Source organism: Equus asinus, chromosome 8 (genome assembly GCF_041296235.1).
Source record: "Equus asinus isolate D_3611 breed Donkey chromosome 8, EquAss-T2T_v2, whole genome shotgun sequence".
In the NCBI taxonomy this organism is placed as follows: Eukaryota; Metazoa; Chordata; class Mammalia; order Perissodactyla; family Equidae; genus Equus; species Equus asinus.
The window spans coordinates 86081977-86224736 of NC_091797.1; the positions used below are offsets into that span (position 1 = coordinate 86081977).

At 49.2% G+C, this 142760-nt stretch overlaps 3 protein-coding genes, 1 long non-coding RNA gene and 1 pseudogene across 4 annotated transcripts; 4 read left to right on the top strand and 1 right to left on the bottom strand.

Moving 5' to 3' along the window:
• The first annotated feature begins 11187 nt into the window (after nucleotides 1-11187).
• LOC139045931 (cationic amino acid transporter 4-like) lies at nucleotides 11188-14426 on the top strand. Its single transcript, XM_070516203.1, is given in 5 exon segments — nucleotides 11188-11667; nucleotides 11669-12236; nucleotides 12705-13345; nucleotides 13583-13691; nucleotides 13792-14426. Coding segments are annotated over 5 exon segments (1905 nt in total). The 5' UTR covers nucleotides 11188-11253; the 3' UTR covers nucleotides 13965-14426.
• Nucleotides 14427-53161: 38735 nt separating this feature from the next.
• Nucleotides 53162-59435, top strand: LOC106828615 (cationic amino acid transporter 4-like). The gene is made up of 4 exons (XM_014837270.3): nucleotides 53162-54143; nucleotides 54612-55204; nucleotides 55463-55571; nucleotides 55672-59435. Exons 1-4 carry the CDS (start codon nucleotides 53162-53164, stop codon nucleotides 55842-55844), a joined length of 1857 nt encoding a protein of 618 aa, XP_014692756.3. The 3' UTR covers nucleotides 55845-59435.
• A 13879-nt stretch (nucleotides 59436-73314) lies between these two features.
• On the top strand, nucleotides 73315-94320 carry LOC106829469 (cationic amino acid transporter 4-like). The gene is made up of 5 exons (XM_044775697.2): nucleotides 73315-73462; nucleotides 91129-92150; nucleotides 92615-93207; nucleotides 93465-93573; nucleotides 93675-94320. The coding sequence occupies exons 2-5, from the start codon at nucleotides 91169-91171 to the stop codon at nucleotides 93845-93847; spliced, it is 1857 nt and encodes a 618-aa protein (XP_044631632.2). The 5' UTR covers nucleotides 73315-73462; nucleotides 91129-91168; the 3' UTR covers nucleotides 93848-94320.
• A 2221-nt stretch (nucleotides 94321-96541) lies between these two features.
• LOC123288239 (P2X purinoceptor 6-like) lies at nucleotides 96542-111471 on the bottom strand (annotated as a pseudogene).
• A 15394-nt stretch (nucleotides 111472-126865) lies between these two features.
• LOC106844816 (uncharacterized) lies at nucleotides 126866-136995 on the top strand. The gene is made up of 5 exons (XR_006530980.2): nucleotides 126866-127045; nucleotides 130117-130174; nucleotides 130888-131037; nucleotides 134992-135180; nucleotides 135678-136995. It is a non-coding gene; the product is annotated as an uncharacterized lncRNA (long non-coding RNA).
• The last annotated feature ends 5765 nt before the right edge of the window (nucleotides 136996-142760 follow it).

The window sequence follows — 142760 nt, forward strand, 5'->3', positions numbered from 1 at the left end:
CTTGGAGCAGCTCAGTGCAGTCAGGGCCTATGACCGCCTTACCTGGGCTGAGCTTTCGGGCAAGGCGCTCCACCAGCCTGCGGCCCTCAGCCAGTCGTTCTTGAAAGCCCTGACCCTGGAAGTTGGTAGGGTCATCGTGGGTGAGAAGGTTCCTGAGGTGCTGCTTGAGGAGCACAGAGACTTCTCTGCCTTTCTCTATCGTTTGCTGTAACTGGGCCAGCTCTTGAGCCTGATCTTGGATTAGGACATCATATTTCCTAAGGTGGCACAGAAGAGACCGTTTAAACATGCAAAGAGTCGAACCATAGATCATAAGATTTTTCATGGAGATTTCTGTGAGAAAATCCCCAAGGAGCTATTGTAGCAGAATTCTGGCACATGTACGGTGACCTGCTGCTGCCAGCCTGCTATCAGTTCCCCTCCATTAAACCCAGCGTATGTGGGGCTAAAACCAAAGCACTCTTTCCCCGCTTACTCCCTGGCTCCAGAATACTCTATCCACCATGGAGACAAACCACCTGGGTTCCCTATCATCTCCTCCTCCCCGCTGCAAACAGTGTCCCAAGGCCGAATGCAGGCTGGTGGGAAAGTTCCGACCAGCAAGGCCACTGAGTCCCCCCACCATCTACAAGCAGCCACAATCCTCACAAACCTTTAAAAACACTCACGTCCCCTCTTTCGGTGAGATGAGATGAAATGAGACAAATGTGAGGGCTCCCTCTCCTCTCCTGGCTCATGTCACCCGAAATAACAACCCTCTCCTTGCCTTAAGCCTGGTGTTCCAGTTTTTATTGGGCCTCTCGTGTGGCAGGTAAAGAACCGATGTCTGTAGGTGGTAAAATCTGATGAGCCAACCAGAAGGCTCTTGCCCATGGGTCCATGGCCCCAGGCCAACTGGGATTTCCTGGGAAGCAGTCCTGCAGCCACCTCGGTCATTTGCCCTAGGGACTGCCCTCAGTACTTTCCATCTGCCTCGGAGCCACTGACCCTAGGCCCATTTTCTCATGGCGAGGAAACAGATTCTAGATTGGTTTGTTTGCTGCTTCTTCCTTCTGGGAAGTCGATGGACTCTGAAATAGAGTAAGTTGCCTCAGAGATGCCCATGAACTTCCTTCCCCTCTTTTGGGGTCCCCTCCATTCACGGAAGGGCCAACTTGGGTCCTTTCCATTCACGGAGGGGCCGTCTGGGCACGCATTTGGAGTGGGAATAGTTGTAGGACTTTCTACCCTCCATCTGGGAACTGGTTCACTGGTGTCTGGTATTTCTGTGTCTGGATCTGAGTGTCTGTCTCTCTGTCGCTGTGTATCGGAATGGGAAACATGCTATCTGTCACCAAGCAGAGCCCATTGGGGTTAATTCTGAGTAGATGGTCTAATTATAGTTAGAAGCCAATGTCTGAAACGGATGGTTTTCTTTTGTGACACTGTTTGACCACAATACTCTTGAAACTCTGGAGAGAAGATGGCCAAACAACGGATCCTTAAGTTAGAAAACTTTTAGAGAGCTCTCTTCATAAAGAGCTGTTTTACTGGTACCTATGAGAAGACCAAATTAAAAGGAAAATACAACGACTAATCTCAAAAACGTCATCAAATTTGGGGTCTCAGCTTCTTCTTGTGGTCTCACAGATGCAAATGGAAACATCAAGTTAACAAAGAGAAGTGAAGAAGGGAAGAGTGACAGAACTCACTCCAACAGGATGGCAATCTTTAGTCATTAAAAAGAAAGAGCAGGGTGAATAGAACAGACACAAATACTGTCAAAACGAAGCTTTGACTAAAACACTGCCTAAGGTTGGATGGGCTAAAGGGACCCCATATTGGCCCCCAACATTAAAGAATATCAGACAAACTTGTTCTATTTCTTCCAGTTTGAAAAAAATTTTAAAAGTCAGTAGGCAGAAATCACAGCGAGAAACCTATCAACACTTGTTTGGGGCAACAATTAGGCTGCTCAGGTTGGTACAAGTACAAAGATTAAAGTGTTTACCCTAATATTTCATGAGGAGATTATGTCAACTTTGCTTGGATGCTTTTTTGGGAATAAATATTATGCCTAGCTGGGAATGCATTCCCTACATAACACTGTAATACCAAAACTTGTGAGTGAAATTCTAATATAAGTTATAATTAGGGGTACAAGAGTTGAAAAAATTAAGATAAAGGTTTGTCAAAGTTGGTGTATGTAAATAGACCTTCTGTAAAACAATTACATCTGTTTTGCTGCATTGCATTATAGATTCTGTAGTGGGAATAAACATTATGTGTCGCTGGAGAACGTGTCCCTTGCCTGATATTGCAAGAGCTCATAAACCCACCCTTCAGGCTCTGCGAATCGAACAGGTAGAGGAGATTTCACTTTACAATGGCCAAAATGAGGCAGTTTCAGTTTACTCAAACCGATACATGCAATCGGAACAAGCCAGCTACAACAGGAAGCCTATTCTAATCTTTTGATGCTTCTAAAGAAAATAAGAAATATTTTACTGCCTCTTTAAGAGAAAAATCATTAAATAATTAAACATGCCAGGGCAGAAGCCAAGCCTGCTGCTTCTTTCTCTTCTCTCACTGAGATTTGCCACTTCAACTCCCCCAAAATGCCTGATCTGAAACTAAACAGCTGAAAATAGGGAAACTTTTGAGATAATTTGGAATTATAATGGCCACTCTGGGGAACCTCTGCTTCAGACGAGTCCACCTGAGGGGTCTCCCTTCAAAGAGAGGATTCAAAATCTCTTAGAACGGAACACAGTCTTTAATTGACAGACAGAACCTTCTAAAAGACAAAGCTATTTAACAGGATCTAAAATGAACTTTGGGAAATAAAAGCCTGTTTAAGTGTGCTGGTTTGATTTAAAATAGACATGTTCTCAGAGTTATCAGCAGTGGATATAATGCAGACATACAGCCTGGGTTTACTCGTCAAATGAGCTCATGTTCTCTCTGTTACAAAATTTGTCAACAAGAGTAATAACTTAGAATAAAAGCTGATTTTGTTTAATGTCTCATGAGGTTTTGGTGGACCATGTAAATATAACTCTTGAGAACGGGTAAACGAAATAGATGTAAGACTGTCACCATGCAAAGTTGTTACAATATTGTGGACTACCGTCCCTATGCTCTACATTCCAACCCCATGACTTACTTATTTTGTAACTGGAAGGTTGTACCTCTTAATCCCCTTCACCCATTTCACCCACCCCCAACCCCTCCTCCCTCTGGTAATCACCAGTTTATTTCCTGTGTCTATGAGTCTGTTTGTTTGGTTTGGTTTGTTTTCTAGATTCCGTATAGAGGTGGAGAAAAAGAAACCCTCCTAGACTGTTGTTGGGAATATAAATTGGTGCAGCCACTGTGGAAAACAGTGTGGAGGTTTCTCAAAACCTTTAGAAAGACAGGTTTTTTTCAGAGAAAGCCTGACAAACTGTAGTCAGTCAGGAGGTGATTGTGATTAAAGGTAAATGCGGTAGTGATTGCACCACATCCTGAATATCCTAAATGCCACTGAATGGTTCACTCGAATTTAGCCAACTTTAGGTTCTGTGAATTTCACCTCAATAAGTTTTATTTTAAAAAAAGACTCAAGGAACCTTTGAGTAATTGGAGTCCATAGTTTACCAATTATTGTTCTCTAATGGTGTTATGCAAATTCGTATGCATGTGGCTGCCATGAAAATTTGAGCCATTCTCCTGGCCCAGAGTTGCTCCTTGCCCCCTTCAGAGATGCCTACAACTTCCCAGCAGACGCCCAGCACAGAGCCCCCCTTACTTGAGCTTCTCCGCTAACGTTGACTTCTCTGTGGGCTTCCCCTCCTGGAACTGCAGCTTCTCCCCCAGCACCGATTCAATGATGTGTTTGCACGCTCCAGACTCTGAGGAAAGACAGAGAGGCCGGCCTCAGTGGAAAGCTGGCCATGCTGCTGGGGTCACTGTCTGCAAGGGAGGAGGCAGGCTCCATCTTCTTCTCTCAGAGGGAGATAGAACCCCAGCACCAGGCTCTCCACTGAGATTTCCACCTTCTATTGCTCAGCCTCCCAAATACACAGCATTTGGTCACTCCTCATTTGAGAGCTGAGCAAAGAGAAGCTTCAAGGCAGAGAAAGTGACCAGACAAGATTAGCTGACGTTTGGCAAGCTCAGAATTCACATGCCCTGAGACTGACCCCAAGTCCTGGGCCACTTTACCAAGACTTGCAGCCTCTTGAGTAAAACACTAAGCGGCATGAAGTAGTGATCCCTGTGTGCTCGGGAAGGCCCCTGGGCCTACTGATTGTTGGGTCCTCTGAGCTCAGAATTTCAAGGACAAGTACCTTCACGATGAAATATAAATGTATATGAATGCAATTCTGAAAAATACAAGGCATAACCATCAGTCCCTGAAGGAAATAGGCACAGGCTGTTGAAGAAGTTGTTTTCAATTCCAAGTAGTACAAGAAAGAACTAATCAATAGTGTTTCCTGTGTGTCAAGAACTGTTTTAGTAACTTTACAGAAATAACTCATGTGATTCATTGCAACCGCTCAAAGAAGTAGGCACTATGACAGCGCCATACTAACGGAGGAGGAAACCGTGAGGCTCAGAAAAAGCCACAGCTTGGATCTGAGCCCAGGAAGAGTAGCTCAGTCTTCACCAATGCACTGTGTTACCTCGCCACAAGATCTTGGGTGACATCTTTCTTCTTCATCATCTTCAAAATTTGTTTCCTACAGTTATGTTACGCCTATAAAAAAAAGCTGTAAGGAAAACTGAGTCCTTTCTCAAAACCTCATCTCGTCACTTTCTTAAATTGCAGGTTTCAATGTTTACTTTTCTCTGCGTCAGTCATTTGAAGTTCACCACTCCCACGATGGTTTACTGGAAAATAACACCCATCCAGACTCAGAGTCGTCGAGATCCCTTCTAATCACTCTGTTTGGCACGAGGCCCTGTTCTCACGATCCCTTTCGTCACCACAGCCCCTCTTACTGAACAGGTGATGGAGCTTCCAATTGCGAGGCTGACTGTGGGAGGGAAGGGCCTGCCCCAGACACTGGTTTGAGTTTTTACTGGGGCTGGTGGCCACCCCCACTTACCGTCATTCTCACTTGGGCCATGTCTCACAGCCCAGACCCTCAAGGTCACCCGGACCTGCTGGCAGTCCTGCATCACCAAAGGTTCACCAGCTCAAAGAGACACAGAAGAGGGGGTACGGATTCTCTCATTTCTCCAGAGACACCCTCTACCTCACCCCAAGAGGCAAAGTGGCTTCCTTGGCCTCAGAAAGAAAAGCCTGTGCTCAGGAAGCATGGCTTCCCGCTCAGCAGGGTCGTCTCTGTCTGGATGGCGTCACTCATGGATACCACAGTGTCAGCGAGGAGCACACTCATCTTCAGGCTCCTGTAAAGCAGGGAACATCACCTGCTTCCCCCGGTGTGTACCATCACCCCATCTCCCCAGTGTAAGGAGCACAGAGCTTTGCCAGTGGGACCTCAGAGAAGCCTGAACTGATGGAGCTCATTAGTCCCAGACACTTAGGCCAAGAGTGATGCAGGATCTGATTCCGTACACAGAGGATGCTGAGAGAAACAGGTTAGCCTGCTCCAGAGTGAAACACGCAGTTCTGTGCCTGCACCAGGAATCAGTCACTGGGATTTTACCTAATCCCACCCTACACCTCACTGCCAATCTGGAAAAGTCCCTCAACTCTTTGGGCCTCGGTTTGTCCATGCTCAGCAAACTGAGGGTAAAATACCTACTTGTACCTTCCCTGGACTGTGGTCAGAATGAAGTTTATTTTGCCTCAGGGAACAGAAGAAAAGGTCTGGAGAGTTTTTAGTTTCTTAGGGGGAACACGGTGGTCACTCATCCCTCTGGTGACCATGACCCTGTAGGACTTACTGTATTTCTGCAGCTGGTTGGCCAGGATGTAGGCAGTGGACTCAGAGACAAGGAACTTCTGTTTGAGGTCTCGAAAGTCCTGTTTGCTTTGTTCCAGCTGGGACTGAAGCTCCTGGTTGATTTCCAGGAGGGTCATTTCGGCCTCCGGATCAGACACAGGGCCAAGAGTAACTGCCATGGTGACGTGGGGCAGAAGAGGTAGGGCAGGGACTGGGGAGAAGAGACCCAAACACAGAATGGGTTAAAAACAAGTGAAAGCAAATAGGTTTAATGAGGACTGAGGGGTGAGGATTCAGGAATTCTTAACTTACTGTTGGCAACAACGTGATCAACACCCCACAGCACTTGAGAGTCTGTAACCCCCAAAACAAGGTTCAAGACGCCAGAGCTCAGAGCCAAAGGCACTGCCTCTAACTCACACTCCAACACGAGTGATGGAGGGAGGAGCCAGTGCGCCAGGTAACGGTCTGGAGTTGCAATAACAGAACTGGAAGCTGGGGGGTGGGGTGTCATGGAATCTTAGGAGCCCCTGCCTTCCAGTTGCCTAGGCCGCGAGGATACACAAGGCCCCCTGGTCTCTTCTGAAAGTCACCACCGATGGGGCCACCCTAAGCAGCCACTCTCAAGAGGTGTCTACCCTTGTGCTGATAGTACCAACCTATTTCTTTCCAAGACATATCTAAGCCTAGCAGTTTCTCAGTGTTCGTTCTTGTATGTTTACAAAAGCATCAAGGCAGAAATAGTTTCCCAACAAGTTTTATTTTCTTAAGGGCTGTCATGAAGTCACCCAACCTTCTCCTTAAATTCAAACAGAGCTTAAGGTTTTTCCACAAGTGAAAGATGTTAAATTTTTCGACTCTCATGATGATGTTCTTCTACCGTTTTTTCTATATCCATTAAAAATTGTAGGACAACAGCAGAGTATCATATAAAGGAATGAACAACTCATTTAAAAACATGTGTTCTGTCCTGAAACTCTAAATATTCTGTTTGCTGTATCCTTGTGTCACGTTGGCTTCTTCTCCATCACTGGGGCAGCAAGTTAAGTCAAGTTGAACACGCCTACCTCCCAAAGTCCTCCTGTATTTCTTGGTTGCTTTTTGGATGTTGTTCATCAAAATGTTGTTCACCATGTTTGATGAGGATGCTTTCAATGTCACTAGACAACATATGTCATATTTCTCACTCGTGGATCTCATTCTAGTACCACAAGAGCTCTTTCTGAGTTGTCAGAATGATTAAAATAGTTCAGGTATACTTCCCGGACTACATGTCGTGCTCATTCTTTTGGAAAGATTTCTAAACGTGACGCTACTTTTTACGTTCCCTCAGTTCCCCTACATATTGAACAGACAGGGATCCAGGGCAGTTTTCATGGAACGTTGCTCGATAGATCTCTTTGACTTGTCCTCATGCCCTGAAAAACGATGCCCTGAACCCTCTCCTGACCTTCTCAGCATCCGATGCCAACTGGGTCTTGTGAGCCTGAGACTTGGCAGACCCGCTGTGGCATCGGCCTCTTCAGGTTAGCTGCTGGACTTGCCTGAGTTAAGGCTGCAACTGGTGTGAGCACGTGCGGCCCAGCGTTCCCATCACAGTGCAGGATGGAGGTCCAGATCAGCCACTTTTGGAAGCTCATCTGCTCCCCGTGCCATGCCGTCCTCCAACTATGCTGTGGAATGATAGCGGCGTAAGAGCCACCAAAGGCTTTAAAGAAATCTACTTTCTGGTGTTTGTGGGACCTGACATTCGGTAGGAAAAAGAAAACATTGTCAAATTCCTTCACTTTAAAACTGACGAGACGGAAGGCTCGCAAAAGTTACATGACACACTTGAAGTCACAGGGAGGAGCGTTTTGCAGTGCTAATTATAGTAATCATAATAACAGTAATAGTTCGTTGAGTATTGTGCCAGGCATTTTGCTAAGAAGCGCTGTCTACATAGAATAGCATCTTATTTTCATCATAATCGTTTCAGGTAATGTTACTGTCCATAAGCAAAAAGTAAAAAAGTTGAAGAAGGGGATGTTCAGTAATTTACTTGGCCAAATTAAAAATAGAAAAAAATACGACAAACGCTTCTTCTTTATAAGAGCAAGTGAGTGATTGCTTTGCGTTCTGGAACAGTAGGAGAAACCTATTTGTCTTTATCCTGCATTTGTCCCATTTACTGTGCTCTTTTTCTCTCTCTGTGACCTGGCTTTGCTTCTAGAGCGTTCCCTTGTCCTACTAACCCAGCTCCATGCACGTCCAATAGCAGAAGTGCTGGCTGGGCTCTTCCAGAGTCTCCCTGAAATGCTTATGGTGTCAGGACATCAGGCACAGTCTGGAGGGAAGAGCGACCCAGATCTGAGAATGGGTAGCTGCTTTCCCACCTCATTAGTCGGCATGATGTCAAAGGACAGGAAAGCTGACCTCCCTGTAACTCAGGTCAGGAGTCATGTCTCAGTGCCTGTGATCTATTGGGCTGAACTGTCCTGAACTTGCTAATGTTCTGGTTTCTTGTTGAGTGGCTAGAATATTTATAAGGCTTTCTCATTTAAACTTCTCTGTTGAAATGTGCATTAATCCCGATATGATTAAATTTGGTAAGGTAAAAGGCTTGTGGAAGACTGGTCCCTTCCATGAGCAAAAGAGGGTAAATTTAACTTCTGTTCAAAGCAAGCCGGAACTTGAAATGAGGGCTTTCACTATTTCAAGGTGGACCATCGGGTACCTCAGGCGTATGTCCCCAAGGGCTTGTGTCTGTGCCATAAACTGGATGAGGTGAAAATGGGGTCAGCAGCGCCAGGTCCCTTTCCATTCTAGGGTCCTCCAACAGTTCCTCCTCTGCTTGAGAGAACAGATGGGAAATGTCCTTGTGGCTCTGCTCTGTCCTACTTTTGTCTTTTGGGTAAAAGTTACACAGCTCAGTGTTTCCCGCCCTGGAGGCGGAGGGGGGGGGGGTGAATCCTTAGAAGAGTCATCTGGGAGGGTTGGTACCAATCAAGTTCACAGTCCTCACTCGTAGCGATTCTGATTCAATGGGCGGAGGTGGGGCATGGAATGGATTTGCTGAAGTTGCTCAGATGTGAAACAGGTTGAGGGCCCACTGCTGTCATCGACCTTCCTCACAGTTTGGGGATGATTATTTCAGATACATTATTAATTCTAACCTTCACCATCGACTTGTGAGGAAAGCATTACATTTCCCTGGTTTGCAGATGAAGAAACCAAGGCACAGAGAGGGTGTGTATCTGGCCCAAGGTCTCCTGGCTGTAAGGGCTGAAGCCAGGGGTCAGGTAGTCCCCCTCTGCCCCAAAATCTTCTTCCCACATTTTCCAGTTCATTCTCGTGTCATGTCTTCCCTAGGAGGTACTTTCTTCGCCTATACCTCATTGCTACCAAAATTTTCCTGAGTTTTTTTCATCCAATATATTGTTCACAAAAGGCTAACAGTATCATATTCTGGCCACTGGTTATTAATTTGAGACACATTGTTTCACGAAAATACAGGGCATGGGACTGTGCAAAGTCACATTGCTGCCTTATTATCATCATCAGGGCATAATTCATAAACAGTAAAATTCAGCATTTTGTGTACAAGTCAGTGACTTTCAGTCTATTTGGAAGGTGGTGAAACTATCACCACTACCTAATTTCTGAATGTTTGCGTTACCTCCAGAATGAAACGCCATACCTATTGGCAGTTACTGCCTATTCTCCCATTCTCCCAGCCCTTGGCAACCACTTCTCTACCTGCTCTCCCTATGGACTTGCCGAATGTGGACATTTCTTCTAAAACGAACTATTCAACATGTGGTCTTTCGTGTCTGGCTTCTTAGCATACTGTTCTCAAGGTTGACCCATGGTTTGGCATGTATCAGTACTCTTACTATTTTCATGCCTTAATACAATTTCATTTATGGCTATGCTACATATTGTTCACTCATCAGTTGATGGCTATTTGGGTTGTTTCTACTTTGGGCTGCTATGCATAATGCTGCTATGAATGTTCATGTGCGAGTTTGTTTGTGACCACATGTGCTCAGTTCTCTTGGATGTATACCTAGGAGTGGAATTGCTGTGTCTACATCAGCTCTATATTTAACTTTGAGGAAGTGACAAACTGTTTGCCAAAGCAATTGTGCCATTTTACGTTCCCACGAGCAACGCACGAGGATTCCAGTTTCTCCACATCCTCCTCAACACTTGCTATTCCTGTCTTTTAATACATCATAGTAGCGGTTGTGAAGTGGTATCTCATTGTGGGTTTGATTTCCATTTTCTTAATGACTAATGACGTTGAGCATCCTTTCATGTTCTTATTGACCATTTGTACATCTTCTATGGAGAACTGCCTATTCAAATGCTTTTTCCATTCATAGATTATTTGTCTTTTTACTGTTGCATTGTAAGAGTCCGTTAAATATTCTGGGCACTACACACTTACCGGATACATGTTTTGCAGCTGTCTTCTCTGATTCTGTGGGTTGTCTTTTCACTTCCTTGTTAGCATCCCTTGAAGCACAGAAAATTTTAATTTTGGTGAAGTCCAGTCGATCTACTTATTCATTGATTGTTTTTGCTTTAGCTGTCAGATCTCAGCAATCATTACCTAATCAAAGGTCACAAAGATCTAAACCTCTGTTTTTGTCAACACACTGCTCTGAATTAGAACTTTCCTGGGTTAGTATAGGGGGACATTTTTGAATTTTGATTCCTGTAAATTGATATATATTTATATCCTTCTTGATTGATATTCACAGGCCTGCCCACCACTCTGATGGAGCATCCATGTACTAGAACAGAGATCTGGGGGGCCGGCCTGGTGGCGTAGCGGTTAAGTTCGCATGTTCCGCTTCTCGGTGGCCCGGGCTTCGCCGCTTTGGATCTCAGGTGCAGACGTGGCACTCCTTGGCAAAAGCCATGCTGTGGTAGGCGTCCCACGTATAAAGTAGAGGAAGATGGGCATGGATGTCAGCTCAGGGCCAGTGTTCTTCAGGCAAAAGAGGAGGATAGGCAGCAGTTAGCTCAGGGCTAATCTTCCTCAACCAAAAAAAGAACAGAGATCTGGGAAATGGTATTTATTGACATCCTGGCATTGATTCAGGAGAGAGTTCTGGTTCTGTGCTTCAGCTTCTCCTTGACCTCTCCTAGTTTCAAAATTGTTCAATATCTTTAGAGTGGAGAAACTGATTGTTTTTGTGAGAAACCCTTGGGAGCCCTGATTGTTCTGGGGCTAGAGTGGACGCCCAGTGGTTCCAGGCTTCTGTCTCCAGGGCAGGGTCCGAGCAAGAACTGAGGGCTGGCCAGGATCCATCTGGGCAGTGTGTCACTTCCCTCTCACCCTCATAGGTGCCAGCAGCTGGTTTGGTGCTCTTCTCAGGTGCTCTCCATGGCCTGGGGACTGCCCAGCACCACCAGCCTGGCGCGCTTCTGCCAGAAGCTGAACCGGCTGAAGCCACTGGAGGAGTCCACCACGGAGACGTCGCAGCAGCGCCACCTGACCATGCTGGATCTGATCCTCCTGGGCATGGGTGCTACGATGGGCTTGGGCCTCTACATGCTCACGGGCACTGTGGCCAAGGAGATGGCCGACCCTGCGGTGCTCGTGTCTTTCAGTGTAGCTGGCATGGCCTCCCTGCTGGCAGCCCTATGCTACGCGGAGTTGGCAGCACGTGTGCCCCGCAAGGGCGCTTCCTGTTTGTTCACCTATGTGTTCATGGGTGAACTGTGGGCCTTCCTCGTTGGCTGGATATTGCTCATCCAGTGTCTCATTGGTGGGATTGCCATGGCCCGCACCTGGAGCAGCTCACCTGGACGCCATCTTCGGCCACCGCATCCGCAGCTTCACCATGGCCCATGTGGGCAGCTGGCAGGTGCCGTTCCTGGCCCAGTACCTGGACTTCTTGGCTGCTGGAGTCATACTTTTGGCCTCCGCATTTGTCTACTGTGGAGTCCACATCTCTTCCTGGCTCAACCGCACCTTCTCTGCCATCAGCTTGGTTGTCATCCTCTTCATCGTCACCCTGGGGTTTGTCCTGGCCCGTCCGGAGAACTGGAGCACTGAGGAGGGCGGCTTTGCGCCGTTTGGCTTCTCTGGCATCATGGCTGGTGCTGCCACCTGCTTCTATGCCTTCGTGGGCTTTGGCGCTATTGCTGCCTCCAGCGAGGAGGGCCAGAACCCCAAGCGAGCTGTGCCTATGGCCATCGCCATCTCAGTTGGCCTGGTGGCTGGTACTAACATCCTCGCCTCCACTGTGCTCACCCTCATGGTGCCCAGGCACAGCCTAGACCCTGACTGGGCACTCGCTGATGCCTTCTACCAGCGGGGCTACAGCTGGGCGGGCTTCATCGTGGCGGCTGGCGCTGTCTGCGGTAAGAGGCCCTTCTGGGTAAGGTGGGAGAGGACAGGGTGGTGGGGCCCTGCCCATAGCCTCCCAAGACGACATCTCCATCTGGGCCTGTGTTCCCAGTTGTGTCCTGGGCCCAGGAAGGTGCTAATGATTAGACTCGCCACCCAGGCTTTTTGGGAGGGACCTGCTCACCACCCCTCCCAATCGTACACAGAATGTCAGTTCTGGGCATGTGCTGCCAGGTACTTTCCTGGTGGAAGGACTCAGCCTTCATCAGATTCTCCAGTGGGTCTGTCACCTGAACTGGGCTGTCCCATTCCTGGGTGGTGGGGGGGAACAGTTCAGTACCCTACCTACACTCAGGCTCACTCTGAGAGCCCAGATAAACTCATGCCCCTGTTAGCAAGGGGCCACCCATGCTCTGGCCCCGATCAGCGACCACAGGTGGGCTTGTCCACCATGCTGACTGGTCTCCCACCCTCTGCCATAGGCATGACCACTGTCCTGTTCAACATTCTCTTTGCTGTGCCACGCATCGTATATGCCATGGCCACTGACGGTCTCTTCTTCCAGATATTTACCCATGTGCACCCTCGCACACAGGTGCCCATAGTGGGCATCCTGGTGTTCGGGTTCCTCATGCCCCTCTTGGCGGTGCTGCTGGACCTTGAGGCACTGATCCAGTTCCTGTCCATTGGCACCCTGGTCACCCGCACTGTTGTGAACACCAGCATTATTGTGCTACGCTTCCAAAAGTCTCCTCCATCTAGTCCCTTGGGCTCAGTCAGTCCTGGCCCTGTCGCTGAGGGGTATGAGCACTCCTCAGGACACAGACGGCTGGAGGACACTGAGCAGCCCTCAGCCCCTGAGCCTGGGCAGCTGCGACCAGCCCTGAGGCCCTTCCTTGGCTTCATGAGTGGATGCAGACCTGGAGTCGCTGTGGCCTGGGCACCCCGTGTCCTGGTGGTGTCAGCCATCATTCTGGACTGCGTGCTGGTCTTTGGGAACTCGGCCCTGCACCTCCCACCCTGGGGCCACACCCTGCTGCTCCTGCTCAGCTCCGTAGTGTTTCTGCTCAGTCTCCTCGTCCTGAGGGCCCACCAGCAACAGCGCCGGGAGGACGCCTTTCAGGTACTTCCTCCAGCCAGCACCCCTCACTCTCAGCCCAGCCAGCTCCCTTCGCCCCTTCCTCCTCTGCCGTGGCAGGATGCACCAGGGTTCACGGAGTGGGGGCGGCCAGTACCCCATCCCCCTCTTTCTGCATGGCGAGTGGGCCCTTGTCTCTGGAACCTCCACAGGTGGAGAAAGTCTCTGTGGACTCCCAAGAAATCAGGCCGTGGCCCAGCAGCCCTGCCCTTGCCCCCTCAGGTTCCCATGGTGCCCCTGATTCCAGCCGCGAGCATCCTCCTCAACATCTTCCTCATGCTGCAGCTGAGCTCCCTGACCTGGCTGCGCTTCTCCGTCTGGCTGCTGATTGGTGAGTAGGGACCAGGCTGGGACCCTGGGTTGGCTGCAGGAGGAAGCAAGCAGGGAAGCTGGGCTGGGACCTGCCCCTCAGGCCTGTGCCATTCTTACAGGACTTGTGGTGTATTTTGTCTATGGCATCTGGCACAGCAAGGAGAACCAGCAGGAGCTGCCGGGGTTGACTGCCACACATGGCAGCCTAGAGGAGACAGTGCAGGCCTTGCAGCCCCTCAGCCAGGCCCCTACCCATGAGCCTGGTCACATGGAGCAGCCTGCTAGTCTATGAGGACCCCTGGGGGCCTGCCTGCCCTCCCCTACCTCCTCAGGAGGCTGGGGGTGGGGGTGGCAGCCCCTTCTATCCGGGGCAGCTCAGGTTTGCAGGCCTGTCCGTGCCAAATGGTCCTCAGGACCTCAGACCTTAGTCCAGGTGCTGAACTTCTAGTCTTTGGGAGTGGGCCACGGCCACTTCTGGTGGTGGACTCTGTCCAGCACCTTCCAGTTTATGACCAACTCCAGCTACCTGGGCAGGTGGAGTAAGGTGGGCAGGGAAGAGGCCCGCAGCCCTAGGCACCCAAAGTAATAACTGCTCAGCCACCCACATGGCCTGCTGCTGTGTCCACTGTGGCATCTTTTGTGGCACTGAGTCCTCACCTGACCCCGGGAACCAGGTGATTGTTCCCAATCCACTGCAAATGTACCGAGGTTCTATAAGGGGGAAGCACCAGTACAGGGAGAGCTCAGAGTCAGGGACATGGCCAGTCCTGGGACCCAGGGTCCTGCCCTCAGGGCAGTGCCACTGGCCAAGCTCAGAGGGGACCTAACACACACCAGACACAGACGGGTCCATGACAGGGCAGGGGCAGGCTCCCCACATGTCCCCTTGGGAGTGGATCCAGAGAGCAGAGCCTAGACCCCAAGAAGGCCGCCTAGAAAGGGCAGCGGAGTTCTGGGGTTCCATGAGTTTCCCAGGGCTCCTAGACTGCAGGGCATGTGCCTGAGGCCCCGGGATGTAGAGGCCCACCTGCCCAGGTACATGCATACTCAGGCACAGGCCCACATGGCCCACACGACTTCCCTGGGGGTGCACACCCATCTGCAGACTGAGGCAACAGCTATTTCCAAGCTCAGGGCCCACAGCTCCAGCTGCCTCTCTCTCTGCCACCCCGTCAGAGCTTTGTGATAACAGCGTGGGGTGGGTGCATGAGCGCCTGGGCCCCACCTAGTGGCTGTGGAGCCTGACCCTGGGGGGGTCCCCAGGCCCACCCTGCACCCTCTCACCCTTCACCCTCACTGGTCTCTCCAAGGCCATGCTACGTCTACCATAGACGCCTCCAACTCCCTGTTCCTGCCTGTGAGGACTACACAGGAAGCTGCTGGCTCTGGAAGCTTTACTCCTCGACTCTCTGCAGTCTTGACATCAGCTTTCTCTGGGCCCCGAAGACAACCAGGCACACGTCATCTCGCTCCAATAACCAGGCCTCAGCGCTGTGATATCTCACCCCAGCCCTTCTGACCCCACCTCCCATGGACACTGCTCTGGGGATTGAGAAGCACTAGGGACCCCAAGGTTTTGCTAGGCTCCAGGTTCCAGATGATTCCAGGTGCTTCCCAGCCTGGGCTCCAGCCTTAGGCCTCCCCAACCTGGCCCATGTCACCCCACCAGCAAGCTGCCAGCATGACCTGGTCACCAGGGACCCATGAGAAGGCAGCCCCTTGTCTCCCTGGGGTGGGTACCCCCCAAATCCCCACCCCTCCCTGGGACCAAGAGAGGGCTGGACTCCTGCAGCCCCCGTCCCTCCCCTCCTGACCGTGGGCCCGGGGACATGGGGAAATTCTCCAGCATGCAGGACTCAGGCCCCCAGGAGGATGCCAGAGCCAGAACCAGGCCAGCCTGCTGGGGGCTTCCATGGGCTCTGTTACAGGCATTGTCTCTGGCCCCTGGTCTGCACATGGGGTCTTGGTCAGAGCATGGTCCCTGTGCAGTTGCCTCAGGCTGGGGTGGCCAACTGCCCAGACACGCTTTTGTGTGTGACCTTGGCCAGCAGTGACGTGTGCAGATATACAGCCTCCCCATCCTATGGCTCCCAATAGCTTGGTGAGCAGCTTCCTGGGCATTGGGTTGGGAGTCACAAGGAGACAGATAGAAGGTCCCAAAGAACCCCATGCCCACCAACTCAGCCCCTCTACTCTCCTCCCCATTCAGCCCCCCACAGCCCAAGGGCTGCCACCAGGAAGGCCCAAGGGCTGCTACCAGGAAGGGGCTGGTGCTCATAAGCTGAGCAGGTAAGGGCCCAAGAAGTGCCTGGTATCCTAGGGGGGTTTAAATCATCTGCTCCCTGCACTCGTCATTCCATGGATGAGGCCCAGAGCTGGGAGGGGCCCTCCCCTATGACTCCAGGACCAGAACAGCTGAGACAACTCTTGTCAGGCTTCTTTTTCCCCCACCTTGGACTCTGGCTGCACAGACCCCCGTGCAGGGTAGCTGAGAGGGCAGGGGTTCTACCTGTGGTGGCAGTGCTGGGGGGGGGGTGGGGAGGGCTGGGAGCTGGGCAGGGCCGGAGTTAACCACAGCCAGGGTGGTGGACAGCTGGAGAGCAGGGAGCTGTGGGGAACACTGGAGACAGAGCCCGGGAGAGCGTTTTCCAGCCCCAACAGGAGCCCCACTGTTTCCCTGCAGGTCTCCATACAAAACTGGCTTCTGTGATCCCCAGGGAGCACCCCGCCAAGGCTAGAGCTGGGGGAGTGACAGTCTGTGTGGGAGCTGAAGGGTAGGATTTTTCCCCCACCCCCTGCCCTGGGCCTGCTAGGACTTCATCCATGAGTCCGCTAGGTAGGGCCCCCACCCTTGCCAGCCCCTATCTCTCCCCCCAACTCTCAACCCCCAACCAGCAGAGAAAGGCTACAGGCCTCAGGAAAGGGCGAATGAGTGGGTGCCAGGGCCACCCTGGTGACAGTGTCCAGCTCCCCGCAGGTGGGGGTAGGTAAGGGGCAGGCTCTGCTGGTCCTGGGACCCTGCCCTGGGTGTCAGGGACACTTACACTGGCACAGTGTCACACTCCACACGGCACCAGCCTCGGATCTCACAGGTCCTGCGGGTCCCATTGAGCACCACACACTGACCCGTGTTTATGCCTTGAAAACACAAGGCAAACTCCGGGCCCTTCAGTCTCCACAGGGTCTGGGAAGGGAGTGGCAGGGGGCTGTTGGAGAAAGAAGAGATGCAGAGGCACCACCAGGCCTGCACGCTGCAGCCACCTGGGGTCCCAGCATGCCCCTCTGAACCCCCATCCCAGTGAAGGTGCCAGAAGACAGGGCCCCAGCTATGTGGCTGTGCATTCCCGTCTCCCGTTCAGAACAGTCCTCGTCAGCCCGGCAGGTCCCCAATGGATGGAGGGTGCTGAGGTGGTGAGAGAGCAGAGCTGTCCAGGCCCAGGAGGTGTCTCCCCTTCGTGACCCAGCCCTGCAGGCTACAGGGACATGCCCCTCCCCTACTTAGCCCCTAGGGTTCCCTGAGTTTGGGGCACATGGGAAATCTGGAGGGTGCAAATAACGGGAGATGGTTAGATGGGGAGGGCGAGCAGCCCCTGGCCAGATAGGGGTGCAGTGCTGTAGCCCTAGTCAGAACGAGACTCCTCCTCCTGATAGTTGTCACTCCGGTGGGGGCAAAAGTGATTCCTGGAGGCCCAGCTCTTCTAGTCCAATTCGGACAACAGAAGAGGGAAGGTGGAGGGACTCGAGGGTGGGGGGGTGCCTTTGTGCCAGGGTAGAGGTGCTGGGTGTGGCAGGCAAAGCATGGGACCATTGTTACAGGGGTTGTAGGGAAGTGGGACCCCACACACTGGCCAAGGACCACAGGCTAGGCCCCTCCTGGCTTGTTCTGCTATCAAATAGGACACTGGTACCTGCCCATGGTCACAGAGTTCTGGGTATCAGCCAGCAGGGGACAGTGGCGAGCTTTCTGGGAGTCCCAGACCCTGGAGAGGGAGCACCCTCAAGCATCAGGCACTTCCACAGACGTGGTTCTGCAGGTGGAGGCTGGACGCCGCTGTCCAGGGCTCCAGGGAACACAGCACTAGGGTGACAGGAGGGGCTGGGAACTCTGACAAGCCAAATGAGATCGTGGCACTTTGTGCGGGATGGGACTGTGAGAAGTGAACTGAGTTAAGCGTGGGGTACTGGCTCTGCCTCACTGTCCTTACCTATGTTCTGAGTCTGCCCCTCCTTTTCACCTGGCTGTGCCGCTGTCATCTCCAACTGGGTCCCATGTTGACCACTATGGGACCCCACCTCTGCCCTCATCCACACCTTCCCGCAGCCCGCGTGGTCCATCCCAATGCACAGACGATTGAGCGCCCTCCCCGGAGCCCATCTGTGGCTCCGCTGCTGCTGGATCCACTTCAGCTCCTCAGAGGGGCTCACGGGGCCTCTGTGACCTTGGGCTACCCCTTCCCTGGCCCAGTCCCAATCTAGGGACAACCCCACTCAGTGCCGGGAGCCCTGGAGGGGCCTCATCTCGCACTGCTCGCAGCCTTTGCCCACGCAGCCCCCTCTGCCTGCACATCCTCAACATCCGGCTCCAGCCTCACACCCTGCGGGAAAGCCTTCCTGAGGCCCCGGGTTGGCTGACGAGCCTCCCTGGGTCTCCCAGCTGCAGCTTCTGTCCCCATCGCAGGCCCCCCACCTGGCTGGGCTGTCTGTGCAGGAACTCCCTGAGGTGGGGAGGGTGGAGTTTTGCAAGCCTGGTCTGGGGGAGGCTCGACAGGTGTTTGCTGGAGGCTGTGGCACCACGAGGACACACTGCATGTGCTTGGAGGGGCCAGATGACCAGGACCCCTGAGGAGCTGGCAGGAACTCTGCTATTCAGGAACTCAGGAAGCCTGCTTGTCAGAGCTGATGAGTTACTTCACAGCCCCAGCAGTTTCGAGGGAAGGGCGAGAAGGCAGGGCATGGGCAAAGAGGAATCAGATTCCAGAAAACACAGAACCATGGTCCCAGCACAATTTCAGGACAGTCCACAAACCAAAGATTAAATAGACGTCTTACAAGCTTTTAGAAAAGGAGGGACATCGTGTGTGTTTGCTGAATGCCAGCACATGCTTTGTGCACGTGCCTCACCTCGTTTGTGCACAGGGCCAACCAGAACATGTGGCACCCCCAGCAACTGAGGTGAGACCAACGACCAGGACCCAGGGGACAGGGACCCACACAGTTACCTTCCAGCCCAGCAAGCGATTCAGTGTTGAACTCAGTTAAAGAAAGATGTCACCATGGAGGTAGGCTTCCCGGGCTACGTCCTGGGACCGAACTGTTCAGAGAAAATCCACAACTCAGGGGAGGACAGCCCAGTAATGTAGTGGTTAAGTTCAGTTTGCTCCATTTCAGCAGCCTGGGTTCAAGGGTTCAGATACCAGATGTGGTCCTATACCACTCATCCAGCCATGCTGTGGTGATGTCCCACATACAAAGTAGGAGGAGATGGGGGCAGACATTAGCTCAGGGTCAGTGTTCCTTGCAAAAAAAGAAAAGTGGGGAACTCTACACATAAAAATGGTTAAGATGGTAAATTTTACGTTACGTGTATTTTATAGCAATAAAAGAAATTGGAAAAAAGTCCATCGCTGAGGAGGAGAACAAGTGTGCTCTGTGACAGACACTGGATTCCTGGGACATCCCCAGGAAGAGGAAAAGGTGAGATTTCAGAGAATAGTCTGCATTTCTGCATGAACAGGCAAGAAGAGGGTGGGGCACTCTGGCTTGACCACACTTGTGAAAAAATACCCAGAGATCATAAGTGACCCTGTGCTTCACAAAGGAAGGAGTGTGCTGTGTTTGGAAAATGGAAGCTGCCCTGTGAGACGTTAACAGATGCTGGGCATAGAGAAGGGGAGGTGATCTTTCAGCTTGGCCTTGCTATTAGAGCCCAGCTAAGCACTGTGCCCAGTTCTAGGTGTTAAACTGACAACCTGGAGAGTGCTGAGGAGGGACCAGGATGGGGAGGGGCCTGGACACCTCATGGAGAACAACAGTAGAAGGCTCTGGAAGCAGACTGCTCAGGGGGGCAGAGTCCCGTCACCCACAGGCTGGAGGCCTCGGGGAAGTGACTCAGCGTGGCTGAGCCCCAGTCTTCTCCTCTTCAATGAGGCCTGCAGTACCTCCTGCCAGGCAGGGTGTTTGTGAGACTAATGAAATTATTCATGAGAAGGCTTCAGCTCAGTGCCTGGGCTACAGCAACACATGCTGAGCCCTCAGTCAGCTGGGAAGGAGGAGGGGGGACATGGCTGGTGACCCAGGGCTGGTGGAGGAACCAGGGACCCACTGGGAGGCTCCCAGCAGCCTTGCCTCTGGGCATCTGCCCTGAACTTGATCTGGCGTCACAAGGAGATTGGTCGCCGAGAACACGTTCTCCACCTGGAAGGCAGGTGTCAGGGTTGGCCACTGCTCAGCTCCATCGAGGGGAGAGGACAGGCTGGCAGCTGGGTTTGTGAGGGGAGGAGGGGTCGTGCCCCATCGAGCCATCAACCCTGTGCCCCAGGAAAATGCCCCCAGTGAGGTAAGTTGAGGCAGAGACAGGAGGCGGGCTGGCTTTCGGGCCATTTCTGAGCCCTGTCTGCCCATCCAGTCACTGCACGTACACCCAGGGGCAGGGGAGCAGGTGGCAAGCTCTGCCTGGGACAGAGGGAGGGTGGCTGTGCGGAAGAGGAGCTAGCACCGTGTGCTGCCCGTGACAGCTCTGCACGTTTCGGGGGATGCACACCCAGGAAGCAGAGGGCAGGGCTGGGCAGAGGGCACAGGGGGTGGCAGCGGTCAGGATCTGTGGGGACTTGGTGGCCACCATCAGGGAAAGGGAGCTTTCCAAGGTGGCAAGCAAGGGCTTGCAGGCTCTGATGGTGTCACCTGTGAAAGCTCGGCCTGGCTGCTGCATAGAGCACAGCTGGAGACCCACAAGAAGACCACAGGGACAGCATGGGCAGCATGGAAAACCTTCAGGAGGTGGAACGGACAGGAGGGAGGGACAGGGAGGTGTCGAACCGGGTCCAGCTTTGGCACTGGGAGATGTCATGGCCTCATTGGGTGAAAAGAGGCCACAGTGGGAGAAGGAGGTTTCTCTTTGGACGTGGTGGGAGTGCTTCAGGAGGCAGCCATGCCGTGGGCAGGTGGTCAGTGGGCTACAATTTGGGCATCAGCAGAACAGAGGTGTACCCTGGGGCTGTAGAGGATGTGGGTGGAGGGAGAAGGGGCCGGAAGTGCAGCATTGGAGGCACAGAGGAGGAGCCAGACCGCAGGATGCAGGTGATGGAGGGGAGCATTCAGGAGCCCCAGGCCCTGGCCCCCAGGCCCCTCCAGCCCTCCCTCAAGCTCAAACCTTGAGTGCCGAGACCCTCCACTCTCCCGGATGCACCTGCGTAATGCGGTGCCTCTGGCCTGTCTTCCCGCCCCGCCTCTTTGTCCTCCTGGAAAGCTCTTACACACCCCCTGAGAGCCCTGTCCAGGGCCACTCCTCTGTCAGGCCATTCCTGAGCCCGACCCTGTAACAGTGCCCATACTCCCTCTGTCATCACATGTGCCCCTGCACACACTCGCTGCATGGGGGCGATTAGAGGTGGCAGCGCCTGGCAGCAGCACCAAGGCACCACCTGTGGCGGCTTCATGAAGTCGGCCACCTCCCACAGCCGGTTCCCCAGCTCCTTCCTCTGGGTCTAGGAAACCCCATTGAGTTTGGAGATGATGGAAACCTGGGGGTCCAGGTCCTGCTCCCGGTAGCCGTTTTTGGTGAGGAAGGCCCACCTGGGGAGGAGGTGATGGGCAGTGTGGTGTGTCCCCAGCACATGGTGAGCAGTGGCTGAGTTGGGCCCTACCCACTAGGTCCCTACACACCCTATAGGCTCTCAGCACAGCGTCCAGGGCCCCCACCTCTTCTGCAGCCTCATTTGCCACCCCAGACACCCTGCACAGGCCAGAAGTCCCGGCCATGCATCGGAGAGCCCATGCTCTCAGACTGAGGTGCCTGCCACCACCTCCTTCACCGGCCTTCACCCGCCCCCTGCTACGACCATAGCCAGCTCCTCCTTAAAGGGCCCTCTGACCCAGCCACAAGTGGTGGTCTTTCTCGGGGGCCTTAGGGCTCCAGCTCTCACAGGTGTCAGGGACTACCTCCTGCTCCTCCTGGGGCCTCCTGGACTGGGCTGAGACTCATCCTGCTCCATGCCCAGAGCCCAACACGGGGCTGGGGACAAGGCCCAGGAAAGGAGGCAGGTGGGCGCACAGGAGGAAAAAAGCACATGGCTTGCTCTTGTCCCTGTTGGCCTCTAGACAGACGGAGATCCTTCCTTCTGTCCCTACCCTGTCCCAAACTGCCCCCTCCACCACCACCAGCCCCTGGAGAGTCAGACCCCAGCCCTCAGCCCAGCAGGACCAGTCAGGATACCTGCAGCCAACCTGCCCAGGTGCCATTCTCTCACCCACCACATAGGCCATGACCCCCAGCTGCAGCAGCCTCTGCAGGGCGCCCAGCCACCAGTCCTGGTCATCACACGCTTCTCAGTTCTGTAATCCAGAAGCCCCCAGCCTGTCCCGGCCCCTGGGGAGCCCATGCTCTCAGCTCCTGCTGACTGCCCGGGTGCAGGAGACAGCACAGCAGCTGCAGCCCCAGCTCAACAGGAGGCACAGCAGGCGCCCAGGCCAGGCCAGGCCAGCAGCTGCTAAAGGGACACTTCCACTCAGGGTAGGAGCCAGCCCACCCCAGCCCTGGGCTCAGGCCCAACCCCCAGCTGCCCTGGGCCTCCCTTCCCCTCCAGACTCCCTCTACTGGGTCTTAGGGAACAGAGAGGAGCAGCTCCTCTCCCCTGCCCTTTGGCCTCACTTCCTTGGGGACACAGGGGATGACAGTGTTGTAGGTACTTTGAGAGGGCTGTGGGAGCCCAGAGGAGGGCCTAAGGAAAGCTTCAGGAAGTAGGGACCTCTGAGCTGACACTTGTAGATTCTGAAGTTCCACAAGCAACGCTGAGGAGGAAGGTTCCTGGTGGAGGAAGCCGCACTTGCGACACTAGAGCATGAGAGAGACCTGGCACCCACAGAGTGACAGCCTGACTCTGGCTCCAGAGAGGAGGGTGGCTGGCCCTGCAAGGTCCCCCAGGCTCTCCTGTGTGATGCCCGGTAGAGCTGGCCCACCCCACAAACGCAGGGACTAAAGCACAGCTGTGGAGTCAGGCACATTCCCCAGTCCGCGGAGGGGGCCGATGCGGGATCCACACGGACGGCAGCGGGAACAGGCCCCCTCAAGGAGCCCAGCCTTGCGCCTGGCCCGTGGCGCGCGCCCTTCTGCGCTCTCCCAGGAGCAGGCTGAAAGTCAGCACTGGCCAGCGCGGTTTCCACAGCAACCAGCAACACGGGGTTGCCAGGCGACAGCCGCCAGGAGGGAGTGACTCCTGGCTGCGGAGGGGCCTGTTCACTGTCCGCAAAATTCGGTTGGTCCACCCAGCCGGCGGGTCCGCCCACATCCCCGGCTGTGCTCTAGGTGCCCCTGGCTCAGTCCCAGCCTCAGTGCTTGTGACTGCGAAATGGGTGTAACCATGAGGGGTCCTTGCGAGAGGTCTGGGGAGAATGACCAGCAGGAGGGGAAGGAGGCAGCGGCCGCTGGGTGTCCTGCAGGAGTCGCGGAGCCCCAGGAGGGTTCGGATGCAGATTGAGACTCTGACCTGAAGACAGAAGATACCGTGGGCAGGGGGTTCAGGTCTGTCCCATCACCTTGGGGGCTTCTAGGCAGAGGTGGAGGGGGCAGGCTGAGGCCGAGGAGGCAGGGTACCCCAGTGCAGCAGAGAGCACATCCCTCTGTGGGACACCTTCCGGGCAGCCCCTCCAGCCCTGTGCCCTCCTGGAAGTGCTCTTGGCAGCATCACTTGTTCCACCATTAGCACAAGCTTCCAGAAAGATGTTACAATGCAAAAACCTAGCCAAAGATTCTAAGAAGGGGTTTCCCACCCCATCCTGAAATAGGATCAGGGCTAGGTTTTCCCAACCCTCAGGAAAAACTAAGCTAATGGATGTATAGAACTCAGAATTGTTTCAGGATTTTCCTCTATAAAATGCTCATAAAACACATGTGGTCTTCGATGCAATAGAAAAGACACAGCATGCGCTTCAGTGTCAGACAGGCAGGGCCCTCAGTCTGGCTCTGTCGGGATCAGCTACTACTAGCTGTGTGACTTTGGGGAAAGGATTTGCTTTCTCTGAGCCTCGATGTCCCCATCTGGATATGGGGGCAGGAGTTGCTACCAGCACAGAAAGAAATGCCTCTAGAGGGGAAACAGGCTGGGTGGTGACAGACGGCAGAGGAGGAGGCAGGCGGCTGTCCCTGGGGAGGGAGCAACATTTACTCCCTGTCGCCTATCCATGGGCTTGGAGAACTGGTCAAGGACACCCTCCCCCTGAGGTCTTGCCGGGCCCATAGCATTGTGCTTGCCTCCTGCTTTCTGCACCAGGGAAGCGCCCCAGAGCTGAACCTGAGGCATTGTGGCCTGGGGACCCAGGTACCCCTGGAGGGACCCTGGGCCAGGCTTGGAGGGGGAGGACTTGGGAGTCAGCAGCCATGGGAGTGGCCCTCCGTGAGCCCATCCCACACATTCCCTGGCCTTGCTCTGTGCCAGGTATGTCCCGTCTCCCACATCTGGGCGACAGATGGGATCCAGGCTATGATGGAAATCAGTATAAGGGCTGGGGAGCCTGCAGGAGGCCCCTAATGCACTGGGGGGGGGGAGGGTCAGGGAAGTCTCCAGGAGGTCTGGTGGAGCCCAGAAGAAGAAGCAAGTATCCCCTGGGCATGTGGGAAGAGGAAGACCTTCCAGTTGGAGGGCAGCAAGTAGACTGAGCCTTGGGAACGTGAGCCAGGGGAGTGAGCAGCTGTGTGTGGGGCCTTTAGCCCTGGGAAGGACCAGGCCTCTCAGTCCCCTCTCTCTCCCAGGGGTCCCGGGCTCTGGCTTCCCCATTTACCTCTAATCCCTATGTCAAGCAGCTGGACCTTCAGGACAATGGGCTCTGTGGGGCTGGTGCAGAGGCCCTGGCAGGTGCCCTGAGCAAAAGCAGCAGCATCTGTGGTAGTTGCCAAGCCTGGGACAGGTGGGCAGACTTGAGTTCTCCCTTTCCTGAGGGGTGTGGGTCCCCCCACAGCCAGGCCTTCTCCTGCTGGTGTTGCTGGGGGAGGGGCCTCATCACAGGGTGGGGTGGTTGGGGGTGGATGTAGACCCTCTGTGGTGCACCCAAGGCTGGATGCCACTCCCTTCCAGTCCCATCCCACCCCTCTGCCCGTTCCTCTGCTGGCCAGCACCACTCCGTATATGGTGGCCGCCCAATGCCTGAATGCAGGATGGGAGAGTCCTTCAACACAGAGAGGCGGGGACTGGCATTGTGAGAGGAGGGAGGGCTGCGTGGAACTTTGATAGGGCTGGATCCAAATGACATCTCTGCCACAGAAGAGCATAGTGATTCTGGAAAGCCATCCAACCTCACTGAGCCTCAGTTTCCAATCTGCGAAATGGACCCAACAATAGCACTTAGCCCTTGGGGTTGTGATGAGCATTATATGCTCAGCAGAGGCCTGTATATGTGCTCTGAGCATGGCCCCTTAGACTGTCCTTGCCAGTCCCCAGAGGTGCAGCAGTGAGGGCTTCAGTGGGGGGTTATATTGCTTCCAGGCACGAGTCATCAACGAGGTGGCTGCAGCTCCATCATAGCATCCTCCACAGCACCACAAAGGAGGTGGCTTTAAACCCTTGACAAAGAAGCTCCTTTTCACCTGAGGTGGGGGTCGGGGTATCCAGCTGATGGGTTGCAGAGTGGCCTTGCAGCCCCAGGACAGTCCATCTGCAAAGCCCCTTCCACTGCCTCAGGCCTGGAAGTTTGGGGGATGGTGGAGGAGGGTGGTACCTGACTTTGGATCCCACCGATTGAGAACTGGTGCCAGCTCCCAGATGTGGACCTGTCGGAGAATGAGCTGGGAGTGATGGGTGCCCAGACTGTGTGTGCCGCCCTTGCAGTGTGCCTGGCCATGCAGAAGTACAGCTGGCAGAGAATGGCCTGGAGGAGCAGGTGGCCCAGTACCTTGCTGAACTCCCAACGGCCCACACTGGCCTGAAATCCCTGGACTTGAGCTATAAGCAACTGAGTGACCAAGAAGGTCCCATCTGACCTGGGCCACTGTGGGGCCTATCTTCCTGGGGCAGGAGTGGGTGGAGGTTGGCAGGACCACTCTAGCAGCCATGCTCTGGTGCCTGCTCCCTACTTCCCACTTTAGCCTGCCCCTTTCCCACTCCTTCCACATGGAACTCTTACTCCATCCCCTGCGTATCTCATTGCCCACTGCTGCCTCTGTGGGATGCTGATTTAGGTACTAGCGACGCAGCATGAACAAAACAGAGGCCCTGGCCTCAGGGAACACATGTTAACAAGGTTATTCTCCATAATTACTGATGCTACAATAGAAACAAACAGGGCATGATTCTAGAGAAGAAAGGGGCTCCCTGCTTTAGACAGATGGCCAGGGTGGCCTCTGTGAGGAGGTGACATTGAAGCTGAAATGTGCAGCGTCAGGAGGAATCAGCCATGGTAAGGCCAGAGGGAGCACATTTCAAGCAGAGGAACAGTGAACACATAGGCCTGTTTCTCAGACTGACAGACACCGGTGTGACTGGGCTATTGGGCCGGGGAGAGTAGCCAGGCTGTGGGGTGGAGAGGCAACAGGGGGCTGCAGGGCTACAAATCATGGCAAAAGGCAAGAAGATTTTATTCTGAGTCTATGGAAGACATCAGTGAGATTCCTTGATCTCACCACTTTCTCTCATGTCCCAGGGCCTTTGCATGAGCTATCTGCTTTGCGAGGTACATGCAGTTCTACCTGCCTATCATCGACCACTCTAATCAATTGTAAGAATCATCTGGGACCGTGGGTTAGGAATACAGATTCCTGGGCCTTGGACCTGCTGAACCAGACTCCTGGGGGGTGGGGGGATGCCTGTGCATCTGCATTTTAGTAGGTGCCCAGGAGATTTGTCTGATTGAAAGTTTGGGAGTCACTGCTCTGTCTCAAACTGTGTAGAGCACGTGGGGTGGCACCAGCCTTGGCCTGTGGGAAACAGCACTAGAATCTAACTGCCAGAGAGCCGGTTCACCTTCTAAGAAAATTATTGTGAAAAGTCACTGAAATTAAAAGAGAAGCTCGTTTCAGACTTTCAACAAACCAAGTATAGGCATCCCTCTGGACGTGCGTGGTCAGAGGCAAGAACCAGAGAGGCGACCAGGAGGGAGGGGCTGGAGGCTAAGGCCCTGTGCAGGCTGCACAAATACAGAAGGGGGCGGTCTTCAGCCTGGAAAAGCACAGACTCAGCAGGGCCATTTTGTTTCCCCAACTGGGGCTCTATGGATGGGCCTGACACCCTGAAGGAGTGAAGGAGCTTGAGTCCAGTCTCCCCAGCTGACCCATGGTGATTGTAGCACCTGCCACATGGTTGGCTGCAGGGGTCAGGAAGAACAAGCATTAGAACTACAAGTGGCTGATTCCTGGGTGTACAAGAACCTTGTCATCCTCGGGCTGTTCAGCAAAGAAGGGGCTTCCCTACAAAGTGGGAGACCACGGCCCTCTCCTCCCAGCCCTGGAAAGGTCTGAGAGCCTGCGGGGTCAGACCCAGCGCTGTGCAAGGAGTCTGAGCCCTGTTCCCAGGGAGGCGGCGCGGGGGCCGCCCCTCCTGCCGGGAGCTCTCCACGGTGCTGAAAGCGTCTGTCCAGGCTTGTCAGGCCCAGGGGGCCCGCTCAGCACTCTGCTCAGTCAGGGCATCTGTTTTCCTCTGTGCATGTCTTCAGACCAGCCTTACTAGACCTGTGCTCGGTGCTGGAACCATGGAGAAGGGTCAAATTCAGATCCATGAGTGACTGCCCAGGCAGAGAGAGGTCTAATGGCCAGATTCTAGAAGGATGGAAGCACAGTAGACATGGGGCCCAAGGCAGCCCAGCCCAGCCCAGCCAAGCAGGCAACCCTTCCTGACACCATGACCCCAGGTTAGCAGGATGAGGACCTGTTAGCCAGGTGAAGAAAGGGGTCAAGTGTTCCCCACAGGGGGACAGCCCAGAGGCATGTTGGTCCCAGCACTTTTGAGACCTGGACACAGGTCAGACTGGCTGAGTGCTGAGGGAGTGGAGAGCAAGGTGGATGGGTGGGTGGGGCTTCTGCCCATTTTACATGCTGAATATCTCTCAGGGTTTCTTAACCCCACACGGCCCGCACTTTCCTGTCCCTACCACCACTGTCTCCTCTCCACCATAGCTGCGCTAGCCTTGTCACTTCTTGCCTATAGACTATGGCACAAGCCTTCCAACAGTCCCCTAGCCTCTCGTCTCTGCCCCTGCCCACCCTACTCCATCCCCTACAACCACTGCTAAGGAATCCAGCCTTGTCACTTCTTAAAGCCCTCCCTGCCTCCTCACCACTGATATGGTCATGCCAAGTTCCTGGTTCTGGCATTCAAGTCTCTCAGCATCTCTCAGGTGCCCATAGTTCCTCCCTCATTTCACTGGCTCCCCCCACCTGCCCCCAGAGCCAGGCCTGTGTGCATTTCCACCAGTGCCGTGTGCTCTCTTGGCCTCCACACATTTGCTCTTTCCTGTGTCTGCTCTCCACTGTGCGTGCACATGTGTGGGCAGTCCCTCAGTCTTCAAGGTTCTCTCCTCTGTCCTCACATTCCTGACCCCACCAGGCAGTGTCAGCCCCCACTCTGTTCCCATGCCTCCCTTTTTGTAGTCTAGAATATCTTACATCTCGTTAATTTGTATTTATGTCTCCCCTATTAAATGTGAAATCCTTGAGGGCAGAACAGGCCTATGTTGGGTTCAACTCTGTGACCCTTGTGCCCAGCAGAGACCCTGGCACACAGCAGGCATCAGTATCATTTTTTGAAGGAATAAACAGTGAATAAGAAGGTCTCTCTTGTCGTTTCTTAATGGAAGACACTTGGACCAGCCCTGGCAGAAAACACAGGACTCACCAAGCTTAACATAACACCTGTGAGGCCCATGAGTCATGGCCTTTGCCAGGGGAATGGACATATGAGGCTCCCGCCTGTCAGCCCCTCCAGCCTGTCTTTTGGGGCAGGGCTCCCAGATGCCTGCTCCCTATCTTTGCAGCTCTTCACAAATGAACCTTGGATCTTTTCAGCAGAGCTTCAAGAATATTTCTTTAAGTGACTTTAATTTTCCCAGCTTCACTTAGTGACGACAATGTTGCGTCTCTCTGTGTCCACTCTCACATCACTTACTGAGGCGTCAGAAGCTGACTGTCACACACATTCCCCAGATGTCACAGACACTCGGCTGGTGGGGACATGGTGCAGTCTGGTGACACATGCTCACTGTTGGGCATATGCAGATGCTTCCTGAGATGACGCCCTGGCACCCTGGGGTCCCAGAAACTCTCAAACAGCCCACCTACTCCCTCGGATGTAGTGGCTTGTAGGCATCAGGAACAGGTGGCTCCAGCCCCTGCCAGGATGGCAGAAGGCGCCAGCAGGTGCCAGCTCCCTCTGTGGGTCCTCCTAAGGAACAGCAGCCACTGCTTTGCCCTCTGACAGGGGCTGACCTGGGCTCCGGCCCCAGAAGGTGGCAGGTCAGGCTCTGTCTTCCCAGCACATCCATAAGGTGCCCCCTTCTCCCCATTGCAACCCCCAACAGCCCTCCCCTGGAGCCCTCCTGGGCCCCTGAGCCACTCCGTGCCTCAGGGCCCCTGCCCTTGAGAGGCCCCCAAGTGGGCATGGGATCTGATCGCTGTGTCTCTGTGGCCTGCTGCCACATGGCAGCCCTCCAGGCTCTGAGGGTCATTCACATCCACACCCCTCTCTCCACTGTACTTCCAGGGGTTCGGCCCCGCTGCTCACCACCATCCAAGACACAAGACTCTAACCTGGACTCTGCCTTTCCACTCTCGGTCCCTGCTCTTTTCACCTCGGGCCTCCTGGGCGCTGAGGCTGTGGCCCCTGACTTTCTCCACCATCACATGTGGTGCCACGGCTTCCCTCTTTTGCATTCCAGGTAAACATCTTCCTGAGATTCCTGGACTTCTCATACAAGGAGTTGGAGATCCTGGAGCCTCCATGGTGGGTGAGGCACTTAAGACCAACAACACGTTGGAGGAACTCAAAATGAGGTGGGGAGCACAGGGTGCCCCCTCTGTCACAGTCTCCGGGCCCATAGCCACTCCAAGGACCAGGGGCTCTGTGATCTTGCTGCTGTTCAGCACTTTAATTCCCAAACCTACCACAGTCTACCCATGATGGGGCCTGAGCCGCAATCTGAGAGCGCCCAGCTCCATCCTTCTCACTGGAGTTCATCATTCAAACACTGGGGCTCGTAATTCCCACTGCACGGGCAGGGGGCTGGGAGCTGCACACGTATGTGTAAAACCTCTTCAGAGGGCCTGGTGCAAGGTGGGTGCTCACATGCTCTCCTCAGCACATGACTGCTGGGGGCCTGCTGTTTGGGGGCTGCTTCTTCAGGCCCAGGCAGGGTCCCAGGCCTCAGCAGGTAACCAGAGCAGGAGCTGCATGCCAGAGGGAAGGAAAGAGGCAGAGGCCCAAGAGGTCGTGGCTGCCAGAGTGAGCAGGGCCTACTCGCTGCAATCTTGCCCAGCTCCGCTCCTCATGGAAGGAGCCAAGGCCAGAGGAGGCCACGGGAGATGCTGAAATTCAAGGCCAGAGCTGGGGTCTGAGAAGTCAGAGAGAAGTGAGACTGATTCCCAATGTGACCAAGAGCTGTGCTGAGGTCTGGTGTTCAGGTCCAGCAGAAGCAGGAGGAGGAGGAGAGGATGTGGAGAGGCAGCTGGTTCCAGAACAGAAGCTGTCATGGTGATAAGGACAGGGTGCCAGCTGGGGCAGAACACGGGGGAGCACCTGCTGAGCTCTGAGGGCCAGGCAGCAGCTGCAGGTCTCCACCAGGGGGGAGGGACGCTCTGGGCGTGTTGCTGGGTGATCTCCCTGAACACTGGGAGCCTCCAGTGAAGCAGGGTCATTATCCAGCTTTTACTCACTGATCTGCCCAGGGTGGTCCCCAGCATGTGTGTGGAGGTAGGAGTATGAAGTCTGACCCTGTGGATGCACCAGCAGCTCCAGCTGGGACCCTGGGGAAATTTCTTTGCATGATAGCACAATGCAAGTGTCTTTCTGTTGCAGCAACAACTGCATCTGTATGGTGGGAGCCCTGAGCCTGGGCCTGGGGCACTGGGTCAACCAGACACTGAGGATTCTTGTTGTGAGTGCTAGCCTGATGGGGGAGGCCCCAGCACAGACCTGCCTGTGCCTGTCCGCACAGATCCCTCCTCTGTCACCTCTCGCACTCCAATGGCAGCAGGGTACACAGGTTCCAGAGCCCCAATGGGAAGTGCACCTCCTGGCTTCGTCTAATGACCCCTTCTTCCTTTTGCCATCACTCACGCATTTCTGGCCTGGACGGTGCACTTCTGCAGACTCCTCCCCTCTTCGTCCTTCCCTCCCAGCTGTCCTTCCTCCTCCTCAGCCCACTGGAGAGCTGCTCTGCTGAAGACTGCAAGGACACCCTTGCTTCCCCTTCCCCTTCTCCCCTGCTCTTCCTCTGGCCTTGCAGGACCCAGGCTCAGACCTACCTGAGGCCTTCTGTGTACAGCATGGTTCCTTCCCCCAGGGATGCCAGTGGGGAGGGAGTGGCTGAGCAGGGCTGAGAGCAGAAGACAGAGAAGAGAGGTGCAGTCGAGGGTGGAGCAGGTCCACAAGGACCACTGTGCCAACAGCATGTGCTCAGAGGACAGTACCACCAGCTCCAGGGGATCCAGCCCTGCATGGCCCTCAGCTCCCTCAACTGGCAGAGGAGCCCCTGCAGCACTCCCGTCCCCAGCCTGAGGCTCACCCCCTCCTGCCCTTGGCTGGAACCCAGACTCTCTCTTAAGCTCTGGATCCCCATTTGCAGCCATCTGCTGGACGGTCTTCAGATGGCCCTTAGGCGCATTGGATTCTGAGAGTCTGACCTGAACGCATCACCTCCCTCTCCCGGCTGCCTCTTGGTCGGGGAAACATCTTCCATCAGAAGCTGGGCCCAGTGCTTGTCCCGAATGTATACACTCAAAAAAAAAAAAAAGAAGACCAAAAGAGCCCCTGGCGTTATTAATAATGCTTATCTCTAGGTTGTGGGTTCATGTATTTTTATCTTGTTTATATTTTTCAGCATTTTCCACACTTGCTATTCTAAGTATGCATTACTTTTAGAGCCAGAAAAATAAATAGTACTTAAGAACACAACATGGTGCATGCTACAATTCAGCTGTGTGCATGGCATGCTTGGAGCCCTGAGGAAGGAGGGTGCTACAGACTGTTTTCCCCAATATCTCATATGTTGAAGCCCTACTGTCAATGTGAATGTATTTGGAGACAGGAATTAATTAAGGTTAAATGAGGCTGGGGCCCTGACTCACAGTAGAATTAGTATCCTTACCAGAAGAAGCACCAGAAAGCTTGCTCTCTCCCCTCCCCCCTTGTGAGGACACAGCAAGAGGGCAGTCCTCTGCAAGCCAGGAAGAGTGGCCTCACCAGAAATCAACCCTCCCAGACCTTGATCTGGGACTCCTGGCCTCCAGAACTATGAGATGTCGATGAGGAAAAGTCCTCTACAACTCAAGTAGCAGATGTTTATTTGGGCAACTAGAATTGCAACTCGGGAGACATAGACTCGGGCAGAAACCTGAAAGAAGACAAAGGAGGCAAGGGTTTATAAAGGCACAAAGAGAGAAATTACACAGGATGTTTTGCAAAATTTGTGACTGATGCTTGCAACAACTGTTGCTTCTTGGCTATACGTGATTGGTTGCTAAGGCCATCTCCAAGGCAGAAAGTTCTTATCCATGGGAGTAAGCACACTTCTTGAGAGAAGGGCAAGATGACAACAATGAGGCACAGTTCAAATTGGCATTCCCTCTGAGTAGAGACATGCATAAGTAGAGGCCTGCATAAGCCGCATTTCCTTAGTGGCCTCTCAGTTCTATTTTAGAAGCCTTGACATATGTTACTCCATTTTGTTGTCACTGTGCACATTTTGAACACAAAGCATTGTAGATCAACTGTTTGACATACTGATATTTCCCTCATTGCCAGGAAGGCTCATTCCCGGGAAGTCATGTCCCTCATGGCGGGAAGCGAGGTGCTCAATCTTCAATAGGAGTAATGCAGTCAGAGGCTCCGGCTGCATCTGAGCAACAAGGAGACAGTCAGGAAATAAGTCTTAGGGAGGGTCTCTATCTGGAGAAAGTATCAAGTCCTTTTTTTGGAGTTTCTAGATTGGTTGATCATCTCAAGTCGCTGAGCAATCATTATTCTGCACGTAGAGATAGACACACAACATCGAGAAAGACAAATGTTTAGTAGCTTGAAGGCTACAAAGATCGTGCAAATCAGGACCATAGTTATTAGTATAACTTGGAGCAGATCTGAGTGAGTAGTAGCATAAGAAACTTAAATGCAAGTACACATACAAGAATTCCAGTAGTAATCATAAACCATATTTGAAGTCCTGGTCTCATCCAAGCCCCTCTGCCTGAAGGAAGCCAGCTGAAAACACTGATAGGGAACCAGAGGGTGTCATTGAAAGACATTGGACAGGAGACATCCTGTGCTATTTTTATAAATTTTCCAAGTTCTAACTCAACATCACCAGAAGAGTTGATGCAAGTACCGCAGGAGGTGTTGGCTACAACACAGATGCCACCCTATTCTGCAAGGAGATAACTGAGTGCCATTCTATTATCTAATGCAACCCTCGCTAGAGAATCCAGGGGTCAGTGTTATTGTGCTAAGGCTCGAGAAATAGAATATGCCAGGGTAGCTATAGTTAGGGATACATTTTTTTCTCAATAGCTCATTACAGGCACCGTCAATCCAAGGGACAAAGCCTTTGGCAATGGCAATCAATGAAGAGAAGAAGGAGTATAAAAGGGGTCTCCAAGTCTCACCCGGACCTATGAGATGGGGTTTGGGTTTCTTTTTAAACAAGAACTGGAAATGGAATATTATGATATCCTAAAGGGATTATCTTGTCATATGCCAGCTGTCTAGACATTCATAAGCCCATGGTTCCCCACAGTAATCACACACAAAGATGTACTCAACAGGGAGCACACAGAATGCAATGCCTTCTAGTTCACTAGCAGTGTCAATGGTCAGGAGCACGTGGTAAGGTCCTTTCCGATGGGGCTCAAGGGCTTCCTCTGATGATGCTTCCAGAACACCCAGTCACCAGGCTCTAGACTGACCAACAGGATGCTTAAAATGGGATCTGGGAAAGGGTCTTTAACCTGTTGATAGGTTGAGCGTAAGACTGTAGAGACTCCCAGTAGCTGGTCATAGGTGCATAAGACAACAGGGGAGCAGCAGAAGCCTGTGTGCCAGCAGACACTGATCTGCTGGTGACTGCCTTGTGCAGTTGGTTTGTATTTTCCAAAGAGAGCACAGCGCACAGTCTGCAGGACTGAAGGCAATACCTTAGGCCAGGGGGGTCCAGTCCACAGTATAGAACAAACCACAAACACAATTAACAGAACTAGAATCTAATATGTATAAAGGTGCAAAACATAATTTTTCTCCCTACAATTACCCTCAACTCTTTTTTTTTTGCCAAGGATAATCACAGCAAAACTAACTCATTTATACTAAAAACTTGGCCTGATTATTTATATAAGTGAAAATAAGAATACTGAGAGTTTCTGAATTCGGGAGGGATCAGAGAGGGAGGAAAGGTAAATATTTCATCTTTGTTCACAAAGCTATGTCCTACCAAGCTGTTGGTAGCTTAACAGAAAAGATCTCTTTAAGTCTAGAAAAACAAAACATTAGAACATCCTCCTCAGTTAATGTAGTCCCAGGTAATTAATATTTGTTCTGCTTGACCTCATTTTTTCATTAGTTTTCATGACTTTGCCTGATGATTGAGGGTGATAGGGACAGTGATAATCCCAAGAAGTTTGCAGAGTTTTCATTCAGGTTCCTATGATTGCCCAGTGAAGTGGGTGCCTTTGTCATTGGAGGTTGTGGAAGGTGCATCCCAAGTGGGAAGCACGTGTTTTAGCATTTTCTTTGCCATTGTGAGGTCATCGGCTTTGTGGTGAGGGAGAGGCTTTAACTCACCCAGAAAACACATCCAACAACAAGAACATACTGATGAGCCACAGGAAGTAGCAGTTGAATGAAGTCCAGCTGCAGGTGCTCAAAGGACCCAGAGGGAGGAATCCTGAGGCCTCTGGGGACGGAAATAGTTTTTCCTCTATTGGGTGAAGGAATGTAAAAAATGAAAAATGGGATTTTTCAGAGAGCTTGGAAGAGCCCAGTGGCCATCTTGGGTTTTCCTAGCCCTGACTGTTGAATTTACAGCTGTTGTTTACCCGCCTTCATTTCTCTGCTCCAGGAGCAGACTGTTGCCTTGTTATAAGGACGTCAGTATGGCAAAATTCTGGCAGTGTGGGACTATTCTTTGCAGAGGCAGAATGGACTTCATCCACATGTGCCCATCCTTACAGATGCCGTGATTGCTTCCTTTGCATGAAAGTCAGCTAAGGAGCTTTCCTGATGTTTAGTGTGAGCCTCAATTCTGATGACAGACAGTATTTTATCCCAGGACATGTTAGACTCCCAGGAATTTCATGGAATTTCTGGAACTCATAACATATACTTGTAGAGATATAACGTAAAGAAGCTTAATTGCTTATTTGACAGTGCTTCCTATGTAATTTAACATATCAGGGAAGCCTAATTATTTTAACATCCCTCTTTTTATATGGAGAGAAAATCAATCTTTTGACATGTCTCAGGGATCCTCTGAAAAATTACAATGTGAGCTAGAGGTCAAAAAAGACTTCATTTAGAATCTGGTTTGGGGAAGTTTGTCAAAAATATCAAAGAAGGGCTTCAAATATTTGCCTAAGTAGGATCACACATCATTATGAAACGATATTTAATTATCCATTTAACCAAGGTGACAAAAAGATTTCAAAGGCAAATATAGAAGGTTACATAGCTGCAAAACCTTAGCTCTTTGTAATGGAAAGACTCAGCTTTTAACATAAAGCACAGCAAGTTATTTTGATAAAACATAAAATCCCTGCCTTTTGGCCAGATTACTCAAAGACCAAAAAACCCTTTTCATTATCTCTTTATCAGGAGTCAATTAAAAGCCCAAGAGAGCTTGTCCTTATAACAAACACACAGAGAAAACCAAATTTCAATGTTGCACCAGCTTACTTTTGATATTAAAACTCATTTGCTTAATTGAATTCATTCAATCTTAGCCAGCTTGATCACACACAAGACTCTTTCCTCAGGATTCTTCTTCCACAAACTTTCTTTTTTACCTTCAGAATTACACCTTTCTTCTTTCTCATAACCAGTGTTACTTTAGGACAAATTTACCATCTTACAAAAATATCTCCATTCCCTGTACCTGCTTTTACTGAAAACATATATTTCTGATAGCATAAATTTTTTTAAGGTGACATGAGATTTTTTTACTAATTTATCCAAACATCGCTTAATTTTTCTGTAATAAGAAGCCAAAAGTCGGTCAACCCCTGTGCAGTAACTACCATTTTCCTGTTTTAGCTTTTCTGAAGATCTGTTTTATCTTTTCAAGATGTTCAATGAATTTCCCATCATTTACTTTCATTTAGCAAAACTCTAAGGTTTCAAGTTGGCAAAAGATTTGGAGAAGCTATTTTAAAGTACACATACCATAAAACATAATTATTGCACTTAAAATGCCTTATTTCATTAACATCTATATAATACAGTTGTTCTTAACAATCATACTTAGATTATTCATGAAAATTTCATGAGACATTAAACCAGTTAGCTATCATTTTAAGTTAATCTTTTCTTGCTGAAAAATTTTATGGGTGATAACATGAGCTTATTTGACTAATAACCCAGGTATAATAAAAGTTGTATGTTTCCATTATGTCCAATGTTGATGATTCTGAAGACATGTTTATTTTAATTAAACCAACAAACTTAAGCAAGCGTTCATTGACCATGATTTTCAGGAATAAAAATGGCAAACATCCTGGGGGATGCATCATACTGTGGTTTAGATTTGCATTTCCCTAATGACTAATGATATCAAGAACCTTTCTATGTGCTTATTGGACATTTATGTGTCTTCTTTGGAGAAATGTCTATTCAGATTCTTTGCCCATATTTAAATTTTGGAATTTGTCTTTTTACTGTTGAGTTGTAAGTGTTCTTTGTATATTCTGGATAAAATGCCCTTATCAGAAATATGATTTGCAAACAATTCCTCCCATTCTGTGGCTTATTATATTTTCCCTTTCTTGATGGTGATATGGGCTTGGCAAGCCAAAGAGTTGAAAGAAATATTTCTTGGACTCTCAAGGCCTGGTAGTAGTGCTCTTTTATTCAGAGAATATCATAGGAACAGGATCCATGCGCAGTGAAGAGCTGCAATCGGTTGAGGGTAGGGCTAAATTTATAAGACATAGGTATGTGAGTTATTTATTTACAAGACAAAGGAAAGGCCAGGTAAAACAGTCATTAAAATTGTATCAGTGCAGGTGATATCTGGCTCTCGGGTGCTCTTATAACTTTGGATATGAATCAGGTCAGAAAGTCCTATGCTTCCTGGAGGATGATATAGATCGGTATGCACACCAGAACACCTTGGGCTTCTCTCCCTGGGGCAGACTTAATCTTCCTCATAAAATCCCCCTGAACCCGTTTGGCCCCAACCTCCTTTGGGGATTTGGATGATGGTCAATCTTGTGTAACTACTTCCAGCTGTACAAGGTCATAGATCTGTCCCTAAATTGGGCCATAGGGGTACAGGCAGGAAATTCAGTGGACAGGAATGTTGTGCCCATGGAGTCCATGGCAGACAAGATATACGGATCCCCTGGAGACAAGAGAATCATTTGAGAAGAAGTGGTCCAGGGGGCGAAGCTTTGTTGACATGTGGAAGACAAACAACGAAATAGACAACAAACTATAATAAGAAATACAAGCAATATGATTAATGCAATGAATAAAGTTTTGACAGTAGTCCAGAGACCTGGACCTGACCAGGAGTGCAACCAATCATTTACGGATAGGGTAGGGTCAGACATGGATTTAATTTGGTGACTCATACCGGACAGGAGGCCGGAGATATTTTGATAATAGTCAGGAATATAGACACAACATTCAGTTTTTATAATGGCACTAGTGCCTCCCTGTGCTGCTGTCAAGACATCCAGTGCCATTTGGTTTTGGTGGACTGCCTTACACATTTGGGATGCTTCTAAGTTCAGCAGCAAAAGGCTATGTTGTGTATCCTTTAATGTCTTCATGGTAAATTTGTTTAAGGCTTCCATGCGCCAGATGACACTTTCAATTCCTAATTGGTGAAGGAAAATTGAGGCAAAGTGATCATACCAGTAGAAGACAGAATGAGTCCAACGTTACTGTAGATTGGGCAGGTTAGCAGCAGGAGATAGAGAAAATGTAGTTCTACCTTGCATCCAGATGAAACCTAGGGTGCATCACCCAATGCTTCCAGGCAGTAGCCAAGGCCATAAATTGGAGCCACATAACCACTGAGTGCCATTAGGGACTAACCAACGTGTGCTCGGCTGTTTATCCTGGTCAGTCCCAAACCAAATAGTATTTTTTAAGGCTATGATATGAAAACACATGTAATGGTGAATTTGTCACATGGATCGGATGCTATTAGGCCAAGTATCACAAGTGTGATTGGTTTGTCCCCAGCATAGAGTGGCCTTTTGACTGAGTTGACCACTAGGAGGAGTGAGCCTAATATCTTCACTCCAAATTTGTTATAGTCCATCCTGTGTGTATCAATAGTTTGGGGACTTTACCTCAGGAGCTCATTGTTTATGATCCACCTGTGACAAGGTGAATCTAGTTAGTACTTGGGCAGTAGAGTTGAAGGAAAAAGTTTGTTTGTGGCCAGGTAGCTCCCAGGTATCAGAGACGGATGGCCACAAGGAGACATTATGATTAGTAATAAATGAATCTCGTTGAAGAGAAGAGATAGAATCTAATATCTATGAATGTGTACTATAGCTTCCACTGAAACAAAATTTTTCTCTCTAAAATCACCTTCATTTTTTTTTTTACAAAAGATAGACAAATTGAGAGTAACTAGGTTGCAAAAGAAGTGTAGTTTCCATAAAACTTGGTTCAATTATTTACATAAGTGCGGCAAGAATAGCACTTGACTGTATAGGCTCTTTTAAATCTGCTTTGCAGGAATTTTTTATGAGGAATCTCAGATTGAACTGTAAAGGCCTCTCAAGGCCAGAAAAGCCAACCCGAGGACTTGCCATGAGAGTTTGCTTGCAATGTCTACAGATTTGGGTGGATTCCTGTCTTCTTGAGGTCCTGCAAAATATTTTGAGGTTCCAGGCAGCTGCCAGATAAGTGACCTTCCTTACTTACCAGGTACAATTGCTAGAATCTCTGTAATCGAGGTACCAGGCCAATATTTCCAAGTGGCTTTGTTTCAGAAAGTCAACCATATTCCTCAGAAGCTGTCTTGTCATATCTGAGTCTATATCCTTCTCTCAAATATGACATTCCAGTCAAAGCCTTGTTTATATAACCAATGTTTCCAAATGTGTCCTGTTATAAGGAGAACAGATTCTTCATGAGCTTATGCAAATAACTATACTGCGATGAAATAAACATACTCACACACTCACTGAGTTTCCAAATTTTGGAGTGGTCAGGTAGGGAGAAAAAGATAAATGTATCAGTCCTGCTCACAAAGGTAGAATTTCACCAAATTGCTAGAAGTCATTGTTAGCATAAGAGAAAAGGATTTCCTTAAATCTGAGAAAACAAAGCAAAACATCAAAAAGTCAATGATATTTCAAACAAAATCATAAAAAATTATAATCATTCTCATCAGTTCATACAGACCTGTATAATCAATTCTTGATGTTGATCTTCTGTTAGCAGATTTATGAGGTCATCACTTTCTCTGTTGGAATTCTATAATATCTTACCAGTTCAGTTTTATGATCTGAAAGTTTATTAGAAACCTGTATGCTAGAATCCTGTGTCAGAATCCTTTGCATGAATTTCTCTGAAGATGAAACATATTTGCAAAAGCAGAAAGCATCAGGGTAAAACAGCAACTATCTGCAAGTGACAAAAGACTCAAAAGAGCAATTGACAAGGAAACCTGCCTACTTCTGTGACATGCAACACTTCAACATAATAACTAGAATTATGGCTGACAACCAGGACAGATCAGAATTGTAAGAATGTTATATAATTAAAAAATTTATATCAATAACATGCATCCACATAATACCACCAAAGAAAGTTTATCATCACTTATTTGACAATGCTTCCCATGTAATTTAATAGACCAAATAAACCCAATTGGGTTACTATTTTGCCTCTTATAGGAAGAGAGAGCAAATTTCTTTGATAAGTCTCAGGGCCCCTCTGAAAATCCTCAGAGAAATTTTCTTCCTTCTACCAGGTCAAAGAAAACCTTCATTCAGCATTTGAACTTTTCTTTGAATGAGAAGCTTGTCTAAAATGTCAAAAGGTTGTAAAACGCTTGTTCTAATAGGAAACAACACTTACTGTCAAACAATGCTCAGGTATATATTCAAAATGAGAACAGAAACAGTCAAACATCTTAACAGAGTGACCTCAGTCCTTCTGAACATAGGAAATTATTTTAATAAACATAGATTTTCTGTCTTTTAGGTAGACTTAAAGTTAAAGGAAAACCTTTTATAACCTCTTTATTAAGAGCAGACCAAAAGTTCAAGAAAATTATCCTTTTGAGAGAGAAAACCAAATGTTAATTTTTGCACCAGCTTATTTTTCACATTAAAACTCAGTTACTTAATTGGATTTACTTTAATCTTAGCCAACTTGACCAGGCATAAAACTCCCTTCAAAATTTCTCCTTCACAAACTTCGACAAGTGTCTTTTTACATTCAGAATTGGTCTCACGCTTGCTTTCTTCACTTCTAGTACTTTAGGACAAATTTATCTTTCTTAACCCAAACAAACAAAAATACTTCCATTCCTTACACCTTCTTTACTGAAAACATACCTTTTACTTTGCTTGAATACAAAGATGTTTGCCTTAATAAGTTCCAGTAGCTTTAATTACATATACTAATTAGAATTTTTAACCCTTACAGGCCCTAGCAAAGACTAAAAAGTAAGCAATTATGGACTTTTGTATCAGCATTCTAAACACCTTATAATTTCTAGAAACATGTTACTTCATAGTAATAAAGTACAAGCATGTTTACTAATAGACCCAAACATCCTTTACCCTCTCAGCAATAAGAAACCAAAAGTACTTGACTTAGATACACTTAGCAATAATGTTTCAGTGTTCCATCCTATCCAAAAATGACTCCGATGCTCAACAGATTTTTATCATTTAACTTAATTTAGCAAAACTCTAAAACTTTAAGTTGCCAAAAAGAATTTGGAAGCTGTTTTTTCCCGAGTATACAGGCCATAAAACAATTATTGTACCCACAAACTCTTACCCATTTTCATCTCTCCAAATCATTTCTTTCCAACAATTATGTTCAGATTACCCATGAAAACAACATGAGACATTAGACAAAATTAACTATCATTTAAAGTTATTATTTTGCTGACAAATTTCTAATGGACAACATGAGCTTATCTGACTAGTAAACCCAGGCTGCATGCCTGCATCATATCCAAATGCTGACAACTGTGAGGACATGCCTATTTCAATCAAGACAACAAACTAGAATGAGTTTTCATTTACCAAAGATTAATCTATATTATATTAGCTTAAAAGACATTGCGTTAATTTCTATTACATCTGGAATTTATGTAAGCACACACTTTAAGCCAATTAGACAGAGCTCTTAATTTTGGCCATATCATCCAGAGGTAAAATAATACACACATATAACATACATATAGACACACATACACAGAGTCTCCGCAGCTATTGCTTTTAAAATTACTGCCAAGAATCAGGTAGAGTAATACAAAGCTCACCAGTTATGAATCCAAATTTTGTTTGAGCCTTTTTACTGATATTTGTGGAGAAGTTATTTAAGATGCCAGATTTTTTGGCAAGGGCCTGCTTATGGCCATTTTTTCCTTTTTCCTTTTTTCTTTCAGTCGTAGGAATTAGTGATGGCCTAGACAGTCCCCAGAGGATTTGCAAGCTCTTTGAGATCAGGGAAATGTGTGGAACCTGAACTGCCTCTGGAGCTGCATTGCCAGTCTTACAAGGATTTTCCAAGGACTGTTGCTCTTGATTTCTCAGAAGTGGGGTTGTAGTTCAAATGACCTTATAGGTTGATCTATCCTGTCCAACTACATCATGAAGGGACAGAAAACCACTCAAGTTTTCTCCAAGATGGAGTTTCTGGGGCATGACCCATCCAATTGAAAGTGTTTCCAATTAGTTAAAATGCACCATAGGGGTGAATATCTGGGGATGCTTGGGGTGTTCCCCATGGCAGTAAAGCTGGTGTCTGACTGACAGTGGGCCTGGAGAAGGGTGCAGAGCCTGACTTCAGGCATCAACATAGTTCTAAGATTTAGTCAAGTTCTGCACAGCTGAGGCATTTAGTCCCTGAGCCAGCACAAGGTGAGCCAGGGAAGCAGGAGGCAAAGGCCTAGAGTGGGCCAGGGGCCAGGGCTCCTAACAGTGGAGCTGAGAGTTAAGTCCCTAGCAAAATGATTAAAATTTTACAGAAGGTGCAGGTTCTGCTCATGTCCAGCCTGAACCTAACCTCAACTTGCTGATAGCAGAGGAGGTAATGAAGGAGACAGACAAAGAAAGGAAAAGAGAAGATTAGGCCTTGCCCTCATGGCCTCTTCTTAAGGGTTATCAAGATAAGGGTCACACAACAGTTCTTGTGCTGGGGCGCTCAACCCCAGCAGGATAGTTCATAGAATAAATCACAGGACTCCTGTCTTCATAAGTGACTCAGTAGGTGCCTAAAATACTCAGTGAGTCAACAACCAAGAGAGGGCTCCCCATTTGGGGTCGCCGGGGTGGTCAGGCCTGGAAACCAGGAGAGGAGGGACTCTCATGAGTGGAGCCTTTGACTCTTTAAAGGTTATTTGTTTCTCTGTTGCAAAGCTCAAAAGGAGCCAAAAATGGCCACTGTAACTCTAAGAGGGATGAAAGAAAAGAGTCCATTACCTTGAAATCCCCCCAGAACCTAGGGCATTGTCTTACCCATTCTTCCTCCTGTGAGGTTCCTATAGCAAGGGGTGATGAGGGCATCCCCCTGCATTGCATCTCTTGTATATCTCCCCTATTGTGCCTGGCAGTAATAGGTTCCTGGTGAATGGGCCCAGAGATAAAAGAATAGAGAAAAAAAGTGAAGAATTTTCTGCCAGTCTGGGGGACATTCTACACAATTGCATCCTGGAGCTGTTCTTCCAAGAAGGGTTTCCCATACTCAACCAAATGTTAGAGTTTGGTACGTACCTTGAACCAGAGTGCCGATTGTGACTTTTCCACAGTTCAGAGTGTGGTCAGGATCCATAGGGAGGGATGCCAATCCAGCCTTAGGAAAGAAATCTGTCACAAGAAGCTTGGAGAATGGCAACCCTCCTAATGACTTAAGTGGTCAACCCGTGCTCATGTAAAATTTATATATTAGAGATAGGATTAGGAAAGAATGGATTAATTCACTCTTCATCACCCTCAGGCTTAAGGTACTGATTCTCTTTGGGCTGATGCCATGGTTCGCTACATATAGTAGCCATGGGCAGCAAAGTTGGATTCATACAGCTGTCCAAGAAGGTTCCTGATGAAAAAGTGAATTTAGATGCATCTTTGAAAAAGTAGATGGCACTAGGAAGTGCCAGAACTTAAGCTCACAAGCCAGTGAAGCAAGATCCTCATATGGGCCACCAGAAGTAATGATGAGGGCTCAGGTAGCCAAGGAGTCAAAAGAAAGATTTCTTGCACTCTCAAGGTCTGGTAGTAGTGCTCTTTTATTCAGAGAATAGCATGGGGACATCACCCATGGGCAGTGAAGAGATTGCAATGGGTTGAGGGTAGAGCTAAATCTATAAGGCATAGGTATGTGAGTTATTTCTTTACAAACAAAGGAAAGATTGTGTAAAAAAATACTTTAGAATGGTATCAGTGCAGATAGGGTCTGGTTATTGGGTGGTTGTATAACTTTGGATACAAATCAGGTCAAATTAGGTCAGGATGTCCTATACTTCCCAGAGGGTGGTATAGGTCGGCATGTAGACCAGGAAGCCTTGGACTTGTCTCCTTGCAGCAGCCTTGATCCATATCAGATGGTATCCTTTGAAGCACACAAGTTTTTAGTTTTGAAGCAGTCCAATTTATCTATATTTATCTTAAGTTGCTGGAACTTCTGGTGTCATATTAGGGAAACCATTGTGGGGTTGAAGAAAAAGGTAAGGGGGGTCAATTATATAGTGATGGTTGGGAAGTACACTTTTGGTGGTGAGCATACTGTAGTACACACAGATATTGAATTATAATGTTGTACACCTGACACCTATGCACTGTAATAAACCAATGTTACCTCAATAAAAATAAAAAATAAAAGAAAGACAGAAACCAACACCTAATCCTTGGTCATGAAGATTTACTCCTACATTTTCTTCTAAGAGTTTGTTGGGAGTTTAGCTACACTACTCCATAGCATTGCTGCCTCAGCATGCATTTTGTGTGGCCAAGTGGCCTTCAGGGACCTTGAAGTGACACTAGCCCCTCCCAAGAATGCAGACCCTAGATAACCACCAGCAGAGTCAGAGTACATGTCGGGTCCTGATATGACTCCCGTAACTGTGCTTGTGGGAAGCATTCTCCCCACCTCCCAGGGCCTTCCCCTTGTGTGTATCTTAGATAAGACCCCTGGGAACCTTACCAGAACCTGTTTTTGGTTTGAATTGACCAGTCCAGACTTAACCTGGGAACCACAAAGCACTCCACCTGTGGACTCCAATAAAGGCATATGCCCCAGGTCCCACCTTGTTCTCCGCCTGCATTTTGCCTTAACCTCCCAGTGTGGCCCCTTGAGGCGTGCTGAGGACCTTCTCCAGGAGCCGTGAGTAACAAACTTTTCTATCTCAATTCCTTTGTGGTCTGTTGTTGAAAAGAGGCTCACCATCCAACACCCCCAGGGCTCTACCTAGCAAATGTTAATTTGACATCTTGGCAACACCTATTACAGACATATGCTTTTTATTGTGCTTTGCAGACATTGAATTTTTTACAAATAGAACGTGCAGGGGAAGAGGGAGAGTCCCCCTTTATCCCCTCCTGGTTCTTATGGTTGATCAAAGAATTAAAAATGACCTAAGGCAGATTAGCAGGAGAAAATCAAGCCAAGTTGAATATGTGTACATGGGGAATTCACATAAGCATGAAGAATTCAAAGACAGTCAAACAAAATGAGACATATGTGTCTTTCTGGACTAAGGAGAGGGAGACAGAGATCTGAGACTTCAAAGAGGGAGAAGGCAATTTACAGGAAGATGAAAAGAGTTCACAGGTGGTAAACACATGTTTGCATTGTCCCAGTTATAGACAATGGGACCTGAAAGAGCTCTTTGGATAAAGTGGCCCTTGCTAGATGCCTTCCTGCTTATCACACAGAATTATCCATGATGAGAGCTCCTTCTTGGGCCAGGCCTTTATATCTTAAATTCTTTTAGGCAACTTAGGGCAAGGTGAAATGTTTTTCCAGCATCTTCTGACCTTGATTGTCTTCAGCTTGAAATAATCCACATACCAGTGTGGCACATCTTCGGCAGTCTTCCCTGAACCCCATCAAAGGCTGATGGTAACCCTGCATCAAGCAAATTTATCAGCGCCATTTTTCCAACAGCATTTACTCACTTCAGGTTTTTGTCACATTTTAGTAATCCTCACAGTGTTTTAAACTTTTTCATTATTATTAATTTGATGTGGTGATCTGTGATCAGTGGTCTTTGATGTTAGTACTGTAATTGTTTTGGGTTGCCACGAACTGCACCGATATAAGAAGGGAAACTTAATTGAGAAATGTTGTGTGTGTACTGACTGCTCCACTGAATAGCTGTTCCCCCATCTCTCTCCCTCTCCTCGAGACCTCCCTACTCCCTGAGACACAGCAACACCGAAATTAGGCCAGCTAATAACCCTGCCGTGGCCTCTAAGTGTTCCAGTGAAAGGAAGACTCGCACAACTCTCAATTCAAATCAAAAGCTAGAAATGATTAAGCTTCCTGAGGAAGGCAGGTCGAAAGCCAAGATAGGATAAAGGCTAGGCCTCTTGAACCAAACAGTTAGCTAAGCTTTGACTGCAAAGGAAAAGTTCTTGAAGGAAATTGAAAGTGCTACTCCAGTGAACACACCAATGATAAGAAAGTGAAGCAGCCTTATTGCTGATATGGAGAAAGTTTTAGTGGTCTGGGTAGAAAATGAAACTAGCCATAACATTCTCTGAAGCTAAAGCCTAGTCCAGAGCAAGGCCCTAACCATCTTCAATTCTGAGAAGACTGAGGGAGGTGGGAGCTGTGGAAGAAAAGGGTGAAGCCAGCAGAGGTTGGTTCATGAGGTTTAAGGAGAGAAGCCATCTGCATGAAAAAAACCCACAAGGTGAAGCAGCAAGTGCTGATGGAGAAGCTGCAGCAAGTTACAGCGAAGATCTAGCTAAGATCACTAGTGAAGGTGGCTGCTCTAAACAACAGATTTTCAATGTCTATGGAACAGCCTTATATCAGAAGAAGATGCCATCTAGGACTTTCACAGCTAGAGAGAAGTCAATGCCTGGCTTCAAAGCTTCAAAGGACAGGCTGACTCTCTGGTCAGTGGCTAATGCAGCTGGTGACTTGAAGCGGAAGCCAGTGCATATTTACCATTCTGAAAATCCTAGGGCCCTTAAGAATAGTGCTAAATCTACTCTGCCTGTGCTCTCTAAATGGAAAAAGCCTGGATGAAAGCATGTCTGTTTACATCATGGTTTTCTGAATATTGTAGACTCACAGTTGAGATCTACTGCTCAGAAAAAAGATCCCTTTCAAAATAGTACTGCTCATTGACAATGTACCTGGTCAGCCAAGAGCTCTGATGGAGATGTGCAATGTCCATCAGACACTGTTTTCATGCCTGCTAACACAACACGGATTCTGCAGGATCTGGACAGTGATTTTGATCATGGATCTAGGAGTAATTTACTTTCAAGTGTTATTATTTAAGAAATACATTTTTTTGTAAGGCTTCAGCTGCCATAGGTAGTGATTCCTCTGATGGATATGGGCAAAGTAATTTGAAAATGTCTTGGAAAGGATTCACCATTCTAGATGCCATTAAGAACATTTGTGATTCTAGGTCAAAATATCAACATTAAGAGGAGTTGGGAAGAAATTGATGCAAACCTTCATGGAAGACTTTGAGGGGTTCAAGACTTCAGTGGAGGAATAACTGCAGATGTGGTGGACAGAGCAAGAGAATTAGAATTAGAAGTGGATCCTGAAGATGGGACCGAATTGCTGCAATCTCATGAGAAAACTTTAACAGATGAGGAATTGTTTCTTATGGATGGGAAAAGAAAGTGGTTTCTTGAGATGGAATTTACTCCTGGTGATGATGCTATGAAGGTCATTGAAATGACAACAAAGGATTTAGAATGTTATGTAAGTTTACTTGATGAAGCAGCAGCAGAGTTTGAGAGGATTGACTCCAACTTTGAAAGAAGTTCTACTGTGGGTAAATGCTGTCAGATATCGCCACATGCTACAGAGAAATTGTTCATAAAAGGAACAGTCAATTGATGTGGCAAACTTCACTCTTGTCTTATTTTAGGAAATCGTCACAGCTGCCTTATCCTTCAGCAAACACCACCCTGATCAGCTGGCAGCCATCAACTTCACGGGAAGGCCCTCCCCCAGCAAAAAGATTACAACTCACTGAAGGTTCATATGATGGTTAGTGTTTTTCAGCAATAAACTACTTTTTAATTAATGCTTTGCACACTGAATAGACTACAGTATAGTGTAAACATACCTTTTCTATGTACTGGGAAACCAAAAAGTTTGTGTAACTTGCTTTATTGTGATATTCATTTTATTGTGGTGGTCTGTAAATGAATTTGCAATATCTCCAAGGTACACCTGTATAGGTCCAGCTCTTAGATTTGGGTCTCTGATCCATTTTGAGTTAATTTGTGTGTGGTGTGAGGTAGGAGTCTGCCTTCATTCATTTGCATGTGGATATCCAGTTGCCTCAGCACAGTGTGTTGAAAAGATTATTGTTTCCCCCAGTGAGTTGTTTTGGTACTCTTGTCAATAATCAGTTGGCCATTGTTAAAGTTCAGTGCTCACTGCTTTGGCAAGCTGGGTTTGTTCCCAGTCACAGAAAAACACCATCTGTCTGTCAGTTGCCATGCTGTGGTGGCAGGTCACATAGAAGCACTAGAAGGACTTACAGCTAGGATATACAACCATGCTCTGGGGCTTTGGTGAGAAAAACAAAAATAGGAAGATAGGCAACAGTTGTTAGCTCAGGGCGAATCTTTCCCCACCAAAAAAGAAGAAAAAAATCAATTGGCCACCAACAGAATGAGAAAACAAAGCATACGCTAGGAGAAAATACTTGTAAAAACATCTCTTATAAAGAATTGTTATCCAAAATATACAAGGAACTCTTAAAAATCAACAATAAGAAAACCAACAACCCAAGTAAAAATGGGCAGAAGATCTGAGCAAACACCTCAACAAAGAAGATACACAGCTGGCAAACAAGCCAATGCAAAGATGCTCCACATCTTATGTCATTAGGGCGCTGCAAACTAAAACAACAATGAGATACGACTCCACACCTGTTAGAGGGGCAAAAATCCAATTCAACAACACCACATGCTGAGGATGCAGGGCAGCAGGAACGCTCCTTCATTGCTGGTGGGAACGCAACATGGCACCGCCGTTTGGGAGACAGTTTGGCAGTTTCTTACAAAACTAAACATACTTTTACCATATGATTCAACAACCACACTCCTTGGTATTTACCCAAATGAGTTGAAAGCTTATGTCCACATGAAAACCTGCACATGGATGTTTACAACAGCTTCTTTCATGATTGCCAAAACGTGGAAGCAACCAAGATGTCCTTCAGTAAGTGGATGGATAAATCAACTGTGGTCCATGCAGACAAGAAATGTTACTCACTGTTAAAAAGAAAGGAACTAACAAGCTGTGAGAAGACATAAAACAAACTTAAATACATTTTACTCAGTTAGAAAGGCCAATCTGAAAAGGCTACATACTGTCTGATTTGATTCCAACTATATGACATTCTGGAAAGGCAGAACTGTGGAGACAGAAACAGATCAGTGGCTCCAAGGGGTTAGTGGGGAGGGAGGGATGAGTAGGTGAAGCACAGAGGATTTTTAGGGCACACCCTAATAGTGTATACATGTCACTATACATTTGTCAAAACCCATGGAATGTACAACACCAAGAGTGAGCCCTAATGGAAACTATGGGCTTTAGGTGATGATGTGTCAATGTAGGTTCATCAATTACAACAAATGTACCGATCTACTGGGGGATGTTAAGAGTGGTGGAGGCTGTGCATGTGTAGGGGCTGGGGTATATGGGAACTCCACCTTCTGCTCAATTTTGTTGTGAATCTAAAACTGCCCTAAAAAAATGAAGTCTATTTTTTTTTTCTGAGGAAGATTAGCCCTGAGCTGACATCTGCTGCCAATCCTACTCTTTTCGCTGAGGAAGACTGGCCCCGAGCTAACATCTGTGCCCATCTTCCTCTACTTTATATGTGGGACGCCTACCACAGCATGGCTTGCCAAGCGGTGCCATGTCCACACCTGGGATCCGAACCGGCAAATCCCAGGCCACCAAAGTGGAACATGCGCACTTCACTGCTGCGCCGGGCCGGTGCCTGAAGTCTATTTTTAAAAAATGAATTGGCCATAAAATTAAATTCGCTACAAATTTTTAAAAATTAATTGCCCATATTTTTGGACTCTCAATTCTATTGCATTGATCTCTATGTCTATCTTTATGTCAGTAACACACTGTCTTGATCGCTGTAGCTTTGTGGTCTGTTGAGAAATCAGAAAGCGTAAGTCCTCCAACTTTGTTCTTTGTCAAATTGTTTGGGCTGTCCTGGGTCCCTTGCGTCTCCACATGAATTTTAGGATCAGTTTGATAATTTCTGCAAAGTAGCACTTGGGACTGTGACAGGGATGGCAGTGAATCTGCAGACCGATTGGGGAGGATTGCCATCTCGACAATGTTAAGTTCTCCAGTCCAGGAATGTGGGCTGTCTTTCCACTCATTTAGGTCTTCTTCTACTTTTTTCAATAATGTTTAGTAGTTTTCAGTGTATATGTCTTGCATTTGTTTTGTCAAATTTATTCTAAGGTATGCTTATACATACACTTATTCTTTTTGAGGCTATGGAAGCAGAATTGTTTTCTTAATTTCATTTCTGGATAGTTCATTGCTAGTGTATAGAAATACAATTGACTTTTGTATATTGATCTTGTATCCTGCACCTTCACTGAACTTGCTCATTAGTTCTAACATTTTCTGTCTGGAATCCTTAGGGTTTTCTCTACATAAGATCGTGTCATCTGTGCTAGAGACAGTTGTACTTCTTCCTTTCCAATCTGGATTCCTTTTATTTCAGCTCTCACCTAATTGCCATGGCCAGAGCCTCCAGTGAAAGGTTGAGGGCAAGTGGTGAGAGGACATCCCGAGGTTGTTCTCGATCAGAGGGAAAGCTTTCAGTCTCTCACCACTGAGCACAGCAGCCGAGAGTTTTCGTAGATGGTCTTCATCAGTTTGAGGGCGGTCCCTTCTACTCCACATTTGTGGACCATTTTTCTCTGTGTCTGTTGAGATAACCATGCGGTTTCATCCTTCTTCTATTAGTATAGCATACTACCTTGATTGATTTTCAGATGCTAAATCAATCTTGCATTCCTGGGATAAATCCTGCTTGATCCTTTTTATATGTTGCTGGATTCGATTTGCTGGTATTCACTTGAGCAATTCTGCTTCTATATTCATAAAAGATGTTGATCTGTAGATTTTTTTCCTTGTCATGTCTTGGTCGGGTTTGGTGTCAGGGTGATCCTGGCTAAGTAGGATGAAGTGGCAAGTGTTCTCTCTTGTTGCATTTTTCGGCACTTTCTCTTCACTGCATCTTTTTGGTGTCACTCCGTGCAACTGCCTTGATCAGTGGCATCCAGCATTTGGCCCACACATATCCCTTGAAGTTTACAGTTTACTGCATCAACCACGCTTGGCCACAAATATCCATTGGATGTTGGTGCCTGTGAAGGGGTGTGTGGTGAGAGCCCCTCTCTGGGTAGATAAAGTCAGTGTTCTGAAAGCCTGCACACCAGCTCTCAGGTTGTCATCAGCAAGGCCTTGGGGGAGCTCCTGTTACCAAATTGCCCAAGCCTCTTGATTGGAAATGTATTCTTCTAGATTTTTGTGAGGGCATTTCAGAGCAAGGAACATCTGCTCGGTTATGTTTTGGCCACACAGGTACGGGAGATGTCATACCCACAGGGAGTGGGAGCCCATCTGAGATGTTCCTCGAGACAATGTCAACCAAATATCAGAGGGGGGCAAGGGGGCGGGCTAAGGCAGAGTGTTCTAAGTGGCACCATCATGTCTGGGAGTCCACCATCCTGTCGCCAGCCCACTGAGCCAGACAGCCTGCAGGTGACCCTAAAGTCCTATTCCACAAGCCACATAGAAACCTCACAACATGGAGAGAGTTCTGGGGGAAGAGGATATCTGTTTTAATTGTGCTTTGCTTGCACGGATTGTCATCATTTTGTTGTAAACAAGTTAACAGCCTGTCACACCAACCTTTCCACTTTCAAAGAAGTGGGAAGAGCAGAAGGACAAAGAGCCCTCAGCTCCAGGAATAAATAGGCCTGAGGAGGGGTTTGTGATGGTCACGTGATGAGACCCGTGATGTGTCACCCATGATGCGGAGACTTGCATGGACTAGATGCTCAGTCCACGATACTTCTCACGGATATCCGCAAGTGGGGAGCTGCCGTTAGGGTCCCCCAGGGCCCCCCAGGCTTGACAGGTGCTCCTGTCTAGAAAGGGCTGTCATTGGTGTCTGAGGGGCCCTAGGGACGCCCCAAGCTGGAGGTCGTCCCCAGGAGTCTGCTTGCCTCCTTTCAGGACATCGTGTGCAGCTACGAGCTCAGAACAGCCAGCGTGAGTCCTGCCAATTCACAGAACAGTCCCAGAGCTGCGCACTCCCTCGTCAGCGGATGAGGGTGGCTTACTGCCATCCCGTTGTGCCCAGAGGCCAGGCGCTGCCCAGGACCTCTCAGCCAGGTTCATACCCTCGTCTTACCAGCGTCTTGCCTGACGCCCACAGCCCCACAGCTCCCAGTGTGGAGGGGCCTGGATGGTGCCCAGCTGGTGGAGTACCTGTGTTGGGACGAATGATAAAGGAGGGTGTCTGCAGCAGTGGAAAGCGGGTGGGCTCCAGATCCCCCACCCTAGACCTGGACCTTAACTCCCACCAGCCTCCGGAGGCCACCCTGGTGACCTGGGCTAGTCAGTTACCTGGTGGCCTGGGCGTCCTCACCTGTGAACCGGGCACAGTAATAGGGCTTCCCTAGAACCTGGGGATCTCTGGTCTTGACCGTTTGAGGTATGGGTGGCATTGGCTGAATGCCTGTGGGACCACAGTGTAGGGCCCAGTGCTGAATCTGTCACCCAGGGGTGGGGACCAGCATAGAGCCGTGGCGGTTGCAGCCATAGTGGCAGCAAGGGTGACAGCAGGTGAGCTGTAGGAAGTCCTGCTAGGACAGACTCAGGCCAGAGAGGAGGTGACGGCTTTGCTACCTGCGGACAGGGGTATGGCGGAGGTGGCTCCACAGTATGGAGGTGGGTGGCAGGGCCTCAGCGTCAGGTGCAGGGCCCAGGATGTCCCCCACTCCCACCAGGCGCTGATATACAGCCTGGCAGCGCTGGGAGTGTGGGCATGAGGGCTGCTGTCTGAGGCCAGAACACTCCTGTTATGGGTCCCGGAGCCCTGGCCTAGCTCCCAGGAAGCCTTGGTGTTCCACCCTACCCTGGGATCCCAGACCACTGGAGAGGTTCCTAGCTGGGCTCCCTGGGGCGGCCCCCTCCCCGCCCTCAGGGCCCCTCCCAAACATGCCCAGGTCCCCCTCCACCAGGCTCCGTCCCTTGCCCCGGAGGCAGGCCAAAGCAATCTCCATGCTTCGCTGTGACCCTGACCCTGCCTCATCCAGCCCTCCGGGCAGCCAGTGGTTCAACGCTTCGGTCCTCAGGGCAGGGTCAGAGCAAGGACTGAAGGCTGGTCAGAACCAATCTGGGCAGCCTGTCACTCCTCTCTCACCCTCGTAGGTGCCAGCAGCTGGCTTGGTGCTCCTCTCAGCCGCTTACCATGGCCTGGGGACTGCCCAGCACTGCCAGTCTTGTGCGCTTCTGCCAGAAGTTGAACCGGCTGAAGCCACTGGAGGAGTCCACCACAGAGATGCCGTGGGAGCACCGCCTGACCACGCTGGACCTGACCCTGCTGGGTGTGGGTGGCATGGTGGGCTCAGGCTTCTATGTACTCACGGGCCCTGTGGCCAAGGAGATGGCCGGCCCTGCGGTTCTTGTGTCCTTCAGCATCGCTGCTGTGGCCTCCCTGCTTGCAGGCCTATGCTATGCGGAGTTCGGGGTGCGTGTGCCTGGTAGGGGCTCTGCCTACCTGTTCACCTATGTGTCCATGGGTGAGCTGTGGGCCTTCCTTGTTGGCTGGACAGTGCTCCTCCAGTGTCTAATTAGTGGCGCTGCTGTGGCCAGTGCATGGAGCAGCTACCTGGACACCATCTTCAGCCACCGCATCCGCAGCTTCACTGTGGCCCATGTGGGCATCTGGCAGGTGCCTGTCCTGGCCAAGTACCCAGACTTCTTGGCTGCTGGCATGGTACTTTTGGCCTCCGCATTCATCTCCTGTGGAGGCCGTGTCCCTTCCTGGCTCAACCACGTGCTGCTTCTCATCAACCTGCTCGTCATCCTCTTCATCATCATCCTGGGGTTTGTCCTGGCCCGCCCGCACAACTGGAGTGCTGATGAGGGTGGCTTTGAGCCCTTTGGCTTCTCTGGCATCATGGCCGGTGCCGCCACCTGCTGCTATGCCTTCGTGGGCTTTGAAGTCATTGCTGTCGCCAGTGTGGAAGCCCAGAATCCAAAGCGAGCTGTGCCTATGGCCATCGCCATCTCCCTTGGACTGGTGGCTAGTGCCTACATCCTCGCCTCCACTGTGCTCACCCTCATGGTGCCCTGGCACAGCCTGGATCCTGACTGGGTGCTCACTGATGCCTTCTACCAGCGGGGCTACAGCTGGGCGGGCTTCATCGTGGCGGCTGGTGCTATCTGTGGTGAGGGTCTCTTCTGGGCAAGTGGGGAGGGGACAGGGTGGTGGGGCCCTGCCCTAAGCCTCCAGAGAACACAGTTGCATCTGGGCCTGTGTTGCCAGTTGCATCCTGGGCCCAGGAAGGTGCTAATGACTAGACTTTCCACCCAGGCTCGTTGGGAGGGACCTACTCACCGCCCCTCCCAATTGTACACAGAATCTCAGTTCTGGGCAGGTGCTTCCAGGTCCTTGCCTGGTGGAGGGACTCAGCCCTCATCAGATTCTCCAGTGGGTCTGTCACCTGAACTGGGCTGTCCCATTCCTGGGTGGTGGTGGGGAACAGTTCAGTACCCTACCTACACTCAGGCTCACTCTGAGAGCCCAGATAGACTCATGCCCTTGTTCCCAAGGGGCCACCCATGCCCTGAACCCCAGCAGAGGCCCCTGGTGGGCTTGTCCACTATGCTAACCAGTCTCCCACCCTCTGCCACAGCCATGAACACTGTCCTGCTCAGAATCCTCTATTTCCTGCCACACGTGGTCTGTACCATGGCTGCCGACGGGCTCTTCTTCCAGGTGTTTACCCATGTGCACCCCTGGAATAAAGTCTCCATAGTGGGCATCCTGGTGTTCGGGGTCCTCATGGCTCTCCTGGCACTGCTCCTGGACCTTCGGGGACTGTTCCAGTTCCTGTCCATCACTGTACTGCTAGCCTACACCTTCCTGGCCACCGGCATTATTGTACTATGCTTCCACAAGTCCCCTCCAGCCAGTTCACTGGACACAGCAGGCTCGGTGGGCAGTGAGCAGGCCTCAGCCCCTGAGCCCGGGCAGCTGCGACCAGCCCTGAGGCCCTACCTTGGCTTCCTGGGTGGGTACAGACCTGGAGCCGCTGTGGCTTGGGCACTCGGTGTCCTGGTGTCCTCAGCCGTCACTCTGGACTGCGTGCTGGTCTTTGGGGGCTCGGCCCTGCACCTCCCACCCTGGGGCCACACCCTGCTGCTCCTGCTCAGCTCCGTCGTGTTTCTGCTCAGTCTCCTTGTCCTGGGGGCCCACCAGCAACAGCACCGGGAGGATGCCTTTCAGGTACTTCCTCCAGCCAGCACCCCTCACTCTCAGCCCAGCCAGCTCCCTTCGCCCCTTCCTCCTCTGCTGTGGCAGGATGCACCAGGGCTCATGGGGTGGGGGAGGCCAGTACCCCATCCCCCTCTTTCTGCATGGTGAGCAGGCCCTTGATTCCAGAATCCCCAGAGGTGGAGAAAGGCTCTGTGGGCTCCCAAGAAATCAGGCCCCAGGCCAGCAGCCCTTCCCTGCAGCCCAGCAGCCCTGCCCTTGCCCCCTCAGGTTCCCATGGTGCCCGTGACTCCAGCCCTGAGCATCCTCCTCAACATCTTCCTCATACTGCAGCTGAGCTACCTAGCCTGGCTGGGCCTCGCCATCTGGCTGCTGATTGGTGAGTGGGGGCCAGGCTGGGACCCTGGGTGGGCTGCAGGAGGAAGCAAGCAGGGAAGCTGGGCTGGGACCTGCCCCTCAGGCTTGTGTCACCCTTGCAGGTCTCACGGTGTATTTTGGCTATGGCATCTGGCACAGCAAGGAGAACCAGCGGGAGCTGCTGGGGTTGACTGCCACACGTAGCAGCCCAGAAAAGACAGCCCAGGACATGCAGATCCCCAGCCAGGCACCGGCCCAGGATCCCGGCCACACGGAGCAGCCCGCCAATCCATGAGGACCGCTAGGGGCCTGCCTGCCCTCCTGCACCTCCTCATGGGGACCGAGGAGCTGGCAGCTCCTTTAATCTGGGGCAGCTTGGGTTTGCAGGCCTGTCCATGACAAGGACCTCAGACCTTAGCCCAGGTGCCAAACTTCGAGTCTTTGGGAGTGGGCCACAGCTGGAGCTGGTGCCGTGCACTGCCCAGCACCTTCCACTTTATGACCAACTCCAGCTACCTGGGCAGGTGAGCAGGGTGGGCAGGGAAGAGGCCCGAAGTCCCAGGGACCCGCAATAACTGCTCAGCCACCCCCATGGCCTGCCATCGTGTCACTGTGGTGTTCTTTGCAGCACTGAGTCCTCATCTGCCCCCAGGAACCAGACGATTGTCCCTAATCCACAACAAAGATGCTGAGGTTCTGTAAGGGGGAGGCACAAGCCCTGGGATGGCCCTGAGTCAGGGAAATGGCCGGGCCTGGGTCCCGGGGTCCTCCTCTCAGGCCAGTGCCCTCTGGACAGCTCAGAGGGGACCTGCACACACTCCTACACATACCAGGCACAGAGGGGTCCCTGACAGGGTGGGCCCAGGCTCCCTTCCAGGAGTTCATCATGTCCTCTTGGGGGCGGATCCAGAGAGCAGAACTAGGACCCCAAGGAGGCCGCCTAGAAATGGCAGTGGAGTTCCTGGGTTCCCTCAGTTTCCCAGGGCTCCTAGACAGCAGGACATGTGCCTGAGGCCCCGGGATGTCGAGGCCCACAGGTACACGCATCACGCATCTCTCAGGCACAGGCACACAAGGCTCCCCTGGGGGCACACAGCCACGTGCAGACTGAGGCAACAGCTGTTTCCAAGCTCAGGGCCCGCAGCTCCAGCTGCCTCTCTCCCTGCCCCCCCCTCAGGGATTTGGGATGACGGCTAGGGATGGGACACACGCGGGCAGGTGGGAGCAGGAGCACCTGGGCCCCAACTGGTGGCTGTGGGGCCCCATCCTCGGGGTCCCAGGCCCACCCTGCACCCCCACTGGTTTCCCCAAGGCCATGCTGCATCTCCTGTAGATGCCTCCACCTCCCAGTTCCCGCCTGTGAGGACCACACAGGAAGCTGCTGGCTCTAGCAGCTTTACTCCTTGACTCTCTGTGGCCTTGACATCAGCCTTCTCTGGGCCCCAAGGACAACCAGGCACACGTGACCCCACTCCAATAACCAGGCCTCAGGACCATGAACTCTCACCCCAGCCCTTCTGACCCTGCCTCCCATGGACACTGCCCTGGGGATTGAGAGACAGCAGGGACCTGAGGGTTGGCTGGGCTTCCAGGTTCCAGGTGATTCCAGATGCTGCCCAGCCTGAGCCCCAGCCCTGGGCCTCCCCACTCTGGCTCCACCAGCAAGCTGCCAGCATGACCTGGTCACCAGGGACCCCTGAGAAGGCAGCCACTTGTCTCCCTGGGGTGGGCACTCCCAAATCCCTGCCCCTCCTTGGGACCAAGAGAGGGCTGGACTCCTGCAGCCCCCATCCCTCCCCTCCTGACTACGGGCCCGGGGACATGGGGAAATTCTCCAGCATGCTGGACTCAGGCCCCCGGGAGGATGCCAGAGCCAGAACCAGGCCAGCCTGCTGGGGCTTCCATGTGCTCTGTTACAGACATTCTCTCCAGCCCCTGGGCTGCACCTGGGGTCTTGGTCAGAGCATGGTCCTTGTGCAGTTGCCTCAGGTTATGGCGAGCAGCTGGCCAGACACATTCTCAGGTGTGACCTTGGGCAGCAGTGACATATGTGTCCACATATACAGCCTCCCCACTCCATGGCTCCCTGCAGCCAAGTGAGCAGGGTATTGGGCTGGGGGTCACCAAGGAGACAGGCAGAATGTCCCAAAGGATCCCGACAGCCCAAGGGCTCCACCAGGAAGGGGCTGGTACACATAAGCCGAGTGGTTATGGGCCCAAGAGATGTCTGTGCCCTTGCCTGGGGTCCCAGGAGGGTCGGACCATCTGCCCATCACACTCATTCCATGGATGAGGCCCAGAGCTGGGAGGGGACCTGACCTAGGACCCCAGCATAAGAGCAGCTGAGACAGCTCCTCTTGTCAGGCTGCTTTCTCCCCTGCCTTGGACTCTGGTTGCACAGAACCAAACTTCTCTGCCTGAGAGGCCTGGGCTAAGCCGCTCTGGCTGTGGCTGTCGCCGCCTCCCATCCCTCACCCCTGTCTGCCTCCACCCACCCTGATCTGGGCCCTACCTCCCCAGTGAGGAGAATGTTGAAGGGGATACTGTGGAGCTGGAGCAGTCTCCGGGCCTCCGCGCCTGAGGCCTCCCGCAGTGAGTGGCTGTCCTGGGGGCAGGAGAGTCTAGTGGTCTGCTCTGCCCACTCCTGGGCTGGCCCGGCCCCCACAGGCTTCATCTTACTCATCCACTGACTCCATCCACCCCAAGCCTGAGTCCTGGGTCTCAGCCCTGTGTCACTGCTGAGGACATGGGGGACAAGCAAGCTGGGACCCACCTCTCAGAAGCTCCCTGCCTGCTGAGGGGATGGGGACAGAAGGGTCCCTAAACAGACACTGGAAGTGGTGTAGGGGCAGTGGGGCCAGGCCTGGGCTGTGGGGTCCAGAGAGGGGACTTGCTCCCCTGGGAACCAGGGGGCTTCCTGCCAGGATACTCTCAGGCTGGTTTTCCAGGGGTCAGGAAGAAGTTCAAGGCAGAGATGTAGAGTGGGGAAAGCACAGAGTTGAGGGGGGCAGGGCATGGGCAGGTCCAGCCCCACATGGTTGTGAAGGGCTGGGGAGGCCAGCGAAGCCAGGCCAGGCCTGGCCCAGTGAGCAGTGTCAAGGGTTGTCACCTCCAGGCCTAGTGGCTGAGTGCACGTATGTGTGAAAGTGACGAGGTGACATGCAGGGGCAGAAGGATGAAAGGTTCTGCTTAGGAGACTCAGACATGACATTGTATGCAATGCAAGATCCTGAAGTGCATCCTGAGTCAGAAAACAAAAGATTTATAACTATTATTGGCACAGCTGGGGAAATTTCAATGTTAGATTTGTCTGCCAGTGTTAAATTTCCTGAGTGCGACAAGAGGACAGCAGTCATCTGGAGAAGGTCCTAATTCACAGGCCAGCATTGAGAGGGGTGAGTGTCTGAATATCTGCCACTTACTTTCCAAAGGTTTCCTGTGATATCTATCTAAATATATCTGCTCCCTCTAGAGAGGGACGAAGAAAGCAGACCGGGCAAAATGGTAAAAAAAAAACCCCAAACATTGTGAACCCACACGAAGGCTATATGGGTTTTCACGGTACTAATCTTTGAAGTGTACTATAGATTTTCATAATCTTTTAGATAAAATATTGAGGGAAAGGTAAAAAGAAAGCCCCCTGTGGTGTGGAGGGAGATGCTGGAGGCAGGGTGGAGTGGAGGAGGGGCTGGGTGAGGGGTCCCCATGTTCCCTCTGCTCTAAGAAAAAATGGAATGATATATGAAATTGTCCTGCAAAACATGCTTATTCAATATGATGAATGGTTATTATCAGAAGCATTAGTGTAATGGACATTCCTCAGGGTTTGGAGTCTGACGGGCCTGGGACCAAATCCTGATCCATCAATGTTAGATCCTGGATTCTGAATCCGAGATCAACACTAGTCTAGACACAATGTTCTACTTCCTGTTCCTAACCTGTTATCATTAGTCTCCTCTGCCTGGCCCAGATACTCTCCTCAGCTGTAAGGGAAACACTTCTGAATCCTACAGTCCACGTAAAAGCCTTCCTAGGACTCAGCCCTGGGTCCTTGTGAAACACGGCTGATCCCTACCAGGCAGGGTCACTGTGAGGGGGTGACACGACAGACCCCACAGAAAGGGCCTGTGCAGAGACAGACTCAGTGCTGGTTCTCTTCCCCCAACCTCTCTGGTTTTCATTTTTTATTGAGGAACAACATTTATGCTGTGAAATGCACATGGATTAAGGGCAGGGCCCAGTGAATTCTCAGAAACAGCATACACCTATGTAACCAGACGCCCATCAAGAAATAGAGCAGGCCCCCAGAAGTCCCCTTGTGCCCTTTCCCTTCTCTGTTTTTAACAGTTTGGGGAGTAATGACATTGTCATCAATAGGAGAGAAGCTGTCCTAAGGAGCTTCTTCGAGGCCCTGTGTGTGTAAGTGAAAGAAGTCAGGTTCTCAGAAAGTGATGAGCTGCCTGGTCCTGGGTGTCTCCTCAGGATGTCCAGGTGAGCAGAGGGCTTGAGGACCTCGCCAGCTCAGTGAAGGTCGTTCTTCCAGGGCATTGTATAAAGACTGCTGCCCGCAGAGTGGAGCACAGAACAGAGTTGCTGGCAGTCTTCAGACCGTCCCCACCAGCGTCTGTCCCTAAATGACTGTGGAGTGTGGCTTCCTCATCTTCCATCAGCCACTTCACTTCCACATGGAGGGTTCTGGGCCTTGTCATGCCTTGTTACCACCTGAGTCTTCACTGAGTCCCAATGTCAACTAGGAGACAGTCCTAGGGAACCAGCCATGATGACTCAGACACTTGTACCTTCCTCGGCCCCTATGGTCCATGCAGTAACCAGGGCCTTCCTCTGCTCTCCCTCATTTATGTAACAGGAACTCATATGATGTGTTGCACATTGAGCTGGGCACAGGGTCAAGATGCCCAAAGTCCCTGCCCCAGTGACCTCAGGAGACAAAATAAAAGCTGGTGTGCCATTGGCATTCCCACACTCAACTTGTGAGAACCTAACTGACACAACTTTTTTGGAAGGCAATTTATCATTATGCACTGAGAGCCTCAGAATTGCCTGTGACCTTTGACCCAATGGTCTGATAATCTGCTCTACAGAAATAACCAGAGACACAGAAAAAGGTTGATGCCCAACGACGTCCACTGAAATGCTGTTTATAACACAAAAATTGGAAATAATCTAAGTGCCCAACAACAAAGGATGGTTAACTCAGATTCAGAACTCTGCAAACACTAAAGCCAAGTGTTTAAAGAACATTTAAGAATTTGTGAAAGTGCACATGATTAATACACTGGGAAACTTTGGATAAAATTCACATGGTTTGTCTGGCAGGTCCTCAAAAGGGTAAACATGGAGACGACCATGTGACACAGCAGCTCCACTCCCAGAGAAATGGAAACATATGTCCCCACCAAAACCTGTACTCAGATGTTCATGGCATCGTTCTTCTTAATAGCCACAAGGTGCAAATGTGCACCAGCTGATGAATGGATAAATACTGTGGGACACCTATGCAATGGAATATGATTTGGCAATAAAGAGGAATGAAATTTGAGGTGATGAAAATGTTCTAAAATTGATTATGGTGGTGATTTCCCACCTCCATGACTATACTAAAAGAAATTGAATTGTGGGCTTTAAATAGGTGAATTGTATCTCAATACAGCTGTTTAGAAGAGAATGGAATAAGCAGCATGCTGCTGCGGGAAAGGATCATGTAGCAAGAGGAATGTGTCCTGATACAACATGGATGGACCCTGACAACATTATGCTGAGTGAAAGGAGTCAGTCACAAAAGAACATTTTGTACGATTCTGTTTATACAAAGTGTCCAGAATAGGCAAATCCACAGAGACAGAAAGTAGATAGAATAGAGGCTGCCCAGGGCTGGGGGAGGGGAGGGTTTGGAGACTGACAACCAAAGGGTCTGGATTTCTTTCGTAGGTGATAAAAATGTTCTAAAATTGATTGTGGCGATGGTTGCACAACTCTGTGATTACACTAAGATCTGATGGATTGTCCACCACTTTAACAGGGTGAATTGTATGGTGTGTGAATTACATCTCAAGAAGGTTGTTACCAAAAAAAGTCATATTGTTTGATCCAAGTTGTATACAAGAACATGTATGAATGTACATCAAAATAAAAAGACCGAAAGAACACCTGGCTTTACATTATCAATATAAAAATACTGATAATGTTTATTTCTAGGTTGTGGGTTCACGTATTTTTATTCTGTTTATATTTCTCTGCATTTTCCACACTTTCTACTCTAAGTATGCGTTACTTTTAGAATCAGAAAAATAAATAGTACTTAAAAACACAGCATGGTACAGGCTAAAAATCAGCTGTGTGCATGGCATGCTTGGAGCCCTGAGGAAGGAGGGTGCTATAGACTGAATTTTCCCCCAAAACATCATATGTTGAAGCCCTGTCAGTGTGAATGTATTTGGAGAGAAGAAGTAATTAAGGTTGGGGCCGGCCCCATAAACAATTGGTTAAGTTCGCGTGCTCCGCTTCGGAGGCTGAGGGTTTCGGGGATTCGGATCCTGGGTATGGACATGGCACTGCTCATCAGGCCATGCTGAGGCGACGTCCCACATGCCACAACTAAAAGAACCCACAACTAAAAAATATACAACTATGTACTGGAGGCATTTGGGGAGAAAAAGCAGAAAAAAGGGGAAGTGATTAAGGTAAAATGATGCCATAAGGGTGGGGCCCTGACCCACAGTAGAACTAGTATCCTTATAAGAGGAAGCACCAAAAAGCTTGCCCTCTCCCCTGCTCCCATGTGAGGACACAGCAAGATGGCAGCCCCCTGCAAGCCAGGAAGAGAGGCCTCACCAGAAATCAACCCTCCCAGACCTTGATCTGGGACTCCTGGCCTCCAGAACTATGAGATGTTGATGAGGAAAAGTTCTCTACAATTCAAACAGCAGATGTTTATTTGGGCAACTAGAATTGCAACTCAGGAGACACAGATTCAGACAGAAACCCAAAAGGTGTTCTGAGGAAGACAAAGGAGGCAAGGGTTTATAAAGGCAAAAAGAGAGAAATTCCACAAGATGTTTTGCAAAATTTGTGACTGGTGCTGGCAACAACTGTTGCTTCTTGGCTATACGTGATTGGTTGCTAAGGCCATCTCCAAGGCAGAAAGTTCTTATCCGTGGGAGTAAGCACACCTCTTGAGAGAAGGACAAGATAACAACAATGAAGCACAATTCAAAAGTGACATTCCCTCTGAGTAGAGACATGGTATGCCTGCATAAGCCCCATTTCCTTAGTGGCCTCCCAGCTCCATTGTAGAAGGCTTGACATGTGTTACTCCATTTTGTTGTCATTGTGCACATTTTCAACAGAAAGCATTGTAGATCAACTGTTTGATTTATTAATATTTCCCTCATTGCCAGGAGGCTCATTCCTGGGAAGCCATGTCCCTTGTCAATGAAAATAATCCATAACCAATCTATAAATGAAAATTTGGGAGAGTTTATTCTGAGCTAAAATCTGAGGACCATGGCCCTGGGCCTTTCTTCTCAAAGGAAGAAAGGGCACCGAAGAAGTGGGGTACACAGAATGGTTATATACCCCCAGAGAGGCTGTCTCACATAGGATTGAAATGTCCCTTTTACAATAGTCACAAGACTGCTCTGTTGGCACAGCGCTTGATGGAAACAGCAGGTAGGTCTGCTGTCTCGGTGAACACAGCAGGGTGGCAGTTCTGTCTCAAACTGGGTGGTCACAGGTGAGCTGGGTGGTCAAAGGTGAGCACAGCAATCAGTTCCTAGCCTAAGGAAAGATGCTTATCCTTAAGGAAATGCTGATGTGTGGGGAGGTTTCACCTTTATCTTAAGGCCATTTGTTCTTGCCATAGTAAATGTTTTAAAGCAGATATACAATGTGCGCTCAGTGGCCACAGTCAGGCCCTCTAGGGAAAACAAAGTCAGGCCGAATTAGGGTTTACACCAAATGTCTTCCTCATATACTCCAATATATCCTATGGCTTGCCATTTCTATTTGTTACCCTCATGGAGGGGAAGCATGGTGCTTAACCATCAATAGGAGTAATGTAGTCAGAGGCTCTGGTCACATCTGAGCAACAAGGAGGCAGTCAGGAAATAAGTCTTAGGCATGGTCTCTAGCTGGAGAAAGTATCAAGTCCTTTTTTTGGAGTTTCTAGATTGGTTGATCATCTCAAGTCGCTGAGCAATCATTATTCTGCACGTAGAGATAGACACACAACATCGAGAAAGACAAATGTTTAGTAGCTTGAAGGCTCCAAAGATCATGCAAATCAGGACGATAGTTATTAGTATAACTTGGAGCAGATCTGAGTGAGTAGTACCATGAGAAGCTTAAATGTAAATACACATAGAAAAAATTCCAGTAATACTCATATTATATATTTGAAGTCCCGGTCTCATGCAAGCACCTATGCCTGAAGGAAGCCAGCTGAAAACACTGATAGGTAACCAGAGGGTGTCATTAAAAGATACTGCATAGGAGACATCCTGTTCTATTTTTATAATTTCTCCAAGTTCTAACTCAACATCTCCCAAAGAGTTGATCCAGGTACAGCAGGAAGTGTTGGCTACAACACAGATGCCACCCTGTTCTGCAAGGAGATAACTGAGTGCCATTCGATTATCTAGTACAACCCTTGCTAGGGAATCCAGGGTTCATTGTTATTGTGCTAAGGCTCAAGAAATATAATATGCCAGTCTAGCTATGGTTAGGGATATATTTTTTTATCAACAGCTCATTACAGGCAACAACAATCCAAGGGACAAAGCCTTTGGCAATGGCAATCAATGGAGAGTACATGAGGTATAGAAAGGGGTCTCCAAGTCTCACCTAGACCTATGAGTTGGCGGTTGGGTTTCTTTTTTATCAAGAACTGGAAATGAAATTTTATCCTAAGGAACTATCTTGCCATATGTCAGTTGTCTAGACATTCATAAGCCCGTGGTTCCCCATAGTAATCACACACAAAGATGTACCCAAATGGGGGACACACAGAATGCAGTGTCTTCTACTTCTGAAGCAGTGTCAGTGGTCAGGAACACTTGGTAAGGTCCTTTCCAATGGGGCTCCAGGGCTGTCTTCCTCTGATGATGCTCCCAGAATACCCAGTCACCAGGCTCTAGACTGTGACCAACATCATCTTTTAAATTGGAATCCAGGAAAGTGTCTTTAACATGTTGGTGATGGGCTTGAGCATAAAACAGTAGAGACTCACAGTAGCTGGTCATACGCACATAGGACAACAGGGGAGCAGCAGAAGGCTGTGTGCCAGCAGACACTGATCTGCTGGTGTCTGTCTCACGGAGTTCATATTTTCCAAAGAGGGCACAGTGAACAGGCTGCAGGACTGAAGGCATATCTTAGGCCAGGGGGTCCAGTCTTCAGTAAATAACAAACCTCAGAGACAATTAACAGGACTAGAATCTAATATGTATAAATGTTCAAACATAGTTTTTCTCTCTACAATTACCCACAACTTTTTTTTTAAAAGATTTTATTTTTTTCCTCCCCAAAGCCCCCTGGTACATAGTTGTATATTCCTCGTTGAGGGTCCTTCTAGTTGTGGCATGTGGGACGCTGCCTCAGCGTGGTTTGATGAGCAGTGCCATGTTCACACCCAGGATTCAAACCAACAAAACACTGGGCTGCCTGGAGTGGAGCGCATGAACTTAACCAATCAGCCACGGGGCCAGCCCATTCCCACAACTTGTTTTTTACCTAAGATAATCACAGTAAAAGTAATTCATTTATATTAAAAACTTGGCCTGATTATTTACACAAGTGAAAATAAGAATACTCACTGAAAGTTTCTGAATTCTGAGGGATGAGGTAGGGAGAAAAGGTAAGCATGTTATCCTTGTTTTCAAAGATATGTCTTACCAAATTGTTGATAGCTTAAGAGAAGAGAGTTCTTTAAATCTGGAAAAACAAAGCATTAGAACATCCTCCTTAGGTAATGTAGTCCTGGGTAATTAATACTTGTTCTGCTTGAATCCAGTTTTCCCATTAGTTTTCTTGACTTTGCCTGATGATTGTGGGTGATAGGGACAGTGATAATCCCAAGATGTTTGCAGAGTTTTCATTAAGGTTCCTATGATTGCCCAGTGAAGTGGGTGCCTTGGTCACTGGAGGTTGTGGAAGGTGCATCCAAGTGGGAAGCATATGTTCTAGCAGTTTCTTTGCCATCATGAGGGTATCAGCTTTGTGGTGAGGGAGAGGCTTTAACCCATCCAGAAAACACATCCAACAACAAGAACATATTGGTGAACCATAGGAAGTGACAGTTGAATGAAGTCCAGCTGCAGGTGCTCAAAGGACCCAGAGAGAAGAATTCTGAGGCCTCTGAGAGAGAAATAGTTTTTCCTATAACGGGTGAAGGAGTGTAAAAACTGAAAAATGGAATTTTTCAGAGAGAGCTTGGAAGAAGCCAGTGGGCTCTTGGGTTTTCCATGGCCTGACTATTGAATTTACAGCCATTGTTTACCCACCTTCATTTCTCTGCTCCAGGAGGAGGCTGTTGCCTTGTTATAATGATGTCAGGATGACAAAAGTCTGGCAGTGAGGGACTGTTCTTTGCAGAGGCAGAATGGACTTCATCCACATGTGCCCATCTTTACAGATTCTGTGGTTGCTGCCTTTGCATGAAAGTCAGCTAAGGAACTTTCCTGGTGTTTAGTGTGAGCCTCAATTCTGAGGACAGACAGCATTTTATTCCAGGACATGTTAGACTCCCAGGAATTTCATGTAATTTCTAGAACTCATAACATATACTTGTAAAGGCATCCCATGAAGAAGGCTTACCTGCTTATCGACAATGTTTCCCATGTAATTTTACATATCAGATAAGCCTAATTATTTTAACATCTCCCTTTTTATATGGAGAGAAAATCAATCTTTTAAGATGTCTCAGGGATCCTCTGAAAAATCACAATGTGAGCTGGAGGTCAAAAAAGACTTTATTTAGAATCTGGTTTGCAGAAGTTTGTCAAAAACATCAAAGGCCTTCAAATACTTGCCTAAATAGGATCAAAGATCATTATGAAACAATATTTAATTATCTTTTAACCAAGATGATGAAAGGTTTCAAAGGCAAATATAGAAGGTTACAAAGCTGCAAAACCTTAGCTCTTTGTAATAGAAAGACTCAGCTTTTAACATAAAGCACAGCAAGTTATTTTGATAAAACATAAAATCCCTGCCTTTTGGCCAGATTACTCAAAGATGAAGAGAACTTTTCATGATCTGTTTATCAGGAGTAGATTAAAAGCCCAAAAGACCTTGTCCTTATAACAAACACACAGAGAAAACCAAATTTCAATTTTGCACCAGCTTACTTTGATATTAAACCTCATTTACTTAATTGAATTCATTCAATCTTAGCCAGCTTGACCTCGCACAAGACTCTTTCCTCAGGGTTCTTCTTCCACAAACTTTCTTTTTTACCTTCAAAATTTCACCTTTCTTCTTTCTCATAACCAGTGTTACTTTAGGACAAATTTAACCTCTTACAAAAATATCGTCATTCCTTGTACCTTCTTTTACTGAAAACATATTTCTCATAGCATAAATTTTTTTAATGTGGCATGAGATGTGTTTACTAGTAGATCCAAGCATCATTTATTTTTTCTGTAATAAGAAGCCAAAAGTAGATCAACCCCTGTGCAGTAGCTACCATTTTCCTGTTTTAGCTTATCTGGAGATCTGTTTTATCTTTTCAAGATGTTCAGTGAATTTCCCATCATTTACTTTCATTTAGCAAAACTCTAAGGTTTCAAGTTACCAAAAGATTCGGAGAAGCTATTTTAAAGTACACATGCCATGAAACATAATTATTGCACTTAAAATGCCTTATTTCATTAACATCTATATTGTTCATTTTCTCTTAACAATCTTACTGGATTATTCATGAAAATTTCATGAGACATTAAACCAGTTAGCTATCATTTTAAGTTAATCTTTTCTTGCTGACAAATTTTATGAGTGATAACATGAGCTTATTTGATTAATAACCCAGGTAGAATAAAAGTTGTATGTTTCCATTATGTCCAGTGCTGATAACTCTGAAGACATGTCTATTTTAATTAAGCCAACAAACTTAAGCAAGCTTTGCTTGGCTATGATTATGACAAACAAAAATTTCAAGTAATAGGATATATTGGAGAATATGAGGAAGCCATTTGGTGTAAACCTAATTCAGCCTGATCTTGTTTTTCCAAAAGGGCCTGACATGACCATTGAGCATGCATTGTATATCTGCTTTAAGCATTTGCTATGCCCCAAAGACAAGAACAAATGGCCTTAAGATAAAGGGGCAACTTCCCCCACATTGGCATTTCCTTAAGGATCAGCATCTCTCCCTAGGCTAGGAACTGATTGCTGTGATCATCTGTGACCATGCAGGTCAAGAAAACAGACCTCTCTGTCCACCGAGACCACAGACCTACTACCCGCTGTGTCCATCAATAGCTGGGTCAACAGAGCAGTCTCATGAGTGTTGCAAAAGGGACATTTCAATCATATGTGAAACAAGTTCTTTGAGGGTATATAACCACTCTGTACACCCCACCTCTTCAGTGCCCCTCCTTCCTTGGGGAAGGAAGGCCCCAGGCTATATGGGCCTCACATTTGGCTCAGAATAAACTCACCCCAATTTTCATTTATAGATTGGGTGTGGATTAATTTCATCAACAATTATTTTATATCAGGTTAATTTGAAAAACATTTGAGTCAGTGTCTATTATATTTAGGAATAATTTATGTAAGTTCTTACTTTAAGTTCATTAGATAGAGCTCTTTATAGAAATCCACTTTTTGTTTATACCATCTGGTGGTACAGCAATGTCACACATGTATAATGTAGCTACGTGTATATAGACCAACACAGACAGAGGCCTTAGAGCTTTCATTTGAAAAATTATAGCAGTGAATCAGGTACAATACAAAACTGACCAGTTTATAAAGCATTGTGTCTCTAGTAGATGGAACAAGTTAAGGTCATCTGCTTAAAAGCTTTTGTTATTGTTAATATTTGTGGAGAAGATGTTTAAGATTTATCTTTGCTGGAGATAAGGAGGCTATGAATTAGATTTAGGGGAAAAGCCTCTCTAGCAGCCTGCATTTCAAAGGATATGTTTTTCCCTTTTTTTACTGTAACCTCAGGCTTTTCTGATTGAGGAGCCAGGTTTAGTCTCAGGTGACTGTGGAGTATTATCTCCTGAGGTGTTTTCATTCTACAGATATGGGAAAAAATTACAACTTTAAATGAAAGAGAGAAAAAAATGCAAGTTTTTTTCCTAGGACTTTCAGGGTGATTGGGGTTTTAAATTTTCCTGCAGTCTCAGGAATGGTGGATGGTCTAAATGGGAACATTCCTGGAGAGGGTCCAAGGCTTCAAGTCAGATGCGGGGTGTAGGATTGGTGAAAGGGAGTGGGTGGAATCTGAACTGCCTGCAGAGCTGCACTTTCAGATTTGCAAGGATTTGTAAGATAAGGACGGTTGTTCTCAATGCCTCAGAAATTGAGTTGTAACTTAAATGAAAACATAGCTTCATTTACCTGACCATTTGCATTATCCTTAATTTACTTCTTTCTCTCTGGGGACATATTTTGTTGCTTTTTTTTTTAACTTAGGGAAGAAATCCTGTTTAAAAAATTCCTCTCAGGCTCTGAATGTCAGCTTTGAATTTGGCCAATTTTTGACCAGAGAGCTAGTAAAGAAAAAAGATCATTGTAAAAACCTTGTTAGTTTTTGGCTTAGAAAAACAGTATATAATTCTGGCAGTATTAAATAACCTCATTGATTCTAATTTTATTTTCCCCTAGGCTGTTTAAGAGAATAACATAGCAGTTTACCAGGAAAACCCTGAGTCTCATCAACACTGGAGGGGCCCATCCAGGGGCCTCCTACAAGAAGAGAAATGAGGGTGTCAGTCCACTAACTTGGTGGACTTCTGTTTATGGTTGTGTAGTCTTTTCTTTTAGGTCCCTCTTATATCTTTAATTTTTCACTAGATTTCGGCAACAAAACTTGCAATGAAGCCGAAGCTGGGCACCTGAGGGTTACTATAGATATTCAGTAAGAACATGACTTCTTCCCATCAAAGACATGAGTGCCTCTTATCAATTTGCTGTTTTCTTGTTTAACCTGAGGGCTGACTTATGGGTCTCAAGGATTTGCTAGCTTGTTTTCCAGAAGAAATAGAATGCATTTGCAGAGGCTGTGATCACAGGATGGCTGGCCCCCAGCCGCTGTTGATGCCCCCAAGTCAGATTGCCCAGGAGCTTATTGGGAGTGACCCTTTATTTCTCCAAAGCTCCCTCTGCCAAGACCCTTTGCTCCATAAAACCTCCTTTTTCCTGCTCTTCTTAAGGTGGGTTTGAGCAAACCCATGCTCCCACCTTCTCATTTTGGCCAATTCAAATCAACCTTTCCCCATCTCCAAGCACCGATGTTTCAGTGTTTGGCCTACTGTGCATTGGGCACAGAAACTTGAGATTGACAGGTCCGGTATCAAAGTCATTTTAGAACTTTGAAGTCTTTGCTCTTTTTTTTTTCTTTTTGGTGAGAGGGATTGGTCCTGAGCTAACATCCATTGTGCACCTTCCTCTTTTTGCTGGAGGAAGATTGTCCTTGAGCTAACATCTGTGCCAATCTTCCTCTATTTTGTATGTGGAACACTGCCACAGCCTGGTTCGAGCAGTGGTGTGTAGGTCTATGCCCAGGATCTGAGCCTATGAGCCCTGGGCTGCTGAAGTGGAACACCTGAACTTAGCCACTATGCCACTGGGTCAGCCCCTTGAAGCCTTTGCTTTTAAGTGCATCTTTTAAATGATCTTATGTAATTAGAATGTTCCCCCTACTGGCCATTGTGGTTTTAAATCATCTTTAGTAATTTTGGTCCATTGATATAGAAATTTACAAGAGAACAGACCTTAGGTCTTAAACATAAGACTAGCTGGAGTTCCTGAGGGAGAGAATTCTTGGGAAACTTTAGAAAATGAAGTCCTATGTGAAAGAAAATCACACAGACAGGAATGACAATAAGGGAACTCCTCAATTCAGTGAGAGTACTCACCAACCAGGGAAAAAATTCTGCTGAGGGATCCCCTCCTGTGGCAATGGCCACCACATAGGACTGAGACAGTCACCTCCTGGGCGGTCACCCCCAATCCCAAAATAAGGGACCGACCTCGATCAAGTGGAGGGAGGTCAGAACTTGAGAGGACTCACAGTTGGAAGAGTCAGTGATTCACAAAGGGTGAGCCCCAGGTGGCTTGTGCAGGTACTGTACGTGGTTCCAGGGGACGCTGGTCCCCAAAGGTGAGATCACTTCAGGTCCCACTTTCTGACCCCATGTATCTTGAGCTAAAAGTCAAAAAGCCAAAATGAGAGGCAGAGAGGTTTTTATTTGGGGATCAGAGAATTGCAATCCAGGGAGCACAGATTCTGGTAGAAACCCAAATAGTGTCCCGCTAGGGAGTAAAAGTCAGGGGCTTTTTTTTTTTTAAATTTAATTTATTTATTTTTAAATGCAGTAACATTGTTTTATAACATTATATAGCTTTTGGATGTACACCACAATATATTTTGAATAAGTCAGGGGCTTTGAAAGGCACAGGAGGGAGGTGTGCATTACAAAGAATGTTAACTGGGATTGGAGGCAGAAAACTGATCTTCGCTAAAAATAACCGATTGCTGAGACTAGCCAGAGGGAGGCACACGTCCATGACTGTGAGGAGCTGCAGGTGTCTTGCAGTGTTACTCAGTTCAGAGGTTCATGTTCTGCCCCATGAGGAAGTGCATAAGACCCGTCTCCTTCATGGCACTCTCTCTGGCGCTCAGCCCTTCCTGCCCCTGGAGTTCTTTCTTGGAAACAGTTTGATGCTTAATCTTTTATTTTCAACAACTTTATTCACACATCATAATACTCACCAACTGAAAATGTACACTTCAGTGGGTTGTAGTACACCCACAGAATTGTGCAACCATCACCACTGTCTAATTTCAGAACATTGTGATCACCCCAAAAGGAAGCTCTGTATCCATTAGCAGTCACTTCCCATTCCCCTCTCCCCCATCCCCTGGCCACCACTAATCTACTCTCTGTCTCTATGGAGTTGCCTATTCTGGAGATTTCATATCAGTGAAATCAGACAATATGGCATCTTTTGTAACTGACTTCTTTCACTTAGCACAGTGTTCTCAAGATTCATCCATGTTGTATCAGCACTTCATTCATTCTTATGGACCAATAATATTCCATTGTATGGATAGTTCACATTTTATGTCTCCATCATGAGTTGATGGACATTGGATGGCTTCTTCTTTGGGACTATTGAGAGTAATGCTGCTATGAAAGTTCACAGCAAGTTTTTGTGCAGACATGTCTTGGGTACATATCTAGGGGTGGAATGGCTGTATCACATGCTAACTTCATGTTTAACTTTTTAAGGAACTTCCCAGTGCTTTTCCAAAACAGCTGCACTATCTTACCTTCCCACCAGCAGTATATGAAGATTCCAATCACTCCACGTCATCTTCAATGCTTAATCTTATCTGACTTTTTGGCTGTAGGCATCCTAGGGGGTGCATCACAGTGTGGTTTTGATTTGCATTTCCCTGATGACTGATGATGTCAAGAATCTTTCCATGTGCTTTTTGGACATTTGTATATATTCTTTGGAGAAATGTCCATTCATATCCTTTGTTTTTTGTTTTTTGGGTTTTTTGCTGACGTAGATTCACCCTGAGCTAACATCTGTTGCAAATCTTCCTTTTTTTTGCTTGAGGAAGATTAGCCCTGAGCCGACATCTGTGCCAATCTTCCTCTAGTTTGTATTTGGGTTACTGCCTCAGCATAGCTGATGAGTGGTTTAGGTCTGCACCTGGGATCTGAACCCACGAACTCAGGCTGCCAAGGTGGATCATGCCACACTTAACTACTGTGCCATGGTGCTGGCCCCCATTTGCCCATTTTTAAATTGGGCTATTTACCTTTTTACTGTTGAGTTGTCAGAGTTCTTTCTGTATTCTGGATACAATCACCTTATCAGATATATGATTTGCAAACATTTTCTCCCATTCTGTGGATTATTCCCTTCTCACTTTCTTGATGGTATCCTTTGAAGCTGACAAGTTTTTAAGTTTGATGAAATCCAACTCATTTATATTTTTATTAGGTTTCTTGACATTTTGGTGTCATATTCAAAGACACCATTGGGGGGAGGGTGAGATGGGAAATGGAGGTCAGCTATATGGTGATGGATGGAAACTACATTTTGGTGGTGAGCACGCTGTAGTACATGCAGATGTCGAATTCTAATGTACGTTTGAAACTTATACAATGTTATAAACCAATGTTACCTCAATAAAAATAAAAAATAAAAGAAAGAAACCATTACCTCATCCTCGATCATGAAGATTTGCTCCAATGTTTTCTTCCAAGAGTTTGTTGGGAGCTTAGCTAAACTACTCCATAGCATTGCTGCCTCAGCATCCATTTTGTGTGGCCAAGTGGCCTGCAGGGGCCTTGAAGTGACACTGGCCCCTCCCGAGAGTGCACACCCTAGATAACCACCAGCAGAGTCACAAGTACGTGTCAGTTCCTGATATGACTCCTGCAACTGCCCTTCTGAGAAGCATTCTCCCTGCCTCCCAGGGCCTTCCCCCTGTGTGCCCCTTAGATAAGACCCCTGGGAAGCTTACCTAAACCTCTTTTTCATTTGAATTGGCCAATCCAGTCTTAGCCTGAGAACCCCAAAGCGTTCCACCTGCGGATCTCAATAAGGAATATGCCCCAGGTCCTGCCATGCTCTGCCTGCCCTCTGCCTTAACCTCTGATGTGGCCCATCAGGGTGTGCTGTGGACTTTCTCCAGGACCTGTGAGTAACAGACTTCTCTATTTCAATTCCTTCATGGTCTTTCGTTGAACAGAGAACAGAACCATCCAATACCCCAGGGCTCTACATAACAAATGATAATTTGAGACAATCTCAACAGCTATTTTATTGTGCTCTGCAGATACTGAATTTTTTACAAATAGAAGCTGTAGGGGAGGAGGGAGAATTCCTCCCCTTTTCTCCTTATGGGTCTTATGGCTGCTCAAAGAATTAAAAATGACCTAAGGCCGGTTGGGAGGAGAAAATCAAACAAAGTTTAATAAGTGTACGTGGAGAATTCACATAAGCATCAAGAATTCCAAAGACAGTCAGGCAAAATCAGGTATATATGTATTTCTGTACTAAGCAGAGGAAGATGGAGGTCTGAGACTTCAAAGGGAGAGAAGGCAATTTTCAGGAAGATGAAAAGAGTTCATATTTGGTAAACAAATGTTTCAATTGTCCATCCGTAGACAATGGGCCCTGGACAAGAGATCTTTTGATAAAATGGCCCTTGCTAGATGCCTTCCTGCCTACAACACCTAGAATCATTTACAAGAGCTCCTTCTGGGATAGGCCTTTCTATCTTAAATTCCTTTAAGCAATTTGGGGGAAGGTCAGATGTTCTTCTGAGCCTTGATTGTCTTCAGCTTGAAATAATCCACATCCCAGAGTGGCACCTCTTGGGGTGTCCTGCCCTGAACCCCATCAATTCCCTCATCTGAAACTTCCCTGGAAGTTTCACATATTAAAAGCTAAGCAAATGACTGTGGAGAGAGAAAATGAGTTAGTAGCCAAGTAGTAAGAAATCTGCAAAGGGAGAAAAGAACATGGATTAGAATGAGGATGAACAAGCAGAAAAGAAGGGGTCAGAGCCCGTCTCCTCACACTACATTAAACCAGTTCCTGATCCTGGGAATAAGTCAGTCCAGTAAAATGGGTGAGCTTCATTCATCTGATGGAAAGTGTGAATCTTCTCTTTTAATAGATGTAAGTTACATGCTACTTGCCCTGTTTGATTCACATTAAAGCAACATTTTTCACTGATGAATGCACAAGCTCCTCCTTGCTGGGCAGTCAGTGTGTCCACGGCAGGTGGATTTTGGAAGACCACAGAGGCTAGACTGTTAATCTCTGACTGGAGTATTTTCAAAGTTTGCATGGTGTTGAACTCTTGTTCCATTAACATGGAGAGATCTAAGATTGCCTTTTCCAACTCATGATTTCCTTAGCTGCGGAATAAGACTCTCAATGCTGAAAAGAATTTGGAGTTGTGATACACAAGTGGATTCTCCTCAGTTTCACAAGTGGTATGTTTATGTGGCATGGAAAATATTAAAAATGTTCATTTGGAGATTTTTAGCCATATATTTCAGGATACTGAAGAATTCAGTATCCAGTCCAGTTAACAGATATAAAACAAAACCTCAAGACAATTATCAGAACTAGAACCTAATATCCACGAATGTGTGCTATAGTTTCTATTGAAAGAAAATTTTTCTCTCAAAAGTCACCCTCATTTTTACCAAAGATAGCCAATTAAGATTCATTCATTTGTAAAATAAGTCTAATTTCAATATACTTGGCCCAATTATTGAAACAAGTACAGCAAGAAAATCAATTGATCATATAAGCTCCTTTAAATCTGCTTTGCTGGAACTTTTTATAGGGAATCTCAGATTGGACTTTAAAGGCCTCTTGAGGCCAGGAAAGCCAAGCCAAAGATTTGTCATCAGATTCTGCCTACAATGCCTACAGATTTGGGGGCATTCCTCTCTTGTCGAGGTCCCCCAAATATTCTGAGTTTCCAGGCACCTACCAGAGAATTGGCCTTCTTTACTCACCTGGTAAGCTTTCTGAGAACCCTGTAAGCAAGGTACCAGGCTTATATTATCAAGTGGCTTTATTTCACAAAGTTCACTCTTTGTTCCTCAAAAGCTGTCTTGTCATATCTGAGTGTGCATATTTCTCTCAAACATGACATTCCATTCAAAGCTTTAATACTAAAACCAATGTTTCCAATAGTGTCCTGTTATAATCAGAACAGATTATTATTGCCATGAAAACAATACTCACTCGTTAAGTTTCCAAATCTTGGAGGGATAAGATAGGGATAAAAAATAAATGTTTCAATTTTACTTACAAACGTATAACTTTACAAAATTGCTATAAGTCATAGTTAGCTGAAGAGAAAGAGAAAAAGGTTTTCTTAAAACTGGAAAAAACAAAACATTAAAAATCAGCAACACCTCAAATAAAAGTCACAAAAATTATAATCATCCTCATCAGTTCATTCAGTCCTGTGTAATCAATTCTTGATCTTCATCTTCTGTTGGCAGTTTCATGAAGTCATCAGTTTCTCCATTAGAGCTCTGTATTTCCTACTAAGTTCAGTTTTATCCTTTGAAAATTTATCAGAAACCTGTACTCTAGAGTAAGTGTCAGTCTTTTCCATGAATCTAAAGATGAAACATATTTGCAAAACCATCAGAGTAAAGGAGCAACTATCTGCAAATGACAAAAGACTGAAAATGGCAATTGACAAAGAAACCTATTTCTGTGACATACAACACTTCAAGATAACTAGAATTTTGGCTGACAACCAGGACAAATAAGAATTTTAGGAATAATTTTTTGAACATTTATATCAATAACATTTACCCCCATAATACCACCTAAGAAGGTTTATCATCATTTATTTGACAATGTTCCCTATGCAATTTAACATGCCAAATAAGCCTAATTTTTTCAGTATCTTCTTCTTCACAGGAAGAGAGAGAATATATTTCTTTGAGTAGTCCCAGGGGTCCTCTGAAAATTCTCAAGGAAAAAAATTTTTCCTTCAAGTCAAAAGAAAGACTTCATTTAGGATTTGAATTTGGGGGGAAGCTTTTCAAAAATATCAAATGGTTTAAAACACTTGGTCAAATAGGAAACAATGCTCACCAAGTTATCCATTCAGAGTGACAACAGAAACAGTCAAGGTCAAATAGAGAGTTAAAATAGTCAAGAAAAACCTTAATAGGGAGACCTCAGTCTTTTTGAACATAGGCAATTATTACTCTTTTTTTTTTTCCAAGGAAGATTAGCCCTGAGATAACATACACTGCCCATCCTCCTCTTTTTGCTGAGGAAGATTGGTCCTGAGTAACATCTGTGCCCATCTTCCTCTATTTTATATGTGGGACACCTGCTACAGCATGGTTCGATAAGTGGTGTGTAGGTCCATGCCCGGGATCCAAACCAGGGAACCCTGGGCTCCTGAAGCAAGTGTGCAAACTTAACCACTGCACCACTAGGCCAGCCCCATAGGAAATTACTTTAACAAAATACAGATCACTTGTATTTTAGGTCAACTTACTCGAAAATAAAGAAAAGCCTTTTATAACCTCTTTATCAAAAGCTGACTAAAAGTCCAGGAAAATTACCCTTTTAAGAGAAAGAGAACCAAATTTTAATTTTTGCAACAGCTTATTTTTTGACATTAAAACTTATTTACTTAATTAGATTTCCTTCAATCTTTAGCCAACTTGACCATGCATAAAACTCTTTTTAGGATTCCTCTTTCATGGACCTTCTATAACTTTCTTTTTACTTTCAGAATTTGTCCCATGCTTTCCTTTCTCCCTCCTAGTACTTTAGTACAAATTTATCTTTCTTAAAATACAAACAAAAATATTTCCATTCTTTATACCTTACATCTTACTTTTCTTGAATACAAAGATGTTTTGCTTAATAATTTTCAGTAGAATTTTTAACCCTTACAGACTTTAGTGAAAACTTAAAAGTAATTATGAACTGTCTTTTATATTAGCATTCTGTGGCTTGGCAAATTTATAAAAAATACTTTTTTATAACTTCTGGAAACATGCTACTTCATAGCACAATCTTTTAATAAAAATACAAGACATGCTTAGTATTAGATCCAAACAACTTTTAGTTTCTCTGTAATAAGAAGTCAAAAGTAGATAAACTTAGACATGTTTAGTGATAATGTTTCAGTACACTAACATGTTTGAAAATGACCCAGATATCCAATGAATTTTTTATCATTTAATTTCACCTAGCAAAACTTCAAAGTTTCAAGTTACCAAAGAGATGCTGCAAGTTATCTTAAATATAATGCCAGAATACATAATTATTTAAAAAATTTCACCCAACACTTTTATCTTTTCCACATCTATTTAGTTTACTTGATCCCAATAATTATTTAGATTGCCTACAAAACTTTATGAGACATTGGACAAAATTAGCCATCATTTTAAGTTATTTTTGCTAAATAGTTTTGTCATAGAGATAACATTAGCTTATATGACCAATAAACATATAATAAAGGCAGAATGTCTGCATTATATCCAATGCTGATAACTGTGAGGATATGCCCATTTTAATCAAGCCAACAATCTTAAATAACCTTTCAGTTACCAAAGATTAACTTATATCATGTTAACTTGATAGACATTGGGGTTAGTTACATTTAGAAATAATTTATGTAAGTGCTTAATTTAAGCCAACTGAATAGAGCTCTTTAGAAATTATACCATCTGGAGGTAAAATATCACACATGTAACATACATATAAAAATACATACAGAGAGTCTCCACACCTATTGTTTTAAAATTACTGCCATGAATCAGGTACAGTAATACACTAGTTACAAACCCAAATTTTGTTTAAAGCCATTTTTACTAATATTTGTGGGGAAGACACTCAGCCTGCTAGATTTCTGGCAAGGGTGATCTTATGGCCATTTTTCTTTCCTTTTTTTTTTTTCTTCAGTCCTAGGAATTAGTAATGGTCTAGATATTCCCTGGAGGGCTTGCAAGCTCCTTGAGATAAGGAAAATGGGTGGAACCTGAACTGTCTCTACAGCTGAATTTCCAGTCTTTTGCAAGGATTTCTTTTCAAGGACAATTGCTCCTCATTTCTCACAAACTGGGTTGTAACTTAAATGACGTAATAGGTTGATCTGTCTGTCCAACTATATTACAAAGGCACGGAGAAACCACTCAAGTTCTCTCCAAGATGGAGTTTCGGGGGCATATTTGCCTTATTCATTTTTAACATCCTAATACCTACAAGCATTTTGAGAGGAACAGGGGAGGCTTTGGGGCTGGAAAAGGACAAGTGAACTTTGAATTGCCTTCTAGAGCCACAGTGCTGGCCCTGCAGGGATCTGCAAGACAAAGATGGTTGTTTACAGTTCCCCAAAGAACTGGAAAGAGGTTGATCCACACTTTAAGCTGCATTTTTGTCAATTTAGAAGTTTTTCCCATTTAAGGAACCATCTTCTGACTTTTGATGAGTAGGATCCTAATAGTGACTCAAACTAATAAGAAATTATGGCTTAGCTCTGGATGCAACAGGCATCCCCAAAAGAGGGTGTAAAATAAACAACCCTCACAGGATCCAGAAAGTTCACTCCCAAAAATAATCCAAGAAAGCAAAGGCTTCCGCTGCACAGCTGGTAGTGCACTAACAAGCAATGAAAGTTGAGGCAACAAAGACCTCCAATGGCCTGGGACCCCTCATGACCAAAGAGGTCATAAAGCCAAGCTCTGAAGACAGAACAAGACAAAAGGGGAAAAACTGATCCTATATGCACATTAACAGCTTTAGCTATGCTTTGGGTCTCTCGGAGCCAGACTAATACCTAGGAGGGGAGCTGCCACAGGGTTGAGGATTGTGTGTGCTTTACAGAGTACCTCATGCTTGCACGGACATTTTCTTAAGGTTGGCAGGAGACCTGTTGTCATCAACCTCCTTCTGTGACCAACTTATCCTATCAAGGGAGTCTTCTTGAGATGGTGACCACCTAATGGCTCTGCATTGCTTGACCTGTGCCCATCAATATTGTGGCTTTTTTGGATTCCAAGATGTCCCTTAGCAACAGCTTCCACTTTATGGACATACAACATACATGGCCCTACACTTTACTGTGGGCCTGCCGAGACAACAGGCTTATGGAGATGCCTGCATCTTACCCTGTGGTCTTTCCCTTTTTATGGCAAAGGATGCAAAAGACAGAGACAAGGGAAAATAGTGACCATCTCTGGGAGCAGAAGGATCAATAAACCAATGAGTACTCAGTAGCAGATACTTCAGACTCATAGCTAAAAGGCACCCAATTTGGGAAAATTCAGCCTAAGAGGCTACAGGTGGGGCTCAAATTAGCACTTCTGATTGTTTAAGAATTTAGATATGCCAGTCAAAATTATATTTATGCTGCAGCTAGAGTCAGATCGTGAAAATTTCAAGTGTCCCCGAAATCAAGACCCTTACAATGAAGGCCTAACGAAGTCTTCCTTCTAACGGCTAATATAATTTTCCCCTGAGGCCGATGGCAGCTGGTAGGACCCTTAGCCACAAACAGGAGTGCAACCTGCATTTCTGTCTGACCATCTCAGTCCGAAAAATGCAGTGTAACCACATTCTTTTTCCTGCCATAGTTTTGAGACTCCCCTAACCTGATGATTATCAAGTCAAGCCCTCAGGACACAAAACAAGCTTGATGAGAGTCTGCAGTTCTTGTAAACATTGACAGCTTCTGGAAGCTTTAGGTCAAAAGGTGGAGACTTTGAGCCTTTAAAGGTTTGTTTCTTGTTTGAAAGCTCAAAAGGAGCCCAAAGTGGCCACTGTAATTCTAAATTATCCCAGGTTATCTTGCCAGCTGTTTACACTTATCCCCATTTTAGGGTTTTGCCCAATGTAGTCACAACACCACAGTAATTTCTAAAGAGAGTTTGTTACAGTTACTGAGAAACTCAGTCCCCAGAACAGCCAATTCAGTTCAGACAAACGTTAATACAGAATACAATTCTACATGTAATACAGACCATAATACTAGCCAGGGTCCCAGGAGTAGCTCAGAACCAGAGCCAAGAACTACTCAAAACCAGATTTCCAGGGGAAAGTCAGAACCAGCGCCAGGACTTGCCCAGACCCAGAAGCAACTTCATGAGTGGAGGATTTTTTCTATCTCTAAATACCTTGGATGGTTTAGGCCCAAGGTTCAGCTCTCAGCCCACCAGGATTCCCAGAACACAAGACAAACTTATATTTCCAGGAAATCAAACCAGAGAGACAGGGTAAAGGATAGTCAGTTTCTCAGAGTTAATTACCCCGAGTCCAGAGACATCCTGATCCAGAAGCTGCTTCTTCTCCCAAAGGGAAGAAAAGAATGCCTTAGGGCCTGGAGCACCACAGTGGGGAGACAGGGATCCAATCAGCGAAGCCTCTGGAGGAAATGTTCAAGCCCCACTTAGGGTGGATGAAAAGACCCCACACCCTGCCAGGGGATGCAGGGCCTTGGGCGGGTGGTTGCAGGACCTTGGTCCCTTCGTGGTCACCAGTTTTCACCACACAAAATTGGGGTTCTCTGCTGATGTGCACAAACAAGCCAATTAATGATGGCGTCCGACTCGAGGGGGAGAATCAGCTTTATTCTGTGAAAGCAACCTGCGGGGAGACGGGGGCAGGTGTCCTGAGACCTGTCTCCCCAGTTCAGGATTTGGGGGGGAATTTAAGAGGTTAGGGAGATTATGCTGGCACACAGAAATGCTGGTAGGCCAGGTTCTGATTGGTGGGCTTCAAGCATTTATGGTAATGTATTAAACATTTATGACAGGGTGGGGAAGCAACCTTAACACTAGATCTTCCTGAAGGAGGGACCCTTCACATCTGACAAGAGTCCAACTTTCAGGTTCCAGTCACGTCCTGGTCCTTGGGTTCTGTGGGCATGGAGGTATTCAGTCCTGAGGTCGTTTCAGGTCTTGATTTCTTCATTTACACATGCTCTGGCTGTGTGGCTTTGCAGTTTTTCTGAAAGGCGATCCTTAATCACTTTGTTGAACTGGTCCTGGAGGGCCTGTGGTTACATTTACATTAAATTTGCTTTTTAATCTCTGTTCTAAGTCAGACTTCCATTCTTTCATTTTATTAAGAGATTCCCTAAGGTAAGCCATTATATTTGGGGGGATTTTCTTTTCAATTATTCTTCCCATGAATACCAATAAGGCAGCTGCTTGTGATAAGAGCTCTCTTGAATAGTTTTCAAATATAAAATTTACTCTAATTCAAAAGATCCATCATCTGGCCCTGGACGAGGAGGATCTCCATTGGTGTATTTATTCCAATAGTGACTCAGTCCAATGGGACTTTATAAGGAAAGATCTGGAGGTAACTTCCAGGGTTAGAGTAAATCTTTACCATGGATGCAAGAAGTGCCCCTGGAGAGGGCACAGATGATGCATCCCCCATGATCCAAGAAGGTGACTCCTCAAACCCTCGGGGGAAGTAAAGAGCTTTGCTGCACAGGCAGTAAGGATGGTGTAATGAAAATGGTGTCTCTGGTCCCTCAGGAGAGCATGGGAGCCTCTAGTCACAGACCCACTAATCTGTGACACCAGGCAGGAGCCACAGGAATGGGACTTTTCCAGTGCTAACAAATAAGGAAGGCTGAAATGACAAAGGCCTCCATGGATTGGACCCTTTATGACAAACTCACCTGAGAGCCTGGCACAGCCAGACAGAGAATGCTTGGAACCTCAGTCTATTTGACTGGCCACCAAGGTTTACTCCAGCAAATGCACCTTCTGGATGCTGGAGACCACGGAAAATATTATCACTGGTCAAAAGCTAAGTTCTCGAGACACAGAATACGGTGGAAGGAAAAAGCTCATCTGGTTGTGTTTCTTTCCCCTACATACACAGTGACAACTTTAGCTCTGCCTTGGGTCCCTTGGAGCCGAACTAATACGTAGGAGGGATGTGCCATGGGGTTGGGGATTGTGTGTGTTTTACAGAGCACCTCATTGCACAGGAATTTTCTCGAGTTTGGCGGGAGACCTGTTGCCATCTATGCAGTTTCATGACCAAATTTTCCTATCATGGAAGTCTTCTTGAGGAGGCAACACCCCAACGGCTCTGAACTGCTCGACCCATGCCCACCAATATTGCAGCCTTTTGGCTTCCAAGATATCCCTCAGCAACAGCTGTTACCTCACATGCATATGAACCCACAGCAAAGTTTGTCTCAACAGACGCTGCTCTGGTGAGATTGCAAACTCACCAGCCTGTGCCTTTGGGCCGGCCCAGACAACAGGCTTATAGGGCTTATGTCTGCATCAACTCTGTGGTTTTTCCTTCTTATGACATACGACACAAATACATATACAAAAAAGAAAAAACAAGTGACTATCTCTGGGAAGAAAAGGATGAAAAAGCCAAGAGTACGCTACAAAATTTACTGGAGTCACTAAAAACCACAAGAAAATAGTTTCCCAAATATTTTCTCCTGCCAATATAAATTTAGAAAGAGAGAAAGAAATTCTCACTATTTCCCTCCACCAAACCCCACAGATAGAGACTCCAGGAGGCTGATGTGGTCAGAAATCTTACCTCTTGCCAGCCTTCATCAGACGACCCAGAATCTCCACATCTGCGATCGTGCCAGGGAGAAAGCACTTCTTCCAGCCAGAGAAGGCAGCTTGCCAGCCAGTGTGGAATCCTGATGGCTACACCAAAACTGCAGGGGAAGAGGGAGAATTCCCCCTTTTCCCCTTCCTTTTCTTACGGCTGGTCAAAGAATTAAAACTGACATAAGGCAGGGCAGCGGAGAAAATCACAGTTTAATATGTGTACCTATTGACTTCATGAGCATGAAGAATTCCAAAGATGGTCAGGCAAAATGAGGTGTATATGTCTTTCTGGACTAAGGAGAAGGAGATAGAGGTCTGAGACTTCAAAGGGGAGAAGCCAATCTACGAGAAGGTGGAAAGAGTTAATATTTGGTAAAGAAGTGTTTGCATTGTCCCATCTACAGACAATGGGAACTGAAAGAGCTCTTTTCATAAAATGGCCCTTGCTAGATGTCTTCCTGCCCACCACACCTAGGATTATCTATGGTAAGAGCTCCTTCCTGGGACAGGCTCTTCTATCTTAAATTATTTTAGGCAGTTTGGGGGAAGGTCAAAAGTTCTTCCAATATCTTCCAAGCATTGATTGTCTTCAGCTTGAAATAATCCACATACCAGAGTGGACATCTTGGGGCAATCTGCCCTAAACCCCATCAAAGGTTTATGGCAACCCTGGGTCTAGCCAGTCTATTGGCACCATTTTTCCAACAGCATTGGTTCACTTCTTGTCTTTGTGTCAGATTTTAATAATTCTCAGAATGTTTCAAATACTTCCATTCTTATTAATTTGTTATAGTGATCTGTGATCAGTGAGCTATTTTTTCTTTATGCTTTTTGTTGAGGAAGATTAGCCCTGAGCTCACATCCACTGCTAATCTTCCTCTTTGTCCTGAAGAAGATTGGCCCTGAGCTAACATCCATGACCATCTTCCTCTATTTTATATGAGGGACACATGCCACAGCGTGACTTGACAAGCAGTGTGTAGGTTCATGCCTTAGATCCAAGGTGGAGCTCATGAACTTAACCACTGAGCCACCAGGCCAGCCCCTGTCATCAGTGATCTTTGTTGTTGGAATTGTAATTGTTTGGGGTTGCCACAAACTGTGCTCCCATAAGATAGGAAACTTAAGAGATGAATGTTGTATGTGTTCTGGCTGCTCCACTGACCAGCAGTTCTCCCATCTCTCTCCCTCTCCTCAGGCCTCCCTATTGCCTGAAACACAACAATACTAATATTAGGCCAGTTAATAACCCTACGATTGCCTCTAAGTGTTCCAGTGAAAGGAAGAGTTGCACGTCTCTCACTTTAAATCAAAATCTGGAAATGATTAAGCTTAATGAGGAAGGCAGCTCAAAAGCCAAGATAGGACAAAAGCTAGGCCTCTTGCACCAAACAGTTAGCCAAGCTGCGACTGCAAAGGAAACGTTCTTGAAGGAAATTAAAAGTGCTACTCCAGTGAACACACAAATGATAAGGAAGGAAGACAGCCTTATTGCTGATATGGAGAAAGTTTTAGGGGTCTGGCTGGATGATCAAACCAGCCACAACATTCCCTTAAGCGAAAGCCTAGTCCAGAGCAAGGCCCTAACTCTTCAATTATAGGAAGGATGAGAGAGGTGAGGAGGCTGCAGAAGAAAAGAATGAAGCCAGCAGAGGTTGGTTCATGAGGTTTAAGGAGAGAAGCCATCTCCATGACATGAAAGTGCCAGGTGAAGCAGCAAGTGCTGATGGAGAAGCTGCAGCAAGTTACAGCGAAGATCTCGCTAAGATCACTAGTGAAGGTGGCTGCTCTAAACAACAGAGTTTCAATGTAGATGAAACAGCCTTTTATTGGAAGAAGGTCCCTTCTAGAACTTTCCTACCTAGAGTGGAGAAGTCAATGCCTGGCTTCAAAGCTTCAAAGGACAGACTGACTCTCTTGTTAGGGGCTAATGCAGCTGGTGACTTTAAGTTGAAGCTTTGCTCATATACTGTTCCAAAAATCCTAAGGACCTTAAGAATTGTGCAAAATCTTCTCTGTGCTCTATAAATGGAACAATAAAGCCTGGAGCACAGTACGTCTGTTTACAACATGGTTTACTGAATATTTTAAGCCTACTGTGGAGACCTACTGCTCAGAAAAAAAGATTCCTTTCAAAATATTACTGCTCATTGACAATGCACCTGGTCAGCCAAGATCTCTGATGGAGATGTTCAATGTCCATCAGACATTGTTTCCATGCCTGCTAACACAACATCCATTCTGCATGATCTGGGGAGTCATTTTGATTATGGACCATGGAGTAATTTTGAGTTTCAAGTCTTATTATTTAAGAAATAGTTGTCATAAGGATATAGTTCCCATAGAGAGTGGTTCCTCTGATGGATCTGGGCAAAGTAAACTGAAAATCTTCTGGAAAGAATTCACCTTTCTAGATGCCATTAAGAACATTTGTGAATCATGCAAAGAGGTCAAACTATCAATATTAACGGGAGTTTGGAAGAAGGTGATTCCAACCCTCATGGATGACACTGAGGGATTCAAGACTTCAGTGGAGAAAGTAACTTCCGATGTGGTGGACAGAGCAAGAGAGCTAGGACTAGCAGTGGAGCGTAAAGATGTGACTAATGGCTGCACTCTCATGATACAACTTTAATGGATGAGGAGTTGCTTCTTATGAATGCGAAAAGAAAGTGGTTTCTTGAGATGGAAGCTACTCCTGGTGAAGATGCTGTGAAGATAGTTGAAATGACAACAAAGGATTTAGAATATTACATAAACTTAGTTGATAAATCAGTGACAGGGTTTCTGAGGACTGACACCAATTTTGAAAGAAGTTCTAGTGTGGGCAACATGCTATCACACATTTCATGTTACAGAGAAACTGTTCAAGAAAGGAAGAATCAATCAATGCAGCAAACTTCACTGTTGTCTTATTTTAAGAAATTGCCACAGCCACCCCAACCTTCAGCAACCGCCACCCTGATCAGTCAGCAGCCATCAACATGGAGGCAAGACCCTCCCCCAGGAAAAAGATTACAACTTGCCAAAGGTTCAGATGGTGGTTTGCAGTTTTTAATTAATAAAGTGTTTTTTAATTAATGTATATACATTGTTTTTTTAGACATAATGCTATTGTATACTTCATAGGCTATAGTATGGTGTAAACATAACTTTCAAATGCACGGGGAAACAAAAAAATTCAAGTGGCTCACTTTCTTATGATACTCATTTTCTTGTGGTGGTCTGGACTGAACCCCTAATAACCTCGAGGTATGCCTGTATAGTTTCAGCACTTAGATTTAGGTCTTTGATCCATTTTGAGTTAATTTATGTGTGTGGTGTGAGGTAGGAATCTGACTTCATTCACTTGCATGTGAATACCTAGTTGTCGCAGCACAGTGTGTTGAAAAGATTATTGTTTCCCCAGTGGTTTGTTTTGGCGCTCTTGTCAAGAATCAAGTGGCCATTGTTAAAGTTCGGTGCTCACTGCTTTGGTAAGCTGGGTTTGTTCCCCATCACAGAACACCACCACCTGTCTGTCAGCTGCCATGCTGTGTTGCAGCTCACATAGAAGTAGTAGAAGGACTTACAGCTAGGATATACAACCATGCTCTGGGGCTTTGCTGAGAAAAACAGAAAGAGGAAGATTGGCAACAGTTGTTAGCTCAGGGCGAATCTTTCCCTGCCAAAAAAGAAAAAAATCAACTGGCCACCAAGAGAATGAGAAAACAAAGCATACACTAGGAGAAAATATTTGCACAAGACATAGCTGATAAAGAATTGTTATCTAAATTATAGGAAGAATTATTCAAAATCAAAAATAAGAAAACCAACAACCCAATTAAAATGGGCAGATCTGAGCAAATATCTCACCAAAGAAGATGCACAGTTGGCCAATAAGGCTATGAAAAGAGGCTCCATTAGGGCATTGCAAATTACAACGACACTGAGACACCACTCCACACCAGTTAGAAGGGCAAAAATCCAACACACTGACAACACCACCTGCTGCTGAGGATGCAGAGCAGCAGGAACGCTCCTTCATTGCTGGTGGGAGCGCAACACGGCACAGCCATTTTGGAAGAGAGTGTGGTAGTTTTTTAGAAAACCGAACATACTTTTACCACATGATTCAGCAACCACACTCTTTGTTATTTTCCCCAATGAGCCGAAAACTTATATCCACACAAAAACCTGCACATGGATGTTTACAGCAGCTCCTTTCATGATTGCCAAAACTTGGAAGCAACCAAGATGTCCTTCAGTAAGTGCATGGATAAATCAACTGTGCTCCATCCAGACAAGAAATGTTACTCAGTGTTAAAAAGAAAGGAGCTAACAAGCTGTGAGAAGACATCAGACAACCTTAAATACATATGACTCAGTTAAAAAGGCCAGTCTGAAAAGGTGACATATTGTCTGACTCGATTCCAGCTATATCACATTCTGGAAAGGCAAAACTGTGGAGACAGAAAAAGATCAGTGGTTCTCAGGGGTTAGTGGGGAGGGAGGGATGAGTAGGTGAAGCACAGAGGATTTTTAGTGCATACTGTAATAGTGTACAAATGTCACTATACATTTGTCAAAACCCATGGAATGTACAACACCAAGAGTGAGCCCTAATGGAAACTATGGGTTTAGGTGATAATGAGGGGTCATTGTAGGTTCATCAATTACAACAAATGTACCAATCTGCTGGGGTGTGGTGAGAGTGGGGGAAGCTGTGCATGTGCATATGAGAACTCCACCTTCTGCTCAATTTTGTTGTGAACCTAAAACTACCCTAAAAAATGAAGTCTATTTTTTAAAAATCAATTGGCCATAAATTTAAATTGGCTACAAATTTTTAAAAATTAATTGCCCATATTTTTGGACTCTCAATTCTATTCCATTGATCTATATGTCTATCCTTATGTCAGTAACACACTGTCTTGATTGCTGTAGCTTTGTGGTCTGTTGAGAAATCAGAAAGTGTAAGTCCTCCAACTTTGTTCTTTGTCAAATTGTTTGGGCTGTCCTGGGTCCCTTGCGTCTCCACATGAATTTTAGGATGAGCTTGATAATTTCTGCAAAATAGCACTTGGGATTGTGACAGGGATTGCACTGAATCTGCAGACCGATTGGGGAGGATTTCCATCTTGACAACATTAAGTTCTCCAGTTCAGGAATGTGGGATGTCCTTCCACTCATTTAGGTCTTCTACTTTTTTCAATATGTTTAGTAGTTTTCAGTGCTGAAGTCTTGCATTTCTCTTGTCAATTTTATTCTAAGGTATGCTTATACATACACTTATTCTTTTTGATGCTGTGGAAGCAGAATTGTTTTCTTAATTTCATTTCTGGATAGTTCATTGCTGGTGTATAGAAACACAATTGACTTTTGTATATTGATCTTGTATCCTGCACCTTCACTGAACTTGTTTATCAGTTCTAGTAATTTTTTGTGTGGATTCTTTGGGATTTTCTCTACATAAGATCGTGTCATCTGTGCTAGAGACAGTTGTACTTCTTCCTTTCCAATCTGGATTCCTTTTATGTCACATTCTCACCTAATTGCCATGGCCAGAGCCTCCAGTGAAATGTTGAGCACAAGTGGTGAGAGGACATCCCGAGGTTGTTCTCGATCAGAGGGAAAGCTTTCAGTCTCTCACCACTGAGCACAGCAGCCGGGGGTTTTCGTAGATGGTCTTCATCAGTTTGAGGGCGGTCCCGTCTATTCCAGCTTTGCTGACTGTTTTTCTCTGCGTCTGTCGAGATGACCATGTGGTTTTGTCCTTCTTCTATTAGTATGGCATATAATACGTTGACTGACTTTCAGATGCTAAATCAATCTTGCATTCCTGGGATAAATCCTGCTTGGTCCTTTATATGTCACTGGACTCAACTTGCTGGTATTCAGTTGAATGATTCTCCCTCTATATTCATAAAAGATACCGGCCTGTGTTTTCTTTTCTGTGATGTCTTTGTTGGGTTTGGTATCAGGGTGATCCTGGCTTTGTAGGATGAGGTGGGACGTGCTTTCTCTTTGTGTATTTTTTGGTGCTTTCTCTTCACTGCATCTTCATAGTGTTGCTCTGTGTAACTGCCTTGCTCAGTGGGATCCAGCATTTGGCCCAGCCATATTCCTGGACGTGTACAGTTTACTGCATCAACCATGCTTGGCCACGAATATCCATTGGATGTTGGTGCTCGTGAAGGGGTGTGTGGTTAGAGCTCCTCTCTGGGTAGATAAAGTCAGTAAGTCTTCCAAAAGCATGCCTATCAGCTCTCAGGTTGTCATCAGCAAGGCCTTGCGGGAGCTCCTGTTACAAAATTGCTCAAGCCTCTTGGTTGGAAATGCATTTTTCTGGATTTTTGTCAAAACATTTCAGAACAAGGAACATCTGCTTAGCTGTGTTTCGGCCACAAGGAGTGAGGTACGGGAGATGTCATCCCTGCAGGCAGTGGGAGCCCATCTGAGAAGTTCCTCGAGACGATGTCAGCCAAATATCAGAAGAGGACAAGGGGGTGGGCTCAGGCAGTGTTCTAAGTGGCACCATCTTGTCTGGGAGTCCACCATCCTGTCACCAGCCCAGTGAGCCAGACAGCCTGCAGGTGCCCCTAAAGTCCTGTTCCGCAAACCACATAGAAACCTGACAAGACGGAGAAACTTCTGGGGGAAGAGGATATCTGTTTTAGTTGTGCGTTGCTTGCACAGATTGTCATCATTTTTCTGTAAACAACTTCACACGCTGTCACACCAACCTTTCCACTTTCAAAGAAGTGGGAAGAGCAGAAGGACAAAGACCCCTCAGCCCCAGGAATAAATCAGCCTGAGGGGGTTGTGATTGTCACGTGGTGAGACCCGTGATGTGTCATCCGTGATGTGGGGACTGGCCTGGAGAAGCTCAGTCCACGCTACTTCTCACGGATATCCACAAGTGGGGAGCTGCCGTTAGGGTCCTGCAGGGTCCCCCAGGCTTGACAGGTGCTCCTGTCTAGAAAGGGCTGCCATTGGTGGCTGAGGGGCTCTAGGGGTGCCCCCAGCTGGAGGGCTGAGGTTATCCCCAGGAGTCTGCTTGCCTCCTTTCAGGACATCGTGTGCAGCTACAAGCTCAGAACAGCCAGCGTGAGTCCTGCCAATTCGCAGACCAGTCCCCAGAGCTGCGCACTCCCTCATCAGTGGATGAGTGTGGCTTACTGCCATCCCGCTGTGCCCAGAGGTCAGGCGCTGCCCAAGGCCTCTCAGCCAGATTCATACCCTCGTCTTACCAGCGTCTTGCCTGACGCCCACAGCCCCACAGTTCCCAGTGTTGAGGGGCCCGGATGGTGCCCAGCTGGTGGAGTACCTGTGTTGGGATGAGGGATCAAGGAGGGTGCCTGCAGCAGTGGAAAGCGGGCGGGGTCCAAACCCCACCAGCCCCGACCCCAGACCCGGACCTTAAACTTCACCAGCCTCCTGAGGCCACCAGTGGGTTTCCTCATCTGTGAATCAGGCACAGTAATAGGGCTTCCCTAGAACCTGAGGATCTCTGGTCTTGACTGTGTGAGATGTGGGTAGTGTTGGCTAAATGCCTGTAGGACCACGATATGGGGTCCTGTACCAGATCTGGCAGCCTGGGGTAGGGACCGGCGTAGACTGGTGGTGGCAGCGACAGCTGTGGTGGCAGCAAGGGAGACAGCAGGTGAGCTGCAGGAAGTCATGCAGGACAGACTCAGGCCAGAGAGGAGGTGACGGTTTTGCTAATTGGGGACAGGGGTATGGCAGAGGTGGCTCTGGCCACAGTGTGGAGGCGGGCTGCAGGGCCCCGGCCTCAGGTGCAGGGCCCAGAGTGTGCCCCACTCCCATTAGGCACTGATACACAGCCTGGCAGGGCTGGGAGAGCGGGCATCAGTGCTGCTGTCTGAGACCAGGTGGCCTCTGGGTCAGAGTTGCTCCTGTTCCAGGTCCTGGAGCCCTGGCCCAGCTCCCAGGAAGCCTTGGGGTTCCACCCTGCCCTGGGATCCCAGACCACTAGAGCGGTTCCCAGCCAGGCTCCCTGGGGTAGCCCCCTCTAGACCCTCAGGGCCCCTCCCAAGCACGCCCAGGTCCCCCTCCACCAGGCTCCCTCCCTTGCCCCGGAGGCAGGCCAGAGATCTCCATGCTTCCCTGTGACCCTGACCCTGCCTCATCCAGCCCTCCGGGCAGCCAGTGGTTCAAGGCTTCAGTCCCAGGGCAGGGTCAGAGCAATGACTGAAGGCTGGTCAGGATCCATCTGGACAGTCTGTCATCTCCCTCTCACCCTCATAGGTGCCCACAGCTGGCTTGGTGCTCCTCTCAGCTGCCCACCATGGGCTGGGGACTGCCCAACACCGCCAGCCTGGCGCGCTTCTGCCAGAAGCTGAACCGACTAAAGCCACTGGAGGAGTCCACAACGGAGACATCACTTCAGCGCTGCCTGAGCACGCTGGACCTGATCCTGCTGGGAGTCGGTGCTACAGTGGGCTCAGGTCTCTACGTGCTCTCGGGCACCGTGGCCAAGGAGATGGCTGGCCCTGCGGTGCTCGTGTCCTTCAGCATCGCTGCTGTGGCCTCCCTGCTGGCAGCCCTATGCTACGTGGAGTTCGGGGCCCGTGTGCCTCGCACGGGCTCTGCCTACCTGTTCACCTATGTGTCCTTGGGCGAGCTGTGGGCCTTCCTCGTTGGCTGGAACGTGCTCCTCGAGTACCTCTTTGGCGGCGCTGCTGTGGCCCGCGCCTCGAGCAGCTACCTGGACGCCATCTTCAGCCACCGCATCCGTAACTTCACCATGGCCCACGTGGGCTTCTGGCAGGTGCCGTTCCTGGCCCAGTTCCCCGACTTCTTGGCTGCTGGAGTCATACTTTTGGCCTCCACATTTGTCTCCTGTGGAGCCCGTGTCTCTTCCTGGCTCAACCACATACTGCTTGCCATGAACCTGCTCGTCATCCTCTTCATCATCATCCTGGGGTTTGTCCTGGCCCGCCCGCACAACTGGAGTGCTGACGAGGGTGGCTTTGCACCCTTCGGCTTCTCCGGCATCATGGCCGGAGCTGCCACCTGCTTCTATGCCTTCCTGGGCTTTGGTGTCATTACTACCTCCAGCGAAGAGGCCCAGAACCCGAAGCGGGCTGTGCCTATGGCCATCATCATCACGCTTGGCCTGGTGGCTGGTGCCTACATCCTCGTCTCCACTGTGCTCACCCTCATTGTGCCCTGGCACAGACTGGAACCTGACTCAGCACTCGCTGATGCCTTCTACCAGCGGGGTTACAGCTGGGCGGCCTTCATCGTGGCCGCTGGTGCTATCTGCGGTAAGGGGCCTTTCCGGGCAAGGAGGGAACAGGGTGATGGGGCCCTGCCCTAGGCCTCGAGGGAACACAGTTCCACCTGGGCCTGTGTTCCCAGTTGCATCCTGGGCCCAGGAAGGTGCTAATGATTAGACTCTCCACCCAGGCTCGTTGGGAGGGACCTACTCACCGCCTCTGCCAATCGTACACAGAATGTCAGTTCTGGGCATGTGTTGCCAGGTCCTTTCCTGGTGGAGGGACTCAGCCCTCAACAGATTCTCCAGTGGGTCTGTCACCTAAACTGGGCTGTCCCATTCCTGGGTGGTGAGGGGGAACAATCCAGTACCTTACATACACTCAGGCTCACTCTGAGAGCCCAGATAGACTCATGCCCCTGTTCCTAAGGGGCCACCCATGCCCTGAACACCAGCAGCGACCCCTGGTGGGCCTTTCCACCATGCTGACCAGTTTCCCACCCTCTGCCACAGCCATGAACACTGTCCTGCTCAGTGACATCTTTACCCTACCACGCATCGCATATGCCATGGCCACCGACGGGCTCTTCTTCCAGGTGTTTGCCCACGTGCACCCCCGGATGCAGGTCCCCATAGTGGGCATCCTGGTATTTGGGGTCCTCATGGCTTTCCTGGCGCTGCTGCTGGACCTCCGGACACTGGTCCAGTTCCGGTCCATCTGCACACTGCTGACCTTTACCTTCGTGGCCACCAGCACTATCGTGCTACACTTCCACAAGTCCCTTCCAGCCAGTTCCCTGGGCCCAGCCAGCCCTGTGGGCACAGAGCAGGCCTCAGCCCCTGAGCCCGGGCAGCTGCGACCAGCCCTGAGGCCCTACCTTGGCTTCCTGGGTGGGTGCAGACCTGGAGCCGCTGTGGCTTGGGCACTTGGTGTCCTGGTGGCCTCGGCCATCACTCTGGACTGCGTGCTGGTCTTTGGGGACTCGGCCCTGCACCTCCCACCCTGGGGCCACACCCTGCTGCTCCTGCTCAGCTCCGTCGTGTTTCTGCTCAGTCTCCTCGTCCTGGGGGCCCACCAGCAACAGCGCCGGCAGGACACCTTTCAGGTACTTCCTCCAGCCAGCACCCCTCACTCTCAGCCCAGCCAGCTCCCTTCGCCCCTTCCTCCTCTGCCGTGGCAGGATGCACCAGGGCTCACGGGGTAGGGGAGGCCAGAACCCCATCCCCCTCTTTCTGCATGGCGAGTGGGCACTTGTCTCTGGAACCTCCAGAGGTGGAGAAAGGCTCTGTGGACTCCCGAGAAATCAGGCCCCAGGCCAGCAGCCCTTCCCTGCAGCCCAGCAGCCCTGCCCTTGCCCCTCAGGTTCCCATGGTGCCCCTGACTCCAGCCCTGAGCATCCTCCTCAACGTCTTGCTCATGCTGCAGCTGAGCTACCTGACCTGGCTGAGCTTGTCCGTCTGGCTGCTGATTGGTGAGTGGGGGCCAGGCTGGGACCCTGGGTTGGCTGCAGGAGGAGGGCAAGCAGGGAAGCTGGGCTGGGACCTGCCCCTCAGGCTTGTGCCATCCTTACAGGACTCATGGTGTATTTTGGCTATGGCATCTGGCACAGCAAGGAGAACCAGCAGGAGCTGCCGGGGTTGACTGCCACACACGGCAGCCTGGAGGAGACAGCACAGGCCCTGCAGCCCCTCAGCCAGGACCCGGCCCAGGAGCCCGGCCACACGGAGCAGCCCGACAGTCCATGAGGACCGCTGGGGGCCTGCCTGCCCTCCTGCACCTCCTCATGCGGACAGAGGGGCTGACAGCTCCTTTTATCCAGGACAGCTTAGGTTTGTAGGCCTGTCTATGCCAAGGAGTCCTCAGGACCTCAGGACCTTAGCACAGGTGCGTAGCTTTGAGTCCTTATGAGTGGGCCGTGCCCGGAGCTGGTGTGGTGGACTCTGTCTAGCACCTTCCAGTTTATGACCAACTCCAGCTACCTGGGCAGGTGAGCCAGGTGGGCAGAGAAGAGGCCCGCAGCCCCAGGGATCCGCAATAATAACTGTTCAGCCACCCCCATGGCCTGCCATCGTGTCCACTGTGGTGTTCTTTGTGGCACTGAGTCCTCCCCTGCCCCTAGGAACCAGACAATTGTCCCTAATCCACAGCAAAGATGCTGAGGTTCTATAATGGGGAGGCACCAGCCCTGGGACGGCCCTGAGTCAAGGACATGGCCGGGCCTGGGTCCTGGTGTCCTGCCCTCAGGCCAGTGCCCTCTGGCCAGTTCAGAGGGGACCTACACACACCAGGCACAGAGGGATCCCTGACAGGGTGGGCCCAGGCTCCCTCCCAGGTTCCTTACATGTCCCCTTGGGGATGGATGCACAGAGCAGAGCCTGGACCCCAAGAGGGTGGTTGGAAAGGACAGTGGATTTCCTGGGTTCCCTCAGTCCCCCAGGGCTCCCAGAGAGCAGAGCATGTGGCTGAGGCCCCGGGATGTGGATGCCCACCTGCCTGGATACATGCATCTCTCAGGCACAGGCCCACACGGCTCCCCTGGGGGCGCACAGCCACGTGCAGACTGAGGCAACAGCTGTTTCCAAGCTCAGGGTCCGCAGCTCCATCTGCCTCTCTCCCTGCCGACTCCACAGGGCTTTGGGACGAAGGCTCAGGATGGGACACACGCATGCAGGTGGGAGCACGAGCACCTGGGCCCCAACTGGTGGCTGTAGGGCCCCATCCTCAGGGTCCCCAGGCCCACCCTGCACTCCCACTGGTCTCTTGAAGGCCATGTTACATCTACCATAGATGCCTCCGACTCCTTGATCCTGCCTGTGAGGACCACACAGGAAGCTGCTGGCTCTGGCAGCTTTACTCCTTGACTCTCTGCAGCCTTGACATCAGCCTTCTCTGGGCCGCAAAGACAGCCAGGTACACGTGATCTCGCTCCAATAACCAGGCCTCAGGGCCGTGAACTCTCACCCCAACCCTTCTGACCCTGCCTCCCATAGACACTGCTCTGGGGATTGAGAGGCAGCGGGGAACCCAAGGCTTGGCTGGGGCTCCAGGTTCCAGATGATTCCAGATGCTGCTCAGCCTGAGCCCCAGCCCTGGGCCTCCACCACCTGGCCCATGTCACTCCACCAGCAAGCTGGAGCATGACCTGGACACCAGGGACCCATGAGAAGGCAGCCCTTTGTCTCCCTGGGCTGGGTACCCCCAAATCTCTGCCCCTCCTTGGGACCAAGAGAGGGCTGGACTCCTGCAGCCCCCATCCCTCCCCTCCTGACTACGGGCCCGGGGACATGGGGAAATTCTCCAGCAGGCAGGACTCAGGCCCCTAGGAGGTTTCCAGAGCCAGAACCAGGCCAGCCTGCTGGGGCTTCCATGTGCTCTGTTAAGAACATTCTCTCCAGCCCCTGGGCTGCACCTGGGGTCTTGATCAGAGCATGGTCCTCGTGCAGTTGCCTCAGGCTGGGGTGGGGAGCTGGCCAGACATGTTCTCAGGTGTGACCTTGGGCAGCAGTGACATATGTGTCCAGATATACAGCCTCCCCACCCTATGGCTCCCTGAAGCCCAGTGAGCAGGGTGTTGGGCTGGGGGTCACCAAGGAGACAGACAGAAGGTCCTAAAGGATCCCAATGCCCACCAACTCAGCCTATCCACCTTCTTCTCCATCCCAGCCCCCCACAGCCCAAGGGCTCCACCAGGAAGGGGCTGGCACTCACAAGCTGAGTGGTTATGGGCCCAAGAGGTGCCTGTGCCCTTGCATGGGGTCCCAGGGGGTCAGATCATCTGCCCACTGCACTCATTCCATGGATGAGGCCTGGAGCTGGGAGGGGACATGCCCTAGGACCCCAGCACCAGAGTAGCTGAGACAGCTCCTCTTGTCAGGCTGCTTTCTCCTCTGCCTTGGAATCTGGCTACACAGAACCACACTTCCCTGCCTGAGAGGCCTGGGCTGAGCCACTCTGGCTGTGGCTGTTGCTGCCTACCACCCGTCTGCCCTGTCTGCCCACATGCACCCTGGCCTGGTCCCTCCCTCCCCAGTGAGGAGGATGTCGAAGGGGATCCCACAGAGCTGGAGCAGACTCCGGGCCTCCACGCCTGAGGCCTCCCTCAGTGAGTGGCTGTCCTGGGGGCAGGAGAGTCTACTGGCCTGCTCTGCCCACTCCTGGGCTGGCCCGGCCCTCACAGGCCTCATCTTACTCATCCATTGACTCCATCCACCCCCAGCCTAGTCCCGGGTCACAGCCCTGTGTCTTTGCTGAGGACACAGGGGACACGCAAGCTGGGACCTGCCTCTCAGAAGCTCCCTGCCTGCTGAGGGGATGGGGACAGAAGGGTCCCTAAACAGACATGGGAAGTGGGGGTAGGGGAGTGGGGTCAGGCCTGGGCTGTGGGGTCCAGAGAGGGGACTCACTCCCCCGGGAACCAGGGGCTTCCTGCCGGGAGACTGTCAGGCTGGTTTTCCAGGGGTCAGGAAGGAGTTCGAGGCAGAGACGTAGGGCGGGGAGAGCACAGAGGGGAGGGGGCAGGGCGTGGGCAGTTCCAGCCCCACATGGTTGTGAAGAGCTGGGGAGGCCAGTGAAGCCAGGCCAGGCCGAGCTCAGCGAGCAGTGTCAAGGGGCGTCACCTCCCGGCCTGGTGGCTGCGTACATGTATGTGTTAGAGTTACGAGGTGACATGCAGTGGCAGAAGGATGGGGGACGTCTGCTTAGGAGACTCAGACATGACATTACCTGCAACGCAAGATCCTGGAGTGCATCCTGGGTCTGAAAATAGAAAGATCTAGGACTATTATTGGCACAGCTGGGGAAATTTAAATGTTCGATTTATCTGCCAATGTTAGATTTCTTGAGTGTGACAAGAGGACAGCAGTCACCTGGGGACAGTCCTCATTCTCAGGACAGCATTGAGAGCGGTCAGTGTCTGAATATCTGCCACTTACTTTCCAATGATTTCATGTGACATCTATCTAAATACATCCGGGTCACTCCAGAGAGGGAGAGAGAAAGCAAATGGGGCAAAATGTTGGGGGAAAAACAAAAACAGCCCTGGTGAACCTAGATGAAGGCTATATGGGTTTTCACGGTACTAATCTTTGAAGTTTTCTATAGATTTTGTAGTTTTTTGGATAAAACCTTAATGGAAAAGTAAAAAATAAAGCCCCCTGTGGCGGGGAGGGAGATGCTGGAGGAGGGTGGAGTGCAGGAGGGGCTGGGGTAGGGGTCCCAGCTGCAGGAGGGGTACGGGGACAGGTGGGGTGGAGGCCAAAGGGCTCAGGAGGGAGGCTGGACAGAGCCTGTGCTGGGGACCTGGAGCTGAGAGCACCCCTCCTGCCCTGGGGCCCCTCACACACACAGCAGACTGTCCAGAGGGACGGGCCAGGGTGTGGTCTGTCCCGGCCGCCACAAGAGGACAGGTGGGGGAGGACTTGGCTGAGGAGCAGCAGGCGGGCAGTGGGGCCGCACCTGAAGTTGTAGCTCCTCTCCTGCAGCTGGAAGGAGTCGGGGGACCAGCAGTCAGAGCCCCCAGCGTCCAGGTCACAATCCCAGAGGCCGGGGATGCTCACAGCACCGCCCTACACACAGTGCATCACTGTTCCACCAGCACGCGGGCCCAGGGCACTCTCTCTCCCCAAGCCCTCCTAAAACTCTGCCTCCTAGAGACCCGGCAGCAATGCCAGGTCCTCAAGACCCCTCCAGCTGCGGCCATAAGGTCCCTGATGTGGAGCACAGGGCAGGAAGGGCTGAAGCGTGGGTCATAACGGCAGCACTTGAAATAGGTGGTGTCCAGGTCTCCAAGACATTGGACCTGAGATAGGTGGGCCAGAGGTCAGGCCCAGCAGGGAACAAGGAGGGTCTGGGGCCAGTCAGGACCAGCCATGCTTACTTGGAGAGGTTGAACTTGCTGAAGGTGACCGTGTTTTTGAGGAACAGCATGAAGTTGTCAGCCTGAACCAGCGGGGGCTTCCTGCAGGTGGGGGGAGGTAAGGGGTAGGCTCTGCTGCTCCTGGGACCCTTCCTTGGGTGTCGGGGACACTTACACCAGCACAGTGTTGCTCTCCCCGGGGCACCAGCCTCGGATCTCACAGGTCCTGTGGGTCCCATTGAACACCACACACTGGCCCGTTTTTATGCCTTGAAAACACAAGACAAATTCCAGGCCCTCCAATCTCCACAGGGCCTGGGAAGGGAGTGGCAGGGGGCTGTCGGCAGAAAGAAGAGACTCAGAGGCACCACCAGGCCTGCACACTGGAGCCACCTGGGGTCCCAGCACAGTCCCCTGAACCCACATTCCAGTGGAGGTGCCGGAAGACAGGGCCCTCAGTTATGTGGCTGTGCGTCCCTGTCTCCCCTTCAGGACAGTCCCCGTCAGCCCAGCAGGTCCCCAGTGGATGGAGGGTGCTGAGGTGGTGAGAGAGCAGAGGTGTCCAGGCCCAGGAGGTGTCTCCACTTCGTGACCCAGCCCTGCAGGCCACAGGGACATGCCTCACCCCTGCTTAGCCCCCAGGGTTCCCTGAGTTTGGGGCACATGGGAAAGCTGGAGGGTGCAAATAAAAGGAGGTGGTCAGAGAAGGGAAGAAAAGCAGCCCCTGGCCAGATAGGGGTGCAGTGTTGTATCCCAAAGTAGACGAGACTCCTCTCCTGATAGTTGTCTCCCCGGTGGAGTCAGAAGTGAGCCCCCAGGCCCAGCTCCTCTAGTCCAACTCAGATGACAGGGAAGGTGGCGGGACTCTGGGAGGGTGAGTTCATGCCAGGGTGGAGGTGCTGGGAGTGGCAAAGGGCAGGGCCGTCCTTAGAGGTCCTGTAGGGAAGTAGCACCCCACACACTGGCCAAGGGACCACAGGCTAGTCCCTTCCCAGCTTGTTCTGCTGTAAAAGTGGGACAGTAGTGCCTGCCCATGGTCACAGAGTTCTTAGCATCAGCCAGGAGGGGATGGAGGCGAGCTCTCTGGGAGTCCCACACCTCAGATAGGGAGCACCTTCAAGTGTCAGGCACTTGCACAGACATGATTCTGCCAGATGGAGGGTGGACGCCGCTGTCCAGGGCCCCAGGGAATACAACACCAGGGTGGCAGGAAGGGCTGGGGACTCTAAGCCAAATGAGACAGTGGGACTTTGTGGGGGTTGAGACTGTGAGAAGTGGACAGAGGACAGCATGGGGCCTCCTGCTCTGCCCCACTGTCCCTACCTATGTCCTGAGTCTGCTCCTCCTCTCCACCCTGCTAGACCACCACCTTCTCTGAGCAGACTCCACGGTGACCACCGCGGGTCCCACCTCTGCCCTCGTCCACCACCTTCCCGCAGCCCGCGTGGTCCATCCCAATGCACAGACGACTGAGCGCCCCTCCCCGGAGCCCATCTGTGGCTCCGCTGCTGCTGGATCCACTTCAGCTCCTCAGAGGGGCTCACAGGGCCTCTGTGACCTTCGGCTACCCCTTCCCTGGCCCAGTCCCAATCTAGGGACAACCCCACTCAGTGCCAGGAGCCCTGGAGGTGACTCATCTCGCACTGCTCGCAGCCTTTGCCCACACAGCCCCCTCTGCCTGCACATCCTCAACATCCGGCTCCAGCCTCACACCCTGCGGGAAAGCCTTCCTGAGGCCCCAAGTTTGCTGACAAGCCTCCCTGGGTCTGCCAGCTGCAGCTTCTGTCCCCATCGCAGGCCCTCCGCCTGGCTGGGCTGTCTGTGCAGGAGCTCCCTGAGGTGGGGAGGGTGGTTTTGCAAGCCTGGTCTGGGGGGAGGCTCGACAGGTGTTTGCTGGAGGCTGTGGCACCACAAGGACACAGTGCATGTGCTGGGAGGGACCAGATGACCAGGACCCCTGAGAGGAGCTGGCAGGAACTCTGCTATTTAGGAACTCAGGAAGCCTGCTTGTCAGAGCTGATGAACTACTTCACAGCCCCAGCAGTTTCAAGGGAAGGGCGAGAAGCCAGGGCATGAGCAAAGAGGAATCACAGATTCCAGAAAACACAGAACTGTGGCCCCAGCACAATTTCAGGACAGTCCACAAACTTAACATTAACTAGTAGTCTTCTGAGCATTTAGAAAAGGAGGGACATCGTGTGTGTTTGCTGAACGCCAGCACATCCTTTGTGCACGTGCCTCACCTCATTTGTGGACAGCGCCATCCAGGACGTGTGGCACCCCAGCAACTGTGGTGGGACCAACGACCAGGACTCAGGGGATAGGGACCCACACAGTTACCCTCCAGCCCAGCCAGCGATTCAGTGTTGGACTCAATTAAAGAAAGATGTCACCATGGAGGTAGGCTTCCCGGGCTACGTCCCAGGTCCCCAGTGTTCAGACAAAATCCACAACTGGGGAACCTCACAGAACAACAGTGACAGTTTCCAGAAGCAGACTGCTCAGGGGGCAGTCCCATCACCCACAGGCTGGAGGCCTCGGGGAAGTGACTCAGCGTGGCTGAGCCCCAGTCTTCTCCTCTTCAATGGGGCCTGCAGTACTTCCTGCTGGGCAGGGTGTTTGTGAGACTAAATGAAATGATTCACGAGAAGGCTTCAGCTCAGTACCTGGGCTACAGCAGCACATGCTGAGCCCTCAGTCACCTGGGAAGGAGGAGGGGGCACATGGCTGGTGACCCAGGGCTGGTGGAGGAACCAGGGACCCACTGGGAGGCTCCCAGGGAGCCTTGCCTCTGGGCATCTGCCCTGAACTTGTTCTGGTGTCACAAGGAGACTGGGCTCTGAGAAGAACACGTTCTCCCCCCGGAAGGCAGGGGTCAGGGTTGGCCCCTGCTCGGCTCCCTCGATGGGAGAGGACAGAAGCTGGCAGCTGGGTTTGTGAGGGAAGGGGTCCTGCCCCATCAAGTCATCAACCCTGTACCCCAGGAAAATGCCTCCAGTGAGGGAAATTGAGGCAGAGACAGGAGGCGGGCTGGGTTTCTGGCCATTTCTGAGCTCCTGTCCACCTCTTTGGGACAAGTTTTTTCTTGTATTCATCCTCATTCACTCAACCAGACGTTCCAAGAGCCTCCTGCTTCACGGCACTGAAGATACAGAGCTACACTGTGCCAGGCGCCCACCAAGGCTAGTGGGGAGGGGTCCCTTCATTGCACCATGGCGGGGGGCCAGGGGAGCAGGTGGTGAGCTCTGCCTGGGACAGAGGCAGGGTGGCTGTGCAGAAGAGGAGCTGGCACCGTGTGCTGCCCATGACAGCTCTTTACATTTTGGGGGATGCACACCCAGGAAGCAGGGGGAGGGCTGGGCAGAGGGCACAGGGGTGGCAGCGGTCAGGATCTGCGGGGACTTGGTGGCCACCATCAGGGAAAGGGAGCCTTCCAAGGGTGGCAAGCAAGGGCTGGCAGGCTCTGATGGCGTCACCTGTGAAAGCTCAGCCTGGCTGCTGCATGGAGCACACCAGGGGGCCCACAAGAAGACCACAGGGACAGCGTGGGCAGCACAGAAAACAGTCAGGAGACGGAACGGACAGGAGGGAGGGACACGGAGGTGTCGAGCCAGGTCCAGCTCTGGCACTGGGAGATGTCATGGCCTCATTGGGTGAAAAGAGACCACACTGGGAGAAGGAGGTTTCCCTTTGGACGTGGTGGGAGTGCTTCAGGAGGCAGTCATGCCGTGGGCAGGTGGTCACTGGGCTACAGTTTGGGCATCAGCAGAACAGAGGTGGACCCTAGGGCTGTAGAGGATGTGGGTGGAGGGAGAAGGGGCTGGAAATGCAGCATTGGAGGCACAGAGGAGGAGCCAGACCACAGGGCGCAGGTCAGGGAGGGGAGCATTCAGGAGCCCCAGGCCCTGGCCCCCAGGCCCCTCCAGCCCTCCCTCAAGCTCAAGCCTTGAGTGCCAAGACCCTTTACTCTCCCGGATGCACCTGCGTAATGCAGTACCTCTGGCCTGGCTTCCCGACCCGCCCCTTTGCCCTCCTGGAGACGTCTTACACACCCCTGAGAACCCTGTCCAGGGCCACTCCTCTGTCAGGCCATTCCTGAGCCCGACCCTGTAACAGTGCCCATACTCCCTCTGTCATCACATGTCCCCCTGCACACACTCGCTGCATAGGGGAGATTAGAGGTGGCAGCGCCTGGCAGCAGCACCAAGGTACCATCTGTGGTGGCTTCATGAAGTCGGCCACCTCCCACAGCCGGTTCCCCAGCTCCTTCCTCTGGGTCTAGGAAACCCCTTTGAGTTTGGAGATGATGGAAACCTGGGGGTCCAGGTCCTGCTCCCGGTAGCCGTTTTTGGTGAGGAAGGCCCACCTGGGGTGAGGCGATGGGCAGTGTGGTGTGTCCCCAGCACATGGTGAGCAGTGGCTGAGCTGGGCCCTACCCACTAGGTCCCTACACACCCTGTAGGCTCCCAGCACAGTGTCCAGGGCCCCCGCCTCTTCTGCAGCCTCATTTGCCACCCCAGACACCCTGCACAGGCCAGAAGTCCCGGCCACGCATCGGAGAGCCCATGCTCTCAGACTGAGGTGCCTGCCACCACCTCCTTCACTGGCCTTCACCCGCCCCCTGCTACGACCATAGCCAGCTCCTCCTTAAAGGGTCCTCTGACCCAGCCACAAGTGGTGGTCTTTCTCGGGGGCCTTAGGGCTCCAGCTCTCACAGGTGGCAGGGACTAACTCCTGCCCCTCCCGGGGCCTCCTGGGCTGTGGTGAGACCCATCCTGCTCTGTGCCCAGAGCCAAACACATAACTTGGGACAAGGCCCAGGAAAGGAGGCAGGTGGGCGCAGAGGAGGACGCAAGCACACGGCTTGCTCTTGTCCCTGTTGGCCTCTAGACAGACGGAGATCCTTCCTTCTTCCCCTAGCCTGTCCCAACCTGCCCCCTCCGCCACCACCAGCCCGGCCCCTGAAGAGTCTGACCCCCAACCCTCAGTCCAGCAGGACCAGTCACGGTCCCTGCAGCCAACCTGCCCGGGCGCCATTCTCTCACCCCACCACATAGGCCGTGACCCCCAGCTGCAGCCACCTCTGCAGGGCGCCCAGCTGCCAGTCCTGGTCATCACACGCTTCTCAGTTCTGTAATCCGGAAGCCCCCAGCCTGTCCCGGCCTCTGGGGAGCCCATGCTCTCAGCTCCTGCTGGCTGCCATGGGCCAGGAGTCAGCACAGCAGCTGCAGCCCCAGCTCAACAGGAGGTACAGCAGGTGCCCAGGCCAGGCCAGGCCAGCAGCTGCTAAAGGGACACTTCCACTCAGGGCAGGAGCCAGCCCACCCCAGCCCTGGGCGCAGCCCCAACCCCCAGCTGCCCTGGGCCTCCCTTCCCCTCCAGACTCCCTCTACTGGGCCCAGAGGCACAGAGAGGAGCGGCCCCTCTCCCCTGCCCTTTGGCCTCACTTCCTTGGGGACACAGGGAATGACAGTGTTGTAGGTACTTTGAGAGGGTGGTAGGAGCCCAGAGGAGGGCCTAAGGAAAGCTTCAGGAAGTAGGGACCTCTGAGCTGACACTTGCAGATTCTGAAGTTCCACAAGCAACGCTGGGGAGGAACGTTCCTGGTGGAGGAAGCTGCACATGCGACACCAGAGCGTGAGAGAGACCTGGGACCCACAGAGTGACAGCCTGACTCTGGCTCCAGAGAGGAGGGTGGCTGGCCCTGCAAGGTCCCCCAGGCCCTCCTGTGCGATGCCCGGTAGAGCTGGCCCACCCTCCAAGCGCAGGGACTAAAGCACAGCTGTGGAGTCAGGCACGTTCCCCAGTCCGCGGAGGGGGACGATGCGGGACCCACACGGACGGCAGCGGAAACAGGCCCCATCAAGGCGCCCAGCCCTGCGCCTGGCCCGTGGCACGTGCCCTTCTGCATCCTCCGGGAGCAGGCTCAAGGTCTGAGCAGGTCAGGGCCGGTTTCCACAGCAACCAGCAACACGGGGTTGCTGGGCGACCTCCGCCAGGAGCGCGTCTCTCCTGGCTGCGGCGGCGCCTGTTCACTGTCCGCCACATACGATTGGTCCACGCAGCCGGAGGGTCCGCCCACATGCCCCCCGCTGAGCTCTAGGTGCCCCGGGCTCAGTCCCAGCCCCAGTGCCCGTGACTGCGAAATGGGTGTAACCACGAGGGGTCCCTGCGAGAGGTCTGGGGAGAACGACCAGCAGGAAGGGGAGGAGGCGGCAGTGGCCGCTGGGCGTCCTGCATGGGTCCTGGAGGCGGAGGGACGTTCAGACGCGGATTCAACTCAGGTGCACGGGCAGTGGGTTCAGGTCTGTCTCCTTCCCTTGGGGGATCGAGGCAGGGCTGGACGGGGCAGGCTGGGGCCGAGGGGGCAGGGGACCCCCAGTCCAGCAGAGAGCACATCCCTCCGTGGGACACCTTCAGGGCAGCCGGCGGCCCCGTGCCCTCCCGGAAATGCTCTTGGCAGCATCAGTTGTCCCACCATTAGAACACGCTTCCAGAATGGTGTTAAAATGCAAAAACCTAGCCAGTCTAAGACGGGGTTTCCCACCTCTCCCGGAAATGGGATCAGGGCTGGGTTTTCCCAACCCAGAGGAAAAACTAAGCTAATGGACGTATAGAACTTAGAGAAGGAATAATCGAAGGTAAAATAAAGGTGTTCGGTTTTTCTTTTTCTTATTCTGAACTGATCTAACGGATTCATTCTGTTCAAAATAACAACTAAAAATACATTGGGTGATAACAGTTCATGAATAAGTGACGTGTAGGAGGAATTGGGAAGACTCTGTCATAAGGGACCTGCACTAACCATGAAGAAACACAGTGTCATTGCAAAGTGAACCGAGGTTAGTTGTAAATTTATATTGTAAGCTCTATGGAAGCCATTTAAAAACTTCAAAAGAAGTATAATTGATACGCTGAAAGAAAAGAAAAAAATAGAATCATATAAAATGCTCAATTAAAAGCAGAGAAGGCAAAAAATAATTTAAAAAGTACAAGACAAAAAAAGAAAGATCAGGGGCTGGCTGGTGGCGCAGCGCTTAAGTTCGAACGTTCTGCTTCGGGGTTCGCTGGTTCGGATCCCGGGTGCGGACGTGGCACCGCTTTGCAAGCTATGCTGTGACAGGCATCCCACGTGTAAAGTAGAGGAAGATGGGAACGGATGTTAGCTCAGGGCCAGTCTTCCTCAGCAAAAAGAGGAGGATTGGCAGCAGATGTTAGCTCAGGGCTAATCTTCCTCAAAAAAAAAAAAAAAAGGAAAGATCAAAAGCAACAGATAGAGACAGTTACAAATATGGTGGATATTAATCCAACTATATCAATAATCACTTTAAGTAGCAATGGTCTAAATACTGCCAGTAAGAGACAGATTTCATCAGCTGACATTAAGAAAATAAGAACAAACTACATGCTGTCAATGAGAAACCCACTTTAATTATAAAGACACAGCTAGGTTAGAAGTAAATGGACAGAACAAGATAAGTCAGGCTAACACACATCCAAAGAAAACCAGATGAGCTGTATTAATTTCAGAAAGCAGATTTCAGAACAAGAAAAATTCTCAGGGACAAAGAGAGGCATTCCATATGTTAAAGGGGTCAATTCTACAAGAAGACGTAACAGTCCTTAACATACATGCCTCTACCAACAGAACATCAAAGTATGTGAGAAAAAAACCGATAAAACTGCAAGGAGAGATAGACAAATCCACTGTCACAGTGGATGGACACAGAAATGGACAAATCCACCCCCACAGCACTAAGCACTGCTCTGTCAGTAACTGACGGAAGCGGGAGGTGGGACATGAGGAAGGATGAACTGAACGGTGTCATCCATCAACTGGATCTGATAAACATTTATCAAACACCACACCCAGCAAAAGCAGAATGTCCAGGCTTCAAAAGCTCACATGAAACATTCGCCAGATAGGACACGTTCCAGGTAAGAAAAAATCACACTGCAACAAATTTAAAACAAAAGAAATCATATACAGTAAGTTCTCAGACCAAAAAGGACTTTAAAATTTGAAACAAAAATGGAAAGATAGCTGGAAAATTCCAAAATATTTGTAGATTAAACAACACATGGATCAAAAAAAGGGGTCTCAAGAGAAATTGCAAATATTTTTCACTAAATGAAAATGAATATAAAACTTATCAAAGAGTGTGGAATGCAGTGAAAGCAGGACCCAGAGGGAAATTTACAGCAGTGAATGCACAGATTAGAGAAAAAGAAAGAGCTGAAACAACAAGCTAGAGAAAGAAGAACAAAGGAATCCTAAAGTAAACAGAAGAAAGGAAATAATAAAAACTACAGCAGAAATTAATGACACTGAAAATGGGAAATCAATAGAGAAACTGATAAAAGCAAAACCAGTTCTTAAAAAAGATTTAAAAAATGGGTAAACCTCTAGCCAGGCTGACTGAGAAAAAAAGAGAGAAACACAAATTACTAATATCAGAAATGAGAGAGGGGCTATAAATACTGATCCCATGAACACTAAACAGATTATAAAGAAATATTTGATATTTGATATCTTTCCTGATGAGTTCTGCCGGATCTCTAGCAAATCTTGAAATGAACTAATTCGATTCTTTCCCTGACCCTTTCACAGCTGGCTGTTAACTTATATAACCAAGATATTGATGAGAATATGAGTTAATGTTTAAATCATTTTCAACTAGTAAGACTCTATTGTGCATAAATTAGACATCACCAAAATGCAAAACTTTTGGGATTCAAAGGACACCATTAAGAATGTGAAAAGACAATCCACAACATAGAGAAAAATTTGTAACTCTATACCTGATAAGAAACATACCTAGAATATATAAAGGACTGTGGCAACTCAGTTATAAAAAGACAACCCAATTTAAAAGTGGGCCAATGAGCTGAGCAGATATTTCTCCCAGGAAGATATACAAATAGCCAGTAAACACATGAAAAGATGTCCAGCATCATTAGCCATCAGGGAAATACCACTCAAAACCACAGTGACATATCATTTCACACCCATGGGATGGCTAGAATCAGAAAGACAGTAAGTGTTGGTGAGGATGTGGAGAAAGTGCAACCCTCACACACTGCTGGGAGGAATGTAAAATGGTGCAGGCACTTTGGAAAAAATTCTTCCAGGTACCCAAATAGTGAAACAGAGAGTTACCATAGGACCCAAAATTCCACTCCCAGGTACACACCAAAAGAAATGAAAGCAGATGTCCATGCAAAAACTTGTACAGGTATGTTCACAGCAGCAATAGTCATAACAGCTGAAAAGTGGACACAACCCAAATGGCCGTCAACTGAGGAATGGAGAAATACGCTGCTACAGCCACACAATGGGATATTATTCAGCAATCAATCAACATGCCACAACATGGATCGACCCTGAAACCACTGGGCTGAGTGAAAGAAGCCAGACACAGAAGGTCACACATTCTATGATTCTGTTTATATGAAATGTTCAAAATGGGCCAATCCATTGAAATAGAAAGTGAATTTGTTTGTCTAGGCCTGAGGGGTTAGGGGAAATGGGACTCTCTCCTAATGGGGAAGGTGTTCCTTTGGGAGGGATGAGGGAAAGCTTCCAGAGTCAATTTTGTGATGTTGCACAATTCTGTGAATGTACTAAAAAACGCTGAATTGCACACCTTCAAGCGTGACGTGTATTGTTTGTGAACCATATCTTACTAAAGCTGTTACGATGAATAAAAGACTGTGCTGTGCATCGTCAACATAGACAGTAACCCCCAGAAGGGAGCATGGAATCTTGTTCACTCACTTGAAAGGACCCGAACTAGGGCAATGAAACCCAGAGGAATTCTATTCATTAACGTTCAAGGTACCAGGACATGCTGAAATATTCATGAGGATTTCCATGTTTTAATTTTTTTTAAAAGGAACCTAAGTTTAAAAAAAAAACATATTCCCAAGTGTCAGGAAAGAATCATCATCACTCAGGGGGAGGGGAACACAGAGATGTCATCAAATGGAAAGAAGTGTGAGAGTTTGGGTCACACGGATCTGCACCCTGACTGTGAAAGTGGACCCACATTTATTACTGCTCCACGCCTAAAGATGACCTCAGAAGTCAAACAGCCCAATAACAATATCTCTTTCAAAAGCATCAGTTTGTGAAAAAACAAAATATTAATAAATAATTACTGTGCAATCATGAAGAACTGAACCTTCCAGATTCCCAGTTTTAAAACTAAAATTTTCTGACGATTCCATATCATAGGCGTTGGAGGGACTCTCCTCCTCGTGGTTGGAGTGGATTCCAGAAGTGACAGATGCCTTAAGGATACAACTGAAAAGAATCCAAGAGTGTTTTTAACACGCTCTTTGTCGACTCTGAGTCTAATCCTAACTCTATATAAGATAACAGACATAAATGTGGGTCAGCACGACCAGCGGGCAGAGTGACGAAGGATCATGAGAATTCAGTACTTTGCAGTGATGTTGCAGGGCATGTCTATTAAAATCCATCAGGCTTTAAAGTACCTTCCACGAGCGATCAAACACAAAGACAGAGACATTCTGATTTGTCACAAAGGTGTGCACCTGTCCTTGATGCCAATCTTTGTCCCCTTCAGTTCACACAACCATCACGCACCACAATACACTCCCCTGGGCTCACGCCGCCCACCAGGGCCAAGGGGCCTGAGGTGCTGGTGCCACAGAAGTCTCGGCTGCTTAGCCAGGAGATACCTCCAACCTCCACCTCCCCTTCTGTCCTGGCAGGTCAGGAGGACCCCCACCCACCCCAGCCTAGGGGCTCTCAGATGGCTGTCCTGACACAGTCAAGGTTCAATGATTTGGGGGATGTAGGGTCACCAAGTACGAATGCATACAGAAGCTGCCTCTACCCGCATTATGATCCTATCAAGGAACAGTCTTGACCCTAAAAAGGAAGGATGTTGTTCCAGAATAGAGGACAGACCATCCCATGAAACCGCATTTGCCAAGCTTCCCCTGACATGTGTGTGCACATTATATAGAAATTGCACTCACCCCACCTTTCTAAGGGGTTTCCTCCTCTCTAAATGGAGATGATGGTAAACCTGCCTGCTGGGGGTGTGGTGAGAAATAAGCACAGGGAGAGTGTGGCCCCAGTCCCAGCACAGAGAGAGAGGGAAGACGTGTCAGAACTTGATTCTCACACACATGTCTCCTCCTGGCCTTGATCTGCCCCCTGCCCGCCATCAAGGAAGACCATCGTGGGCCAGCCTGGAGCAGAGCTTGGCCGTGGGAACCAGGCCTTGGAAAGACCTGGGTGGGGACAGCAAGTCACGAGGCGGGGGGGTGGCCCTGAGTCTGCCACCAGAGCCCCACAACTTCATTAGTACAATGTGGCTCGAGTCTTTTCTGCACACCCACCTGAGCTCTGACCTACTTCATAGCAAGCACAGCGCTGGGCAGCCACGGTCGGGGGCACAACAGCTCCTGCCCCCCAGGAACATCAAAGCCAGGGAAAGGAGAATCAGTGATGGCCTTGGATGACGGATGATCGTGATCTAGTGCTTTTTATTGAGGTTTAAATAGAAACATAAAGAAGCATGGCATTGAAACACATTCAACAGGAATTGGAAAAAACACAAAAATGAAATCATCTAGCTAAGTGAACGTGGGGGAATCATTTGCTGGTGGAAATTTTGGCAGGATGCTCATGACCTGTGAAGGCTGCTGGCTGAATGTGCAGTAGAGGCAGCGGAACAGAACCACTCTGAGGGAACCAAGCACACTGGGGGAAAACGCCGCAAAGAGCAGGGGCTGTCATTACGGGTCCCCTAAATGACCCGTTGTAGAATCTGACCTCCAACACCTCCCCGAGGGGTTGTTTTATTCATGGGGACCCATGCGAGCACCGTGTGCTTCGAGCTCTGGAACAGCAGGACATTGACTGGCCTGCACATGTCAGGACCCGGCCTTGGTCCTCTACCCAGCAGGTGTCCCCGTGTCAACTAGCGAGCCTACCTGGATCTGCCCGAAGCCAATGGTGACAGTAGCAGTAGAGGTGAAACCTTTAATGACTGACAGGGCAGGAGATGACGTCCAGCAGGAATCCTGGTCAGCCAAGAGGAAATACCAAGTTGGTCCCAGCTCTGCCCGGTCCCAGAGGACAAGGGTGGACATGGGCTGGGAGATGGGGTGTGGGTGGGATTGGGGTTAAGGGCTGGTGGGTGATATGCCATTTGAGCTGGTGTGGAGAGCAGGAAAGGGAGGCTAGAGTCTGAGGGCCTGGGCACTTCTCCAAGTGTCCTGGCCTCTAAGCAGAATGGGGTAGGGCTGAGGGCACCACCACCCCCCCACACACACACACATACACACAGAGACAGCCCTTAGAATGCAAAGAAGGAAATGCTGAAGGCAGGGGCATCCTCAGGCTGCAGCCCCCACTACAGCAGGAAGAGAGTCTCACCCAAGCCCAGGAGCCCATGGCCAACTGCATGCAGCCCCACAGGAAGGCCAGCAGCACAGCACAGGGGGGGTCACGGAAGGTGTAGAAGGAGACCAGGAGGGACATGATGGCCACGGGGCCCAGAGTCACATCCCGGGAGGTGCCAGGAAGAACTATATGAAGCACCCCTGAAGGCAGAGTGGAGGCCAGACTGCTGGGGAGAGAGAGCGATGAGCACCCAGGAGACACACGGCACACCCACGGTGTCCCTGGTGTAGACGTCTCAGCACAGGATCCGTGTGTCCATCGTGTGCTTTGGGCACACCAGCGCACACAGGCAGGGTACACGCTCACCCTCCATCATCCACGGGTGTGACCTCCAGTGATCGAGGGACCTCTTTTCCACCCACACCCAACTGGGGCCTCGGGTGCCACCTGCGGGAGCACAAAGGCCTGTGTGCCTCTGTGTGAGTGTGTGAGTCTGAGAAAGTGTTCTTAAAGCTACCGTGAGTCATCCTGCTGTCCCACCACACAATCCAGAACTAGGCCTGTGTCTGTGTGTGACAAGTGTGACAAGAGCAGTTACGGCGCGTGAGTGTGCCCAAAGGCAGTCACAGGGCTGGATTGTAAACCGAGACTTCTTGGGCCCCATGGAGCCCTGGCTGCCCTGCCGTCTGGAGGGGATACTGTGCATTTCTACTCTGCTGCTAGGTGGGCGCTGACAACCGGAGTGGGGTCAGGCCATGGGCAGGGCATGTGGCCTGCAGCAGAGCAGACATCTCACCTGGGGCTGGAGTCAGTCACCTCAGCACAGGCCAATGCCTGGGGAATGACCTTGAGCCCCACCAAGAACCTGGCCGGTAAGTCCACTTGAGCCACTGCACAGAGAGGGGGTCAGCCAGGCCCGGACGGTCAGCTTTCCCCGCAGGGCCGCAGGGGGCAGCAGAGGGCCGGCAGGGCCATGCGCGCAGGAGGCTGAGGGCCAGGGCCGAGCCAGCACCCGCACAGTACAGGGCACGCCTGGGGTGGGAGAGCGGGTGACACAGACCAACAGCCAGGGTCCAGGCCCCGGGAACCCAGCAATAGCGGTACCCAACCACCACCTGTGCCATTCGCATCCCTAGAGGGGCACCAGGGGTTCTAGTTGGTTCTGGAGAACTTTAGAGCCTCCTCGATTGATTCAGGGTGGCAGCATCCTCTAGGATCATGACGCCCCCTGCTGCAGAGCCAGCCCCAGACCATCCCTCATCACGGGCCCCGCGAGCCTCTCTGGGCAGAACCGACCCCACCCCCGAAGCAGCTTGCCTGGAACCCCGGGGTCTAAGGGTGGGGACCCCAAGCCAGCTAACGGTCCGCGGCCTGCCGGCCCCACCAAGGCCGAGGGCGGCGGGGACCCGGGTGGGGACGCGGTGGGTGGCTAATGGGGGTCCTCGATGAAGGCGCCCGCACCCTCGGACCCCGCACTGCCCCTCGCGTCCGCCGCCCCCGGCCCGTCCCCGGCAGCTCGCCCACCCCGGCCCCGGGCCCGCCGCGGACTCACCTGACGCCGCAGCTCGGGGTCTCCGGTTATCGCCGCCGCAGCCGGCTCGGCAGGAACCACAGAGGAGGGGGAGCGAGGGGCGGGGCCGGGCGTAGGGGCGGGGCCTGCGCGCACGCGTCCTCGGGGCGGGGCGGGATCCGGGCGGGATCGGGGCTGGCACCGCTGCTGGGCCGGCGCTCTGTCCGGCGCCCCGGGCGCCCCCAGAACGTGCTGCAGGTTCTCGGTGAGCGCCACCCGCCCACCAGCCGACCCGCCGCTCCACCCCGGGCACCGCCCTCCACAGCCACTTGTTGTCCCCACCAGAGATGGCCGCTCGTCCCTCCCTCCAGCGGTCGGTGCTGACCCCAGTGTGCCCTGCAGCCCCACTGCGGTTCCCTGCCCATCTGCCCTCTCTGCTGCCCCCAGACTCCTGGTGGTCTGCTCCTGGGAGAGGGAGGCAGGGGTGGCCTTGCTCACCGCGAGGTCTGCGGGGGTCGGCCCAGCATTCGACACCCCATTCCTGCCCCCGGCTCTGACCCTGCACCCCGACCCGTGCCCACAGCAGCCTGGGCTAACTCTGCCAGCCCCCAGCTCGGGAGGATGGGCGCCTTTCCAGAGCTCAGGGATCCACAGATCCCAGGGGGAAGCCAGAAGGGGGCTGGTGCCCAAGTCCCCAGAGACCAGCCTTTTTTAAAATGTTTGCCTGAGAGTGTAACAGAAAGGAGACATCTAATGTTGCAATACATCGTATCCTGTGTGTTTTATGAAATACTGAAATTCATAGTCATATAAAAATTACTACTGACCCGCTGTTTCACACAATTTTTTGACCTTGTTAATCCTCACAGAGGATTTTGAATCTGTTGGTGGCTGACAAAGTTCGAACCCCAAGCATTTAGAGTCTATTGGAAGGATGTACGCCAGAGTCAAGTGTAACCACAATTTCTCAGTGTGGGCATTTTCTGTGTTTTGTATTTGCCTTCTTTTGCTCATCTCAAGTCTGAAAATACACAAGAATAATGAGAATTGTGGTCTTTACGTCTGAGATAGGAAATCCCAAATAATTTATATTATCGACGCAAATAATCAATAACCATCTATAGATTAGAACGATCAGGTGATGTTTATCTGAGCCAAGCTGAGGACGAGCCCGGAAGCGCAGTCTCCACCAGGAAGGGAGCACTCCAGAGAAGCGTGGCTTGCAGCAGGTTATATATTGTTTCGGAACAAAGAACATACATCAAGCATGACAGGAACACAATTTTTTTCCTCAAAGTCACAAGGAGATGATGTGCTGCAGTTTAGCATGTGCACAGCAGGTCAACTTGACCTTGGTTTCCTGGGAAGAAAAGCTTATCTTCAAAGAAGTCCTGGTGTTGGCGTCAGAGAGAGGGGGGCATTCATCCCACCTTTGAAGAGGGCGCTCCTCGCTTTGGGAAGACGTTTGAAGCAGATGGACTGTGTGCGTTCAGGGCGCCGTAAGTCAGGCTGCTCCGGGGAAAGCAAGTTTTAGGGCAAATCAGGGTTAAACGAGAATGGCTGCCCCATATACTTCAAAATGTGAAAACTTCTTATTATTCTACTATTTTCATCAATATATAATCTTAATATTTTCCCTTCTCAATATTCTATCACAACTCGGATAAACTTCCTGTTTTATTGTTTGTATGTTGTACAATCAAGTTTGTTCCCTACAAATATATTATTGATTTAGATGATGCCTCGAGAAGCAGGCAAGCGTAGGGAAGATGAAAGTCTGGAGAAAATATACGGGAAATCAGACTGATTTCAAATTATTAAATTATGTGACAATGCAATAGTAATTCTTTGTTGTCTACTGTTGTCTACTTTTTGCTGGGTATTCTTTGTATTTCATGTCCAAAATCAAGGCCACAGACCCAGCTCTCTACTAAGTTTGTCTCATTAAAGAAAATTTAAGACCACACCAATCCCAACAAAAATGGTTACAGAGTCTGTCAGAAATGTTTATCAATCGTCCTGGAGAGCAGCATGAAGAACTGGTTTGGGGAGAAAGGAAAGGTTCATACAGGAAGGAACACTGATCTGGGCGTTGGGCGTAGTGGACTTTTGTCACATTCAGGGTTAAAGTTTTCTAGAAGAACAAGACTGAACAATTACCTGTGAATTTAAACTGCTATGATTTGTAATAATGTTGTGAGGAGCAGGCAGTCAGCATATCCCTAGCTGTCAAGAGACAGAAATGTTTAGTGAACTGAGCAGGTGCAGGAGAGACGGGCCTCGCCTTCCGGTCGGCATCTCGGGAAGCAGGATGGAGGCGGAGGCCTGCGTCAGGACCGGGAGGAGGGGGCACTTCGGATCCTGTGACATGGCGCCACCTAGCGGGCAGCTGTGAGATGGCCTGCAGCGCTTTTATTCTTTCTTCGTTGATCAAACCTGGTTAATGACGTCTGCAGCAGTCACTCAAAAACTAAAACCCATCTGGACTTTTTATATTTGAAAAATATCCACATTTCACTGAAGGTTCATTAATAAGGACTTTAAAAAGATGTACAATTTGTGAACTTGCATTCTGACCTTTCTATATTATCAATCTCAAAAATATTTAAAATAAGCTTCGTGATTTTTGATACACCTACATTTTTATATTTCACTGTGCGGTAAATCACGATGGCAATAAGAAGTGAAGAATCTATCTCCTAGGATGGGCATAGGGCACGGCCAACTCCCATCTCAGTTCCCTTGATTCCAGCCAATAGGTCGTGTGTCCATCAGCCTGAACCAACATATTCTAAATTGTTGAGCCAAAATGAGTGGGTATTTATATCAGGTATTAGCGAAGGGTGAATATTAATAAAGCTGAAGATTCTGGGTCTTCAGAAAGCATTACAAATTAAAACGAGAGTTTTCCCTACCATTGTGTAGTTTACAAATTTTTTTACAAATATATATCGAGTAATATTATGAAATTAAATGTACATGTCTGATTTTGTCTAAAAGCCAAGAAAAAATGTATAATTATTGGCCACAGGCAATGTTCTTGAGATTTATGAATACTCGAATACGACATTTCTGAAAATGCAATTTGTGTTAGAGAAACTCAGTCTTTCCCCCTCCTGCGTTTCTCTGCTGTGTGTCGCCTTTACTCCTCACAGCGGACGCTTCACTGCTGACACTTCTAGTCGACAAATGTAGGAGGTTTTCCCCCCACGAAGCAATTCTCTGTGACACCAGCTGGGCGTCCTACGATTTAACTCGATTCTGACACTGTCTATCCGGAGACAGCGTCAGAGCCCACAGGTTAAGGGCCCTGTCCCACAAGACTGCTTCCATCCCACTTCAGATGCCAGGCACAGCAGTGGGTCCCCACATTACCCACAACTCCTGTCTGATTTGGCTACAAATTGAGGTGCCCACGACCCCCTCTTCAGGTTCGATTAATCTTCATCAGCATTAGATCACGGAGCTTTTTCCTAAGAGTCCACTGCACCTGCTTATCACAGTTCACACTGACCCCGTGGGTGCTGTTGACACAGAATGCTGTTGTCTAAAGGCCAGCGCTGTTCTCGAGTTCAGTGTTCTCACCGCTCCTTCTCTCTCTGACTTTCCGCACACATTGCTGCACCCCACTGTGGTTCTCTCCCTGCACAGATGGTCGACTGAAAGACAGGACTTTTCAGTCATTTATTGATCCTCATTTCTCAATCATGACCTTGCTCCACGGATAGAGTGAACTCAGTTTTCCTTCAGGTCTGCAGGTATTCGTTAGAATTTCAGAATTCTAAGGACTTTCAAATGCAAAAATTGTAACAATCAGATATTATTGAAGAAGAGATTTGAGAGTCCTGTTTCCCACAGTGAGGAACCTGTATTTCACAGTCACATAGGAACACTGGAGACACACGATATCCTGTTACATAATTTAAAGAGTCGCTGTCAGTCAAGCCAGGGAGACACCGGGCCCGGGGGCTGAGTGTGGAGCTTTAACTCCGCAGGCGCTGCTGGCCTGACCTTGAGCAGAGCCTGGGGGCAGAGCAGGTGGGTTCCGCGCTCCCGTCTTGGGTTCCTGACGCACATTCGGGGACAGGAGGTGGGAGTTTGGACCCGGCTAAGTGAGATGTTGCAACACAAGGTCCATCCAACACAGGAGACTCTTAAAGTCCAGAACCACCCAGAACAGTGGGCAAGAACAGCTTTCCCGCTGTCCCAGGGCAAGGCAGGCCAGCTCCTCTGTGCAAGGCTCCACCTGGGAAAAATGTTGTGAGTAACTCCGTGATAAAAACAGTCCCTCCCACTGGGCTCTGTGAGGAGCAGGAGGTCTGACCACCAGGGTGGGCGTGGGGAGCCCGGCCCTCCACTCACACTCAGTAGGACCCGTCCTGAGACCTGCACAGTGAAAATGGGTGAGACCTGGAGCTCATCCCTTTGCCCCTAAAAATCCTTTTTCTTTTTTAAATTTTTTTTTTTAAAGATTGGCACCTGAGCTAACAACTGTTGCCAATCTTCTTTTTTTCGCCCCTGCTTTTTTCCCCCAAAATCCCCCCAGTATATAGTTGTATATTTAGTTGTGGGTCCTTCTAGTTGTGGCATGTGGGACGCCGCCTCAACATGGCCCAGTGAGCAGTGCCATGTCTGCGCGCAGGATCCGAACTGGCAAAACGCTGGGCTGCCGAAGCAGAGCACGCGAACTTAACCACTCGGCCATGGGGCCTAACCCTCCTTTTTCTTTCTAACACCCTCATCAAACTTTGCCTGTGCCTTTCAAGTAAAAGAAAATCCTTATACTTTAATAATAAAATCATAAATTGTAAGGCTTTAGTATATTCCAGCAAGAAAATGTCCCAGAAGACACTGTTTTTTAAAGTATAATACAAATAATGTTTGTTTTATTTCTTAACAAAATTGGAAAATAAAAAGAAATGTAAATAACTTATAATTGTCATTCCTTAGCATATCCCAAGTTAGCATTGCAGTGAATTTCCTTCAAACTGTAGCGTTCTCTTTGATTTTTATGTGTCTATGGAAAGTCTCTAAGACTTAGCCCGAGAACAGGTGCCATGAGGGGCCCCAGGACCTTCCCGCTGTCCTCTAGAATTCCCACCGGCCACAGAGGGTGCCTAGGGCAGCTGGACACGGGCCTCTCTCACACGGAAGCCACTGCGGGTTTTATTCCTAGTCCAGGATTTGGGATGTGAGTGAGGAGTGGAGGCTAGAAATGCGCCCCAGAACGTGCTTCCCCTCCACTTCCCCAGAAGGATCTGGGAGCATGTGCAGGAAACGCAGAGGAAAAGTCCTCTCCATCCTTTAGCCCTGGGAGGGTGCTGTAAGCAGGCGTGAAGCTCAGGACAGAACATGCAGGTGCCGCTACCAGCCTGAGAGCGCAGAGGGGGAGGTTGCTTCTCTCCACCTGACGCACACGGAGAGCGTCGCCTCCAGGCTCAAGTGCGTGTGAGAGAGCTGTGTTCCGGCAGGGAGCCTGCGGCGTAAGTGCACGCCAAACCGAGCCCCATAACTCCCGTGCTCGGTTCCCAAGAGGTGCTAACCAGTCAGACCAAAGGCTTGATGTTTGCTGTGGCAAAGGCAGCAAGAACTGGTCCTCTGGAAATGATTTTCTCCAATAGAAAAGCAGATTATAAAGGCAAAGATGATTATAAACATATTTACACTTAAAGCCCATAGTCATGATGCCTCTTACTAATATGTTGTTAAAATATAGAAGAAAACAAAATAAGCCTCCATATTTCCTTCTTCTTTCTGATTTCGTGCTACCCTCCTCAGTCCACAAAGCAGCAGGTGTAAGCCGACTGCTCCGGGATCCCTCTGCCAGTGGATCCGACCTGAGTGATGCTCCTACCTGGAGAGTCATCATCCTTGCTGCTCGAGTCATATCTTCTGTCGACAATCCAATCTTTAGAGACACAAACATCAGCAAGAAAGTTACCAGAGAGAGGGGCTCACCCATTCCTCCGACTCCAGTTGAGGCCCTGCTGGCTCACGCAGCATCACCCTGCTCTTTGCTCTGCTTCTCGGACCTTCCCTGGGCTCCATGGAGTCAGAGCCCTTCAGCGAGACCTTGATCACAGCTGCAAACCGTCAAACGAGAGAGAGGTTCCCCCCTCAACTTCTCACTTCTCCTTTTCCACCAGGTCCTCGTAGCTCTCGCCTCAATGTGATGAACCTGAAGTTGCAAATGTAATGGACACACTCTGGGTTAGATGAGGTCAGTGGACAGACCCTGGGCCAGACTCAGAGCAGCTGCCCAAGAGAATGTTTTATGGGGAAGGAAATTTCTGTGTTGGAAACATAGGGCTATTGAGTCCTTGAAATGTGGCTGTGTGGGGTCCCTAGGCAGACACGACACCTGGGGATCATGATACCCAGGCTGGCATGATACTCAGGCGAGCACATTAGCAGGCGGTGGCTGAACACATGAACCCAGCAGACTCCTGGGCAGTCCTGGCCTCAGCAGACACTGCAGGAGGCGGAGGTCAGGAAGGCCATGCCCAGGGCACGTCCAAGGATCTGAGAGTGTGCACATCCCTGCCCACTGCCTCTCACTGATGCACCGGACCCAGCCCCAAACCTAAAGGGACCTTGAAGACTATTGGTTCAACCTCTTCACCCTACAGAAAAGTGAGTGAGGGCCAGAGAGGTGACGTGTAGTACCCAAGGCCACACTGCTCGTCAGTGGGGACCAGGGACTGGGTCACCTGCTTCCTATCATCATGCCAAGCTTCTTTGACCTGCCGTGGAGTAGAGGAGGTCAGGGGCACTCAGAATAAGCCAGTGGGAGCTCCTGGGGCCAAAACTTGTCCCAGTTCCCTCAGAGGCAACTGAAGTTGGGGGGAGGTCCTTGAACAGAGGTGGATGGTCAACTTTCTGTTGGACTATCATCTTCCATCCTGCAGGACCCACTGGGACATGAGCTGATGGCAGCTGAGCAGACGGGGGTGCGGGATGACTCCTGTCTGACATACATCCTGCCCATGGGCCAGGAGGCAAAGCCGCGCTTCTCCAGACCTGCTCAGAGGGTCCAGCACTTGGCTGTGCACTTGCCATGGAAGGAACTGTGCACCTCCAAATCCTTGAGGGGAGGCCCTAACCCCCAATGTGACTGTATCTGAAGATAAGGTCTTTACTTAAGGCTAAATGAGGTCATAAGTGTGGGGCCCTAATTCGATAGGATTGTGGCCCTATAAAAGGAGGAAGGGAGAGAGATGTCTCTCCACCATGTGAGGACACAGCGAGAAGGTGGCCATCTGCAAGCCAGGAAGAGAATCCTTACCAGCAACTGACCTTTATGACCCTGATCTTGGACTTCCAGCCTCCAGAACTGTGAGAAATAAACACCTGAAGCTAAAGCCCCCCAGTCTATGGGATTTGTTACAGCAGCCCTGGCTGACCAAGAAAGGACCTGACCTAGGGGCCCCATCACCCCAGCTCGGGAAGGTTCCAGCACTAACCCCAGCCCTGGCAGGATGTGGATCCACGTGCAGATTCTCTGCCCTGTTTCTGGGAGAGGGGGAGTTGATGGGCGCCCCCCAGTGGAGAGCTGTTTGTGGGACAATTAGCTGAAAGGCCTGATCCAAGACCACAAAGTTCATCAGAAAGAGAGAACCCAGCAGAGGGCCAGACCTCCAAAGAGGAGAGAATCGGGTTGGCTTGTGACAGCCAGGCCCGTGTCATCACCTGGAAGTCTCCTGCATAGTAGGCCGCTGGAGGCACCTGGGGTTCCTGGGAGGGGATGGGGTTGGGGGAGAGGGCAGGTGGATGTGGGGGGCTGTGCCCTTCAGCCAGGAGAAGGAGAGCTGAGCCACAGTGCTCTGCGGTCTGAGAAAACCGTGAGGAGGAGATGAGAGCCCCAGGGCACGCTGGCTGGTCTCTGGGGACTTGGGCACCAGCCCCTCTTCTGGCATCCTCTCTGGGATCTGTGGATCCTTGAGCTCTGGAAAGCCACCCAGTCTCCCGAGCTGGGGGCCCGCAGGGTTAGCCCAGACTGCTGTGGGCACGGGTTGGGGCGCAGGGTCAGAACTAGGGCAGGAGTGGAGTGCTGGATCTCTGTAGACCTGCAGTGGGCAAGGCCGCCCCTGACTCCCTCTCCAAGGAGCCAGGTGATCACGAAGGGTCTGGGGGCACACTGGGGTCAGCACGGACGTTAGTGGGGAGAGGCGAGCGATCAGATCACCCTGTGGGCAGACAGCAGGCGACCGCGCAGGGCAATGCCCAGGGTGGCAGCCGGTCCTCGAGGGCGCACTCACTGAGGATCAGCGGCACGTTCCGGCGGCGCGCCCGGCAGAGCCCAGGGCCAGCAGCAACGCCCCGCACGGCAGCTCCAGGCGCCACCTGCCTGCAGTCCTGATCCTGCCCCCGCGCACTGGCAGGTTCGCGCCAGGCCCCGCCCCAGCTCACGCGCGGGAAGGCCTCGCCCCCAGGCCACGTGCGCGAAGGCCCCGCCCCTGCCTTCTGGGCCCCGCTCCTCGCTGCCCTCCTCTTGAGGTTCCTGCGACCCGGGCGGTGGTGACGACTGCAGACCTCGAGCTGCGGCGCCGGGTGAGTCCGCGGCGGGTGCCAGGCAGCAAGGAGGGCGAGCTGCCGGGGACCGGCCAGGGTCGCCAGGACGCGAGGCGCGGCCGGCGCAGGGGCGGCGCGTGGACACCCGCTCCCCATCCACCGCCTCCCCGCCCAGGTCCCCGCCGCCCTCGGCCTCGCTGAGCCCGGGGGAACGCGGCTCATTAGCTGGCGTGGGGTCTCCACATTTAGACCCCAGGGTTCAGGGCAAGCCGCTTCGGGGGTGAGGCCCGGGTTCTGCCCAGAGCAGGCTCGCTGGGCCCGTGGTGAGGGGTGGTCTGGGGCCGGCTCTGAGGCAGGGTGCGCCTGGATTCCCAAGGATGCAGCGCCCCCAATTAATGACGGAGCCTCTGACCTTCTCCCAGAACCAGCTAGAACCCCTGGGGTCCTTCTAGGGATTCGAATGCCACAGGTAGGGGGTGGTGTCAGGCACAGCCTCGGGATGGGAGACGCCTCCTCTAGCGCTGCAGTCGGCTTTAGTTGGGGGATCCCCCCATGGTGCGCGCTTAGAGGGCCTCTGGGCCCTTGGAGCCTCCAGTCCCCTCACCCACACCCCACAAGCCAGGCGAGGGGCCTGTGGGGAACTTGCTTCTCTCTGTACTGCTGCACTTTGAATTCCCTGGGGAGGAAAAAAAAGCGAATTCTCCAGGTGGAGAAGCCTTGAGTCTAGTTAAAGTTTCGGCTCCTCATTGAGAAATCCTTTATCCTATTCTTCTGCGCCAGCGTGGATGGAGGGGGAGAAGGCGCCGAGGGTTTCGGCAGGTGGGATTCAGGGAGAGCAGTGAGCAGTGGGCCCACTCTGCATAGGTTGTTGGCTTCCCCTCTCATACCAGCGGGGGGGGGGGGGGGGGGGGGGAGTGGGGGGCGGATTTAACCATCTGGCTCAGACCCCCTGGAGGGGAGACAGATTGTGCCTCTCCTGATGCGCCTGGACCCCCGCCCTATTGCTGGGTTCCCCGAACCCAGGACCCTGACTGCTTCTCTGTATTGCCCCCACGCCCACCCCAGGTGTTCCCTCTTCTGTGAAGGTGCTGGCTCAGGCCAGGCCCCAGGGCGCTGGCATGGCCCCATGGGCCTGCTGCTGCTCCCCTACATGCGGAGAAGTCCAACCATCCAGGGCGGGCTGCCCAACTACTCTCCACAGTATCTGAAGGCGGACTTTATCGCTGGGCTCTCAGTCAGGCTCATGGTCATTCCCCAGGTGCTGGCCTATGCTGAGGTGGCCTGATTTCCGCCCCAGGTGACATGTCTGTCCTCTCCTGATTGCCTACCCCACTCTGGGCCTCTCCTCTCCCAGAAGCAGAGCAGAAATGCACAGTATCCCCTCCAGACAGTGGGACATTCAGGGATCCAGCCCCATGGGGCCCAAGAAGCCTTGGTTTACAATCTAGACCTGTAACTGCCTTTGGGCAGACACACGCCCTTGTGCATGCTCTTGTCACACTTGTCACACACAGACACAGGCCTAGTTCTGGATTGTGTGGTGGGACAGCAGGATGACTCACGGTAGCTTTAAGAACACTTTCTCAGACTCACACACTCACACAGAGGCACACAGGCCTTTGTGCTCCCGCAGGTGGCACCCGAGGCCCCAGTTGGGTGCGGGTGGAAAAGAGGTCCCTCGATCACTGGAGGTCACACCCGTGGATGATGGAGGGTGAGCGTGTACCCTGCCTGTGTGCGCTGGTGTGCCCAAAGCACACGATGGACACACGGATCCTGTGCTCAGACGTCTACACCAGGGACACCGTGGGTGTGCCGTGTGTCTCCTGGGTGCTCATCGCTCTCTCTCCCCAGCGGTCTGGCCTCCACTCTGCCTTCAGGGGTGCTTCATATAGTTCTTCCTGGCACCTCCCGGGATGTGACTCTGGGCCCCGTGGCCATCATGTCCCTCCTGGTCTCCTTCTACACCTTCCGTGACCCCCCCTGTGCTGTGCTGCTGGCCTTCCTGTGGGGCTGCATGCAGTTGGCCATGGGCTCCTGGGCTTGGGTGAGACTCTCTTCCTGCTGAGGTGGGGGCTGCGTTTCTGCTCTTCCTGGGGCCCCGAGGCACCTGCCTCCTGCGGCTGCCCCTGCCCTCAGCATTTCCCTCTTTATATTCCAAGGGCTGTCCCTGTGTGTGTGTGGGGGGGGAGGGGGTGGTGCCCTCAGCCCTAAGCCCTACCCCATTCTGCTTAGAGGCCAGGACACTTGGAGAAGTGCCCAGGCCCTCAGACCCTGGACTCCCTTTCCTGCTCTCCAGACTAGTCCAAACAGGGCTGGTGTTGCCCACTAGTTCTTAGCCACAATCCTACCCACACCACCTCTCCCAGCCGGTGTTCTCCCGTGTCCTCTGTGACCGGGCAGAGCTGGGATCACCTCAGTGTTCCCTCTTGGCTGGCCAGGGCTCCTGCTGGACTTCATCTCCTGCCCCATCATTAAAGTTTTCACCTCCACTGAAAATGTCTCCTAGGGCTTCAGGCAGATCAAGGTACACATGCTAGTTGGCACGGGGGCACCTGCCAGGTAGCAGGACCAAGGCCGGTTCCTGATATGTGCGTGCCAGTGGCCATCTTTCTGTTCCAGAGCTTGAAGCATGCAGTGCTCACGTGCATGTCCATTGATAAAATGACCCCTCAGGGGCGATGTCGGAGGTCAGATTGTACAACAGGTCATTTGGGGAACCGGTAATGACAGTCCCCGCTCTTGGTTGGGTTTTCAGCTGGTGTGCTTGGTTCCCTCACAGAGTGGTTCTGTTCTGCTGTGTCTGTTGTACACTTTGCCAGCAGGTCTGACTTTTTGTGAGCCTGTGTCCCTGGATTTGGCCTTTACAAGTGCTTCTCAGGTTTTTCCCCGTCAGGTGAGAGAATGCTGGAGGGAGCTGGAGTTGGGTATTTCCCCTCATCCCCATGGAAAGCTCGAGGGCCTAGACTACATATTTCCTTTCCCCCAGGCCAGCGATGCTCTGGTGGAAGCTGAGGTGGTGGCTCTGGTGACACAGTTCCCTCGAGGGAAGGCGTTCTTGAGGACAACAGGCTGTGCTGGGTGTGTCCCAAAATGGTTCTTTTCTTTGTCCCTGCAGGAAGCATGAGGGACATTTCTTAGTTCTTCACCCTGAGAATGTGGTGGGGCTACTGGAGGGAAAACTCAGGAAAGTGTGGAGGCCCCATAACACGCCCCCCTGAGGTGTTTAACTCTCAGGCTGGTCCACACGGAGCCTTGAGAAACCCATCAGCTACAGTCCCAGTTTTGCTGCCCAGATCCTGCCTCCAGCAGAGGCCTCTGCTCCGTTACGCTATGATTCTCTGGCTTCGCCTGTCTCTCCAGTTTCGGTGGTGATATTTGCTCTATGACCTCAATTCTCTGACAGGTTTAAGAAGAATTGCTGCATTTCAGTTTGTTCAGGTTTTCTCTTGTCGTGACCGCAGGAGTGATGGTCTCTAAGCTGCGTGCGTATCAGACCACAAACTGGAAGCCTTTTACTCTTCTATAATTAAAGTGACTAATTTTAGTTGTTTCCTCTGCAGATAGTTCCCTTTCGTCTCTGTTTTTGGAAAAAGGAAGAGATGGCTTCAGGGAGTCCTTCTGCTTCTATAAAGAACATGTCACAAATTGCTCAGGGTTGTGTCGCATCCTAGAATTAAGGCTCCCTGTGTGTTCAGGTCCAGAAGCATGAATGCCAGGCCCACGCCCTCCAGCTGAGACATGTGGTGGGTGATTAGCCCAGGACTTGAAAAGCAAATGGTCCAAAAGAAATTGCTCCATTGGAAAAGGCTAAACATGTCGGTGTGGACTCCTGGTGTCCACTAGGAGTGACCAGCCCACTCCAGGTCAGAGAGGAGGGGGAGCGGCCATTCCACCAGCAAGGATGAGCCTCCCTGTCTGTGCCTCCCCTGGGCCCCTGTTATCCCAGGCTGCATCATTTCAACTCAATACACCCCTTTAACATTTGGGTGTCAGCCCTTGTAGCCATCAAGTCGTGTCCTCCCCACACCCCAATAGCTGGGCCACAGGAACCTGTACACAGTTAGGTGTGGCCTCCTGTGTCACCATGCACAGAGAGGTGCTTTTCCACACTTGATCTCCAGAGACAGAAGCAGGAGACTTACGCAAATGAACAGGAACAAGGCTTTGTTGTAAGTTATGGGGAAGACATGAGGGTTCAGAGAGCAAGATGGGAGAGAGGAATGGTCACCACAAGCAGGAGGGGGCATCCCCACTGCTCCAGGATGGGAGGGAAATTGGCCACATGCCTCTATCTACTGTCCTGAGGTCTCTGGCCACCAGGATGGACAACAGCCTCGGACCACCCACCTTTGGGAAGAACTGCAGGGCGGGGGTGGGAATAGAATGCCGTGTCTCTGGCACCCAGTTTGCTGCAGGGTCACAGAGGTCAGGGATAGACTTGGTTTCCCATCTGAACAGGCGCACACACAGTCAGCGCGGGAGGAGGGGGGACACTGGCTACTTCTCCAGGAAGCAGTTCGCTCAGGCCAGCATTCGCCTCTTAGACCCCAAGGGAGTGAATCCCGACCTGGAGGAAAACGACTTGGTTGATAGCTGAAAAGTTTCCTGTCCACCCAAGCCCTGGACAGGGGATGAAGGGGCCCTGACGGCAAGGCTGCTCCTTGCTGTGCCCCCTGCCGAGGCTGGGCCGCCTGAAGTGGAGGTGAAGACGGACGCGCCCCTCAAGGCACCTTGCTGGTGGTGGTGCTGGGCCATCAGCTGGAAGTAGGAGGGCTCTGCCTGGGCGGGCCCCAGGGATGTGACTTAAGAAAGGGGCAGTAGCACCTCAAAAACCAGAGTTCTTCTTCGTGCTGGGTCCTGTGGTCACCGTGGGGGCGCTCTGGGGAGGGGGCCCCAGGTGTTTGGGCCCAAGCTGCCCCCATAGCAGTGTGCGGTGTTTGGAGCCCCGCTTGTCTGTGCTGCAATGCTGAGTGCTGCAAAGGAACAGCTCAGATCTGAGACAGCTCTCTGCCCCCAAAGGCCATAGGTGCTGCCGAGACCCCTGACCTGAAGGGGGATGGGCTTGTGCTGCCACATGGTGAGCAGTGCTACCTAATGTGGCGCCCAGCGTTTGTCACAGCGCTGGCCATGTCGGGGCAGCTGCAAAGCCAGGGGTGAGTGCTGTGCCAGAGGGAAAGACAGCTGGGGTGGCAGCGAAGCCTGGCCAGGTGCTGGTATGGGTACCCAAGATGGAAGGTGAGGGTAAGACACCCCCAAATGCTGCCCGTGTGGTGCTGCCCGAAGCTGGCTGGCCTGGAGCAGAGGTTGGGGCCCAGGCTTGGGCTGGAGCTGCCAGTGATCCATCCTGGAGAGAGGGCTGTGTAAGGTGGTAGCCCTGTGCTGCTGCGCATCAGGGGCCCCAGAGCTGGGCTGGGCAGTGGCTCCAGAGTTCACAGGAAGTTTGGGAGTTGGGCTCAGGCTGCAGAACCTCAGTGCAGACAGGCTGACGGTGACTGAGTCCACACTGTCACTGGGGGACATCTGGAGGGCCTGGGCAGATGGGAAGATGCTCCCACTGGAGCCAGAGGCAGACCCCAAGAGGAGAGGCTGGGGAGCTGGAGCGGTGTCCATGGGGGTGACAGTGTCAGAAGCTGGCTGGGGAGCCAGGCCTGCAGATGTGCTGGTTGAGGGGCTGGAACTGCCAGCAGAAGTGACTGGCAGGCCGGTGGAGGGAGGGGCACTAGGATCAGTGATGGGAGGGCCAGCTGGTGGAGGAGCAGTCCCTGCAGCAGGTGCGGGGACAGAACAGGAAGGCTGTGTGGGGCCACAGGCCCTGATGGCCTGAGTGTCACCCCGCAGGGCACTGTCGATGGTCCACAGTGCTGCTTCCTTCTCCGAGCCCAGGTCTTTCACAGTGACTCGAAATCCCAGCTCAGGGGGTGGCGGCAGCCTCCGAGGGACCCCTCGCCTGTGTGGCAGCAGAGGAGTCTTGCGTTTTCAGGGCCTGGAAGTGTCCAGCCATTCCTCTGGGTTTGTGTCTGCCCTGTTGTTGCCTCTGCGTCCTTCCCACGCTGGGTCTTCCTCAGGGAAAGCACTGAGGCTGCAGAGGGAGACCCAGGGCCTCCTTGCTCACCTTCTTAGAGGACATCTGGGACAGCCAGGTGTGGGGATGTGGCTGGACCTCTCCTCCTCTTCCTCCTCTGCACTGGCGGGAACCCTTGGGAGGAGCTGTATGAGCTCGTGATAGCGTTTCGTCTGGGGCCAGAGCTCATACAGAGCTCATACAGGTCTGGGATTTCTGGATGCATTCGTCGTCTGAGCTCATGGTGTGTACATTTCTCTGCAGAGGCCTGGGCCTGGGCACAAAGGAAGAGAGGCCTCCATGGACCCCCAGTGGCCTGAACGCAGGCAGTGCACCCCCAGTGCCATCAGGGTCCCTTCCTTGATCATGCTGCCTCTCTATGACTGTGGGGTCTTCCTCCTGATTCCATCTCTTTCCTACTCTCTCCCAGGGTCCTCAGTGGGATCTCCTCCATGCAGGTGTCTTGGGCACACATGGGTGTTGTGGGCATCATAAGGGTGACTCCTGCTCCTGTACACACACAGTGACTTTGCCCTCTGCAGACGCTGAGCTGTAGGACATCTTGGAGGTGAGGGAAGACAGCACTGCCTCCCTCTGATGGCCAGGCCTGCCAATAGAGGTAAGGACCCCCATAAAGGAGCACAGGGTCTGCTGGATCATGGCATATGGTCTGGGAGTCGTTATGCCAAGGCGAGGATGCATTGCATACTTGTAGGATGGTCTGCGAGTTGACCCAGGGGCATGGACAGGTGGGTGACCCTGGCCAGCCACGGGAAGTTGGGGGGCCTGGTGAGCAGGTTGGAGGCGGTGGAGCCCTCTTGGCAGGTGCTGGCCCCCCACTGCCCCAGGTGGGGATGTGGGGCAAAGCCTGCCCAGGTAACCACCCATAGAGCAGTTGGGTGAAGTCTGTCCCTCGATAGAGAGCTGGGCTCAGAGCTTCTCCTTCAGCTGCCTACTGGGCCAAAGGCGAAGTGGGCACCTTTGACCTGTTGCTAAGATGCAGCTTTGGAATGTCTGAAGGAAGAATGGGCGCACGTCCATGGGGCCTGCGAGGCAGGGGCGCAGGCAAAGAATCTGGAGGGATGGCGCGTGTGCAGAGGACGTGGGAGGACCTGGGGCAAGCAAAGGTGGGGATCCACACTGACCCCTGAGGGTCTGAGGGTTCAAGGTGTTTGCCTTGAGGTTGATGAGCTTGTTGTCAGGACAGTGGCCCATAGTCCCCTGGCCAGATCCCAGAGCTGTCGGGGAACTAACTGTAGGGGACGAGGTTCCCCATCCAGCAGAGGGGGAACTGCTGAGGAGCAGGTTGCATGAGGTGGCAGCTTTGGGATCCATGCCTGTGGGTCCTCCTGCCCTTTGCGCTGGGAACACTGGAGGGCAGAGCTGCTAAGAAGAGAAGTGCCCGTGCCACCCAGATCCTGAAGGCAGGGGTGACCTGTGAAGTGGCAGCCAGGGCAAGCTGGGACCCAGCCATCCAGTGTTGAGAAGTTAACCAAGAGAAATGAAACTTATGTTTAAAAACCTGTATGTGAATGTTTTTGGTTGCTTTGTTCATATTTCCTAAACACTGTATAGGACTATTGATGTTTTCCCATTTTTCATTCATAAGTTTTAATTATTTTTTAATTGTGTTCTGGGAATAACTAATGATACTAATCATTTCACGGTCTAATTAGAGTTAATATTTTGCCAATTCTAGTGACCATGATGACCTTAAGGTTGGGCTCAGCTTGACTCAACTTTAGACAGAAGTCTTCCTGGCTCTAGGTACTGCCCTCCCTTTTCTAAAAGCATTTACTTAAAAAGAATTTGTCGTAAATTCTTTTTCTGTACCTATGAGATGTAAATATTTAAAAAGCTTCTGGCCGGTTTTACAACCCAGGAATGTCTTTCTCAAGGGCCCAGTAAAAATCATCAAGGGAGATTGTGCGCCATCTCCCTGTCTCCGTGGGAGGGCAGGAGCTTAACTCTGATGGGTCCTGAAGAGCACACATGCCCTCATCACAGAGGAAGACCACTGCCTCAGGAATGACTCCCTGTGCTGCACACCCCAGAAATCAGCCTCATCCCAGCACATACACCCTCTCCTGCCTTTTGCTTCAGTGACGTTGAGCTCAGACTGAGTTCTGGCCTTCCTCCCATATGGCAGTAGTCTGGAATAACAAAGTCCTTGCCTATTTAACTTGGTTTGGTGCAATTTTTGCTTTGAGAAAAGTAAAATGTAGACGGTTTCCAGCAATATAGGTTCTTCTGCTCACTGCTCTTTATGTTAGAGTTGTGTATGGATCCCATCAACATGAACTGAACCTGCCCTCTGAGACGGTGGTACAGTTTGTTCCTTTGAAAGTCATACATGTCTTAAAAGACTTTCAAAAAATGGGCAGATGATTTAAACAGACATTTTTCCAAAGAAGATATACTGATGGCCAACAGGCACATGAAAAGATGCTCATCATCACTAATTACTAGGGAAATGCAAATCAAAACTACAATGAGGTATCACCTTATACCCATTAGAATGACTATAATTACCAAGACAAAAAATAACACATGTTGGAGGGGATGTGGAGAAAAGGGAACCCTCATACACTGCTGGTGGGAATGCAAACTGGTGCAGCCACTATGGAAAACAATATGGAAATTTCTCAAAAAATTAAAAATAGAAATACCATATGATCCAGCTCTCCCACTACTGGGTATTTATCCAAAGAATTTGAAATCAATAATTCAAAGAGATTCATGCACCCCTATGGTCATCACAGCACTATTCACAACAGCCAAGACGTGGAAGCAACCCAAGTGCCCATCAACAGATGATCTGCAACAACATGGATGGACCTTGAGTGTATGATATTAAGTAAAATAAGCCAGACAGAGACAAACACTGCATGATTTCACGCATATGTGGAAGATAAACACATGGACTAAAGAGAACAGATTAGTGGTTACTGGAGGGGGAAGGAGTTGGGGGGTGGGCGAAAGGGGTAAAAGGGCACATATATATGGTGACAGATAAAAATCAGACTATTGGTGGTGAGCACAATGCAATCTATACAAAAACTGATAAATAATAATGTACACCTGAAATTACACAATGTTGTGAACCATTATGACCTCAATAAAATAATTGAAAAAAATTCAAAGAAAAAAAGCTTTCAATGGAGAAAATTCGCCGTCTCCTTTGTCCGGGTCCTCCCTCTTCCATGGCTCTTCCTTTGTTCCTGAAGTTCCCAGCTTCCCTCTGGGGTCCTCTCACTGCAGCCTCAAGAGGCTCCTTTCCCATCATTTGTGTCTAGTTACTCAGTGAGGAACGCTTCTGGTTTCCTTTCATCCTCATCAGCCTTGGTTTTGTTTTCATTTTTGTTTTGCCTCAATCTTTAAGGATATCTTTGCTGAACATAGTATCCTGGGTTGATAGATCTTTTCTTTCAGTTTTTTAAGATGTTGTTCCAATCTCTTCTGGCCTCTGTTTTCTGATAAGAAATCACAAGCTTTGGAATTGGTATTTTTTTCTGTGTAATGTGTCATTTTTCTCTGCTTTCAAGATTTTTCTTCATCTTTGATTTTTAGCAGATTGATAATGATGTGTCAGATGGAGGGTTTTGTAAGCTTCTTTGATGTGTGTTTCACAAATTTGTGAGGTTTTCAACCATTTTCCTCTCCTGTGTTTTCCTCTGCACCCTCCTCCAGGAACTCCAATGGCATGGAAATTAGAACTTCTGATTGTCCTACACGTCTCTGTGACCCTGTGAGTTTTGGTCATTTTTTTCTCTGTGTTCTTTAGATTGTCCCATTTCTAATGCTCTGTCTTTAAGTTCATGACTCTTTCCTCTGTTTTCTCCATCCTGGTACTGAGCCCATCCAGTGAGTTTTGATTTTGGTTATTGAATGTTAGGTTCAAAAACTCCCATTTGCTGCTTTTGTGTGCTTTGCATTTCTCTACTGAGAACTTATTTCTGAAGGAGAACAGCGTTTACCACTCCAAAATCTACTTCTTTGGGATATTGATTATTCTAGGTTGATTATTTTTAATAGAAAAGCTTTTCTTTTACCTTCATCTTAACTGTCTAAAATAATTTAGATAAACAGCCTGTAACAGGAACACAGCTATCACCAGAGAGACCTACAAAGAATCTGGGCCAGGTGTGCTGAGGAAACTGGGCAGGGCCTAGAGATCAGAGTCCTCTCCATGTCCCATTGTCTCTGCATGGCGTGACAGACATTTGTTTGCCAAACATTTGCTTTTCTACTTCCAGGTGAATTGCCTTCCGCCCCTTTGAAGTCCCAAACCACTACGCCCAACATCCTCTTTTGTGTTTAGCTGAAGATGATATTTAAGGTGTTGTCTTTGGCCCTTTTGGGGAGTTACTCAGTTTTCCTGGGTCTCTCCCATGTATACATGGTATTAAACTTTGTTTGATTTTCTCCTGTTGATCTGTCTCATGTCAACTTAATCCTTAGACCAGCCAGAAGAACATAGAAGGGTAGAGGAGTGGTCTTCCTCACCTACAGTTGGTGACTCCGGCGGGACCAACTTAACTTGCTGGATGCTTCTTGCTCAGGGGCTATGGCAGCTGACAGATCTTGGACCCTGACAAGAGTTGGCAGGAGGTAAGAGTTCCTACCACATCCGTCTCCTAGGTCTCTGCCTGCAGGTCCAATGGAAGTCAGAGTGGTGAGGTTTATTTCCTTTTCTAAATTTAGGTCAGCTGGAGAAAATATTTGTAAAATTAGCTTCTTGGGCAAAAATGATTCTAGTAAAGATTTGGGACCAGTGCTCTTGATTTTGTTGATCTTGTTCCTCCCAGAGATGGTCTTTTGTCTCAACCAGCTGGAGGATGCACATGCATCATTCGGACAGTGGAGTAGGCTGTGGATCTGAGCTTAGGGAATCTAAACTGGGTGAAATTTTGAGTCACCCTATTCTGTTCAACACAGGGAGAAATACGTGATTCCCTGTGTTTTGGAATGGCTATTTAAAGACAGGCCCCTCATAGTTATTAGGCTAACTCTGGGAGTGAACTCTCTGGATCTTGGGAGGGCTGCATCCTTTGCATTCTCCTTTGGGGATGCTTCTTGCGACCATGGTTAAGCCATAAAAAGTCTTATTGATTTGAGTTGCTATTAAGATCCCACTCATCAATGGCCAGATGATGGATCCTTTAAATTGGAAAAACTTCTAGGTTGAAAAGAATATTTTTAGAGAGCTCTCATATTGGTATAGTGCTTAGCCATTAAGATGCCTTTAATAAGATGGAAGGACAGAAACTGGAATACAAATCAGAGTCGACTCTGACCCCCGACCCCTTCCTATCTGCCTTTAGACATTCACAGATATTGTAAAAAATCAGGACACTGGAAGTGCAGTTGCCAGACACTGAAGAAAAAGAAGGAGAAGGAGAAAGAAGAAAGAAGAAGAAGAAAATAACAGCTAGACTTAGGGACTCTCTAACAAGATGAAAGAACAGAAATTTAGGACATAAAACAAAAATCCACCATAAAAACACTGTCTTAAAATCTGGCCCCATCTGCCTGTTTTAGCTTTTCTTTTTCCTGCAAGGCTTACAGAAAGCACTGCAGCCTAATCTCTAAGAGTATACAGATTACTCATGTAAGTGCAACAAGCCAGAAAATGAATTTAGCAGAAGCACCTGGGACACACAGTAAAGCTTGCTTTGTTGGTCTCTATAAACCAGGCTCCACCAGCTTCAGGCCTTTCTATGCAATATCCTTTGCAGATGCATCCTAGAACCCCCTCCCGGGAATTCACGTCCCTGGACAACAGCCTTCTTACCTGTACTTGATGGCCTCCTATAATGCTCAGTCAAGAGAGGAGGATAAAATTTCATGTTTTCCCTTTCTTTACAAATCCAGACCTGTTGGTTATTGACCCTTTCTCTCCCAGGGATAACTATTACCTCCTTGTTTGTCTCGTTTTGTGTCCTAAGAGCTTGGCTTAGCTTTCTGCCTGCCTGCAACATGCAGGCTATCGGTTTTTTCTTTGGGGAGTGACTCTGGATCTTGAGAAGATAATAACTTTTGAGGACACCTCTTGGGGTCCATAGAGTTGCTTAGTAACACCAGAGACGTTTACTGCTTGTCCCAGCTGAAAACTGGAAAGATATTTAGAAGGATTTTTTTTTTAAATAGCTCTATGATCAAAAATTGGAAGCTGATAGGGCTGGCCCCATGGCTGAGTGGTTAAGTTCGCGTGCTCCGCTGCAGGCAGCCCAGTGTTTCATTGGTTCAAATCCTGGGCACGGACATGGCACTGCTCATCAAACCACGCTGAGGCAGCATCCCACATGCCGCGACTAGAAGGACCCACAACAAAGAATATACAACTATGTGCCGGGGGGCTTTGGAGATAAAAAGGAAACAAAAATCAAATCAAAAAATTGGAAGCTAATAATCAGAGCCTGGTAGGAATCTTTTTATAGGTCGTCTTCCCTAATTTAAAAGAAAACTATGTGCCCAGAGGGAAAGAAATAAATTAGGGATAATGTAATTGGACAGACAGATGAACCTGTGATGTCATTGCAAATTTCTGAAGAATTGAGAGCAGCTGTCCATATCTTACAAGCCTTTGCAAAACTGGAAATGCATCTCTAAAGGCAATTCAGATTCCACCCATTCCCTTTCACCAATCCCCAAACCTCCCCTATTTATCTCAAAAGGCTTGTAACCTCTCCAGGAACTCTTACCTACACTCTCTTCAATTCCTAAGACTGAAGGGGAAAAAAGGAGAGAAGAAACTTTTGGAGATGAAGACTGCTGTAGAAGCACCCTTGCCCATAAATCTAAGGAAAATTTAAAACAGGCTATAAGATTTGCATCTGTCTATGTGTTTATATGTGTGTTCATATATGTATGTTGTAAATATATGATACTTTTCTACCTCTGGATAGTATTATCAAGACTAGTTCATAAGAGAGCTCTATTTAATTGGCTTAAAAACAGACCAGCACTATATAAATTGAGCATACTTTCAGAAATAGAATAGAATAATATTTAATTGTTTTACATATTTATTTTTCAGTAGAAATTAAGGTTTCTAAGGGTTAAAATATTAATTAATATATTTAATTAAAATTGCTAAAATAATAAGGGAAACAGTTTAATATGCAAGGAAAATAAAATGTGTGTTTTCAGTGAAAAAATTATATATATATATGGAATGGAAATGCATTTTGTTAAGGAAAAAAGAGAGAGGAAGTATAGGACAAAGTCTGAATATAAAACAAGAAGTTACAGAAGATTTGTGGAAAAGGAACGTTGAGAAAAAAGGTTTTATGCATGGTCAAGCTGGCTAAGATTGGGATGAATGTTAAGTAAATCAGTTTTAATATCAAAAGTAAGCTGGTGCAAAATTGAAATTTGTTTTTCTCTCTCTTAAAAGAACAGTTTTCTTGGACTTTGGTCTGCTCTTGATAAAGAGATTGTGAAAGGTTATTCTTTACCTTTGAGTAGTCTACCTAAAAAGCAGGGATTTTATGTTTTATCAAAATAATTTCCTATGTTCAAAAAGCTGAGACCTCTCCATTAAGAGAGCTAAGGTTTTTTCCAATGATGTAACTTTCTGTATTTGCCTTTAACATCTTCTATTGTCACTTTGATTAAATAGATAATTAAGTGTTGTTTCATATTGATCTGTGATCCTATTTAGTCAAGTGTCCAATCCTTTGATATCTTTAACAAACTTCCAAAATCACGTTGTAAAAATGAAGTCCTTTTGACTTGGAAGAAACTGGATTTTTCCAGAAGGCCTCTGGAAAATTCCAAAGTTTTGTTAAACCAATTAGGCTTGTTTTGTATGTTAAATTGCTTGGGAAGCATTGTCAAATGAATGATGCTAAACCTCCTTTATGGATATCCTTGTATGCACACGTTATTAAAATAAATGTTCTAGAATTGTGTGAGATTTTAAAAACCTAAGATGTCCTTGTATAATGTTATCAGTCATAATTCTAGTTACTATCTTAAAATGTTATGTATCACAGAAATAACCAAATTCCCTTGTCAGTTGTGTTATAATCAAATCTTTAACCATGCCATTGTTAAGTCTTTTGTCACTTACAGGCAGTTACTGTTTTACTCTGATGCTTTTGCAAATATGTTTCATCTTCAGAGAGATTCATGGAAAAGACTTTGACACTTACTCTAGAATACAGGTTTCTAATAAACTTTCAGATCATGAAATTGAACTGGGTAATAATTTACAGAACTCTAGCAGAGAAACTGGTGGCTTCATAAGACTGATAACAAAATATCAAGACCAGGAATTGATTACATGGGACTGAATGAACTGATGAGGATGATTGTAATTTTTATGACTGTTTCAAGCATTGCTGTTTTTTAAAACCTTTTCCTCTTTTCTCCTAAGCTACCTATCACCTACAGCAGTTCAGTAAATTATATCTTTGTAAGCAGAACTGAAACATTTATCTTTTTCTCCCTACCTTATCCCTCCAGAATTTGGAAACTCTTAGAGAGTGAGTATTCTTATTTTCATGGCAATATAGTTATTTGCATAAGTTCAATAAGAATCTGTCCTCTTTATAACAGGACATAATTGGAAACTTGGGCAATATTACCAAGGCTTTGACTGGAATGTCTTATCTGAGAGAGACATGCATAGATTCAGATGTGACCAGACAACTCTAAGGAGCAAAGGTTGACTTTATGGAACAAAATAAATCCCCTTGGAAATATTTGCCTGGTACCTTGCTACAGGGTTCCCAACAACCTTACCAGGTGAGTAAAGAAGGTCACTTCCTGGGAGGTGTGAAACCTCAGGATATTTTGGAGATCTCAAGACAAGAGGGATTTCCCCAAATCTGTAGGTATTGCAGGCAGAGTCTGATGGCAAGTCCTTGGGATGGTTTCCTGTTGTTGAGAGGCTATTGAAAGTCCATTCTGAGATTCATTATGAAAAGTTCCAGCAAAGCAGATTTAAAAGAGCCCGTATGATCATTTGCTATTCTTGTTACTTATGTAAGTAATTGGGTCAAGTTTATTGAAACTAGACTCATTTTGGAAACAAATTAATCTTAATTTGGCTATCTTTGGTAGGAATGAGGGAGAAAAGTTATGTTGCAGTAGAAACTATAATATACACTTGTGGATGTTAGATTCTACTTTGTTTTCCACCTGTAAACTGGACTGGGCCCTGAATTCTTCTAGTTTCCTGAAATATTTTGCTACAACTCTCCAAACTAACATTTCCAATTTTTCTCCCACTTTTGACTTAGAATCATTGAGAACTAAAGCTGCCCTTTTCCTGAAGCCCTGTAAACTGAAGCTGCGAGACTTATTATCAACTTAAGAGAGATCGCCACAATAGCGCATGTTTAAACAGTCTTCATGCTTGTTGCTGTGTAAGCCACTCAGAAAGTTACCTGAACACCTGATGACATCATCAGAGACATTTCAAACTGGAAAAGATGCTTCAACCCCTACATCTAGGAATCTTCTCTTGACTGGCTGCTCTCCAGACTAAGACTGGGTTTATAGTCTCCTCCAAACATTACCTTTTAGTTTTGTTTTTGTTTCCATAGAAATGCCTCTTTTTAAATACCTGATTGCTTGCTTACACAATATAGGCCCAACTTTGGGAGACCACCTGCATCACCACCTCCTGAAATGAGACAAAACTGTTTAACTGAACTGAGCTATTCTCAGGACTGAATGACTGGTTCAGAGAACTATGGAGAAATCTATCACCTTAGGTTCTGGACTCTGAATCTTTTTATTTGAGGTTTCAAAGGCAGGATGGAAGGGGAACAGAATTTGCCACCCCAAAATATGTCTCTTTGGGATGTTGATTATTTTATGTTGATATTCTTTAAGAAACAGAAAACTCAGAACATTTTTCTTTTACTTCCCCTGTAACCACCTAAAAGAATTTAGATAAATGGCCTGTAACAGGAACAGAGCTATCACCAGAGATATCTACAAAGAAAATGGGCCAGGTGTGGTGGGGAGACTTGTCAGGGCCTAGAGATCAGAGTCCTCTCCATGTCCCGTTGTCTCTGCATGGCATGGAAAACATTTGTTTGCCAAGAATTTGCTTTTCTCTCTCCAGGTGAATTGCCTTCCACCCCTTTGAAGTCCCAAACCACTACGCCCAACATCCTCTTTTGTGTTTAGCTGAAGATGGTATTGAAGGTGGTGTCTTTGGCCCTTTTGGGGAGTTACTCAGTTTTCCTGGGTTTCTCCCATGTATGCATGGTATTAAACTTTGTTTGATTTTCTCCTGTTATTCTGTCTCAGGTCAATTTAATTCTTAGACCAGCCAGAAGAACCTAGACAGTAGAGGAAAGTGTCTTCCTCCCCTACATTTCTTTCTATTAGTTTCAAGGATATTTTCCCTTGCTGCATTGAGCATGGCTATATTAGCTACTTTGTCTGATAATTCCTTCACATAGGGTATTTCAGGGCTGAATCTGTTGATTGTCTTTTCCCTTGAGAAATGGTCAGATTTTCTTATTCTCTGTGTGTTATGTTGTGTAATTTTGGATGGAATCTTGACAGTTTACTCATGATGTTGTGACATTCTGGTTTCTATTAAAATCCTCTGCAGAATTTTCATTTTTCTTTTTCTGTTGTTTTATTGAGCAATCAACACAGTGAAGGTCACACTGCAAGTTGCATCTTGCCTTTTGTCGACAGTTTAGTCTCATTGCAGTTTTCATGCCATTTATGCTGTTTGTGTCCACGTGCCACACACATAACTCAGGAGTTGATCTTGGAGTTGAATCTCTAGTCTGTCCTCCCCAAAGATAAGATGTGTAGGATAGCCATTCACAGAACTTTCCTTGCTTTCTAACAGCACCCAATCTAGAGCTTCCTTGGACCTTAACCCTAAGCACCCATGAAAACCCAATCCAATCATAACTTCTGTCTAACACTCTCTTATGGAGACATCCCATGCTTCCCTTTGGTTCATGTTCTCCCACATAGCAATGAGTAATAAACCAAACTTGGTCAACTTCAAGTGTGATCCTGGTGGCCTCTAGCTGAAGGGCGCTGAGTAACTATGTGTTTTTAAGAGTGGGAGGCAGCTTGGTGATTTGTGAAGAGCTGAACTCAGAGAGACCTAAGTTTAAGTTCTGGCCCTCTCATGGCTGTGTGACCCTGGGCAAGTCACTTCACCTCTCTGAACCTCTATCTGCCACATGAGACTAGTAACACCTTATTTATAGGGCTGGGGTGAGGATTCAAAAGTGACTGGGTACAGTGAGCACTTGGAAATAGTGGGTACTCACTACATGTCACTTCCCTGCTCCTTGGTCCTTTGGGAGTAGTCTATTAGTAAAATTTATGATTGACAGATTTTTAAAATATTTTCCACTGACAAATAGAATTATATTTGCTTGTCTGTATTTTAACAAAGTCATATGAACATAACTCACACCTGACACCAATATTTCAATGTGTTTATGTCCTTAAAACTTGACTGTAAATGACAAACATAACAAAGAAATTTCCAGGAACATACCAGTGCTCTTCTCAGAAAAAGTGGGCTCTTGCTCCTCTCATTGGTGATGATGATGAAGATGCAGTCATGGCTTCCACTTCTCGAGTGCTGGCTGTGGGCCTGTGCCTGCGCTTCCTGCTCTGCACGACTTCTCTAGGTCACCCCACAACTCTAGGAGGTGGTCCTGCTGGAATCTCCACTGCAGACAAGGACAGGGGAGAAGACCCGATTTCATCTGAATCTTTTGGCAGAAGGAGGAGGGAGGAGGGCTGTGGGCGGGAGAGAGGGGAGGCAGGAGGATGGGGAATGGGGAGGGGCCAGTGTGGTGACTGTGCCTGCTCAGCTACATGGTTGGGATGGAACCTCAGGGCAGAGACTAGCAGAGCCAGAAACCCGAGGACCTGGTGTCAGAGGGATGCGGGCCCCACTGCTGCCCTTGCGTGTGTTCCAGGGTGTGGAGAACTCCTTGGCTGTGCCTTGGCACAGAGCCCTCCACTGCCCTGGCGTCCTGAGCATGGGGACTTGGGGACAGTGGAGGCCGTGCACTTAGCTGACACAGAGGAGATGGGGCAGAACATGGGAGATGTGCCTCTGAGCCCACAGGACCCGGAGACCCAACACCTAGGGAGGCCTGGGGGGACGGAGGGGCCTCCTCCTCCTTTAGCACTGGGACTCAGGCACTCAGAGGTCCTGAGTCCTAGTAAGGGACCTCGTCTGACCTCCCCTGCTGAGGACACCAGCACATGCAGGTCACCTTCCTGGCTTCTCTGCCAACCTTTGTCTCAGCCTTTAAAACTTTCTCTTCCAAATGTCATTGTGAAACTTTGTGAATTTTCCTTCTCCTCCACTAGATGCTGCTCTACACCCATGTAACACAGCGCCCATCTCTGATTCCAAGAGTCCTGGTATGGATGAGACAGGGAGGTCATCTGGTCAGTCCTTCTCACTTTCCAGAAGGCAAGTGGAGACCGGAGTGTTTACCAGGCTCGTTGACATCATGATGACGATATTAACTCTAATAGCTGTAGCTTGACCAGCACTCCACCTGTGCTAGTCTCTTTACACAGATTAGCTCCTGAAACCCCACAGGCCCCTGTGATGTCAGTTCTTATCCTACAAATGAGGAAATTGAGTCTCAGAGAGGTGAGGTGACCAGCTCAGAGTCACACAGCACATAACAGGACAGGCTGTTATTTGACCAAGTTTTTCTCTAAGTCCAGATGCCAGAACCATAGTGTTGTCCTGTTGCCCATGACAATGGCTATTTATTAAGCTCCTACTATGTGCTGGGCACTTGGCAAAGCTGGGAGAATACAGAGATGGATAGGACAGACCCATTCTATGGTGGTTTGTTATGTGTCCTCTCCACTGGGAACTTTGAGAGCAGTGCCCACAGGACCCAGCGCCTCACTCAGAGCTTGGCACAGAGTAGGGCCTCATTTAATGCTGAATAAATGAATTAGCTGCTGCAGGTTATTCAACAAGCACTTACAATAATTGCAGCTAGAATATCTTCCTCTTGGAAAGTAAAACCAAAACAAGTTAGACCATACTTTTCAAGAGATGATGCTGGGTCAATTTTTTTACATGGAAATCTTTAACCCAACCTCAAAATCATCTCCAAAAATCAGTTCCAGATTTATTGTGGATCTAATTGTTCAAGGTAGAACAAAAAATGCTTAGAATAAACAAAGGAAAATGTTTTCTCAACTTTGGGGGGCATGTAAAGATGCTGTAACTAGGGTACAACGGTGCTGACCATGAAGGAAAAAATTGACTCCTATGAAATGAAGAACTTCTGTTCATCAGTAGACACCATTAAAAGCATGAAAGATAAGCCACAAAATGGAAAAGGATTTCTGCAATCCACAGATCCAACAAAGGACTGGTGTTTACAAAGAAAACTGGAGAAAATAGGCAATAGACATGGATGAGCACTTCCTAGAAGAGGGGATCCGTTGATAAAACTGAAATTAAAATGTGCTCAACCTCATTAATCTTCAGTGAAGTACAAGTTGACAATCCGTTAGTGCTCCTATTACATGTGCGCCAGAATGGCCACAGTGGAAATTGTCGATATTGAGTGTTGCTGAGGATGTGGAGGAACTGAAACTCCATTCAGCTGATGATTGGATAAGTTGATACAAAACTCTGGAAAACTATGTGTTAATATCTCCTAAAACTTAATACAGTCATACCCTTGGACTCCACAGTTGCCTCTCTGTATAACCCCAACACAGACGTGTACTCGTGTTCGCAAATACACAGGAACTGGAACGTTCAGAGCACCACTATTCCTATGAGCCCCAGTTGTGAAGCTATCCAAATGCCCGTTAACATCAGGATGGATAAAGTATGGTGTATTCACACAGTGGGACGCTGCACAGTGTTGAGAACGAGCATCTTTGACTGCACGCAGCAGTGCGGACGAGCCTCACGAGCACAGAGTGAGGGAATCAGACTCCCAAAGAGCACCTGCTGTTTGCCAGAGACTGTGATAAGCAAGTGACACACGTGGTCTCAGTAAGTCCTCATCACCAGACCCTGAGTTGCTCTAATGGTCCCATTTTACAGATGAGGAGACTGAGGCTCAGAGCCTTAGGTCCTTCATCTACATTTTCCCATGGAGCAGATGATGCTCTCAAGTGCGTATCTCTGGGACTCACACTCCCACCAAGAGATGGAAGCCGTGCCCAACACCTTTCCCCTGAGGTCTTCAGGGGCTGGGAGGCACCCCACCTCTAGGGGGTCCCCACTTCCTCCTCTCTGAAGAGGGTGGAGAGATCCCACACACCAGAGTTCGGAGCAACGGGACTGTCTATGGGCACAAAGAACAGCATTGTTTCCATCACCCAGGAGGGAGAATGTCCTTCTCCATGATGTCCTTTATTCTGATCTGCCGTTGCTTTCTAGCATCTAGTGATCACAACCTGGCCGGGGAGCAATCTGGTATCTGATGGATGGATCTTCTTGTTCAGAATGGGTGAGTGTGACCACAGCGCACAGTTTTGGTTCCACAATGGGGTGTGGGCACCAAAGGCTGTGGTGTCAGGGCATTTCTCAGTGGTAGCACAGGTCCTGCCTTCCTACATTCTTCTTGTCCTGGGGCCTCGGACTTCTCATCCAACACTGTTCAGTGGACAGAGAATGTCACCCACAAATGGAAAGCATGTACATAAGTCTAAAATTTTAGCCACCAATTAAAACAAAGGCAAAATTAATAATATATTTTATTTTACCTAATATATTCAAAATGTTATTATTTCAATATACAATCAATATACCAAATGGCAAGGAGATATTTTACATTCCTTTTTCTTAATAAATCTTCAAAGAATATTTGATAATACAGCCATCTCAGTTCAGACTTGAGATGCTCACTCACCCCATGTGGCTGATGGCTAATGGCCAGGGCAGCTCCAGTGCAGTCAGTTCCACACAGCGCTCTGGTCAAGGTGCCTTGACTCCTCCTTAAAGATGACGTTTATCGATGCTTAGTGTTTGCCAGGCATGGTGCCCAGCACTTCCTATGCCTTCTCTCACCGTCACCCTGGGAGGCAGATATTCTTGTTGTCTCCGTTTTACACATGGGAAAACCAAGACACAGAGAGACTGAGTAACAAGCACAAGGTCACGAGACTTAGAAATGACAGAGGCAGAATGTGAACCCAGGCAGCCTGGCATCCCAGCTCAAGCGTGTCATCACAAGGCTTGGCCAAGTCCTTCATTAAAATGAAAGTGCATGTTTACTACGATAGCATACTTTAGCATGTAGGATTCCTTTAAAGGCATGGCATATACATTACTCCAAATATTTGCCCAGTCCAAACAGCCCATTCCCAGTTTACAGAGACACCTTTTGGTCAGAAAGCATCTTGCTCAGAAGACTGCTTATCCCACTTATGACACAGAGAACGTATTAATCGATGCTGCAGGGCACAGTAAAGGCAGAATCTCGAGTTCAGCTCCTTAGGGTTGCCAGGAACATTCTAATGAAAGGCTAATCAGAGCAAGATGCAGGTGAACCCCAACTGACACACAAACCTGGTCCTGAGATTAGGGTGACCGACCGCCCCAGTTTGCCTGGGATGGAGGAGCTTCCCCTGACTAGGAACTTTCAGTGATAAAGTCCTGGGCAAACTTGGACAAGTGGTTCTCCCTCCCTGAGATGGTACAGGCTGGGCAAACCCTCACAGATGGATGGAGCTGCCCACTGGCTCCCATAAGAACTGATTCTTTTCCATTCTGGATGATCTTTCTGTTGCCAGGACCCTGAATTATTTGACCCTTGGTTCAAATGCTGGTCCTAGTTGATGTGACTCTTTGGTTTGCACCACCCAATGGACACTCCTCTGCCCTCCGCCCCCACCCACTCTTGGCCTCTGGCCTCTTTCCCATGCTGCCACCAAGGGGATGTTGAAAACTGCAGATACAATGTCAAGATCTTCTCCTCCAGTGCCTGGGGCTGAAAATCCTTCAGTGACTTCCCAATGTTCCATTTACCACTGGATCTTGGTCTTCAGGGCATGTGGTCCTTGATCTCGGAATTTTGGGTCTGGAAATTAGCGGTTGGGGAAAGACATAGGATAGCAAAAAATTGGTAATTTTGGTTATTAAGGACAGGGAAAAAAGACAACATACACACGTCCACTGTCTCCATGATTTAATAAAGGAAGACCATGTTAACACCTGAAGAGTAGGAGAGACGTGATTCAGGAATAAACAGCCATCGCCCTTCCCAGGCAGGGACAGCTGGTGTCCTCACACTGACATTTTCACTCCTGAGAACTTCTGCCACCAGTATATAGATTTGAATCTTGTCGCCATTACTTCCTAGCTGTGTGACCTTGGGGAA

Coding starts and splice junctions, on each gene's coding strand:
- LOC106828615 (XM_014837270.3), top strand. CDS start 53,162: ATGGCCTGGGGACTGCCCAGCACTGCCAGTCTTGTGCGCTTCTGCCAG. Junction 54,144..54,611: donor GGCGGCTGGTGCTATCTGTG/GTGAGGGTCTCT, acceptor CCTCTGCCACAG/CCATGAACACTGTCCTGCTC. Junction 55,205..55,462: donor ACCGGGAGGATGCCTTTCAG/GTACTTCCTCCA, acceptor TTGCCCCCTCAG/GTTCCCATGGTGCCCGTGAC.
- LOC106829469 (XM_044775697.2), top strand. CDS start 91,169: ATGGGCTGGGGACTGCCCAACACCGCCAGCCTGGCGCGCTTCTGCCAG. Junction 93,208..93,464: donor GCCGGCAGGACACCTTTCAG/GTACTTCCTCCA, acceptor CTTGCCCCTCAG/GTTCCCATGGTGCCCCTGAC. Junction 93,574..93,674: donor GTCCGTCTGGCTGCTGATTG/GTGAGTGGGGGC, acceptor CCATCCTTACAG/GACTCATGGTGTATTTTGGC.